The sequence below is a fragment of the Eublepharis macularius genome, chromosome 2, assembly GCF_028583425.1.
Source record: "Eublepharis macularius isolate TG4126 chromosome 2, MPM_Emac_v1.0, whole genome shotgun sequence".
Lineage (NCBI taxonomy): Eukaryota > Metazoa > Chordata > Lepidosauria > Squamata > Eublepharidae > Eublepharis > Eublepharis macularius.
The window spans coordinates 195,585,902-195,730,080 of record NC_072791.1 but is presented as its reverse complement, the minus strand read 5'-3'; the positions used below and the strand labels follow the sequence as shown (position 1 = coordinate 195,730,080).

General features: G+C 41.8%; 1 protein-coding gene across 8 annotated transcripts; it reads left to right on the top strand.

The window, feature by feature from the left end:
* Positions 1-38,423: 38,423 nt before the first annotated feature.
* LOC129323664 (sodium channel protein type 2 subunit alpha-like) lies at positions 38,424-114,580 on the top strand. Of its 8 annotated transcripts, none has more exons than XM_054970223.1 (27): positions 38,424-38,693; positions 39,531-39,649; positions 39,965-40,054; positions 42,690-42,818; positions 43,612-43,703; positions 44,478-44,705; positions 47,247-47,310; positions 47,531-47,672; positions 50,738-50,944; positions 52,808-53,068; positions 55,418-55,550; positions 56,318-56,360; positions 57,617-57,741; positions 60,099-60,337; positions 60,598-60,771; positions 62,632-62,988; positions 64,492-64,944; positions 73,563-73,680; positions 75,752-75,906; positions 76,454-76,627; positions 79,790-79,912; positions 85,582-85,857; positions 92,627-92,680; positions 97,703-97,844; positions 108,851-108,951; positions 109,129-109,399; positions 113,403-114,580. In XM_054970223.1, exons 1-27 carry the CDS (start codon positions 38,424-38,426, stop codon positions 114,578-114,580), a joined length of 5,718 nt encoding a protein of 1,905 aa, XP_054826198.1. The 8 variants fall into 8 exon arrangements, with proteins under 8 accessions (XP_054826198.1, XP_054826197.1, XP_054826196.1 ...); XM_054970222.1 differs by lacking the exon at positions 43,612-43,703 and adding an exon at positions 43,416-43,507; XM_054970221.1 differs by lacking the exon at positions 56,318-56,360 and having other exon boundaries at positions 55,418-55,663; positions 57,615-57,741.
* Positions 114,581-144,179: the final 29,599 nt, after the last annotated feature.

The window sequence follows — 144,179 nt, the reverse complement described above, 5'->3', positions numbered from 1 at the left end:
AACCCCAAAAGTGATGTATTCATGAACCAAATGAACCAGTTTGTGGTTCGTGAAATGCAATGAACCATGAACCACAACGAACCACCATTTTCCTGGTTCATGCCCTCCTCTAGCTAAGATCCTTATCCTAGGTGCTGCTATCTCTGCCCTTACACACTGAGATGATGCAGGTGGCGACCAAAGACAGGGTTTTCTTGGTGATGGCACCTTGCTCTTTAAATAGGCTTTTCCTTGACATTCTTCCACTCGCCTGTTTTTAGCTGTCTGCTTTCATAGCCAGTAGCCTAAGTGCTGTTTTATGATCTCTGCCAAAACTGCTTAATTGCTGGTTTTATGCTATTTACATGCATTTTATGCCCCTTAATGGTAGTTTTATTGCTAGATTTATTGTTGATGGATTTTACAGAACGTTAATCATTTTATTATTGAATTGTTTTATTTTGTTAGCACCCTTGAGCAGGTGTCTAGAGTACTGGCTATAAATGTTCTAAATAAATAAAATAAAATATATATTTTTTAAAAGTCTACCCATTCATCAACAGTTTTCACTGTCACATGATTAGAGGGTGCAAATTCAAATGCTGGGAGTTGATTTTTATTTATGTTATTTATTTACTTTTCAGCAAGGTAATTTTGTATTATGCAACACTTTTCAAGCAGACTAGCAGTCTTAGGGTGGGATCTTTCATAATAGTATTGTCAATTATCTGTGTGGCTATTCCCTCACAATTATTATGGTGTAAATGCTGTTTGAAAAGATTCATATTTAGGAACATATTCTGAAGTTTGGTTGTTCTTTAATCCCACTGATCTCTATTTGTTAAGTCTGTAAAATAAGCCTTTTAAACTGGCAACCTGAAAGAAGTATTCACATTTCTGTGATGCCTAGATAAGAGATTGCACTGACTGAAGGAAGTAGGTGGAGAGGGAAGTGCTCAGGCTAATGGGTTGTCCTGCACTGATTAGTGATTCACTAAATAATTTATTCTTTCTGCATAAGCTGAATAATATGGTTTTTTCCCTGCAGAAGTTACTTCGCTTTGGCTGTAGAGAAAAGATTCTTGGTGAGCCAGTGTGAAATTCGGCTTTAATATGTCATACTACTGGGGTGGGCAGCTAGTTTATCCCAAATGCCAAAAAAAAAATTGCACGGTCTATCAGTAAATATGTTGGTGTGCTGGGAAACAAAGGGGAGGGGGAGTCAAGGATTGTATTTAGCCAAAAACACTAAGAGCGAACTGGTTCAGGTTCAGTTTATTGTATGTAGCCTTTGGCTGTTACAACTTTACATTACCCTCAACAGTGAGGGATGCAAATTGTGTGCAAACTGTAAATCAGCAAATACACAAATGATAGGATGTAGGGTCGGGAACCAGTTTTAAAATATAGCTACAAACTCAGTACATTAGGAATGATATTAAGAAGAAGAACAAAACAATTGTCTACAAGACCTCCCGTCGCTTTGCCACCTTATAGCATATGTTCTTTGCAGCAAGCACAAATAATGAAACTCTGTAGGACACATATGTGTTTGTCTAAGAGCAAACTGAGTCCCGGTACCACTCTCTGTACCATAGGGACTCCATGTTCCTTTGAGTAGATTATTGGTCCTGCATGCCAGAAACGTGACGTAACATGCCACTGTTCACATGCTGTAGACTGCCCATCCTTAATGTAATACTTTTTAGATTTGGAGTTGATTTTGTTTTTCTGGTCTTGCGGCTTTGAGGGTTCTATTTTATTAAGTATGAGGAGATAGACTGTACCTTATTTTCCACTTCTGCTAATAGTTATTTCGTGTTATGTTTATAAATTGTTGCAAGAATGATAAATAGGTCGGTGGCCCCTCAACTATAGGCATCTATTAGGGCTGCCAGTCCCCTAGTAGGGGCCGGGGATCCCCCTCTCCTAGCTGGTCCCCCCCCACTGCTACAAACCTGGCCAGTGGGGGGGTGGGGAAGGCCCTGGGAAATGGGCCCAGCAGGCAAGAAACCTCCTGGGCCAATGGGCAGCAGGCACACTCCCACCAGGTGTGATGATGTCATTTCCAGAAATGATGCCATCGCTTTCGGCAGCGGGCATGCTCCCATCCTTCACAGGTGCCCAGAAGGGTGGGAGCATACCTGCTTCTGGGCTCAATGACATCACTTCCAGAAGTGACATGATCATGCCTGCCAGGAGTGTGCACGCACAAAGTTTGTGTGCGAGAAGATTATAGAGGTAAGTGTCAGTTTGCCTGCCTCCCACTGGGAGGTTAAGGGAACCTGGGAACCCTAGCATCTGATGAAGCAGCCTTTGTCCATGAATGCTTGTGCCACCATACATGTGTTCATTTCCAAGTTATCACATGCCATTCTGTTTTGCTACAGTATGCTGTCATGGCTGTGTATCACATACATGGTTCTCCTTTGCTCCATTTTATCCTTGCATCAGCCCTGGGAAATAGGTTAGGCTGGCAGAAAGTGGTTGGTCAAGTGGAACAGGAATATGAACTTTCGTCTCCCCAGTCATTGTCTAAGCTCTGAAATGTGTCACTATGAACTGTGTTGTAGCTGTAGAAGAAATACAACTGCTCACCAGGGCTTTTTCCAGCTGGAACGCAGTGGAACAGAGTTCCGGAACCTCTTGAAAATGGTCACACGGCTGGTGGCCCCGCCCCCTGATCTCCAAACAGAGGGGAGTTTAGATTGCCCTCCGTGCCGCTGGAGCCATGTGACCATTTTCTCCGAGGGCAACCCACTGAGTTCCACCACCTCTTTTCCCAGGAAGAAAAGTCCTGCTGCTCACAAAAACTTTAGGTCAGAAATGCATTTCCATAGCACATGTTTATTACAGATAGGATTCTTGGTGTAAATAATACCAAGTTCAGTGCATTGCAGAGATTACTACATAGTTACAGCAGTGTGTAACTAACATTTCTTGCCTACAATCTTGATGGAAACCGGTATATTATCTTCAGAATAACATGCACTCATGAAGCTGCCTTATATTGAGACAGGCCATTGGTCTGTCAGTGTCAGTATTGCCTACTCTGGCAACACTTTTAGGGGCCTTTCACATCATCTAGTACTTGATAGCTCCATGAAAGAAAAAAAATTACAATGACATTATTGCCATGTTGATAATAAAGACTGCCATCACCCTGACATCATGCGTCTATTTTAAAAGTGTGTTTACCATAGTCACTTCTCTAATTTATAAGAATGTTTGTATCAGCCTGGGGGCTCAATCCTAACTCCAGTTGCCAGTGCGTTGCTCATGGTGCTAGGATCCTATGCTCATTCAACAGAGGAAGGAAATGCCAAAGATATACCCAGTTCCATGGAGTTAGTTGAACTCTTGGAGCTGCCTTACACTGAATCATACCATTGGTCCATCAAGGTCCATATTGTCTACTGAGACAGGTAGGGCAGTTCCTCTCCAGGGTTTTTCACATCACCTACTGCCAGATCCTTTTAGCTGGAGACGCTGTGGATTGAACCTGGGACCTTCTGTATGCCAAGCAGTTATTCTACCATGAGCCAGAGGCCTTCTTGAGAGCTTGAGAAGAGAGCTCCCATTAGAGTGTCTTAAATTGCCTGATAAAAGTGGACATTGGTGGATGTAGTTGGAGATTGCAGGGGACAGGCACACTTCTGGGAAATGAGAATTTTTTAAAAAACAGATGAGTATCAATATTTTGATTTTTTTTTTTTTGGCAAGCAAGGCTTCTGGCTAGGCCAGTTCATTCTATTTTTTGGTTGTTGTTTTTCTTTTTATAATGTACAAGATCTTTTTGTTTATGAAGTGTTGATGCTTGGTGAATTGTGAATTTGGCTCTTTTGTGTGTCTGCTGGTCTAGCAGGTAATCAATAATGTTGCTATGCCAGCAGTTGCCACTTTGCTGTGTTAACAGTCCATTTTTATGTTGCAGTGCCATGCAATATTTAAATCAATGCTTCAGTGTAGTTCTTAATTTAAGTATCTGTGTTTCAGACAGAACGCTGGGTTATAGACATTTCCATTCACTAATAACTTTTTGTCCAAGACTTCCTCCTCTGCCAGTACCTAGCAAATTGAATTTCCAGAGCTCTGTAGATCCCTAGTGACATGGGTACACTGAAAGTGAACAAAGAACAGGCAAATCCAGACGCTGCAACCAGTAAACCTGTCCAAACATTTGTGGCATTGTCTGCACTACAGGAAAAGAATGATTTTTCTAAAGAGTTGCATGAGAGATATGGCTTTAGGAACTAGGATAGAAATTAGCGACTGACAGTATTTTCTCATTTAAAATGTGAGGTCTTTCCTGGTGGTTGTAGTAAACAGCAGAATTAGCAGCAGAGTGGCTATTAGTGAAATGTTTCTGCAACTTGAACAGAATATGTGATTCTCTCCAGTGATACCATAAAGTTGCACAGAGGTCCAGAACTTACGGTGAAAGTTACTCCAGTCTAAGCCCATTGAAATCATTGGAGTAACTCTACTTATTTCACTGTTATTTGTTTATACCTTGCTTTTCTCGACTGGGGAGACCGAAAGCAACTGGCAACGTAATTCTTTCCTCCTCTGTTTTATCCACACAACAACAATCCTGTGAGGTAATTTAGCTTGAGAGAAAGTGCCTAGCCCAAGGTCAGGCTGCAGGCTTCTGTGACACAGAGGGGATTTGAACCGGGGTCTCCTCAGTTCCTAGTCTGACACTAACCACTACACCATGGTGACTGTCCATGCAGGTTATACTTTGTTTGTGATGGCATCATGAAGCTTGCTCTTCTGAAAACAGGCTCAGAGTCAATGGACTCATCAATTGACTGGAATATTTTTGTGACCTGTGCTGTCTCTGGTCACATAATCATAAAACTAGGCAAGGATTTTGGATTTTGCTTGTTACACGTTTATATGCAGTGTAGCTGAAGTGTGGTGAAGGTCTTAAATATCATATAAGCCTGAAGCAGTCTTCCAAATAGGTCCAGAAAAGCTACCTCTTTACAAGCATTTTCCCTAGCAGCCTGCCTAGCTATGTTAGCCATTTGTGATGTAGTGGTTAGAGTGTCGGACTAGGGTTGGGAAACCCCAGTTTGAATCCCCACTCTGCCACGGAAGCATGCTTGTTGACTTTGGGCTAGTCTTATACCCTTGGCTTCACTTACCTCAGAGGTCCTTGTTGTGAGAAGAAGAGAATGTACACTGCTTTGAGTCCCATGGGGAATAAAGGTAAAGTAGATATGAAGTAGATACAGGGCTTTTTTTCAGCGGGAACGGAGTTCCGGAACCTCTTGAAAATGGTCACACGGCTGGTGGCCCCGCCCCCTGAGCTCCAGACAGAGGGGAGTTTAGATTGCCCTCCACCCCACCAAGCGGCGTGGAAGGCAATCTAAACTCCCCTCTGTCTGGAGATCAGGGGGCGGGGCCACCAGCCATGTGACCATTTTCTCCGAGGGCAACCCACTGGGTTCCACCACCTCTTTTCCCAGAAAAAAAGCCCTGAGTAGATAAATAAATAAATAAATCTTTGCCATATTAACAGCATGAAAGAAGGAGAAGCATTCTTGTAACTTAGAAAAGCTTCCTTTTCTGGTTTCCTGGAAGCGATTTTTATTTCCACCTTGAGCCAAAAGGAAAGGTGGGATATAAATATTTCTAAATAAATTTCATTTTTCTTTCTTATAAATGAGTGGACTAGCACATCCCTGGCTTAATGCAGAGATTGATCTGTTATTTGAAAGATTTCTTTAAGGCAGGGGCTTGTCTTAATTTTTTTTGTTATTTTCTTCTCTCATACAGCTTTATTTTCATGACATCTGTCTACCGACTTATGTGCTGCCAATAAAGGGAGGCTTGAAGAAGTGCAGAAAACGTCCTTTGATCTTAATGGGGGGGGGCAAGGATGGTGGAAATCTGTGTACCACTTTTGGCAGTATGTTTCTGCAAACCAAGAAAGGAGAGGTCTTCTCTTAGAATCCAAGAAAAGGATAGCACAGCCCAAACTTTAGGGCTAAGTTTTGTTTGAGCAACAGTAATTTCTTCTATTACCAGCAACATGTTTGTGTTGTAAATAACTTGCAACGAAAATTTTAGGCCTTTGTGGTTAAAGGTAAATTTGGGTTTGTAACGAGGGAAGCATGAAATGAGATTTTAACGATTTTTAAGATGGGAGTTTGATGTGTGTTTGTGTTTTTTAGCCCCCTTGGTGGCCTTATGAAGGCAGAAAGCTGGGGTAAAAATTTGGTTAAATAAATAAAGCAGTAACACTTTTATTTAGCTTTAGGCTGTTTCTAGGAGTCTATGACTTTGTGGATTTGATTTTTCTTGCAGAATGTAAAACTTAATTTTATTTGTTTGTTTCAATATTTATTACTTTGCTTTTCTCATCTGTAGGGACCTAAGTGGCTTACAACAGCATCCTCTCCGCTTTCATTTTGTCCTTTACGACAATAGTTGAGATGCTCAGGAGAAAGGCAGGCATATGAATATTTTCAATAAATAAATAGTGTGAGGTACTTTAGGCTAAGAGAGCATGTGACTGGCCAAAGGTCACCCAGCCAACATCCACGGCTGAATGGGAATTCGAATCGAACTCTCTCAGGTCCTAGTCATACTCTCTAACGACTATACTATGCTTATTTTGCCAATGTGTTATTTTGCAAATCTTATTAATGTGAGTGTGAATAATGGGGTGTGTGTTTGGTGGAGATTTTATGGCTCTAAGACTGTTTGTTCCACAGGAGACAATAGCTGCATTCAGATGCCATGATAAACCTCTGTATGTAAATCCTAATTTGTTTAAACTCTCGTTTAGTTTGATGCCTGGATGTAGGCTGCCCAACAAACTGGTTTGTGGGTGGGTGTAGTCAAGGGTGTAACTCTGTTCAGGATTACATTGTAAACCACGGTTTGTATGTATCTTATTAACTGTATCTTTTTAACTTATGTATGTTTCTATGTATCTTATTAACTGTGGTGCAGGGCTTTTTTTCAGGGGGAACGGAGTTCCAGCACCTCTTGAAAATACTTGGCAATAGTGCTTGAAAATAATATGATTTCAAAGAATCCCGTGTGTTTCTTCCTCATTTTCCTCTTGAGACTTCCGCCACCTCTTTTCCCAGAAAAAAAACCCTTGCTGTGGTGTATACTAATTGTGGCTTGTTTTGAATCAATGCAGAAATCCCAGATGGTCCAGTATCAGTTCCTTTTCTTTATCACAGACCAACAGAAGCACAGACCAACAGAAAATATTGTTACTCCAGCTGCCTTCAGCTATCTATGCTGCTTTTATCAGGAAACCTCCTCTTTCCCTCTGCCTTCTATTACCCCCTTTCAATAGTGATAACTCACAAAGTAGGAATGTGCTTCTGGGACTTCAGCTTCTCCTGAGGAAAATTTTTAAAAAGCTGCATAATATCGAGATAAAAAGAGAGAGGGCTATAAGAGGTTTAATTTGTTTTAGAGTACAGTCTAGGAGATGCATTGAAATGAAAGGAAGGGGTACGGACGAGATGACAGCAAAAGTGAAAGGGGAGATGATAAGGAATGTAAAATACTCATTTTGTTTCAGAACTAAGAAGTTGAAGGATTCAGTGAAGCAGCCAGACAGAAAGGGGGAGGAAAGCTGAAGGTTCTTTGCCAATAGTGAGGAGGAGGAGGCTTGGTCAGGGTCTTGTTGTGTACTGCCTCTTTAAGAGGCATCCCAGTAGGCCTCAGTGCAAGCAGGAGCATAGGAGGGACACAGTTTTACCTTCCCTGCTAGAAGCCTGCAGGCCACTAGGGCCTACCAAGAACTCGTCAGAACCAGGCCAGGACAACCCTGGGCCTACTGGAAACGAACTGCCTTTTGTTAAATATTCCTATATCTTTTTTTTCCAAGTCAAGTTACCTGCCCTATAGTTACTGTTAATAAAGAAACCTTCAACTTTAAGGAAACTGAGCTCCACTACACAACATTTTTGAGTCTGTAGGCCCCTCAGCACTTACCTTGGGGGAGAGGGGGTGGGCGCGCAAAGCGTGCATGCCCTCACAAGCGCGATGTCACCACTTCGGGAGTGACGTCATCGTGCGGCTCCTGAGAGCGCGCCCAGGCTCCGCAGGGGCTGAAAACGGGCCCATTTTGAGGTGCTGCGGAGCGCTCCTATGCTCCACAGCACCCGAAAACAGGCCCATTTTGCCATGGATCGGGCCCATTTTGAGGCACTGTTTTGCCACGCTATTTTGCCGCGCTGCGGAGCGCAGAAGGGCTCCTGTGCTCTGCAGCGCCCGAAAATGGCCCATTTTGCCATGGATCGGGGACGCCTGAAAACGGGCCTGTTTTGCCGCAGATCGGGCCCGTTTTGAGGCGCTGTGGAGCGCAGGAGTGCTCCTGTGCTCTACAGTGGCCCCGATCCGGGCAAAAACGGGCCCAATCCCGGCAGTTGCTGCGCACGGGAGCACACAGCACCACGGGGGAACGCGCATGGAAGGTGCGCCCCCCCACTGGTTAGGTAAGTAGGGGCGGGGAGTGGGGGCGGGGGATCCCCTGCCCCACTGGGGTCTGGCATCCCTAAACTGGTTGCCATGGGAGACTGAGCCACACACACCCAGAGGTGGCATCTGCACAGCCAGTCAGATCTCCAGTGGCCAATCAGAAGCCCTGCCAGGCAACAGCCTCACATGTCCCTAGCCGCTTTATAAAAATAGTTGGCAGGTACCAGGAAAGGTGCCAGCAGGGCCCATTGGCACCATGGGGGAGACCTCAGCTCTAGGCTTCTTCTCCCATCCATTTCTTTTTGTTTATTGCAGCTGACCAATAGCACACATAGTGAGGCTTTGCCAGTGGCCTTGCAATGTAAGGGAGCACAGAATGGCATCCTGAGATTCTGCTTGGAGTTGGGAAAGGAGGCAAGTAGGAGGCGTATTGGGATTTATAAACAAGCTGCAATCTGTTAAGTACATCTGGTAGATCAACTCAAGTTTGTGCAAGTAAATTGTTATGATGTCTGTATGCAGGCGATAGCTCTCTAATAAATATATGCATGCCTTCCAGCCATTGTTATAATTAAATTCAAATTAAGGTTAGATTTCTTGGATGTTGAAACATTGAAGATGACCGAACGCATTCAGTAAGCCTGTATTCAAGGAAAAGGTTTTAACAAAAGCCTAGTATCAGCTAAATGTAATGTTTTGTTAGGGCCTCCATATACTTGTTTTTCTTTTTTAAAAATCAGAAAGTTGTGCTGGGTAGCATTTATTGTCCTTTGAATTAACTGAAAAGCCCTCAGTTTGCTACCGAGCGTCTTAATTCCATTAGGGATTTGGTCTAAGTTACTTCGACTAAGTAACACATGCACAGGTCTGATCATTCAGACTCACAACAAAAGGCTTGATTTTGAGTACAGAACAATTCACATAAACAAAGGAGCTAGATGTTGCCAGTCATATTTAGACATTTGTATTTATCATATTTGCTTTTCTGGTTGAACAAGGCACTGAACTGAGGCTAATTGAACACTAAGCCACTGAAGATTTATTTGGGAAATTCACTTGTACTGAAGAATAAAAACACATTTGGTCTTGATCAGTTACTGGTCTATAATGGTTGTCTTGTATACTTTTAAAATTAGCTTCCCAAGCTGGCCTCTATTCCCACTGTTAACAGTGCAATTCTAAACAGGGGGGCTTCTCGGTTCTAAGCCCATTGCCTTCAACGGACATAAAAGATGTATCTGGCCCTTCCCTGCTGTTGGATCTTTCAAGGGAAAAAGATGGTGTCTTTGGCCATCTTTTTTCCTTTACAGGCTATAGCAGAGTCCAGAAATGAAGGAGCTAACTCCTTTTCCCCTTCCCATGTGGTCTTACCCAAATTGGAACGATGCATAGCTAGAATTGATTGGGAAACCTTTATTTCAGATCTCCCCCTGTCTCATTTGTTTTGACCCATTGTCTGAGGAATTCCCTGGGCCACAGGGCTCGGTTATACCATAGTTGCTTATTGAGAGCATTACTGGAGTGCAGGAAGCCAAGAATAGCTCTTCCATTTCCATCACAATACATACATTGCAATAAAATGTACAAAGAAATACAAAAAAATGTTGAAAGAAATTGTGCTAATCCCTGCAGTACCATACAGCACATGCATTACCATACAGTCTCTGTGTGTGTGTGTAATGTATTCCTGCATACATAAATGGAGTTGGATTCAATCAGCTTTTCTGCTAGTGAGAAAAGAAGGAAGGGGGGAACTCACCTGGTCAGGCCCCACCTGGAGTATTGTGTGCAGTTCTGGGGGACTCACTTAGAAAAGGATGTGGACAAACTGGAACGGATGCAGAGGAGAGCAACCAGGATGATCAGGGGCCTGGGGACCAAGCCCTTCGAGGAAAGACTGAGGGACTTGAGAATGTTCAGTTTGGAGAAGAGGAAGTTGAGGCTGTCACTTAGAGGAGGGAAGGGTGCTGTTCCTGTTGGCAACAGAGGATAGGACTTGAAACAATGGGCTTAAACTACAAGAGGTAAGGTACTGGCTGGATGTTAGGAAAAACTTCTTCATGTTAAGAGTAATTCAGCAATGGAATCAGCTGCCTAGGGATGTGGTGGGTTCCACCTCATTAGCAGTCTTCAAGGAGTGGCTTGACAACGACTTGTAGGGGATGCTTTAGATTGTTCCTGCATTGGGCAGGGGGGTGGACTCGATGGTCTGTAAGGCCGGTCCAACTCTATGATTCTCACCACCCAAGTGTGGTAGGCGAATATACAGTGGTCTGAAGACTGAAAAGTAAGTATCAGAATGGTAACTTAGTTAACAACAAAGAATCCACATTAGAGGGAATTTTCCTTTCCTTATCTGTGATATTTTGTATTCAACCTCTGCTATGAGGGGCAAAATGGCAAATATTTAGCTAAGTGTCGGGTTTGATTTGTCTGCACATCCTTCTTTCTGAGGGGATGCCAAGACCTAACTACAAAGTGTTCTAGTCAGAGCCTCAACAGGACAGTACAGGGATGATGGAGAGCAGTAATAGCTCGTAGTAGGGTAATACGGAGCCAAAACATGCATTTGCTCTGTATCTGTCGCATTGCCAGACTGACACTAAATTAAATTGATATTCAGTTGTGCTGCTAGGTTTCATTGTGTTGCTGCTTTTCAGCAGATATCTATCCGTTTTCAAATCTGTCTTTCATTGAAAAGCTCTTATTAAAATGAATTTTTCCTCTTATTTCAGTATTTGCATTTGCCTTAATCATCAGTGATCCAGTGTAGATGTATCCCTTGCCTGGTTGCCAAACAAACTGGGAATCCTACGAGGGGTCATAACACTTCCTCTTTCTCTTAAGAGGGCATTTTGGAGGGCAAACCAAGGTTTTCAATTACTACAATCAGTGTCAAACCACAACTTAGAAACACAATAAGAAAATTCTTTGCACATGTGCAGTTTAGGCTAAGTGTGGTAAGTAGAAATACCAGTGCAGATGTAACAGTAACCATAGATGGCTTCAAAGCTGAAGTCTGTATGAAAGGGGAGGCAAAGCAGGTTCTTCTGCCAAGGCACCCAAGTAACTTTTCGGGGTGGCAGGATGAGGAGGGAGCTGATCCACTGCAAAGACTCAGCTTGTTCCTTGCCATTGGTGCCACAGAATGTAATGTGCATCACCTTTGTGACTTCTGTTGCTGTTTGTTGGGTCCAAGCTGAGCCTGCTGAACTCTGCTAGAAGCCTGCAGAGATCCTTATGAAATGGTAAGGCATGCAGGAAAGAGAGTAGAAGGCAAGCAGGAATAGGGGTGCGCATTAGAAAATTCCTGTGCTGAGACTATACATGAAAACCACAGATTTGGGTCATTAACATGATTTTCCGAAACAGTAGCACAAATCCAGGCTTCGTCAGAATAATGAAATCCCCTCCCCACCATGTACTTTTTGTGTTTGAAAGCTTATTAGTATCAGCAGACATCTTATTTTTCTTTGATTCTTCAAATTTCCCACGTAGTAGCCCAGGGACAAAGACTCCTGGTGGGTGCAAGCCAGGTGTAGGGCCAGCAGAATTAGACCCCGTGGTCTAATTTGCTTGAAACTTGGGAGGGGCTGCACTAGTTTCAAGTTTGCTTGAAACTTGGGAGGGGCTTAGTGCATAGGCTGCACTAGATCCCTTGCAATTTTGGTGTCATTTGGTTGAAAAACACCCACTCCAGCCCCCGCCCATGTCCCCCATCTCTCATAGAGGATAATGCTAGCTGTGGTGGGATGGGGCAGGGAGATTTTCTGTAAAGGAAGCCTTCCTCGCTTTGTGAAAGGAAACGAACAAGAGGCCACAACATAAAAGGACTTCTCAGGAGAAAAGGTTTTTAAAAAGTATAAGCGCAGGAAAATGAAATCAACGCAGACAGTTTTTTTTAAAAAAAAATGTAATGCCAGTGGCCAACTGGAGCTCTCCTGTAAGGCTGCCACTTGGCCTCCATTTTACAAATCAAGAGAGAACTGCAACTGCACAGAGAAGCTTCTACTTTGGGGGTTTGTAAAATCAACCCTCCTTTGTTCCTTCTGCTTGAAACTTAAAGGGTATTTAGATTAGAGGGAGGACTGTGTTCTGTGCAAATTTGGTGCCATTATCTTTATTAGCAACTGCCCCAGACCCTCATAAACAACTTCGGAACCTGAAAAAAAACCCAGATTCAAATCCCAAACTGGTAATCTTCTACCCAGAAATAATACTACTAACAACAACAACAACAACAACAATCGATTTATATGCTACCCTTCAGGACAACTTAATGCTTACTCGGAGTGGTTTACAAAGTGTGCTATTATTATCCTCACGGCAATCACCCTGTGAGGTGGGTGGGGCTGAGAGAGCTCCAAAGAGTGGTGACTGACCCAAGGTCACCCAGCTACCTTCAAGTGGAGGAGTGGGGAATCAAACCTGGTTCTCCAGGTTAAATCCTGCCTCTCTTAACCACTACACCAAACTCAAGCAAGAAAGGTTTTGCAGTGTCTTCCCACTTAGCACATTCCTTTCCCTTCCTTCCATGATGAGATCCCCAGCCCATGATTGAGGAGAAATCAATTAGCATCCATAAGGTTATAATTAATTCCTGGGAAAGGTACATTCCCCAACTAAATTAATCAACTTAGCTCCTGTGGAATCCATTAACAAACTGCCCCTTTTGTGCAGTTCCAGGAGAAACTTTGCATTTTCTTTTACACACCCTGGCAGCAAGTAATCAAGGTAATCAAACCTTTGTTATTCCCAGGAACTGACAGTTGGAGTCTATTCCACCTTCACCACTGCTTTTCCTAGGCCTCTTGTGTGCTTGTATGCAATCTTGTGTGTGTATGTATTTGCCCCTTGAATAAAACTATCCTTTAATTAAGAACACCGGCTTTGTGTGCATCCTTGGGAAAAGACTCCATAAATTACTGGTGGAGATCCCGTTGTTACCCCTCTTATATAGCCATCTTCCTTGCCGTCACTCACTCGCAAGGAGACCCATTCTTTGTAACAATACAATCAAACAAATATTGGTGCAGTGTTAAGTCAATATCTAAAATATGCGTTGGTGAACACGATCTCCATTTATGATGTACACAATTCAGAATCCATTGTAAATATTCGGCTGATGGATTAAATTCACATGCAAGTGGGTGTTAATCATGACTTCTTTTATCCATAATGTTTAGGAGGAATTGATAATTGTCTGGAGATGCTTAAGTTGGGAGAAATTGAACTTGGTTGGCTCTTTAGCACGTGTGTAATGGAGTCTTCATTATAGGTCTAATAAGGATTTGATACTTCAGAGTATGGGAAATGTCTGGGAATGGATGTACCTAACCACACTTGTGAATATATCAAAGTAAGCTTCTATTATGAATATGTAAATGTGTCATGAGCTTTCAGGCTTTACTACTACTTCTGTTCTGGCTTCTTTTACCATATAACTAGTTCCTTCACATCTGGCCTTGGATCCTAAGCTCCCTTTCTGCTCGCATTAAGTAGGGAGGAGGAATTCACTGATTCATTCTTCTTACTGCAGCCCCCTGTTTCCCATGATGTTCCGGAAGGTTCACTGACCCATGGTGGCATCATATTTCAGGGTGGGAAGGTGGAGGCAGGAGAGGTACTGCTTACACAGCCCACCTGTACATGTGCTACATAGGACCAAGACATCATCCCCCCTCCCCCACCCCATATACTGCAAGTGGAGAAGACTTGCTTTTCAAGGTACCCTGGTAAGCATTTCTCAGATTTTCAGGCCTGGATCCTAAGGTGCCATTTTGTCGACTCAGCAGCAGCTTCTCCAACAAATTATTATTTTATCTATTTCTCTTCCTCCCTAGCCAATGTTGAAATTCCTGTATTGTTATATGCTGATGATACTCAGCAACCTTTCCTGCAACCCTTTTGGCTTCTGGTGTTTGCTGAAATCGTTTTCTCAATACTGTACCAGGGGACGTTTGGAAATCAATAATAATAAGTCCAAGGTTATGATTTTTACTAAGCGACAGCGACCTTCAATTTATAATTGGGAAATTAATGGGAAAAAGTTAGAACAAGTTAAACAATTCCGATACTTGGGAATACTTTTTCAATATAACTTGTCATGGAAACATATTGAGGAGGCCCAACAGTTAGCTGTCCAAACAACCAATGCAATAACTCGTTTTTTTCTTTTCTAAAGGAGGCCAATAAATACCTGCAGCACTGTCAGCATATAACTCGAAGATTGGGGCTCTGTTGTTATATGCTGCCCCAGTTTGGATTTCTGGTTGCCACGATCAGATCGATACTTTTTCTGTTAGAAGAACCATGGGAGCTTCACACTGTGTGGCAGGAGCTAAATTGAGAGCTGAATTAGATGTGCAGTCCCTAGAGGCGAGGGCCTGGGCATCTGCTCCCAGATTTTGGCTCAAGCTAATTCATGCCTCTCCAGGAATGGGTGGGCTCTATTTACTGAGGATGGATGCCTTTAAATCAACCTGGCAGAAATTGGTAACCTCCTGCCTGGATTGGCTGGGGATTTCCCCTAACGACATTGATTGTCCCAGTCTGACTTCTACTAGAAATTTGATTTTGAGATGCCTTTATGGTTTAGATGAGCTAAGTACTAGAATCTGAGCCTGCAGAGTAGTTCTCCTCTCTGCCTGGGACTGGCATATCCAAAAACTAGCCCAGCATATCTCAACTTCCAGACAGTCCCTAAATACCAAAGAGTCTGTATGCTGGCTTGTTTTAATACAATCCAAATGGCAGAACTGTATGGCCATTTTGGAAGGATTCCATTAGCAGATAGATGCTGTAAATGTGACACAGGGAGCCTTGGCACCTTGCTCCATTGTCTATTGGACTGTCCAAAGTTCTAAAGGTATAGAATCAGGGCTTTTTTTCAGCAGGAACGCGAGGGAACGGAGTTCCGGAACCTCTTGAAAATGGTCACATGGCTGGTGGCCCCGCCCCTGATCTCCAGGCAGAGGGGAATTTAGATTGCCCTCCACGCCGCCGAGCGGCACGGAGGGCAATCTCAACTCCCCTCTGTCTGGAGATCAGGGGACGGGGCCACCAGCCATGTGACCATTTTCTCCGAGGGCAACCCACTGAGTTCCACCACCTCTTTTCCCGGAAAAAAAAGCCCTGTATAGAATCATGTTTGTTTGTCCCTTTTTAAAGGATCTGATTTCTGTCCCAGCCTACTATAAGTTACAGATTTTATTGACTGGAAGTGATGATAATATTACTTTGACAGTAGCCAAATTTTTTTCATATGTAATCAAATCTAACAGCCAGATCTGGACAATCTGCTGTTTTAGCTGGTTATATTTCGTTATATGGTTATATTTTTTGCTATTATTATTATTTGTTGTTAATATTATTGCTTTTGTTTAATAATAACAACACACTGTACACTGCTCTGAATGAGTGTTAACTTTTCCTGAAGGCCGATATATAAATCAAATGTTATTGTTATTATTATATTATTTGTTGTTGAACTGTTGATGTTCAAGACTGTAGTCGCAAGAGCAGAAAGAATAAAGAAAAAGATTTTAAAAAATCTATTTACAGCATTTCTCTGTCTCCTTTCCGCTCAAATAGGGCTCCCAAGATGCTGAAATGAAAACATTTAAGACATTAAAATAGCATTGAAACAATTCAATAAAAATATATAAACACACATAACACAAAGAGGGAGGAAGGCTGGTAACAGTTACAGGAGGGTACACACAACAAACTAACAGTGCAATCCTATGGAGAGGATTAGCCCATTCAATGGGCTTAGACTGGAGTAACTCTCCATAGGATTGCTCTGTAAGTCTTTACCCGCTAGCAGTTGATAGAGAGAGAGACAAATGAATATCCCTGGAGAGGGAGTTTCAATTTTTGGTGCCATGCCCAAGAAGGCCCTTCCTCAGGTTGCCACACATCTAGGCTCACCAGGTGGAAGCACCCAAAGTAAGGCTTTCAAAGACAACCTGAATAGACAGGTAGGTTCATATGGACAAGATGATCCTTAAAGTATGCTGGCCCCAAGCCAGGGCTTTTAAAGTCAACACCATCACTTTTAATTGAGCCACAAAGCAAATTAGGAGCTGTTGTGGATAGAACAAGCCTCCAGCAATATGGTCACTATGACCCACTCTAGTCAAAATTCTGGCCACAGTATTCTGTATCAGCTGTAGTTTCCGGACAGTATTCAAGGGTATCCCCATTGTAGTAATGAATCTAGATGTTCCCAGGGTATGCATTAGAGTAACAAGATCTTTCCTGCTCAGAAAGGGCCACAGCTGGCTCATTAGTTGAAGTGGATGAAAAGTACCCCTACCACTGCTGCCACCTGTTTATCAAATAGAAGGCCTGGGTCCAGGCGCATCCCCAACAGATTTAAGCAGCCCAGGAGGGGAAACGGTCATACAAGCAGGTAGTAGATCTCAAATGTCCACATCCTCAGGCTGGGTAAGCTGAAAGTTATCCCACACAACTGGACAAATTGGCACCCTGAGATCCATCTGATCCTGTTACTGCTAATGCAGAGTCCAAAAATAGCTTTTCTGTCTGGGGACGATGAAAGAGAGATTTTTGCCAGCTCCTTCCTCTTGCTGTGAGCTCCTGATTTGCTCCCTACACTGTTTCTTTGGGTCCAGTGACCTCTATGCATACAATTTCAGGGGTCACAGAAAGCTGTGGTGAGAGGGGGAAGAAGGGAAAGCTGCTTTCCTCTATGTTCATAGGACTCAAGCCCTGATTTCCGGACTGGGGCTTGTAACAAATTTCGAGCATCCAGCCGTTACAATAGGGCTACCTTTTATACCAGATTGAACAAGCTCTCCTCAGGGAAATAAAGTGGCTGTGCATTTCTTCGAGTAGAACGGTGCTGCTTCTGAGCCTGCTTGGGCCCGAAATGGCCCGGATCAGGCCTCTTGACAGGTGGGGGGTCACTCTCCTGTTCAGCAGTGGCCCGATCCTGACTATTTTGGGCCCCTTTTCGGCCATTTTCAGCCCCTTTTTGCCATTTTGGGCCCAATTTCGGTCCTGAATGGCCAGATTAGGTCCAAAACAGCCAGGATGGTGATGTCAGGGGGTGTGGCATATGCTAATGAGTTATGCTAATAAGTTCCTCCAGCTCTTTTTCTACGAAATGACCCCTGGTCTTACAGCAGCCTGAATAATCCTAGAAAACACTTGAGGACAAGTGTCTGCACACAGACACTAACAGAAACTTCTTATACTGCTGTTTTAAAAATGGGGTGGACATGGTTTGAAAGCTCAGAGCCCTGAAGGACGTGTAATAAAAAGGCCCTTTCAATCCTGACAGATATTTTTCAGCCCCATAAGAAGGTTTATGAATGCCGCAGGCAACAGAAAGAGGAGGATCGGACATCTTACCCCATATAACATGTATAGTGCCTCTTTCTTACTTCACCAAGACCACAAGTTAACGGAGCCACAGGATCCAGTTCAAAATCTCTTCATGATGGTTCACATAAATGCAGCCAATTATGATTAATATTCCTTCCAGACATTCTCCTTGTTCTGTTTTAATTAATTTATAATAATAAAAGAAGACTTCCACAGAAAATATAATATCGAATAGGGTTATACACAGTGGTGTTTTCAGTCTGAGCGCTCTCTATGCCTTTTGCGTCTAACGATGCCCGATCTCATAATAAATCTAGGCTAGAACTTTGTCTTGAAACACATTTCAGTTGATGTCCACGAGAACACCTTCTTTAGCTTTGTGGAGATTTAGACTGGTACCAGTCTTGCAATGTTTAGTTTAGTGACCATAATCTGATTTTTCCAGGGCTTAATTTGTGCAAATCAGACTCTCAAGTAAGTAACAGGCTTGATTTTTTTTTTTACCAGTTTAAGAATGAGAATAAGCAAAAGTATCAAATTCAGAAATGAGTTTGTGTGATTTGTTGTGTCTACAGAATGGATGTTAGGCATAGGATTTGGTGTGAGAAGATCATTGTAGAATAATTACAGCCCTGATCAAATTGCAGACAGAGAAAGCAGAACAGAAGGCCAAATAAAGGAGATCGGAGCCAGAGACCAAACCATCAGCAGCCCACACGGACGTAATCAGTGAGAACCTTCCCTTTTCTCAGGAGTCTCTTATGTGTTCTGAATAAACTGAACCTATTATGACTGGCAAGAGAATCAGAAAGGATGTGGCAACGTGAGCAGGAATAATGCATAGATGCAACAGTTTATTTATAACATGCATCCCTTAAAAGCACCAGCATCCATGGCTGCTGGATTCTGACATGACAGTCAAAACTGGAATAAATGAGCATGGAAAGTAAAAATGATGCAGCATGCTGGCTTTGCAGTCTTGACAATGCATTACTCATGTCAAATATGACACAGTGACTTGGGGAAATTCTGTTGACATTGTGTTTGTTTTTCTCGCATCAAGGTTGAGACTACTTGGTTCATCAGCAAAATCACTTATTTGCATAATCTATTCAGCATAATTTACCATTTTTCCTTGTGTTCTAGCAAGGCTATAAAGATTATTAAATCAACAGAAATCCATCATGTTTATTTAAAAGACCACAAAGGCTCCTAATATTTTGATTTCCAATATGTTATAACATCCTGTGCTAGAATCATAAAAGAGCCATACATTCTTCATAAGATCTAAAATACTATTTTTTTGTTGCAGGTAATAGGTATTACTTATTAAAACTACATAAACTTAGAATGGCAATATGATAGAAGTCAAATACTAAATCTCTAACAGTGCGATCCTATGGAGAGTTACTCCAGTCTAAGCCCATTGAAGTCAATAGGCTTAGACTGGAGTAACTCTCCATAGGATTGCTCTGTAAGTCAACTTAAGTAATTTTGACTAAAAATTAGGATGTTCGCGACATAATTTTTCTTGAATTTATCCTCTGAGAAACTCTGTGGCCGGTGTTGATAGACTGTGCTGTGTTGGTAGACTAATCTAACATCAGATCTGAGATTCCATCTTAAAAGCTTTTATATTTATTTTACATTTATTTTTTTAAAAAAAATATGTCGAAAGGTATTATACTGGTTAAATAACCGCTAGTTATGCAGTGGCCTTGTCTTTTCTCCATCAGTAGTAATAAGAGTATTACTACCCATATTTTCTGTTAATGGCATGCTAATAGCATTCTTTATTTCAGTTCTTAATAGGAATATACAGGATAGGAATATACAGTATTCCTATATTCTTTATAGGAATATACTCCTATTAATGAATACTTAATAGAAGTATACAGTAGGAATATAAAGTATAAGCATATCACAAAAGAAGAGGGGATTTGTGCAAATGAATCAGGAATCTGGATCCCTGCTAGTTTCCTTTGTGATGCAAGTTACAGAAAATCAAAATATCGGCATCATGCTGTAGTTTTGTGGCATTTTTAAAGGCTTCTTGTAGGAACAGAGGGCAGTGGTTGTTAGATACTACCTATCCGTTGTATAGCTATTTGATCTGAGAGCTGCTGTAGCACAGTGGTTAAGTGGTTTGGCTGTGAATCAGCATTCTACTGGTTCAAATCCCACTACTGCCAGGAGATCAGAAGGCAGCCTTTGGTAAGCCACTCCTCTCAGCCCCAGCTGTATTGTGGAGATAATAATAATACTAACTTGTTCACCGCTCTGGGTGGGGCACTAATCTGTCTAAAAGAGTGGTATATAAGCGCAGTTATTATATTTTGGCTTGAAATGCACATAAGGGAACCTTCATTGGTGGCTGTTTGAGATGTGCCCTTGTAGTCATATTTCAGTGTGATTATCAGAACCTGGGGGGTGAGAAATGGGCCAGGGAGTGGGGTTAGCAGAAATGTGGGGAGCCTTTATCCAGATTGAATGCCTATTGGTGAGCCAGTTTGGTGTAGTCTTTAAGAGCACGGGACTCTAATCTGGAGAGCCGGGTTTGATTCCCCACTCCTCCACGAAGCCAGCTGGGTGACCTTGGGCGAGTCACAGTTCTCTGGAGCTCTCTCAGCCCCACCCACCTCACAGGGTGATTGTTGTGGGGTAATAATAACACTTTGTAAACCACTCTGAGTGGGCATTAAGTTGTCCTGAAGGGTGGTATATAAATCGAATGTTGTTGTTGTTGTTGTTGTTGTTGTTGTTGTTGTTGTTGTTGTTATTGCCAGGATAATGGTCTTATAAATGGCATTTCAGGAATACAAACATTTTTTTGCTTTTAACTGTATTATCTTCCACTATTAAAATGGCTTCCATCAATATGATAAAGATATACTTAAAATACAAATGGTTCACTGTGGAGGACCCTTCTCCCCTCGAAATTAAAAGGAAATCAAATAGTAACTTAAAACCCAATTAAATAAAAGCAGCATAAAAGTCCACTTAAATCATAGAATCATAGAATCACAGAGTTGGAAGGGGCCATACAGACCATCTAGTCCAACCCCCTGCCCAGTGCAGGATCAGCCTAAAGCATACATTGTTCTCTCCCAACTGCCTACAGAAATTGATATTTCAAGCTTGAATTTTACACGTAAGAAACCACTGTCAATTCATGAGTTTACTTCACATTCAATACAGCTCCCCCTCTGCAAAACACAATCTGAGTGAAATCAATCCTGCCCAAACTTTAGAGCCATCAAAAAAGTATGTGTAGAAGCAGGGGAGAGGGAACAAAAAGTACTCTCAGGGAATAACAATGTGTTTACCTCATGCCTAAAAATTGGGTAAGTTCAGTGCCAGGGAAGTTTCAGGGGAGGCTACAATCAGGGCTTTTTTTCTGGGAAAAGCGGTGGTGGAACTCAGTGGTGGAACTCAGGACCGCACAATGATGTCACTTTGGGTCAACTGAAACAAGGGGGGAGTTTTTTAAAGTTTAAATCGTCCTTGGCAAAAATGGTCACATGGCCGGTGGCCCTGCCCCCTGATCTTCAGACAGAGGGGAGTTTAGATTGCCCTTCACGCCACTGCGCGGAAGGCAATCCAAACTCCCCTCTGTCTGGAGATCAGGGGGCGGGGCCACTGGCCATGTGACCATTTTCAAAAGGTGCCGGAACTCCATTCCACCGCGTTCCTGCTGAAAAAAAGCCCGGCTGCAATTGATGTGCAATGACTAAGAAGTCCCTGTCTTTGATGCCCACCTACCTCTGCTGGGAAGAGCACATATTGTAAGCCCTCCAAAGATCTTTCCTGACAGGCAAGTGTGAATAGCTGCAGAAGTCCCACAGATCTTCAAGAGTTCATTCGTAAAAATTTGTGTGTGCCATTTTGAAATAAAGTTGGCGCTTAGGGGTGCAAACCTTTTGAAAAACTAAGGAGTCAACAGAATTTTCGAGGAAAGCTCAAGTGCTAGATGCATCAAAGACTTACTTGGTATCTAGAATGCAAAACTAACACAACATCACAGCATTGACCATGAAACATCATATTTTGTGATGGTACAACACCTTGTGATATGCACTATTTCTTTTCTATAATAGTATAAGCACTTTATTTGGAGTAAAGTAAATTTCATAAAGATCTTTGACCAGGTAGAGATTCAGATTCTGCCATGGAGGGGAGGGGTCACACGCAGCCCTGACTGTGCATTCTACCTCTTTCATGACTTCTTGTAACTTATTTACATTTACATGACCCTTATTCCCTACACCCTCTCCCCCTTCCGCTCACCACCTATATATCTCTGGCCAGTTTCTTCATACCCTTCATTCATCTGACAAAGGGAGCTGTGGCTCTCGAAAACTTATGCTACAATAAAGCTGGTTAGTCTTAAAGGTGCTACTAGACTCTTTACTGTTTGACCAGGTAGTAGATCCTTGTCTCATTAAATGGATTTTAAAACTCTTCTCTATCTCCTTGCATGTTCTAGTTTTAGTGTACATAATGCATATAGATGGAAATTCAGCGCATAAAGTGAACTTACATGCAATCTGTAAACAGCATCACTGCTAAGCGTGTTTGGACTGTGAAACCAATACCATAAACTGTTTATTCAAGCAGACTTGTACAAAGATTCGTGTTTCATCTGATGTACACGATTGTATTACCAAGTAGTGACACACCTTCTGTATTTTGAGGATGGCCAGTCTTATCATGAAATATTGCCAAAAGCCTTTGAAAGATGAAAATAAAGGTTAAAGATACAGCTCCACCAGCTACTGAAAAACAAAACATTTTGATAGGGTACAGGTTAGGTTCGAGTTTGTTTGTGAGCTGTTTCATATCTGTCTCCTTAAATCACTTTAATAGTCTCCTTTTGTAATTATACAAGGATAGGGTTGCGTGATCCACAGAATATTATGTTGGCACAGCTTCAGTGGAGCTGATTCATAACAGCAAGGGAGCAATTTGCCAAGGAGAGGTGAATAAAGACTACTCTATGCAGCAGTAATATTTGCCTTAGCAATAATGGTGTTACGTTCTTGTCTTATAAACATGTAAAATAAGAAAGAATGATGTATATCTGCAAACATGAAATGGGCACTCTTGCAAACTGCTGCACGTGCCCCCATATCTACACCCGCCTTTCACACTTTGTATGTTTAAAACAGTAGATAATGCTGTAACACTCGTGTTGGTTTGCATCCAGCCGCTCGGTTCAGCAAAGCTTGAAGCCTTCTTCCAGCCTGCGGAGTTGTGCCTCCGAGGGAGTGGCTCTTCTTCAGGTGCTGAGCAGAGTGGCTGGATGCAAGCCAACATTACTATATAAACTGTGATGCATCCCTCAGTTTGCTTCTGCAAAGTGCTCTTATGTTGTAAGTCAGGGAGATCTGTCAAGGGAGCATTCCAGGGCTTGAGTTCTCCATTCTTTGTACAATTGCAAAGGGAATTGGCTCTTAGAAGCATGGAGAGTTAATGCGAAGAGCTTTAGGTTAGATAAATCCTAAAATTAGCATAAGTGAGGTCAGGACATTTATTTAAATAGGAGGTGTAAATGAATGATCCCTTTCTTCTGCCAAGAAAGAAAAGTTGATAGTTGAAAGATAAATCTTTCAACTAGTTGAAAGATAAATCTTAAGTTTTCTTCTGTGTATTCCAAAATTTAAAACCAGTTGGCATATGAAGGCATAGAAACAAATGTCCAAGAATTTGCAGACCATGAACCAAGAAAAGGTATGGAAGGAAGGAATGTTGTTCAGAATTGTAAGTGTTGCATTCCCATTAAAAAAAACCAGGGCCGGATCTAGGGTTGCCGGCACCCAGGGCAACCCAAGTCCGGTCCCTCGCGCACACGCATAGCGCATGCGCTCCCGGTGCTGCATGATGACGTCACTTCCGTGATGTCATCATGCAGGGCGGAGCGTGCCGCCCACGTGGCAAGCCAGGTGCCCTGGCGCGCCACGGAGTTGGCGGAGGCAGTGCAGGGGGCTGGGAAGCCACCCGCGCCATTCACCTGCCCCACAGGACAGGCGAATGGCATGGGTGGCCTCCCAGCCCCCCGTGCTGCCTTTTGCCTGCCCCGCAGGACAGGGGGCGTGCGGCAAGCCAGCCACCCCCTGTCCTGCGGGGCAGGCGAAACACAGCGTGGGGAGCTGGGAGGTCACCTGTGTGCTCCCGGCAGCTGGCAGCTGCACCCAGCACCCCCTCCTTGGTGGCGCTGGGGGCAGACTACCCCCCTGCCCACCCCTTCGATCCAGCCCTGAAAAGAACAGGGTGTGTTGAAATCAATCGGTCACAGTTTTATGTCACTGTCAATTCTTCGGAGGACTTCAGGGCATGGAGCGTAGTTCTCTTCCCTTCCCCTCCATTGTAGTCTGTCAACAACCCTGTGAGGCACATTAGGCAGAGAGAGAGAGAGACTGCCTTAAGGTCACACAGTGAGCTTTATTGTTGAATGGAGTTTAAAACTGTAGTTTTCCTATTGCGAGTCCAAGTCTGATCTCGTCATATCTTGGAAGCTAAGCAGAGTTGGCCTTGGTTAGTAACTGGATGGGACCAAGGTTGCTAGTCAGAGGCAGGCAATGACAAACCACCTCTGTTAGTCTCTTGTCTTGGAAACTCCAGCAAGGGTCAGTTATGACTTCATGGCACTTTCCACCACACCCTGCCAGTGCTCTGTTTGCGGCTCTGCTTTTTCTACATCTGAAAGTCCACGGGGAATTTGAACAAATATTTGAATGATGGAACATCTCTGTGTAGAAAATCTGGGGGGGGGGGCTCTGTGTTGCTTTCACCCGATGATATCCCAGCCTGCTTTGTCACGGGGGCGGTGCTGCAGAAAATGCCACAATTAAGCCAGGCTGTCTTCACCCATGTATCACACAAAGCCATAGTTAATAATGAACAATGGTTCATAAACCAACCTCAAACCATGGTTTCTCATCCTTGTTCAATGTACTGCACTTAAGAGGAGTTCTGTGATTGTCCTGCATTTGTACAGTAACGTTAACAATAATTACTTTTCCTTTGACATATGAGTGAATAATATTTTTTAACTGACTCCCTCTCAAAATAATAATTTCAGTTGCTGATAGCTCTCCTTTGACTGCTCTGCTCGATAAACCAGAAACACACACGTTTGGCAACAAGAGAGGTCGAATGTGTAACACCGTAGGTGACCCTCTTAGTTCAATTAATAATTCAGAAATATTGTACCTTGTACATCACTGCAAATCCAGTACATGCACAGCGCATCTCAGAGGAACCCACATTGTGTGCCGTTAAATTATTCATTGCTAACAAATGGGGTTTTTAAAATGAAATTGTTGAATAAAACATACTGTGGCCTTCTTCATGGGCATGCAGACCCTTGTGATTTTGAATAGCAGAACGGGACATTCTTTTGGTTTTGGTTTTTTCTGGCCAATTTATGTATTTCTGTGTTTGTGCGGAGTGAGGTGTACATCATAAATCATCACTAGAAGTAAGGATACAGACTTTACAGACCATTAAAAAGATTTAAAGTGTCAATGGCTGAGCTCCAAAGTCTGTCTGCCTGTAGTAGTCTGCCTGAGGGAGACCCCCCTTACACTAACAGCTTAAAGTAGAACCTTGTACAAGAAAAAAAAGTGCAGAATTGTCCAGAGACTTTTTTGATATGTTTATTCTCTTTCTGATAAAAAACGGCAACTGTTGCCTAGGCTTAGTTTTGGCACTAGTGTATCGGCTGTTGGTGTGTTTGGCCACACAACTCATTCTCTTCCACTCAAGGTTTCTTTGGATCCCAGCCTATATCTTACTTTTGTTGAACAACTTCTGATTCAACAGTTTGTTGGGTTTTTTTTTTAATACCCTGCAGATTACCTTTAGCATGCTTGATTGTACAAATGTTCCCAGATCTTGTGCTGGAAAGATTTATAGATTCTGTATTGGATCCAAAAATTAGGCAAGTGGGGCAAAGCTTGCTAAATAAGACTCACCCTTTATTGCAGCCCCCGCTCCAGATGTACTCTGTAGGGCCTGGGGACTTTCACAAATAGTGTGTGTGGGGGGGGACAACTGTGAAGGGTGGATAATTGGCAAAAAAAATCCTCCTTCACCACCAAAGTTTGTCATTGCAGCAGGAAAACACATTCCTGCTTGGTAAGTTTCTGTAATGCATTATACCAGCTTTTCCTTTTCAGTAGTACTTGAGCAATTATCTGTTAGGTTTCAGCAAACAGTGTGGATTTGAAAGCTGCTTAGGATATACTAAATGAAAATTAGCACTGTTTGCAAAGCATAGTGTTACCCTCTTGTGACCCAAAACTAGGTGCTATAAATAGTTTCTATCCATCTATTTTGCTTAACCAGGAGTAGGAGTAAACGTTATGCTAATTAAGTTTATAGCTAATACTTCAAGAAGAGGAATTACAAGTACTTGAAAGAGTATAAAAATGCATGCAAAATGAATTTAATGAATTATGAATAGAAAACAGTGAAATAAAATTGTACTCTGAAAATGTAAATGTTACGTGCAAAACATAAACATTGGTTTCTACAAAAGATAATTCTAATTAATTTACTGTCCCTCTCCTTTTCTCTATGCCCAGTCCTGCATTGTTCTTGCAACCATGATAGTGCTTCTTTGCAAGACAAGAGTCACTGTACTGTAGCGGTAAGAGTCCTGGAGAAGTGTCTGAGAGACCTGGGTTCAGATCCCCGCTTTTTCATGAAGCTCACAGGGTGATCTTGAGAAACAGAGTGGTTGTAAGAGTAAAAACGGGGAAGAAACATGTATGACCCAAGGGTGGGATAGAAATGGTGGAGGCCAGGTGTTCCTAGAATGAGCAAGAACTTGTCTGGACACCATTTCCCTAATCCCAGAGGCATGGCAGATGCTTGCAGTTACTTGATGATAAGGTAAGGCATTCTACCTATGCTCAGGGGGTTCTTTATTGTCCATCTTAATCAAGATCTGAGCCCTAGCATTGAAAACAAGATTGAGACTTGGTAAGTCTCAGTTCAGTAAACCCACAAAACATTTTAAAGATGAAAAAAGTATAACCTAAATCACAGCATGGTCTCTTTGTGGATCTCTTTAGCATTATGCAGTCCCTTGCCTAATAACATTCGATTTATATAATAATAACATTCGATTTATATACCGCCCTTCAAGACAACTTAATGCCCACTCAGAGCGGTTTACAAAGTATATCATTATTATCCCCACAACAAAACACCCTGTGAGGTGGTGAGGTGGGTGGGGCTGAGAGAGCTCCAGAGAACTGTGACTGACCCAAGGTCACCCAGGGGCCTTCAAGTGGAGGACTGAGGAATCAAACCCAGTTCTCCAGATTAGAGTCCCGTGCTCTTAACCACTTCACCAAACTGGCTCCCTAGCTGGAATGCATTTATGACAACCTTTGTGAATGTGCTAATAGGAACAATCCCTCCCAACTCCCAACATGCATATCCCAACTCATTTTTTTATGCACTGGAAACAGTCCTTTGGCTAATGTTCAATAAATACGAGTGGTTATTAGTGATCTAGTGGACTGAAGCATTAATCATACATATTTGCTGCTTTGTAGAATGCCATTATCCAGTTGCATCATTGGCTCAGAAAGATTTGCACTCATTGGTGGTCTCTATCTCTAGGGACTTAAGAGCTGAAGTTCATTTCAGCCATGGAGATTCCACTTAAGCATTGTTGAGTGAAGGAGTGGTGAAACTACATATAGTAGGAAGGCCGGGTCCTTGTCCCCTTTGCCCCCAGTTTGTATCTTTAAAAATTCAGAAGAATTACTTGAAGCTCACAGATGTATTTATAAATTACAAATAGACAGTGACCTTGTGTGCAACCTAGAGCATCTCCTTGCTTAAATAGGATTATTAGACTGAAAAGGGGATCGTGAGGGAAGAAGTCTTGAGGTCTACCTGGCTCACCCTAACTTCTAAACCAACCCTTGCCAAAGGGGCAATGTGGCAGCTTGTCTCTGCCAAGACTTTGACCACATTTGCTCTCCCTCCTGTCTCAACCCAGGACTCACTAGGCAATTGAATGGTCTATTTTATTTTCTTAACTGGTTTAAGCTAATTTTATTGCCAGATTTCAAAGTTTTTATTAGCTATTGTATCCTACGGTTTTGTAAACTCGTAATGGCCAATGGCCAAATACAATAAAATTCTGCCTCTAATTCTGACAATAGGCATTTCTGCTCAGAGCAAGCAGCCAGACACTTTTTGACCAATCGACTGTCCAGCCCTAGAGGGAGGCAATGCAATTTATAACATAGCTGGTAGGTTCCAGGTATGGCAGAACTAAAAAGGAGGCCTAGTACAGAGAGAATTGGGGAACAATTTAACGATCAAAATTAGCAAAATGATAATGCTAAGACCACCCTCCATCTTTCTCTGTTCCCGTAAACCCAAACATTTCTTCCTGCTCTTCGCCTTGATAGCATTAGTTTTATGGTATCTGACTGCCATCTAAAGGTACAGATGGTATCATGTTCAAAATATTTTTGATAATTGTATATGTACAGTTCATTGCTTTTTTAAAAAAGGCTTCTGTGGAGACAATTAGATTTTAGCTGCTGGAACTCTGATTTGGTGCAAGTAGTGTGGCTGGCTGCTTCCACACACGTTGGATAATCCACTTTCAATACTCTTTAGTGAACATTTGAAACCGATTTTCCATGTGCGGAACAAAAAATCCACTTCAAAAAGATTGCGAAAGTGCATTGAAAGTGCATTATTCAACGTGTGTGGAAATGGCTGCTGTTACTCTTTTCTTGGATGTCTGATTTAAAACTGAACTTTTGCTGAGGGCGAAACGTGTGGCTTTTTCCCTGAGGGTGCAAAATAGTGGGCCCGATCAGATGATAACCCATCCCCAGGATCGTAACTGGTAACAAAGCCTTGTGATTGCCCACTACCTTATTTGTTAAAATATTTATATGCTGTCTTTCCCACTAACCGTGGTAGTTCAAGGCAGCTTTCAGGAAACCTGACCCACAAGCAGCAAATAATTAACACAAACAGATAAGAAGGAAGAACTCTCCTTATAAATTGCCCGCTGAATGCCTGCCATTAAAAAAATGTCTTCTACTTCTGTTGGGAAGTGGATAGCATGGAGGCCCTCCGTCCTCCTCAGAGAGGGTGTTTCACCATGCTGGAGACAGCCCACACTGTGGCCAATCAGACAGGGAAGTCACCACTGGGAGTCTGCCCTGGAAGAGTTTGAGGTGGCAACGAAACTCATGCCTTCCTCTCTCTGTCTTTTGCTGCAGGGAACAGTAGACAAAAGAATGAGTCGATCCTGTGTTTATTCGAATGGGAGATGTCCCTGATCTCATTACTTTTCAAGCACTGACCTTTTTCCTGCGGTGAGAAAAGGGGACAATCCCTGAATCCAGACAATCCTATTGTCTGAAAAGGCCTGAAGAGTTTAGATAGCACGGGCTTATTTACTGCTCCTTTTTCAGCGAACACTTGATTGGAGCTCTGTATTCAAGTGATCAAAAAAAAGAGACAAAAAGAACACACACACACCCAACCAAAACAACTGCAAAAGGTATTGTAAAATAATCAAAAGTGAACGGTACACTTGTTGCGTGATTGTCTCTGAATGCTATGTGATCATCCATTCACCTGAAGAAGAATTTGTTATGTAACTGCTTCTAAAACCTGAAGAACTATGGCGTTTGAAATGAGTGTACAGTCCAGGGAAACTGATAATTGTTTATATTGTTTATGTATTTCCAGATGGTTAGGTTCATTTTTTATTATTTTACAATACATTATCTAATCGTTTTGATGGCGGTGGTGGTCTTTTTTATCTTATATTTTGATTACTAGTTTTTCTAGAGAACCTGGTACTTTTTTGTTTATCTATTTTATTTATTTACTTAACTTCATTTATGACCCACCTTTCTCCCCAGTGGGCACTTAAAGTGGCTTACTTAATTCTCCTCTCTTCCATTTTATCCTCACATCAACCCTCTGAGGTAGGTTAGGCTGAGAGTGCGTGACCGACCAAAGGTCGCCCAGTAAACTTACATGGCAGAGTGGAGATCTGTACCTGGTTCTCTCGGATCCTAGTCCAGCACTATAACCACTGCACAAACGGCCTCTTTTTGTTGTTGTTTATTCTGTGTTTAAGAACAGGACTTTGTTCTTAAGAAATGTCAGTGTTCACTTAGAATGGGTTCTCATGTTACTCAGAGGATCCTGTACCATAACTCTTTCTTTCTTGGGATAATTTCAACTCGGGTTTCTGAAGATTGATTATAGTGTGAGGAGGAACCATAGCACATGCTCCTGCCACGTGCTCTGGGTTTTCTCACATTACACCAGGGATGCAGGAAACGAGCTTTTCTGCAGCTCCCAAACGTACTGGCATTAAGAACCCACCCTTCAGAGTGGTAAAGAGTGAGCCACAGTTTTTGGAAGTAGTTTTAAGATAATTGCACATTTCATGACTATAATCTCCCGTAGGCAGTAGATGTTACAAAGGCAAAATTGTGTGTTTATTAACAACTCCACCTACAAGGTTTTGGTTTAGTAGTAACTAAGGAGGAAAGGGGGCAATACTAACAAGTATATCTAGAAGTATAATTCGTTACTTTATAGCATGTAACAAAGGCTATTAGTGCAATCCTAAGAAGAGTTACTCCAGTTTAAGTCCATTGAAATCAGTGGCTTAGACTGGAGTAACGCTGGTTAGCATTGCGCTGTAAATGTTCTTACTATCCATTCAGTAGGACAATTCCTATTGCTCTTTAAGCAGAATTTGCTCTGAAAAGCTGCAAGAAGACATCAGAGAATAATTTTATTATAGATTTTCAAGTGTTGCCCGGATGGCAAGTAGTGCCCTGTAATTCATTTTCAGATAAACAAACAGTGCTATACCTTTAAGGGAAATACAGATTTATGACATTTTAAATGGACATGGCACCTTTAAGAAAAAAGAGCGAATGCAACTCTTGCTTGTTTGTCACTTAGCAACCAGATTTTCAGAGACCGTAATTCAGCTTTAGCATTGGAAGAAAAGGTTACAAGGGGGAAGCAGAGGGAAGAAGAAAAGGACTCAAGAAGATGACCTCAGACACAAAGTAGTTAGAACAATCACAGTCTGTAGCTGAAATGAAATTTAGGATATTTAGGGTATTGGGAATTAAATCAATGATGACTGTATGGAATATATTTATTGCATATATGATGAAAAGTAAAAGATGGAAAAGGGGGATTGGTTGAATTATGATAGAATGACTGATTAGAAATTTTTGAAAATAGTAGTACTTCAGGGGAATTACAGCTTTATAGTACAATCACATACAAAATTACACCTTTCCAAGTCTGTTGAAGCCAATGGACATAAAAAGGTGCAACTCTGTTTAGGATTGCACTGTTAGTTCCTCTGATGCATAGTCATATCTAAGCATCTTTGTTGAGAACTCTCCAAGAGAAATTCAAATTGCTACTTCCTGCTCATTGTGCAAGGGTGCTTATAGCCGTAGCCACAGACATCTTGAGAACCTGAAAGGCTTTTTTGTACCATTTCCACAAAGTCAGAGATTGGCCTTGTCATATTGGAATTAACAGTAAGAACAATAATGGCAAACCTCTTGAAACAAGGCCAGGCAAGTATTATGAATGCAGACTGCAATTCCCCTTTTATATTTTCATCTGCCTTTCATATTTGATACCAAGAGAATCCAGTCAGTGGCGCCTGCTGAAAGATAAACTACCACGAAAGAGCATGTCAGCATTTCACCCTTATTGCAGAAATCGGCTTCTCCCTTTCCCCCTTCCTGGCCTCTCTTGTTGTATACTAAACATGCCCTGCAAGATATGAAAAGACCAGCTGTTAGTAGAACATGAGCTGTGTGCAACCTGCACCAAATCAGCTGGGGATAGCATCCCTTTGGGACCAACTTGGTCTAATTGATGCACTGGAACAAGGAGAGTCCCTGGTATATTCTCTGCCAAGGTAATGTGCAGGGCACACTCACAACAAGTACAACCACGGGAGGAAGTCCTCCACTAATTGCTTGAAATCACCTCGTCGTTATTTAACTCTCAGCAGGCAGGCACCACAAGTATCGTTTATGCTCAGTATTTTTCTGCCTGTAGAGATCTGACCCTTTTTCAGTCTATCTAACCTCTTTTCCCAATGACCTGGACATCGAGCAGCCTCGTTGGCCTCACAGTGTTGTACTAGATATATTGTCGAATATATTGTACTAGGTTAATGATTGTGCTATGTTCTCTGCTAAGTTCTTAAAAATATGATCTGTTACAGCCCAGACCATTTTTGTTGCTGCCCAGCTCCTGTAGATTAGCATCACAGAAGGGGGCTTCTTAGGGTCTTCCACAGAGGCTGTATAACAGAACTATTTACGAGAGCTTTAATCCTGGAAGAGGGCTTTAGATTGAATTTAAAAATACTTCAACAGTTGGATAAAAAATAAAATTAGTTCTCTCGTATTTACATTGAATTTGGGGGGGGGGAATCAATTATGATTGGGTTGGATGCAGCCCTTGGCATAGCTCTTGCCACTTTTCCCTTTGTCTTCTGAAAAGCGGTTCCCAAAGGTCAGTGGATCTACTGGAACAGAAAGGGAAGGTAGGACAAGAAGTTGTAACAAGAAGAGAAAGTGGGTGGAGATTCCTAATTTTTTAGGGATTCATATGCAGAGACCTCTTCCCAGTGGGGGGGGGGGGGGGAAAGCATTAAAGCCTAACATCTGTTGTCATATGCAACAGTTGCACATATTTTTGTGTGTATGTGTACTGGAATTAGCCATTGTTATTTCCCAACACTTGTGCATTACAGTAACATGCAAGAGAAGAATGATCTGCGTGGGTTGTAACTTTTTCCGCCTAGGAGTTGAATGATAGATAGGCTTAGGGAATAACTCTTCTTTTTCAAGACATCGAGTACAGTACCATGGACAGCTCCTTGGCTGTAGCTCTAGGGCTGCGAATAGAAACGTTCAAGACTCTTTCGATCTCATCCTTTCTTTTTAAAAACGACGGTTTTAATTGCAACTAGAAAATAACACAAGTTTTTCTTTGGGTAGTAAACATTTATATTAATTGTACGTATGCTAATTGTATTTATATTACCTATCTTTTTGTTGCTGGGTTGCCTCAGCCTCATAGGTATTTGTGAGGATAAAATGGAGGAGAGGTGAATGATGTAAGCAACCTTGGGCCCCCATTGGAGAGAAAGGCGGGGTATAAATTAAATTAAAAATGTCTAGTTTGCAAAGAAAGTTGTAGTTCAGATAGATGATGTTGCACTTATTTACATGACGTTAAATCGTGTGTTGTGGTTTGTAAAAAAGTTGTGAGCGAAAAGAGACGTAGTCCTAAAACAGTGCTTGGGGACGGCACAGGGGAAATGAAAGTTCATTGAGGTTTTTTTTAAGTGTTGGCTGCTTATATCAAAGTTATGTTGTCGTGTAATTGTTCCTATTTTTCCATTTCCTCTATCTTTAAAAAAAAAAATCTTCGTTATAATGTGCAACATACTGCCTTCTGAGGAACAACATGTCAAAAATTAGAGACACAGAGTGTTTTATGAAAGCAAGCGTACTGGCAGAATGGCTGCCAGACTGTTAATTTAACATCTGGTCTAACACAGTGTAAAATTTCAGTGTAAAAATACATTTTCATTCTAGTCTGATATCGGGAAACAGACTCATTAAGATATTTCCCAATAAACAGGGACTTGTAGGAATACTGTTCTGGCAAAGGAAGTTTTCATTTCTCTGTTTTTTCCCCCTTTGTTCATTATATTAAAATCCTGAGTTCCTTCCTGTAGAAAAGCTGTTTAAGATGGATGAGGTTCACATAAGGATGAGCCTCCATAATGAAGAATCGCATTTCCTGCACATAGTCTTTTGAAAAAGATCAAGAATATCCAGTATGCATTTTCTCTTCTTTAATAGGAACTGAACCTGCGGAACTGGGTGGATCTTAGCCTACATTTCCATGTCTGCAAAGTCTTTTATACTTTTCTTTTGCTGAGAGAAACTAGAAGGAAAGAAAATCATAGATAACTGCGTCATATTGATGTAGATTCTAGGCCTACCGATTTTCTCCTAAACAAAGCACCTCTTTGACTCTTCTACCTTTTACAAGATAGGCTAAGAGTATGTGACTGGCCCAAGGTCACAGCAAGTTTCCAAGGCAGAGTGGAAATTCAGACCTGGGTCTCCTGGATCGTAACTGAACACTCTTAACTTCTACACCACACTAGCTCTCTAGGGACAATTTAGGGATGTGCTTCTTTTCCAACCTTGGTGTTTCATTCAGCAGCCAGCAAAGTCCTTTGTGTGTGAACACCTTATATGCCAATGGAACTACTCCATCTATGCAAACGTCTCAAGGAAGAAGACAAAAGAGCATGTGAGCTGAGCCTTGGGAAGTCTCCAGCAAGTCAATGCACAGAGGATGGCTTAGGGAAGCCCCACAGTCCATTCTCTATTAATCTTTCCCAAATACTTGGATGACAGGATTACATTGTAGGAAGAGGCAATTAAGTTGAGTTTTATTTTGGTTATATTAGGTGCTCCTTAAAATCTTTCAAAAGTAGTGACAGATTTTCTTACAAGTCAAAAAGTTACACATTTCTTATTCCTCTTTTCTACCCAGTGGAAGCTTATAAAAGTACAATTTAAGTAAAATAAATCAGGGGAAAGATACACTAAATAATAACCCTGAGCTGCTTTTGGATCCACTAAGCTGGTCTCTGAAGGTCACAGGCTCACTGGCCACATAATACTTGAAAAAGGATGGAGAGAAGCTCTACCTAGATCTTAAAGAGTTGTTGGATGTGTTTTCTCGACTCCACTCCCTCAATGAAAACTTGTTAAAGCTAGATTCCAGCTATACATTATTTTTCTATTTTGCTGTAACCATTCTTTGTGATCTCTGTAGAGTCTCACGGTGTGGTCTACTGCCTCTACAGGGATTTCTGGAAGCTTCTACAATTCTTGTCAGCTGGCACTCCTGCTTGCTCCTCAGGTGAAGAACATTGGCTTCTCCTCACATAATGTGAGAGGTGTGACAGGCACCTTTCAACTCCAGTTTTCTTCTGACCTTGGCAATTGCCAAGAAATTACCAAAATTATTCTCTGACAACTTGTCTGAAAAGCATTGTTCTTTGAGGCCTCATTCATGCATGCAGGGTTATGAGGTGGGAATGAGATAGCAGGGGTCTGAGGTGGTAAAATGAGCTGCAACTTTCAGACTGCAACTAGTGGACTGTAGCTTCAGATGTTCATTCACATTAAAAATACCCCTCCTTGCAAATAGGAAAGTGGCAAATCAGAAGAAAGGTTCTATCCCATCTCTTTGCTTGCCGTGGTAGTTTTCTATTTGCAGGAAGTTTCTAACATAGGGAGTGGTTTCTCATGATCTTTCACTATCTCACCCAAAATGTGACTCTTCACAATTTTTCACCTACAGATTTGTTCTACTTCCTGATTCCCACTTCATCTATGAACCTGGTGTCTCTTATTAGAGTGGCTAGTCACTACTTTTTATTTCTGTGGGGAAAATATTACTTCTTTTGTGGCCCATGCACTTATGATTCAGCAGATCTTCTTCATGCACGTATAGTTGTGGAGGTAAAGTCTCCAAATTTTTAGCTTGATATTGCCAGGCCAACCATGTTGAAATTAATTACAAAAAAATCAAAGGCTTTAGCCTTCGCAAACAGATCGCAAACATATCAGTGGAAGATTAACTTGGTGGATATTGAGCAAGTTCGCTGTTTTAAATATATAGGAACCGTCTTCCAGGCTTCAGGCTCTAGAAAAGCACACATGGACCATGTCATAACAAGCGCACTGAAAAGCGCAAGTGTGATTGAGAAATATTACTGGTCTTCCAGGGGCCAGAATGTAGCGGCAGCAGTTAGGATTTTTAAGGCCATGTCTCTCGCTCAATTACTGTACTTTAAGGGGTGCCTTTGAGTATAACACCATATCAGTCCTATTGGCAGTCACTGGAAAAAGTGCAATCAACGTTTTTAAGGCATATTTTGCAGGTCCCCTTCTGTGCCTCCAATGCATGCATTCGCTTGGAAACTGGTATGGTTACCTTAAAAGCACGCTTATGGATTACTGTCATTCTTTATTGGTTTAAATTAATGACTAAACCCTCTGGCTTAACCAGTTTAATAGCGAGAGATTCTAGTGGGTTATTATGGTCTCTCTAAAGAGTTTTTGCTGTATATGGAACATGGCTCTGTCAAACCTTTTCTTAAACAAAGAATCCTGGACATTGAAAGACAGCACGACCTGAGTCAGGTTAATGGTTATCTTCCGGGAATAGAAAACTTAAACAAAGTGACAATGATGCCATATTTACAAAATTTGGACAAAGCTGACAACAGGAGAGCAGTTATCGTTCTTAGAATGGATATATTACCATCAGCGGTCATAGAGGATAAATATACAAAGCAACCATACGAGGAAAGAGTGTGCGTATGTGGGACTGGGAAGATAAAAACGAGGGGACATGTTCTTTTTGAGTGTAAACTTTACCAAAATATTAGAGTGGCCTATATAACTCTGGTTTGCAATTAGTTCCCAGGAAGAAATGATAGATTTTATCTAGATAAGCTTTTTGCCAATAGGGATCAAGAAACCACCTTAAAGGTGGCAAAATTTGCTGTGTAGGCCATACGGCTCCAGAAATATTTTATAGCAGAAATATTTAAATATTTTATTAATTTTAAAGTTTTAAATATTTAAGAATTTGGATTCTGGAATTTCATTGTTTACTAGATGGATAGGTTTGTAAACGATATGGTTTACTTTGACTGTAATAACTAGATTGTATGTTGTTACTTGTTTGGTCTTTGACTGTATTAAATTGGTTGATTGATTGATTGATTGATTGATTGATTGATTGATTGATTGATTGATTGATTGATTGGATTGACATTTGATGGCTACAGTCATTGTGAGAAACACAACACAGATTGCTGTGTTGCTTTGTCAAATCTTTACAAATCAAGCTTGAGGGAAATATTCCTTCATGCCGTGCTTGGGGAACAGACCTTTCAAAGTTACCTGTTCTCTTCTGACAAGACTTCTTCAAACTGTAATTTAAAAATTTTCTTTTCTGTAATTTTTAAAATAAGTTCTCTTTTCTACAAATGAGGTTTTCACATGAACAAAACAAACCCACAGATCAACCCCTACTAAGTCCTTGCTTGTTCTGTGTAAAAAGAATATTGAAGATGTTGCATTCAAGTAATCTGAGGAAAAAATACTTTCCCTCACCCTTTACCCTAGTGTACTTTTTTATAAATAGTGCTTTAGTTTTCACTGTCCTGAATAACTTTGGTATTATCATCACATTTGGCCGCTTCATTGCAAGGCCAGCATCTGCCTGATTCCTACAATGGCTGACTAGAGGAGCTCAGAAGCCAAAGGTTCCTTCTACTCCTATTCCCTCATCTCCTGCCATTGAGAGATGTAATGTCTCCTGTGATGGATGCCCACTGACCTTTGCCTTTGCCGAACTTTCTGTGATGAGCAGGACATTTCTTGTGAGTGTTTTGTTATGCAGTAGATAGAAACTTCTGTCCAAAGGTAAATGTAAATGAAATTGTTGCTTATGCAGTAGGGCTTTTCCACTCATCCCATTCTACTTCAACTTCTTGTGCCTGCCAAAAAGCTACACTTGATGTTCCTCTGAAAGGGCGTGCAGTCAGACATTGCAGGTGGGAATCCTAGGAACTTTCAGTGAACTTGAAGTCTGATTTGCTGGCAAGGAGGGGAATCTCAGATGTATTTGTTGCAATTATGTATTTCATATACTCTTAGCCTAGCCTTCCTCCAAGGAGCCCGGATGCCTTATGTGGGTCTTTTTATTCTCATAGCAAGCCAGTGAGTTGGATTAGAAACAAAACAAAACCGGGCGTCTGCCCAACCAACTGGCAGTATAGTAAATAAGCAAGGAACAATAATCTCAATAAGAATTAATAACAATAAGAAAATTATAGGCTATTTATACAGTGTAAAGCGCCAAGTGCATCAGATAAATAAACTCATTTTGTAATCACCTGAAAAGATTTCATGCCAATATTTCCTATAAACACAATACACAGAATCCTACGAAGCCATCAGTGTACCTATGCATGTCATTCCATCAATCAATAAATACAACAAATATAATCCAATAAATACAATAAATATACATGAATACACAGTGTATACGGCTGCTATTCAAAGAAGTCTCTGAACATTGGCTTCATAGGATTCTATGTATTGTGTTTATAGGCTTCTGTGGCTTCATAGGATTCTATGTATTATGTTTATAGGAAATATTTGCATGAATATTTGTCTGTATTCACTTAGCTGGATTAGGCTGAAATAAGTGACAGGCCTTGTGCTCTTGGCAGGCACAAGAGCTACATGGCCGGGTAGAGGGTTGAACTGGGGCCTCTTTATAGCCCAACTTTCTAACCACCGCTGGTTCTGGGTATGTTTGTCTGTTTGTTTACTTGTTGCTATTATTTCCCTGTTTTAAAAAACAAACTACCAATTAAGGTTCCCCCCCTCCTTCTCATAGGTCATTCTTCCATAAGAGGTAACCATAACTAAAATTTGCAGAATGAAAAGATGGCACAAGCACTGCTGGCACCACCCGGACCCGAATGCTTCTTCCGTTTCACTCGGGAATCCCTCGCAGCCATTGAGCAGCGGATTGCAGAAGAAAGGGCCAATACAACACTGCAAGACCAGAAGGATGATGAAAGTGACGAAAACAAACCAAAGCCAAACGCTGACTTGGAGGCAGGGAAGAAGCTGCCCTTCATTTATGGAGACATCCCTCCAGGAATGGTGTCTCAGCCATTGGAGGACCTGGACCCTTACTATGCAAACAAAAAAGTAAGCATTCCCCAAGATGGAAGAAGCTCAACGGCACCTTCTGATTTTTGCATTGAAAGATTTCTGTGCCTGTGTAGCATGATAGCCACTGAATCAGACAAACACATTTATTTAGATATTTATTTATTTAGCTATTTATACCCAAAGTGGCTTACAGCGCCATTCTTCCCTTCCTCAATTTTATCCTCCTGTGAAATAGGTTAGACTGGAAGACAGTGACTGTGGCCCAGGGTCACCCTGTGATCTTCCATAGCAGAACCTGAGTCTCCCAGATTTTACTCTGACTTTCTAACCACCACGCTGTTGTGGCACAAATATGTGTTTTGGGTCCTCATATGTTCTTATTAAACACTTGTTACTTTTAAAGTAATGTATCACTTGCTGTATGAAATACTTGAGTAGCATATTTAAGCTTCAAGCGTCACAAGAAGCAGTAACAAGATAAGCACTTTTGTTGATGATGTTCTTTGTGAACATTCTGGTACTGAGCCAATGAAGGGCTTGTTGTATTCCAAGAAGTGGGAGTGGAGTTCTGCTCCCATTGTGGCACTTTCCCTCCCACCCTTTCCGCTGTAGCCCCTTGCATCTCTCTAAAAGCTATTCTTAAGAGCTCCTTTGAATCAGCATGCAATGGGGTGGGGCTGTAGCTTGGTCAAATCAGTGGAAATTGGAGAATCCCCCGTCCTGTTGCAGAAGTTCGTTCCATTCATACAGGAAGCTCCAGATCCAAGTTGGAATTCATAGACTCAAGGTGAATCAAATGTCACAACAAATTTCTTTTCAGATGCGATTGAGTAGTATAATCCAGTTTTTCATGTTTTGTTCTCTGTTTTTCAGACTTTTATAGTATTGAACAAAGGGAAGACCATCTTCAGATTCAGTGCCACACCTGCCTTGTACATGCTAAGTCCTTTCAGCATTCTTAGAAGAATTTCTATTAAGATTTTGGTGCACTCATATCCTTTTTTCAAAACGTTTGTTTAAAATGTGTCTTCAGGAAACTATAGCGAGCCAATTTAATAACAGCGCCATATACAATACTTTATGTACAAAATTCATATTTTATTATGACTTTTTCAACTTGGATTTTATAAGTGGGTCTGGGAGTGGCCTGTAGATTGTTTTAATAAATAAATAGATAAAATGATCACTGCCTGTGACACGGATAGCATTCACAGCCGCACACACCTGTATCTTAAAGACTTGCATTATGTTTTGGTGGTATGGCTTGTTCACAATAGGTCCTTCCTCATTCCTTGACTTAATCCAACATTATTTAGCATGTTTATTATGTGCACTATTCTGGCAAACTGTGCCGTCATGACCATGAGTGAACCTCGCAATTGGACAAAGTATGTCGAGTAAGTTGACAAAACAGCATTGTTTCTGCTTTTCCCAGTGGTGCATGGGTTTGAATGAATTAGACCAAGGATGGGCCAAAAGCCCCTGCAACATGTATTAGTGAAGAAGTTGGTGTGCTGGCAACCCAAAGGTTTATTTATTTATTTTATTTCAGTTAAACCCTGTATTTCTCCCCAGTGGGGAAACAAAGCAGCTTACATCATTCTCCTCCCCTTCATTTTTCCACTCACAATAACCCTGTGAGGTAGGTTAGGATCAGGGCTCATTTTGAGGGGGAGCACGCAGGAACGCAGTTCTGGTAGTTCTCCAAAGAGGTCACATCAGGTGGCCCCGCCCACCTGAATTTTGGCCCGGATTGGGCCCAAAATGGCCAGGATTGGACCTAAAACAGCCAGGATTGGTCCCAAAATGGCCAGGATTGGGCCTTCTATGGGTGGTGGATCACTCTCCCACTCAGCAGTGGCCCAATTTTGACCATTTTGGGCCCCTTTTCAGCCATTTTCAGCCCCTTTCTGCCATTTTGGGCCCAATTTCAGCCCTGAATGGCCAGGATTGGTTCCAAAACAGCCAGGATAGGTGAGGTCAGGGGTGTGTGGCATATGCAAATCAGTTATGCTAATGACACACTTCCAGTGATGTCAGGGGGCATGGCATATGCTAATGAGTTATGCCAATGAGTTCCTGCAGCTCTTTTTCTACAAAATGACCCCTGGTTAGGATGAAAGCATATGACTGGCCCAGGGTCACCCAGCACGCTTCCGTGGCAAAGCAGGGAATTGAACCTGGGTCTCCCTGGTCCTAGTCCATCACTGCGCCACACTGGCTCTACACCACATCACACAACAAAACGTGGTCCTTAAGCAGGAACACTGGGAGCAAGCTGGGCCCCAGTATAACTGCAAGCACTTCAGGGGCTTGCCTCACTCCCTTGGGTAGAGAACTGGCCCTGCATGCTGAGCAGATTTGTCTGGTGGGTCACTGCTGAGCATATGGCCTAGGGGTCGCCTGCCGCATTATCAGCTTTTGAACAGGTCCTGAAATTGTCTTGTGGGTATTATTTTATCAGCTATGCATACAGTGCTGTTATTTCGTGGACTTCTTCGGTTGAAAAGCAGCTGGAGGAATCATCCGTGTAGAGGCAATAGCAGAACCCATGAGAATGAAAGAGAGGAAAGGAACAAATAAAAGGAAGTGGCCAGAAATGAAGCCCTGCGGAACCTTTTTGTGGAGAACAGGAGAGATAAGACAGTCAGCAAAAGAGATGGAGGGAGGGGGATTCTGATTAAAAGATTTTTACTATCCATATATTGAAAGAGCAGCATATTAAAAGAATAACAACAATACAGACAGCTTTGGTCTTTTGTACGGCCAGCTCTCCTTGTTTCAGTCTCCTTTTATCACTTATTACTTTATCGTGCGTTATTCTACATTGTTTCTCATTCTTACTCAGCTACAAAGAAGGAATAATTCTCTCTTTACTAAATTCTTGGGATGTTGGTGCTGAATTCTTCCTGACACCATCTGAACATAGTTGAGGAACTTTGGCTTCACATGCCACCCCCCCCCCCCCGCCATGCATGGTTAGATAATTAGCGTATTTCAGTTTCAAATGATGGCTTGTGTGTGTGTGTGTGTTTTGCAAAACAAGTTTCCAGACTAGGTAAAATAAGAGTTTGGAATCTTGATTTCCAAGGAAAGTGGAAACCACCATTTGCAGCTTCCAGTAGAATAGTATAAGAACAAAGTTTGCCATGAATGCAACAGTAAGTCTCTAAGTAGATCAAAAGAAGAGGAGGGAGTGCAAGGATGCCCCCCCCCCGTCCCCATGTCTCCATTCACATGGAGCAGCACTTATCAACAGTTGCATATGGCTTTCTAAAATAGCTAATATGGAACTCCATTGTTAAGCACTGTTTGCTTTAGCTGAATACAGCTTTCCAAGATACTGGATGAAGGACAGTCTCTCAGCACTTGCTACAGAAGGTCTTTTGGATTGGGGACTAATGTTCCTATAAGTGCCAGGATTTCCCCTCATGAAGAACAATTTTCTCCCTTCCACAGCAGCTGAAAATGCCCCCTGAAATCTTATTCCTAGGGGATCCTCTCTCTTCCAAGAACAGGATTTCAGGAGATTGGGGCTGCTGCATGAAGGAGAAGGCTGAAAAATCATGTTCCGTGGGTGGAAATCCTTGGGTCCGCAGAAATGTCTATTCTGGAGCCAACTCTTTAACTGGAGGTACTATGGAATGGTCCAGAGATTGTCTAAAAATAAATTATACATTGTAAATCTGCTTTGCAACTCACAACGGCCCCTTCCCAGTCACTAACCTCCAAAATTTAATGAGAAGTATCTGAAGATCTGCAGAGCTTTTAAGTTGACAGTAATTAGACTTGTTTTAGAACTTGTACACAACATCCCAGCACCTTTGTGAGTAATGTGTTCAGTAACCATAACACAGAATACAAAAAGTTTTTTAAAAAGATTAGAGTCTTGTAATAGAGTTTTGTGAGGTTTCTCTTTAACATTGTCAAAAAATAAATGAGTGTCTCTTCAGAAATATACAACAATTTATAATTAACGCTGTGCTCTATGAAATGAAAAATTTACTTAGGTTTTTCTCCTCACTTTTCCAGATATACTTTCACTGGAATTTACACATTTGAGTCCCTCGTAAAAATATTTGCAAGAGGTTTTTGTATAGATGCTTTTACGTTCCTTAGAGACCCTTGGAATTGGCTCGATTTCACTGTCATTTCATTTGCGTAAGTATTCAGCAATATTTTGAAATGGATAATCTAAGTGGTATTTTTTAAAAAGCCATGGATATGTTAACTTTGCACCTGCGTAATTCACAGCTTTAGGTGAGGTTCATATTTGAACAGCTGTCTACTAATGATAGAAAATATAAAGCAATAATTAGACTAAGTTAATTGAAATTAAAAGTGAGTATATGTTATACACTCTATTCTATATGAGCAATTCATATGTCAAATTCTACATGTCCAATTAAGGAACATGAATTATCCTTAAAGCAGGGATAAGCAAATATTACCCCATTATATGTTTTGTGCAGCCTGAACAAGCTTTCGTTTTTTGTTTAAAATTATACTTTATGTTATTCTGGTTTCAAATTTTGAAAAATGATGCCCGATGATGTTGAAGTTCAGGGTACGTTTCCAGTGTAATAATTATCAGCTATCCTAAATACATCCTCTTTTAATAAGGTAGGAGAGCTGTAAAACACAATGAGGCAAAGCACAATTACTTTTTAATTGCCAAAAAAAAGCGATTTATTAAACATTCAGGTAAGTAGTGTAAAATATGCCAAACTTCTGAATAACTCTGATTTAATTCTGCAGGTATATAACAGAATTTGTAAACCTAGGCAATGTTTCAGCTCTTCGAACTTTCAGAGTACTGAGAGCTTTGAAAACTATTTCTGTAATCCCAGGTAAGAAGTAAGTGGCATAAGGTGTTAGGTCCCTTGTGCACGTTGTCTCTTTATTTCGTGTGTGTTGTCAATTTTTGTTTGTGTGTGTAACTCCCCTATTACAGATATCTGACAGAATTTGTGGACCTGGGCAATGTCTCAGCGTTGAGAACATTCAGAGTTCTCCGGGCATTGAAAACAATATCAGTCATTCCAGGTGAGAGCTAGGTTAAACACGGAGGCTGACTTCTTGTCCTTACCAAAGCTGCTGCTTCCAAGCTTTGTTGCTAACCATTTGCTTGCTTATTTAAGGAATCTGTACTTTTAGTTGCTGGCAAAATGATTCCTTTATTCCTCTCTTGCATTGTTTAAAAAAAGAGAATCAGCCTTTGTGTTTAACAAATTGCATGAGGTCATGTGTAAAGGTCTTGTAGTTTGCATAGTGCTATGTCAAATTTTCTCTCCCACATCAATAAGAAATTTGAGTTGTAGTTCTCACGATAAGAAAAATATATTGAAATGACGGGATTGAAAATTTCAGTGTTTTGAAAGCTGAATCGCTAGTCGTAGAAATAAGCCAATAAAGGATAGCATGTGCATTGCATGAAGAATTTCCTCAAAGTAACTTTCCTCATCAAATCTTTTTCTGGTTTGAAAGGACATACTGCTTTAAATCATGTGTGAAAAAATGTACAATAGGTGCATTTCTTTCTTTACATGAGATCTTTGTAGTTCATGGATAACCAAGTCACAAGCTTGTATAAATAGTTTACTGTGTATGCTTTTTTTCTCGTTTATAGCTTCTGTTTTGGAACAGACTGCCACTTACCATGTTAAAATTTATTAAAAAGATTAGTTTTTTTAAAAAAAGGAACTGCCTGCATGAAATCTTCAGTTGCATCAGCTGTACCACCATCTTAAATTATTTGACATTTAAAACTGAAGTCAAACAGATAAATGGTGATTAAAACATTACTATTTCCCTTTCTAGGCTTAAAAACCATTGTGGGAGCCCTCATTCAGTCTGTGAAGAAGCTCTCGGATGTAATGATCCTGACCGTGTTTTGTCTGAGTGTATTTGCACTCATAGGGCTGCAGCTTTTCATGGGCAACTTGAGGCATAAATGTGTGGTGTGGCCTCCACTGAATTCTTCCCTGGTGAATGTATCACAAGACAACTGGACTGAGTATATTTGGACTGTGTACATTAAACAAGAAGGTGAGGTGTCGTCTAAGAGTTAGTGTGATCTAGTGTGATACCGAGATACAGTTGTGGTTTTTTTAAATAATAAAAGTTTTATTTAAAAAGAAAAGATAGAAATGATAGTAAAAAGTGCATAGAAACATATAAAATGCAAAGCACTACATTTATGTTACATTTGAGCTACAACAGGAAAAAATATATTCAAAATATATAACAGCACAACAAGATTATATAATAGTTCTCTTCCCCTTGATTGCTTATATCCAGACTTTAATATCAGCAATTTTTGATCAGTCATCTCTTCCATATTTTGTCTCTATATTATGATTACCTTAATTTATCTTAGTTTCAACCTAAGTAATCAAAGAAATATTTCCATTTTTTCTGGAATTCCGATATTGGTCTGTTGTGCACATAGGAAGTTAATTTAGCCATTGATGCATATTCATACAGCTTATCTATCTAGTCAGGCACATCAGGGCAAGAATCTGTTTTCCATTTTGCTGCATATCATCATGTACCAGAAGAGCTCTCCCTGTTCTTTTGTAACATTATTCAGTAATGTTACCGAATAGAACTGACCTAGATACAGTTCTAGTTCTTTGCCATGAATTCATTCCATAGTTTGGGATGCAAGTCATAATGAACAGTTATAGTTAGTTGAATGTTTCAACATGGCCTACCTGATAGAGCTGGCTGTTGTATTTGCTGACATAATTCAACTATGAGATCTGAAGTAGCCATGAAAGTGACAATTGAAGCCAGTTATTTAAATTCAGTCAACTGTTCTGCTTTTAGCTGATTTTTACAACTAGAGATGGGCACAATCCGCATTACGATCGAAAAAAACCCACGATAATGGTGATCGCGCAATTGTGACCCAGCGGATTGTGATCGGCCAAGGCCAACGATCCGGCAATCGGGAGAGGCCTGGATCAGGGCAATCGGGCTCGGATTGGGGATCCAGACACTCAGGCGCCAGCAATCTATTCCCCTGGCAACTAAGCCAGGGGAATGCCTGAGCTCTGTTTGCCCTCCTTCTGTCGCCCTGGAAACCCGAATGGAAGCCCAGGTTTCCTTGATCAGCAGGGATTCCTTCCAACCACAGAGCAGCAAAGCAGGCACCAGTTGGGAGAAGACACCCAGGGGAGGGAGGGGGAAGGGGGTGTTCTGTAGCCATGGGCACTCTAATTTCATCCCTGCAAACCCTGATAGGCAGCTCTGATGGCCAAACAAAGACCTCCTGTGTTGCTGAATGGGACCTGAGGGGAGGTGGTGATGAGCCGCCTCCCTGTGCCCTCCAGGCCCGGCGGCCGCCGTCATCACCCACCTTCCCACATAATACCAGTGTGCCCCGCTTTGGCCTCCATGATCCACGATGCACAGCTCGGGAACGGGAGATGATCGGCGCGGGTCGTTAATTCGGAATCATCGTTGGCGCCAACCCACAATCCACTGGATTGTTAAATTTTTTTGGATCGTGCCCATCTCTATTTACAACCACTTGATTAAAATGCTGCACAATATTGTTCAGGGTACTTAATGTGTGAGCGGGGGTGCCATGGATTTGTGGCACAGCATGTGCTTTGCATGCAGAAGCTGCCAGGATTCAACTCGGGTGCCATTAAGAGTCATTAATAGCAGGAAAGTTGGAGCCTTGCCATATCTGGGTCTGCACTGACTTTAGAGAGCAGCCCCTGGATACCCAGTGGCACTACCAGTCTGCCAAAGTAATCTTTAAAAAGTTGAGCACAGTGCTGAAAAACAATAGCAACACATATCTAGCTTGGAGACCCCCCCCCCAAAACACATATGTGGCCCTCAAACCAGAAAATTGGTCCCTCTCTTGCTTAAATGAAGAAAAAAAACACCCTTATATAGTCAACCTGTTTCAAAACTTCTATGGATGCTTCCATGTTTGCTTGATGAAACTGGCAAGTACTTTTCTCCAGGACACGTTGTCCCTGTCCCCTGTGATGATAATCTAAATGGATTGGGAGAGGGGATTGTTGATAGTGTAATCTGATTTACACAGTGTAAATCAGTACGATTAATGGCTGGGACATTCAATCAACAATACAATAGGCTATGAATTGCAGAAATTTTAAAACAAGTCAAGCAATTCTGAATAAAAATGAAATATTGCCAAAACAAAAGTAATTTGACATGACATATTAAATGACGCAGAAACTACCCAGTAGGAGCATATCTACATCATCAGACAGTACCCAGTAGTATATTTACCAAAGGATCTCTCTGAGCTCCTTGTTACAGCACAAACCTATTATCTCTTTTTCTCCATATAACAGCAGCTTCCAAGAGAAACTGTTGCTTTTCTAAAATCAATGAAACAAAGCAATATGGTGTTAAGGGGTCTATTAAGATAAAATTGGATAAATGCCTATTGCATGGCTGTGTGCAGACCCTTACATGCACTCAAGGGACTTTGCTTTGTGACCACTATTGAGCAGATGTCTTTTGCAGCTAGTGGAGTTTATAATAAAGCATTCGTGGCTTGAATAACATAATAAGAATGCTTCTTGTTTTACTTAACAGAACTGTATTACGTTTTGCCAGATGGAAAGGATCCCTTGCTTTGTGGTAATAGTTCGGATGCTGGGTAAGCAACTTACAAAACATTATGAGCAAGGGAAACCACCATTAATGTTGGAACTTACAAGTTCCCCTGGGTTTTCAGAACCATCAACCATAGTCATGGCTGGCCATGATGCGCAGATTTTGCTGTCCGCATGGGGCCAACCCTTCATAATTAGATATAGCAGTGCTTTGATATCTTGCAATCCAATTTAGCATTAATGTTTCATTGTTTTATTTTATAGCAAATGTCCTGAAGGATACATGTGTATAGAAACTGGTAGAAACCCCGATTATGGCTATACAAGCTTTGATTCTTTCCCCTGGGCCCTTTTGACACTTTTTCGGCTGATGACTCAAGACTACTGGGAAAACCTTTATCAGCTGGTGAGAAAGTACCGAAATAAAACTCTACTGATGCTGTAATTGTGTCTAATATTACTAATGTTACAAAACGGGATTCTAGGGGGATAGAAATGTCATAATTAAATAAGTATTTGGAGGATTTAGGATGAATTCTACAAATTATAAGCACAAGGTGCTCTTGAAAGTGGGTCTTCCCCATTTCCCCCTTCCTGCAGATACCTAAAATCCCTAAAAAATATTGCCAGGGGCAGGAGACATCTCTGCAAAAGCAGCCATGGAGGTTCGTCCATGAGGATAGGGAATCAGGTGAAATCAGTCTCCCACCTTTTCTGTCACTAGAGTCTTGAGTCTGCTTCTTACTGCTGCTCCCGGTCTACCCTGGCCCCATGCACAGGGGTCCTCCATGGGGCCCCATACACAGAGGTCCTCCCTGTCTACCCTGACCCCATGCACAAGGGTCCTCCAGCCATTAGAGATGCCTTTTCAGGACTTACAGAGAGCGACTGTGGGAAGGGGAAGGGGGGGAAGATCTACTTCTGCAAGTACCTCATCCTTGTGATTTGTAGGATCTGTGCCAAAGATTCTACCTAAAAAAAGCAAAGAGGTAAAATTTTGTTTAATTTTGCAGCCACAGAGGAAAAACACCCTGTTATTTTCAGAAAAAAACAAATTCAGGGTAAAATTGAAATATATGCAGTGCTTACTTTCCTATCATACCAGTACATCTGTTGCTGTTTCAACATCGTAAAATGCATGATGTATAGCTTAACAAAGTATATTAATAGCCATATTTATGGAATTTAAAATTATAGACACCTTAGTTTTCTTCAAGCTGAACTACAAACATACCCAGTATTTGGGAGCATGCAGCAGGCTGTTGCACCCTAATGTAATGATTCTAAACCTTTTATCTTTTATTTGCCACCAGTCACTCTGTCAAAAGAACCTGGTCTCATCATGACAGAAACAAAAAACCCACTTTTTTTCTGAGGAGGGCATATATCTTTACAGGCATTCTATAGCATGCCGAAAGGTCTAGTAGCATGCTGGGAGGGGGGGTCACAGCTGGATAATCCATGGCAGGTGGGGTTGGCAGGAGATGGAATGTCAAAACTTTCAGGTGGATATGGGAGGCTGAGAGAGAAAGAATCTTAGTAGTTATGAAAATCCTACATTCCACCTAGACTACTTCTTTGTACCACTAGTGGTATAATAATACAGCTGGGAAGCTGAGGGTGAGAGGAGTGGCTTACCTGCTAAGCTCATGGCAGTAGTGGGATTCAAGCCAGCAGAGTGCTGGATTGGCAACCTAACCACTTAACCACTATGCTTATGTACCACTGGTTGCAGACCACTGCCCTATCCTACCTTAATCCTCTTAATTTTGGGTAGCTGCAAAATGGAAAAAAAGTAAAATTTAAAGGTAGAAAACAAATTATGTAGAAAACAAAAGAAAGTATCTTATTTGGACAGGAACAGTGACAATAGGTAAGGTACAGTGACAATAGGTAAGGATTATCAACGTATGTGGATATCAAATTAAACTTTATAACATTGAAAACACTGAACTTTTAAGGAATGTATTATCATTAAACATTTTATAGCATGTTAATTGCTGCCAGGATTATTCACAGTCAAACAAAAAACATATCATTGAAAATATGTTGTATGTGTCTCTACAGTATACATAGGAATTATCATTATCTAACACTGAGTGATTTCGAACACGGTGGATAATGCACTTCCAGTCCTCTTTATAGATCATTTGGAGTGGATTTTTTTGTGTGCGGAACAAAAAATCCACCTCAAATGATTGATAAAGTGCATTGAAAGTTCATTATCCAACGTGTGCGGAATCAACCACTGTAGATTATCCTATCGAAAGTTTTCATAAAACACATTGTGAGCAATTAAGGCTGTAAAATGCTGGGGTGGGGTGGATGTTTGACCTTGCTCTCACCTTTTTTTATTAACCAGACAGAGGCACCCAGGTGTAGCTGCAGTGCTGTTTAATTCACAGGCCAATTCAGTTTACAGAGAGAGCATCTTCCCACTAAAACATAATAACCAGCCCAGCTTTCTCTGTGTTCCCTCTTTCTGCCTCACTGCACACCTCTTTTATTTGCGAGCCCCTCACTCCGGTCTGAGATTGCCCTCTCCTGTGGTAACCTCGCCCAATCCTCCCAGAGGGAGGGACTTCTCATCCCATCCTCACACGTGAGGAGCCTTGCCAGCCTTGGTCTAACTGATTTTCTGGCTGCCTGTTAGCTTCCACAGGCTCCAGAGCCTGGGTATAGGTTCTTTTGCTGATATAGGCACTCTTCTCACCAGTGACTTTTTTGTCTGGGGTTGCAGAGGTTTCCCAGCTGATCCCTTCTCGTTGTTCGCCTTTCAGGAGTCTTCCTGCCACACACATTTTGAGTAAAACCTTGCCTTAAAAAGCATTTCGCTCATCCCAAAAGGGGAAAATGTTCTCCCCAACAGAAAAGAATGTTCTCCCCCAACATTCTGAATTTTTCTGTCAGGCATGGTGGAGAGTCCTCAGAGGAGGGAAATGAGGGGAATTTATCTGATTTTTTTTCTTTTTCTTTCTCTCCTGTGACTTAAGATCTTTACAAAAAGCATTTTGGATTTAAATTGTTTTTTTTTTAAAAGAATATGTACATTGTTGGTGTTATATATAACAACTAGTTGATCTCTACATTTGGAGAAATTAAAAGAGAATAATATAACTTCTTTGCCCGATACATGTTGTGGACTGGATCACATACTTATTTATAGCTGTATTTCAAAAGTATTTCATATCAGTAGTATTATTTATGTAGTACAATTTCTTGATGTACGCTGGCATAGGATATAAAAAACAGCATCTTAAATTTACCTTTGCCCCACATGTTTATAAAATAGTATTAATGAAACAGAATATTTAACTCAGATTGTAGCCCTTTTGCCTTCTTGCGTGTGTTTGTTGGTTTTCATTGAGACTAAAATTATGACTGCAAAATATATTGCAAATATTCATATCACTGACATTCCTGAGTTTTATTGGCCTGATTACTTAAAATAATTTCCTATGGTTTCCCTAGACCTTGCGTGCTGCTGGCAAAGCATACATGATCTTTTTTGTTCTGGTGATCTTCCTGGGCTCTTTCTATCTGATCAACCTGATCCTGGCTGTTGTCGCCATGGCCTACGAGGAACAGAATCAAGCCACCATGGAAGAAGCAAAGCTGAAAGAGGCTGAATATCAGCAGATGCTGGAACAACTGAAAAGACAGCAAGAGGAAGCTCAGGTACTAGAAAGCTGCCCAGCTCTTTCCACAAATATAACAGTAGCTTGTATAAATATGTAGCCCGGTCTGGGTACGGGAGGGCTGCCACAGCCCCCCTTCCACTGGCTGGACTTCCAGGCACCTGTCCCTACTGGGTTTGATAGTGGCCTTAGAACTAAGGGTGGCCAAGGATTGCCATAATCCCTTGGATCCTTCTTCTATTGGCTGTCCTCTCCATCGCAGCTTGTTGAAGGCAGCTGTGGACTCTGTAGTGGTCTTTGTCTCCCCCTTTTTAATGGTACCACAGCGAGTTGCTTGTATCTCCTGGCCATTTCTGGCTTCTTGGAGAATAGCAATAATAGTAGTAATAACAACAACAATGTGCTTATATACCGCCCTTCTGAACAGATTAGTACCACACTCAGAGTGGCAAAGTCAATGTTATTATTATCCCCACAATACAGTTGGGGTGCTGGGGCTGAAAGGAGTGGCTTACCCAAGGCTACCTGCTAAGTTCATGGCAGTTGTGGGAGTCGAACTAGCAGAGTGCGGATTCAGAGTCCAGCCACTTACCCATTGTATTACTCTTTACTCGGGTGATCCTAGCTCACCCCTCAAGCTGCTCTGAGATGCAGCTGATCAGCTGTGAAGGTAGTGGGGTACTTTAAAAGAGAACAATTTCTCTCTTAAAAATAGAATTAGAAATAGAAAATATATAAAATATGTACTTTATTCAAGAAGACCAAATTTTTCAAGAATGCATGAGTAGATGAATCTTATCAATACATAGCAACTGTTCAATGAATGTTCATATCAGTGGGGGTTGTGCAGGTTTTCTGTGCAGTGTGCGGTGTAAAGTCACCTTTATTAGAGTTGCCAAACCAAAGTTGAACAAAAGCTTGGCTTCTTTACTTTTGTATGAGCTTCTCATTAGTAAACATACTTCCATATATCAACATCAAATGGATGAGAAATATTGTAAACTTGAGTATTCCTCAAAGCTCTTCTGTGGCACCTTGGGGGGGGTTTCCCCTTCAAAAAGGTGATTTGGTTGGAAACCAATAAAAATCATCTTAATCTGCTTTAGTGTTAATGTGCATAGATTTTGTATAGTTGGGTAAGAATTCTCATAACCGTTTAAGGAAAGAGTCAAAAGATGTTGGATGAGGACTTGCAGAATTTCTCAAAAGTGAGTAGCTTGCTTGTGTGCAGATTATCATTCTTGGACTATATATATTTATTGTGAAAAATATATTATATTGTTTAGGATAGATCCTTCTGTAGATGAAAATTATTTTTAAGACTTCAGTACACAAACTCATACAGATGTTTGTGCTTGTTTGTTAGTTTGAAGCCAAGAGGATAACTTACGGCGCAATCCTAAACAGAGTTACTCCAGTAAAAGCCCATTGAAATCAATGGGCTTAGATTAGAGTAACTCTGTTTAGGATTGCACTGTTGTTCTGTTACACTGAACATGTGGGAAGTTAACTGTTCCAAAGCATTCATGGTGTTTAATTGCTTTTTTTCTTTTTTAAACTTTATTTTAAATTTTATTTGGAATGTGAAACATGACATTACAAACATTAACAATTAACAATATAAAGAAAATTTTTGTAGATTATAGGCAATGAAACAGAGTAGTAATAAACATCAATTTTTCATGGAAAAGATCACCAATCAAATTTCTCATATTGATTTGGATCTCTACCACTCAAGTTTTCTAGAAGACTGGTTTCCAATTCTAGAATATACAGTATGACCAATTTGGGTATAAAACCTGGTAAATCATATCTGATTGATCCTTTTATTTTATAAACTTTCAAATATGGAACGTAGGATGTACTTACTACATAAATGGTGTTTAATTTCTTGATGTGACAGGCAATAGTGGCGGCGGCAGCAGAGTACAGAGACTTTACTGGTGAAGGTGGGGGTGGGAGACTTTCCAAAACTTCATCAGAACTGTCGCGGCTGAGCTCCAAAAGTGCTAAAGAAAGAAGAAACCGGAGGAAAAAAAGGAGAGAGCAGTCTTTAAGCGATAAAGCTGATGTCAAAAATATCCCCAAATCTGAATCAGATGGTAGCATCAAAAAGAAGGGAGGAGTCACTTATGAAAAGCGTTTCTACTCTCCTCCACACCAGGTATGTCATGGTGCTATGTGGGCTACTTAACACGTTCATCGTTCAGACGGGTCTGGAAGATGCAGTCAGGGAGATCCCACATCCAAACAAATGCAGCTTCTTCTGGTTCAGATATTTTAACCTATGTGTAGGGAAGAAGGGGGAAAGAGAGCAAGAAAGGAGCACATAACTCCCAGAAGTACTGTCGGTGAGAGACTTCCGAGTGAAAATCTGGTGCTCCAGACAGCCTAGTTTATCAGAGAGGACCCCAAATGCAGAATGTAGCTAGAGATGTGCAAACTCCATCCAGTTTAACCCCATCTTTATTCCTCTGCTTTCACCCCAATGCATACCGGGAATTGTATTTCCAGAATGTCTAGCATTAATGATGGGGGGGGAGCTAAAATCATTAAGTCCAAATTCTAATACTACCTAACTGCAGTATTGCCTAAAAATTTATATATAATTTATATATAAAAATTTCAGGGATTCGTATCATCTGATTGGGTCATATATCAAATATATCAATATTTAGGACCTGCATGATATCCTAGTAACAGGGGGCGCCTAACCTTGCTTGTTTTGAGGGCCAGATGGCAGAGAGGGGCTGAAATTTGTGGTGGAGGTTGCTTAACCCTTGTTCCACCTGTTGTTTCTCTCCCTTACCCATCCACTCCTCCCCAGCTGCATTCCAGTACAGCTGATGGGAGAGCATCCCAACACATTAACGTAAAGGTTCTCCTGTGTTCGTGATTGGCAAGGTTGAAAAGATAAGGCATAGGGGTTAGCCTAACCATGGGGTCAGGATCAAACAGTAACACCTTGAATCTATTCAAGTCATGTTGTCTCTTGACCTCTATTATTCTCTGCTTAATGGCCTTTTGGGCTTGATTATAACCCATACTGAGCAATAATTGCTGTGATAAGCCATAGGAGGCTAGTTTACTATCTATCTTGCTGGCCCAAGATGGTGTACAATGATCAGTTAACATTAAATTTACAAGTCCTTTAGGGAAGAAAGTTAACTTTAACCAATGAAGAATTGCTGCAATCCATAATCTGGCCTCTACTGTTATCAGGCCTGAGTCCAGTCGGACTGCAGCATTTGTAGTACAAGGGGGGACCTGAAAAATACCTCTCAGAAATTTTGATTGTGTTATTTCCATCGGGGTACAGTTGGATTTAATACTAAGCGGGGCTCCATACGTTAATTGGGCTAATGGTTTTGCAGAGAATAACCTGAGTGCAGCTGTCAGGCATCTGCCTCTCTTGGTCCAAAAGAATTTTTGAATCGCACCGGCAGACTTTTGAGCACTCAAGGCAACATGGGCAATATGTGCATTGCACGACCCAGTTGCTTGGAAGACCACACCCAGATACTTAAAGCATCGTACTTGCTCTATGCGGACTGAGTTCAGGTTCCATGAATAAGTTCTGGGTCTCTGGGCAAAGACCATTATCTTTGTTTTAGCACAGTTGAGCTCTAGAGTGTTATCCCGGCAATAATGCATAAGTGAGCGCAAAGCTCTCCTCAGACCTATAGGAGTCCTGGAGAGTGTGACTGCGTCATCAGCATACAGAAGCACAGGAATATGCCTGTTCCCAACTTTCGGGAGATGGAAGTCTGGCTTGTTTAAATAGGCTACCATATCATTGATATATAAATTGAACAGAAGGGGGGCGCCAGCTGCATTCCTGTTAACATACAATCTTAAAAAAAATGTCCTGGTAACATATGAAAGAGCGAGCAGACAGTCATAGAGTCATTGAACTGAATTAAATAATAAGGAAAACTATTATCAGTTCATGTTCATTTTCGTAACAGAATGGTTTTATTTCAGGAAATACTAACATGGCAAAGAAAAATGTTTTTGTTGACCACTGTCAGAATGAAATGGAAGGATGCAGATTGCAGAATGTTGAGAGACCTCTGAACTAGATCAATGAAAATTTCCACTGACAGAATGGGGAACTTATTTTTACCGATTTCCCCCTTCCTGTAGTAGACCTTCCACTCTTCACTCCCTATGCTGTTCCTGGGGGCCCTGTCCTCAGGAAAAGGATTTCGAGGTGCAGTGAGAGAGGAGAGGTGAGGAAGTTCCGCTCTCCTGGCGGAAATCATCTTTGTCAGTGGAGATTTGGCGCAGGATCTATCACATAATTTAGCTAATGATACCAATCTATACATATGGCTTAAAAACCTTGTTTTTCTCTAGGAATTCCCATGAAGATTTAACAGTAATGTTTTGGTTATTCAAGAAACACTTTATTTTTTGGAAAAATTATTGTAGAACTTCTTCAGTACACTGGTACTTAAAAGCATCCCCTTGTAACTTTTCATCTAACCATCCTGTTTATATATTTCCTTAGTCAACGCTGAGCGTGTTTTCCCCAAGCCGCACACGCAGAACAAGCCTTTTCAACTTCAGAGTCAGTGAAGGAGGATCAGAGAACGATGCCGATAGTGAGCACAGCACGATTGAAGACACCGGCAGCTGTAATGGTTCCTTTTTTGTGCTGCCACGCAGCAGTATCATTAGTCAGTCCATGAGGCCTTCGTGGCCAGTTAACGGAAAAATGCAAAGCAGCGTGGATCGTAATGGGGTGGTTTCCTTGGTAGGAGGACCACCTTCACTCCGGTCGCCCACAGGACAGCTTCTCCCAGAGGTGATAATAGATAAAGCAACTACTGATGACAGTGTAAGGATGTTTTAACTAGTACAGGCATGGTGGATCTAGAGAATGGAATCCCAGCTGTGAATGCTCTGCATCTTGGGAAAGCTTTAATATTGTAACTATTCAGGCTTTTATACTGCACTATAAAGGACCCATTGGTCTAGACCTTACTACATGTACTTGCAAACACATGCTAAAACATCCATTTAAAATTGATTTATATGCCCAAATTTACATTTACTGTAGTATCTGTTATGGGAAGATAACTCTTTAATTGCTGTACTTAAAAGCACCACTTCTGGTGATAAAGATACAAAAATCAAAACAATAATGTTGTCTAATAAATAAACTACTCACATCTCTACAGTATGTGTGTGCAGGTACATATTTATTTATTTGTGTTATTTATAGTCTGCCTTTCTCCTTGGACTTGAAGTTGATTACAGTAATTCTATCCTTTTAAAGTCCTTCCTGGTTCATGAATGGGCTGGCATGTTTGAGCTCAATTAAGTCAGATTTTATTACTGGTTCATTTAAGTTACAAAAGAATGTGGTGATCTGTGAATGGGAGAAAAAAAGGTGTTCACTATACAGACACTTTCATAAAGAGAAAACATCCAGAGTTGAGGAACAGCAAGTAGATAGGTGAACTTACCTTGCATGACAATATTTTTTCCCTTTCAGTCCTTTCTCTTACCCCATGTGAAAACTATCTTGGTATCTAAGCATTTAAAACCAGAAATTTCTGGGATTGATTATCATATAGCTTCTTCCATTGCCCTGTTCACTAAACTAATTCACACATCCGGCCCAGTATTGTAGTTCTGGGGTGGAGCTGTGGCTCAGAGATAGAGTATCTGCTTTGTATGCAGAGGGCTCCAAGTTCAGTCCCTGGAACATGCAGTTTTTAAAAAAGGATCCAGTAGCAGGTGATGTGATACACCCCTTATTTGAGACTGTGGAGAGCCATTGACTGAATAAACAGTTCTGACCTTGATAGAACAGTGTTCTGACTCAGAGCCAAGCTACAAAAGACAAATTACACGAGGAGTAGCACGTGAAGGGAGTTGCAGTGTTAGCCAGGAATCTGAGTTTTAAAAGAGAACGGAAGACTGTCAATTTTCCCTCTCCACAGAGCTGGGGAGATTGCAGCTCAGAGGGGTTGTTAATTTCCTCTTTGCCTCTGGAAGGCTTTGTCAGTTTCACCTCCCCTTCTAAGAGGCAAAGAGGAAATAAACCTTTTGAGCAGCAATCTCCCTGGTTCTGTAGAAAGGGGAAATTGACAGAGCCTTCCTATCTCTTTTAAAACTCAGCTTCCCAGCTAACATTGCAACTCCCTTCATGTGCTCCTCCTCGTGTAATTCGTCTCTTGTAGCTTGGCTTTCAGAATAAGGCATGTGTTCTACTCAAGGTGAAGGACCAACCCATCATCGTGTGAGATATCACATGTCGTCCAGGAGTTTGACCATATCTGTTATCCAGGCACAACTCTGGGAAGGCAGAAGGATATTGGGCAAACTGCATATAAAAATATAAGGCCAGCCAATAAGCTCATTACTGACAGTGGCAAATAAGCATGTTCCTTGCTTGCCCACTCCAGATCATAAGTATCTGAAATATCCTTGTAGAAGTGCTATTAAGGAGTCAATTTGTTATGTGAAATATATTCAGCCTTTTCAGTTATACATATTTTTATTTTTTTAAGAACGGTGGAAATCCTAAATCTGAAATGCTAAATATTCCAACAACATCTGGCATAATAAAATGCAACAATATTAAGCTGCATGAGGCATGAACTTCTTGATGCTTTGATGTTTATGGATTTATTTTTCTGGTGTACGCTTCCGTATTGTTCATTTTGATAATTTAGACTGTTTGTTCACGTGAGCAGAGCACTACCAGTGAAAGCAGAAAGAGGCGGTCAAGTTCTTTTCAGCTGTCAATGGATTTACTGGAAGACCCCACCCTAAGGCAAAGAGCAATGAGTATCGCAAGTATAATCACAAACACAATGGAAGGTGCGTGTGTCCGTGCGTGCGCGTGCGCGTGCGCGTGCGTGCGTGCGTGCGTGTGTGTGTGTGTGTGTGTGTGTGTGTGTGTGTGTGTGTGTGTAACCAGCAGCCATGATCTCATTTGCATCACAGTCTTACCGAATGAATTTCTGGGAAGATCTAAGGAAGAACATTAATTAGGGAAACTAATGTTTGTGTGTGTTATGTGCTGTCAAGTCTCTTCCAGTTTATGGTGACACTGTGCATTAATGACCTCCAAAACATCTATCATTGACAACCTGGGTGCAGCAAAATGCAGGGGGAAAATGGTGGTAGTGGTGACATGATTTGCGTAGATATGTTCATTATTTGGTATGGCTCCACCATCTCCTCTTTTGTCTTCATTTCAAAGAAAGAACAGTGTACAGGGCTCCCTTTTATTGCCAGCTACAGTTTGTCTACTGCCTGAGCGCGAAACAATGTCTGCTTCAAGTTCCACTGCTGAGGCCTCAGAGGCTACATCTTTGTCAGATGGGGTTGTAGAAAGCCTTCTCCCAACAGGCTCAGAGAATGACAGGGGCCTAGTGATCTTTGAGGCAGGTGGCAAGGACTCACAGACCTCTAGCAAGGTGGTCTGACACTGCCGGAGCATGGTTGGCCAGTGCCTTGCTTGCAGACTCTGGCAGAGGGTTCTCTGGCACTGCTGGGGTGTTGTCAGCAGGTGCCTCTACAGCATCAGGCCCTCCCTGATCCTACTGGTCCTCCTAGTTCCCTGGTCTTAGCTCCTCAGGCTCCTCCTCTGAGCCCTCCAAGTCAGAGTCACTGGGCTGGTTGGAGGGCTGGTCAGAAGGGGTCATGATACAGAGCAGTTCTTCATGCCTCCTACAACTCACCACTTTCATTCCTGGCACCTCCATGTAGTCCTTCAGGCACTGACCTCCCTTTGAACCTTTGCATGAAGCTTGGCTGAAGTACCACAAGTCTCAAAGTTCTATTTTGAGTCACTATCACATCAGGGAGCCACGTCAGAACTGGGAGCTCTCTTCACCAACCTAGAGCTGTGTGTGTGTTTCAAAAGGATAAGATGGTCCTTTGAGTAGATTTTCCTTCACCCTGAAGGTTAATTCCTTGTTCTGTAGGTACCAGGATTTGACATTACTTTCTTTTTGTCTTAAACCTGTGCTCCGAAGAGAGAGAGGCTGGAACACTTTACATTTATGTAGGCTCTGTGTATCTATATTTGGAGGATGGCATCTTTCTGATTCCTTCAGTCCCATAGCTAGAGGAAGAATTGGAAGGTATCAATAAGCAAGTGGTTAAGAGATTGTATTTGCATAGCTTACACCCCTGGAAGGCACCGCTGCTCACTCCATTAGGAGTTCTGCTACCAATGCTGCTTTCAATAAGAATACTTCAGTGGCAGGAATTTGCAAAGCAGTAACTTGGGCTTTGGTGTCTATGTTTGTCCACCATTCTAATTAGAGTACAGTCTCTGATGCAGCATTCACTTGAAGGGTGCTTTAGCAAATCCTATGAATATCTGACAGTTACCATTGATCCCTCTCTGTTTCCATACAGTTTTGTAATATCCCATTCATCCACATCATGTCTTCCAATTCCAAGGCAGAATGGAACTTTGGAACATACGGTGAAAGTTCCTTCTACCTGGAACTCAGAGGATATAATTTTGTCCCACCCTGTTTAAAGGGAAGAGGGGCACCTGGGAGTTGGATCAAGGCACCTATCTTTGCCTATCTTCACTATATGCATTTTTCCTACTTGCAATGTCAATTTATTACATTACTGTCCAAGTCCGTTGTCTTCCTGCTGTTTTTTTCTTGGTTCTACATGTTTAGTTTTTTTAAATAGGCATAAGCACGTTTTTCTGATAGTTTGCTTATATAGCTATGGAAGTCTCCAAACTGAAAGGATATGGCAGGCATTTCCTGTAAGGTGGAGACAGATGTTGACAATCAACATGCTGTCTTTTTAGGATTACTGGAAGTACCCATTCATCAAAATTATGTCCTTCAAGTTCCAGGCAGAAGGAACTTGCACTCCAACATTCCACTCTCTAGCATCTGGCCTTCAATTTGAATCTGTACCCCTTTCCGTAACTGCTCTTTAGAATCAAATAACATGTCAGCAGGTCCAGTTACAAAAGTCAATGCATCAATTGATTTGTCCCTCAGAGTACATAAATATATGGAATTTTATTTCCCAATCCAATAAGACTGCAAAATAATACTGTATAATAATGACTCTAGTTAAGTTTAAATATGTGTAGATTGTATTTCATTTAGGCGGGTGTTTTTTCTTTAATTAATGCAGAAGACTACATTAATGTTTGGTCTTTATATTGTTTTCAATATGCCTCCCTCCAGAACTTGAGGAGTCCCGTCAGAAGTGTCCACCTTGCTGGAATAAATTTGCCCACACCTATTTGATTTGGAACTGTTCTGATACATGGTTAAAAATAAAGAAAAATGTCCATTTAATTGTGATGGATCCATTTGTTGATCTTGCCATTACCATCTGCATAGTTCTAAACACTCTGTTCATGGCCATGGAACATTATCCGATGAGCCCTTCCTTCAGCCAAGTTCTTAAAGATGGAAATCTGGTAAGTAAAGTTGTATATGACCCAATTTTCTGAGTCATACTATGATGGACCCCCCCCTTACCCCTCCCCCCGAGAGGCAGATTCTCATACCAAAATTCAATTGCCTGCTTTTTCTGAGCAGCCCCAAGTAGTATGTTAATCTTTGTGGCTTGAAAGTCTTGAAATTCTTAACCTTGACTGGGAAATATAAAACATTCAAATCTAAAAGAAAATCTGAGAAAACAAAGTACGGTAATTAATGAATTGCATTTCTCATTTAGGTCTTCACTGGCATTTTCACTGCTGAAATGGTCCTCAAGATTATAGCCATGGATCCTTTTTATTATTTCCAAGAAGGCTGGAATATTTTTGATAGCATTATTGTCAGCCTTAGTTTAATGGAGCTGGGTCTTGCAAATGTGGAAGGATTGTCAGTTCTACGATCATTCAGATTGGTAAATATGAGACTAAATCCTACTAACTTATTACTGAAAAATGACTTTTAGTGATATTTTTTGCTCTTTCCTGCACAGCAGACCTATTCCTGTATGGATCCATTGTTTACTACTACTACTAATAATAATAACGTTCGATTTATATACCACCCTTCAGGATGACTTAACACCCACTCAGAGTGGTTTACAAAGTATGCCATTATTATCCCCATGACAACAAACACCCTGTGAGAGGGGTGGGGCTGAGAGAGCTCCCAGAAGCTGTGACTGACCCAAGGTAACTTAGCTGGCTTCAAGTGGAGGAGTGGGGAATCAAACCCAGTTCTCCAGATTAGAATCCCGCACTCTTAACCACGACACCAAACTGGCTCTCAGAATTTAGTAGATTCTGTCATGAGTCTGTAAAGCTTCAAGAATGCTTCTGTGTATTCACAGCAAGGCTTACAACATCCCTTGAGCTGCTGCAACCCATTGACATTGTTGATGACAGAGTAAGACATTGGGGCAGATGTCCAGGGCCATGACTCATGGATTTAACAGGATGGGTGGTTCCCAAAAGAAGGCTGTAGCTTTTGTACAATACCATATAAAGAGAGAAGGCCCAGAAGGCTGTTCATTCAACAGTCTAAAATTACCTATCCTCCACACCACTGCTACTTAGATTTTTGCCAAGTCCCCGCCAGGGCTTTCAGAATTCAAAATGAGTCTCATAACGAGCAGTGGAAATGTTGCCGTTATCTGGGTAAGAAATATAGATCCAGTAAAGTTTTCTCAGGATGCAACTAGCAGATTCCATTCCTCTCCAACAAAGAGTATATTCTTTTCATTGGGGGTAAGCAATACCACCTGATTTCCCTCTTGAGAGTTTTGAGGCACAGTGGAATAAAACCACTGCACTCTGCCAAATCTCTGGAATGGGTTGCAGAAGCCTCCATGAGTTCTGCTGTTCATTGTACTCTTAAAGGGTAGTGATTTCAGCAGGTTTTTAACCATCCGTGATAACAAGATTTGAAAATTTTGCCACCTGGCTGCTTAATTTTGGGTTGTCCCAGTTATTTGGATGACATTGTTTATTAGCTGTATTCTGGTAAGCGCCTACCGTTTTTAATGCCCGTTATTTATTGCCGTTTTAATCTTTGTAAATCACTTCGGGCCTTGTCCAAGGGAGAAGCGGTATAAAAAATTGAAAAATAAATGCATAAAATTAAAATTTACCTTACTGGATTGGAGAGTCCTTGGATGTGCTTGCAGGGTGGCCAGCAGAGATGCATCATTGTCCACTTTCCAATAGCTATACGGTGAATCATCAGTGTACAGTGTCCCTTCACTGAATCTCAGACTTTCCTTCCTGCAACACAGGATGGTAAGTTCAGCAAGGAACAGTTTTCTAAAAAGACAAGTCAGGTGGATCACCAGATTAGGTTGAGAAAACTCACAGTGGGATCTTAGCCGTGCGCATGACTGTCTGGATTGACTGGCTGCAATCCTAAGAATACTTTCTGATAGTAACTCCCATTGAATAAAACAAGACATTGAATAAAACAGAGCTGCTGTAGCACAGTGGTTAAGTGGCTCAGCTACGACTCAGCACTCTACTGGTTCAAATCCCACTACTGCCATGAGCTCAATAGGTGGCCTTGGGTAAGCCACTCCTTTCAGCTCCAGTTCCCCAGTTGTATTGTAGGTATAATAATAGCTAACTTTTTCCCGCTCTGGGTGGGGCACTAATCTCTAGAGGAGTGCTATGTGATTGCAGTTGTTGTTGTTGTTGTTATATTTCCTAGTAGACCTGTCTAGTACTGTTCTCTGTGTCCATCTGTTAACTTCTCTAACACGTACATCTTTCACTATTGTTTTCAGCTTAGAGTCTTCAAGCTGGCTAAATCCTGGCCAACCCTAAATATGCTAATAAAGATCATTGGCAACTCAGTAGGGGCGCTGGGAAATCTGACCTTGGTCTTGGCCATCATTGTCTTCATCTTTGCCGTGGTTGGCATGCAGCTGTTTGGTAAAAGCTACGTGGATTGTGTCTGCAAAATTAACAGTGACTGCAAACTTCCACGCTGGCACATGAACGATTTTTTCCACTCTTTCTTGATCATCTTCCGAATACTTTGTGGAGAATGGATAGAGACTATGTGGGATTGTATGGAAGTCGCAAGTCAAGCCATGTGCTTGGTTGTATTTCTGTTGGTCATGGTGATTGGAAACTTAGTGGTATGTAATTGACATTTTTCAGCTATTATCTTATATGAAAATTAAATGAGTAAGGGGCTTGTTTGTTCAGTTTTTTAAAATGTTCTTTGTCTATTACAGTCCATGGCGCAAATCTGTTTTATTATTATTATTATTTCATAATATCATCATGGAGGAGATTTCAAGGATTATGTTGTCCAGCTCTTTGCACTGACAAAGATTCCTAGGGATTGATATATCCCACCATCTCAAGATAGGATTGATCCCTGTCCACTGCTGGGGGTTTTATCTGAATATTTTTCATCAAAGTTGGTGAACTTTAAGGAGAAGCACCCCAAGAGTAAATAGAGGATGGTCCTCCTGCCCCCAACTTTTAAAATAACATTCTCATTCCTGCCACCACCCCAGACATTGGATGAAAAGACTTTCTTAAGTTTCATAATAGCACACTTCTGTAATTTAATGCTTTAGGGATAATGACAAATAAAATTGTCTTAGCTTCCCTAAGCTTCCCCAATGGTTGCTGATCATAGTCATTAGAAAGAAAGTTTTCCGAAGTCTTTGGATATGTATTTTGATAGATATGGATCTCTGGTAGAGTGCACCCTGGGGTTCATTCAGATTCTCTTTGGTTTTTAAACATGGCGCTTAACACTGTCACAATCTTGCTGATGGTGGAAAATGCCATCAAGTCACAGTGACCCTGTCAGGTTTTCGGGCAAGAGATTAACAGAGGTGGTTTGCCAGTGTCTTCCTTTACATAGTGACCCTGGACTTCCTTGGTGGTCTCCAGGTACTAACCAGAGCCGACCCTGCTTAGCTTCTGGGATCTGATGAGTTTTGGCCAGCCTGGGCTGTCCTTTGAGTAATAGCTGGAAAAGTGAACGTTAGTGTTAACACTATTATATCACATCTTTGTCCCACTCTTCCTTCAAGTAACCCAGGGAGGCATACAAGGTTCTCCTCTCCCTGGGTGTCTTCATAACAACTTTGTGAAGTAGGTTAAGATGAGAGTAAGTGGACAATGGTCCCGCAATAAGCTTCTTGACAGTGTGGTGCTTGAAACATGAGTCTCCGTAGTCCTCTAAGAGTAATGATAGTGAAACAGGGCTGTCCAGATGAAGATGGCGGCCAGAGCAGACGCGTAACCTGGAGCTCTGGGACTGATCTCTCTCTAGTGATACAGAGGCTCTTCTTTTCAGCTCCCCGTCATGCCAAAATCTAACATTCAGTAAACACAAAATTAATCTTCTGATTGTATTAATAATTGTGTTAGTCTTCTGATTGTATTCATGCTCGATCAAATTTTCAAAAAAAGAACGCGACACAGAAACGAATTAATTCTCTATCCCTTGACAGTAGAAAAACATGCTCATTTTAAAAAAAATAAAGGTGTTTAGAAATTAAAATACAAATCCATGAACTGTGTTTGAAAATACATGGGAACAAATCATATTATAGCTTTCAGAAATGAACCAAAGAAAAGGACATAATGGAGTTGCTGGGGGGTTTTTTGCCTTTCAGGTATTAAACCTCTTTCTGGCCTTATTATTGAGCTCTTTCAGTTCAGACAACCTTGCTGCTCCAGAAGAGGAAACAGACGCAAATAATCTCCAGATTGCCATAGCAAGGATTCACAGGGGAATTGATTTTGTGAAGAGAAAACTGTACGAATTTGTCCAAACTATTTGTTTCCAAAAAACGAAGGCCACCGCAGGTCTTAAATCAGCTGGCAACCAAAACAACAAGAATGCTGGCGGTATTCCCAACCATACCATAGCAGAAATCAGCAAAGCTCTTGACTATCACCAAGAAAAAAGCACAGTTTCTATTTTTATGGACAGCAATGATCCCATGTCATTTATCAACAACCCAAGTCTTACTGTGACCGTACCGATTGCTGTGGGAGAATCTGACTTCGACCCCGTAAATACAGAGGAATTTAGCAGTATGTCTGAAGTTGAGGACACTAAAGAGGTGAGACATGGAATAATTCTACGCAGTTACGCCTTGAATTTCACATGTTACGACTTTACGACTTTATTTTCACATGTGTGAGCAATATATTTGTGTCCAATTTGGTCCTTAAATGTACACATCCTTGCCACTAATGTTTTTAAATATAATCCTAGTTGCTCACTGCACAATATTTCCCTTTTGTTATCTTTCTTGGTCTGAATGCTGTGAATAAGATGGTGAGTAGAGTGGTTTACTTACTCATCACCTTGTAAATTCAGGATTGTGTAGAGTTGTCTTAATAATGTTCACAGTGGTGCTTACGTGTGCATGTGGCCTGTAGGTTACAGAGTGGCTCCAAATTACAGTAGACTTGTTAACAGGTAAGTCCTTTAGGGTTCAGTAGGATTTGCTCTCAAGTGATTGCACACAGGATTGCAAGTAGAGTCGAGGACAAGCGTTTAACTGCACTGTGGAACTCTGGGTGCTAGTTACTTGCCCCAAAACAAGGAATTTTGGTCACATCCCAGTTGCAGTAAAAATTCTCACTCTCTGCTGTAATCAGGTCTTGCAAGTCATGAAGGATTCTGCTCTGACCTGCTTAAATACAGACAAGATAAAACAATAGTAGATGATACAATTGGCAATCTTCTGACTTTTCCTAAAGCAGAAATTGGGGCAGACAAATTCATGGAATGGAGAAGAGCAGAGAGCAGAGCTATATTGGTCTGTGACAGACTTATTTAAAGTAGGGGTCCCTAGCCTCATTGAACCTGCAGAATTTTGGAAATAGGTAGTGCCCACCACAATAAAGTGGCTGCCATGGGGGAGGGGTCCAATAACAAAATAGGAGGAGGTTCCACAAGATTTTAAACCAAGCGCCTTCTGCAACGAAGGCAGAAGCTTCCAAATGGGGTTTCCAGACAGACACAATGGTGATGCCTCCTGGATCTTCTAAAGCACCCCAGCGAGGTGGAGAAAAGCCAGAACTGGCTTTTTCCACTGGGGGAGAGATGATTTGAGGAAGAAGCAAGTGGACACTGGGGAACACATTGACGAGCACCATGTTGGGATACCGTTGATTTAAAGTAGCCAGGCACTTCTTGTTGCAGAGGGAACAGAATATTGCGAAAGGCCATCTGCACTGTCTTCCAGAGCCTCAGGGGATTGGAATGTGCACAGCTAATTTAGAAATGGAACTTTGGAGAAAATGGATACTTCCTCCTTTTGGCACAGTTTAGGGAAGCAGAGTAAAGGTTCTTCACTAATCTGTACTCAAATAGCATTGGACCCATTTAAGTCATAGTGTTTAAAATGCAGAGTGCAATTTTATGTAAAAATATTATGAAATTATATCCTTACTTCCACTACAGGGTACAATTCTACAGAAAAGCTATATGGAATCTGCAGTGATCCTTACTATTGGTTTCTATGCATATACCCTCATAGATTCCTGCAGTTTTTCCTATAGCTCAAAACCTGCTGGAAGTATGATTTTTTTTAAAAAAAAAATGTTGAAATAGTTGAAATGTCTTAATTACTGCATCATGGTAAAAGACATTGCGTTGTTAAATGAGTTTAGAAAAATTTCTCATTTGGGTCATTTGCATGCAATCCTTCATGCATAGCCGCTCCAGTCTATGTCCATTGATTTCAAGGGACTTAAACTGGAATGATTCTGCGTGTGATTGCACTGTTCGATTCCTTTACTAATTGAGTGCAGTTTTGTTTCACCCTTTAATTCCACTTGAGGCCCACAGACAGTTTTAACCGAAGGGTTTTAAATTTTGTGATTTGTCAAAAAAAGAGAAAAGGCTGTGTTATCTTAACAAGTAGCCATGGGCTTCACAAGGAAGAACTATTAGGAACGCTAATGATGTTCAAGTGCAGAAAAGCTGAGGTTGCTATTCACCCTACTGGGAGCCAGTAAAGGCTGGTTCTGGGGTTTGGTGCAGTTAATGTTAGAGCAGATAACATAAGGCTGGCTGGCCATCTGCAGCTCTCCAAGGCTTCCCACCTTGCACAGCTCCACAAAGCGGCCATGTAGTAATAGAGAGCCAGTGATTCTTAGGAGGGGGGGAGTTAAGTAGACAAAGGCGAAACTATGAATCCAGGCCATTACAAAGAACCCTTTTAAAATTACAGCACACAGGAAAGTACCGCTGCCACTTGAATCGAAAAAGAACAGCTTTTCCAGTTGTTTTTTTAATTGCAAGTTGTGCATTCCCTCTGCCCCTGGAAATAATTGCTATTAAGTAAAGAAGAAATTTAATTACAAAAGTTAAGTTGGAGGCGTTGTCAGAGGTCTCTGCATTTTGATGTTATTTTATCTTTTGACAGCCCATTGAATTGGAGAGCAATTGTTTTAAATTGCAAAAGGAAATGGAAAGGAAGGTGGGGGAGGGTGGATTTGGAGTCTCTTCTCCCTCCACCTGGCTGTACCCTCTTTGCCATAGCACCACATCCCCAGTCCCCTTAGTTCTTGCCAATTCCTCTCCTCCTCAACAACCTAGAGCAGTTATCCTGGACCCTTGCCCCCCCCCCCAACCCTTGTCTTTTTGTAGAAGGCACAGCACATACCACAGATGGCCCCTCACCGCTCTTGGCCACTTGCACGAGTACCTCCTCTCTTGAGAGGTCGGAAGCCATGCCAGCTTCTGATCCAGTTCCTTCCTGCTTCTTCCTCCCACTGAGCTATTGCCAATCAATTTTTAAAAGGCGGACACCTCCGCAACATCCTTCCTATAACAGCCAACAATTGGGGGTGTGGATGTTCCCATCCTGGGACATAAACTGTAATGCACAAATCTGTCATTAAGGACCAGCTTGATACTGGACAGATCTTATTGCTAATATCCGACTGCATTTGAAAAACATATACAAACAAGATAAAGGTAAGAGAGGAAGACTCCTGGTGGTCCCCAGCTCGAGGGGTATCTGTCTGGCCTCCACCAGGGCCAGGGCTTTTTATGCCCTGGCCCCAGCCTGGTGGAACCCTCTCCTGTTGGAGATCCGGGTTCTGCGGGACTTATTACAGTTCCGCAGGGCCTGTAAAACGGAGATGTTCCGCTGGGCCTTTGGCTCAGGACCAGCAGGTGTCCCCTCTTATTCCATCTAAGATCATCACCTCTTCTATGGCTGCAATGCATTCTGTCCACATGCTATGACCTATGCAGATTTTTTATCAGTATCTAAAGTAGCCTATATATAATGGCACTGGAGTATTTTAGTGACAGCTTTAAGTGTCCAGTAGCACCTTTAAGACTAACCAACTTTATTGTAAGCTTTCAAGAGCCACAGCTCTCTTCATCAGATGCATCATGAAGAGAGATGTGGCTCTTGAAAGCTTATGCTACAATAAAGTTGGTTAGTCTTAAAGGCGCTACTGGACTCTTTGCTATTTTACTACTGCAGACTCACCCGGCTAACTCCTCTGAGTTTCAAGTGTATTTTTATAGTTGATGATTATCTTATTGTATTTTATTGATGATGTGAGCCACCCTGAGCACATTCGTAGGGAGGGCGGGATATAAAACAAATCAAATAAATAATAAGATAAGTAACTGACATGTGCCTCTTATTTTTCATATTTATTTCAGGAAATATTCCCCTTTTCAGTAAGTCTTTATGTAGGTCTTTGCTCAACTTGTTAATTATGCTTGCCATGTTTTTAAAACTTGTTAATTTGAGTAACATATTTGAAGATCACCTTTGCAGCCATATTTGTGGTATTTCCAAGTCGAGAAACTAGATGCTTTCACCATCACTTCCTACCATTCTTACTTCTCACAGGACTAAAAACAATCGGGAGCAGTCAAAGAGCACAGCTCTGGCACTTTTTAACCAGGCAGAACAACGGGTGTCAGCCATTTTAAACAGGTTACCTCAGCAACTCATATGTACACAATCACTGTCAGATACCAGCTGACTGGCCTGCATGCAGCTGCATTGTGTGCCATCATCCATTCAGTATCAGTCATGTGACTCACATGTGCCATGTGACTCACAGCATAGCATGATCAGGGGAGGGGCTACCCCAACATTCACTGTGTTGAATATTTTTTTATACAGCATTTTAATATGTCACGTGCATGATCTTGAATAGTCTTGGATTATAACGTTTCAAGAGTCCTCAAGTTTGATGTTGTCTGTTTGGTGGTTTTGTAATATCTGGATAATGGCCATTTCCCCAAGTCTTAAAAATAGTGCCCCACTCACATACATTGTACATAAGCCACTTTGGACCTGTGTTGGGAAAGGCAAGATAGTATATTTCAAATAAATAAATACTCCAGACATCCAGTTTGAGGAAGAGTTCTGTGAAAACTGAAAAGTTGGCTGCATTATTTCAGTTGCTGTTGGGGTTTTTCAGAATTCCAAGAATAAAACAGTATTCTACAATGGATTTTTTTTGCATTTCCAATAGTAATAAAAATGATACTGTGTTGCATACTATAAACACATAATTGCGTATTATTGTACCAATGAATGCTTTTGATTATCTTTAGTTTTATAATCCAGTGTGATACTATAACAAAAATGCTGCCCATATGAGAATGATGAAAGCAAAAAATGTATTATAATTCCTATAAGAATATAATTAACATATTTAAGTTCAGATCAACTAGGCAATTAATCTTGATTATTGAATTTGCAATACTTCTTGTTTGTTTAGTGCTTTATAATCGCTAACAGTGTCACCTTTAGCAGAGTTATACTGTTCTGTGCCCCCTGACTTCACTGAAGTCTACTTAGATGGCACGGTAGTTCACACAACTTTTCTGAGCTAGATCGTTGAGTCCCATCAGATCGGGGGCTGAATAAAAGTGGCTTGCTAAGATAACTTTACTGTTTGATACTCATCTGCCCACTTAGAACAAGAAGCAATACCACTACTTGTAGAAAGTACAAGCGTATTAAATAACACTTGTCCCTGTTGCAGTAAAAGACCGAGACAGATATCGCTGCAATCCTGTGCAAATTTACTTCAGTCTAAGCCCATTGAAATTAGCCTGGGCGTGGTCTGCATATGATTGTATTATAACACAGGTAGTCCTCATATCACAGCTCTTGTGTGTTTCTTTCTTCCCCCTCAGTCCAATCTGTATTGTTTAAAGAGCTTCTGGTGCTTTCACACAAGCACTTAAAATGGATTTTTTGCTGGGAGAGGCAAGTGTAGCAGTAGAAAGGGTATCAGGCCAAACTGTCATTCTCCCTCACTCCACCTCCGAACAGGAGAAGATAGTATTAATACCTTGTGTCTTGTGCAAATAACAGTGAGGGAATCTGAGTCGCTTTCTCCAAAAAGCTAAGAATGTCTCACAGCATCCAGTCCCTGAAAGATGGGAGAAGTATTTTGCTGTGACAAAGTCCTGCTGCTGCCAGCATTGCTGGTCGTGGCCAGCAGGAGACTCCCTTGCCCTAGATAAGGCATGGCCAGAGATGAGACGGAATACAGGATTCTCTGAATTGCTTGCCGCAGCCTGACAAGCATTGCCATACAAGTTTCAAAACTGCCATGGCTCTGACCTCAAGACCATTTAGGAATGGATAGGGGTTGAGGCAGAGACATCACCGTTTGCCTAGTCAGCTTTTCCAAGTGGCATAGGTAGGAAGACAGCCTGCTGCTGGACAGTGACCTGGGTAAGGAACAGAGGAATGATCCTTTAATATCTATTTGTATCCTAGTCCCCTATCCTGGCTGGAATTTTCACTGTAAGCAAGAGAGACAGCAGCAAGCTGTGTGCGTGTGTGCACATGTGCATGCCAGCACACGCGCACACACACAGTCAACAGTGGAATGAAATGCAGAGACACCGCCCCCCCCCCCATCCTGCACAACACATTTTCACCTTACACTCATACAAGCACATACTCATGACCCATTCCACAGCTTTGGTTTGGTGAACACTGAATCCATGGTACATGTGCGATTAACAGTGACATATTGGAGACAAATATTGAGATTTTTCTCATGTTTTCAATTTTGAGGATAGACTTTTAAAAAATAACTGTAAGATACAAGAAAAGTATGGAAAATTACTTCTGAATACTGCATGGAATACATGAAAACAGTATTTTGAATAGTCTTATTTTAAATGGACTTTCATCATTCTTGACATTCATCTCACTCTGGGTATAGATGCTGTCATTATTGATGTTATACTGTAGCTGGTAATAACATTGTTAACAAATTGGTGAACACCATTAACTAAACACCTTTGGTTTATTTTGTGCTCATACCTGTCTGGTGTTACAGTTCATGTTGTTTATAGACCCCTCCTAAAGCAGTGCTCTAAATTACACTGACAATGGCTGGTTGTCAGAGTTTAAAAATCAACTCGGCCGCCCTCTCAGCTTGATGTTTTCTTGAACATTAGAACTAGCAATTGCCTGAATATTTGACAAGGACTGGTATGTGTACTTAAGTCAAAAGTAGTTTGAAATGCACAGAAAATGAACACACTTATGCACTGGCAAGGTTGAATGCGAAACAAACGCAATGGGAACAAACTGAATATCCTTTTCTAGTTTTAAAGTTTTGGAAACCCACTTTCAGTTATGTTTGCCATACGAAGGGAGTGTAATATTTTTAATATGTTCTGTAATACTCTATCTGTGTAACCCTTTTCAGACAAAAGAGGGCCAAGTTACTGGTCTCAGCAGTGTGGATGCCCCATCGAATCCCAATTATCCTGTTGCTAGGCAAGCACTCCTCAGACTCCCTGTAAAACCCCCCAGCCTCTAGAGGGCAGTGTTTTCTCTTTTTCAATAACAAATACTTACTACAAGACTTACATTCTCCTCCCCGCCCCCACCCCCCCGGCTAAACATTTGATGTCCCAACACATTTCCGTAATACCGTAATTTCTGTTTTATAACCATTGCGGACTTGCATCAGTGTTTGGACATCTTAGTATTTTCATCTAATTGATTTCACTGAATTTCACTTCAAAATTTTCGTAGGGTGAAAATTGGCTAAGGGATGTACCATGTGTAGCAACAATGCTCCTGTATTCGGGGGGGGGGGAATGTATTTATTGTTGTCAGCCACATTCTGGATCACATTTTGGAAGTTCTGCTATTTGATTTGGTGCCTATTTGTGATTCAATGTGAGACAGAACTTAGTGTTATGCAGGGCTTTTTTTCTGTGGGAACGCAGTGCAATGGAGTTCCGGCACCTCTTGAAAATGGTCACATGGCTGGTGGCCCCAACCCCTGATCTCCAGACAGAGGGGAGTTTAGATTGCCTGGCGCGGAGGGCAATCTAAACTCCCCTCTCTCTGGAGATCAGGGGGCGGGGCCACTGGCCATGTGACCATTTTCACCTAGGGTGATTTAAACTTGTTCCAGCCGACCCAAAGTGACATCATTGTGCAGTCCTGAGTTCCACCACTGAGTTCCACCACTTCTTTTCCCAGAATAAAAGCCCTGGTGTTATGAGAAATATAACGGGTTGGTTCCAATGAACTGTTGTGAAAATCAGCTTGTGGAATGAATCCCTCTCCCTTTGTCCCTATATGCCCTGAAAAACACTGCTCCTGAGCACAGGGCCGGTGCGCCCATTGAGGCCAGGTAGGCTGTGGCCTCAGGCGTGGGGTGCCGGAGGGAGCGCGCCACAAAGCAGCAGCCTCCTATCCCTCCCGCCCCGCGCCGCCGCCAGCACAAGCCCCTGGCCGGGTGCAGCCGCTGCGGGCAGGCATCTGCGGCAGTGCAGGCAACCGAGTGAGAGAGCTCGGAGGCCGCCCGCCGCAGCGATCGAGCGAGAGGCGGCGCACGCGCTGATGACATCGCGCATGACGTCATCACGCAGGCTGGTGTGTGCGTGTGTGCTTGCGCGCGTGCGGGAGGGGCGCCCAGCCGGGCCAGCCGCGAGCGCCACAAACCCTCGCACCGCCCCTGCCTGAGCATCAGAAGACTCTAAGGAAAAGAGGGAAGTACCACATGAGGCTGCCGCTCAAGAGGAAATTGGGAGAAATTATCCCTTCCCCTCTTACGTGAACTCTTCCACAAGAGCTCTTGCAAAAAGTGGGGATGAATTCCTGCCAGTTCTTCCTTCTTGATCCACCATATCCTGCCGCTCAGTTCTGCAAAGTCCATTGGCCTTTGGGGCAGCAGTGGAGGGGGGTGGTTACAGGAGTGTTAGGGAGAAAGGCCCAGACCGTGCACTTGTTTATTCATAGGTTACTGGATCCAAACCGTTCTATTTAGCTATAGTAGTGCTATTTCTGATTCATTTACTTACTGATTTTCAAACTATTTGAAAGCATTGTCTAATACAGAATTGTTCCATTTTAAAAGAAAAGTTATTATAGAAAGAGCAACAAAAGAGAGGCACGTTCACCAGTGATTTTTAAGAAGCTTTTTATAATGGCATCAACCATTCCAAAGTGTTTCTCACCACCAACACTGCCACAAAACTTTAAAAATTTCATTTCATAAGTAGCAGCGCAAATGCTTGGAAATGTACAAGTTTGGGATCCGTTTGAGTACATACAAGTGTTCCTTTGCATGTACTCTGCTGTATATCTGATTTAGATGTGTGAATATCCCACTACTGCATGTTCAGTCAACATTAATTTCAATTCAGGTCAAACCTGTGTAGATGTTAAAAGGCACTGTGGGATCTTATTTGCAGAAATTGAGCTTTTGCAGCTCCACGGAAGGTAGCACAGTCGATATTGGTCCCCTGCGCGATGAAGAAGCAGATGCTTTGCTGGATGACCCAACAGAACCAAAAGCTTGTTTTACTGAAGGTACGAGAGGGAATTGCACCGGGGATCACACACCTTATTTGGTCCAGGCATAACCTTGAGAATTTAATTTGATACGCAGTTGCTGCTGACTTGATTAAACTTTTTTTAAAAAACCAAGCTGTGTCATGTAAACAAGATTAGCAAACCTGAATGTAGGCCATAAAAAGTATAATGCACATTCAAAGTTAAATACGTTTGACTTGGTGGAATTTTTATAAGTATTTATAGATTCCACTTTAAACCCCACTTATTCCTATTCTTTAGACCTATCTACAGCAAGTTCTTAGGCTGTAACTAGGCAGGGGTGAGAAACAGGACCCCACCATGGCGGCAGCAGGAGGCAGATCAGGAACAGGCGGAACCAGCATTCACATGCCCCCATTCTGTCTCCACTTGCTGATTTCCCCCAACACCTCATTTCTCATCTTTTGCATCATTGTGCCTGTAAACACCTGTGTTACAGTGCCCTCCCATTTTCCTTTTCTTTCTGAGCTATGCTGTAATACTACAGCACAACTTGCAAGGGAAAGGGAAAAAACTGTCTGCAACCACACTGTGGTTTCCCCTTTTTATTGGAGAAACTGAAGGTTTTTGTAGTTCAAAGGAGGAAAGCAACAGCCAGAAGAGCAATGGCTAAGTCGGACTTGATGTCATCTGGGTACTCTCTTCTACTGTGGGGGATTCTTGCTGCCCATGTGAGGAATAATCCCCATGTGGAAGCAGTCTTAAAGTGGTTTATAATGATTTCCTTACCTCAGGTAGTCCTGGAAACTTTAGTTCTGTGCTAGGGATTTCTAGCAGAAAATTCTTAGCACTTTCAGAAAACTTCAGTTCCTGGACCTCTCTTGAGGAAGCCATGATGGTTAAACTCATTAAAAAATCAATTGGTAGTGTAGACATGTCCAGGGTCTCCAAGGAAAATACAGCCATATTTCATATGCTGTGGATCTTAGTCATAGAGATTAAAAACCGTTATTTGAATATGCCACATTATTTTAATATCCAACTTTCTGATAGTTTTTGCTAGATTTCAAAGAGGGTGCCTAAAATCCAGAAGCCACCTGTACCGTTGAATTGGACAGCAGCAACCTGATCCATATAATCACATTAGAAATGGCCTTGGTACCATTTCTTCAAATGAGCAGTTGTGGTAAAACATCTCTGATCAATAGCAGACCATCAGTCAGTTGGCGGAAAGCTGCTTGCTTTGCAGTCAAGGATCAATTGGTTCGCTGCTTCCACAAGAAAGGACTCCAGACTGCAATGCCCAAACTCTTTCTGGGAATTGCATGCGGGAACCAAAAGATCTATCACGCCTGTTGCTCCTATTAGCAATTTGTTCCCCGCTTTCAGACCCCAGAGTATTTCCCACTGACAGACTCTTTTCTGTCAGAATAATTGCAACTAGAAATTTTTTATTGCACACCAACATATAATCATCTTGAATCCTTAGGAATAGGTAGGGTAGAAATGTTTTTAAATTAGATGAAATAATTGAACTAGATATGACCACCCCTCCCACTCCTAAATTTAAAGGCAAAAGTGCAGTAAAAGGCCATCTCTGCTAAATAGACCAATAGTCCTATGGAACCTTAACTACTACCAAATCTATATTGCCCATCGCCTTTAGAACCCTATTAATCAAATGCGTACATTAGTTTCCATACTGCCAAGTATCCATTATTGGTTATGCATTTCCATGTACCATAATGGCTTCACTACTTGCAAAACTCATAGAGTTGCATCCTGCAGAAGGTTTACATATGTGCTAGAGCTTTATGCAAGTAGAAATGTACTAAAAAGACCGTGCTGGCAGTTTGCATTAAATTAAGTTTATTGCATCCCAGCTTGCATTTCTACTTGTGCAAGACATTGTCCATTTAATTACAGGTAATGCACTATATGTAGTGATGTTGCTTGCACAAGTGGAACTGTATGAACGAGTCTGTGTTCACATATCACTGGATCCAATTCATAACAGGCGCTTTGTGCAAAGAGATTTTATCATATCAGATTCCTTGTTTTTTAGAACTCTTGATCTTGAATAACAAAAAAAAAATCTGATTTCTAGACTGTGTACGAAAATTCAAATGCTGTCAAGTAAGCATAGAATCTGGGAGGGGCAGATGCTGGTGGAACCTTCGTAAAACCTGTTTCAGGATCGTGGAGCACAGCTGGTTTGAAACCTTCATTGTCTTCATGATTCTTCTCAGCAGTGGTGCTTTGGTAAGTGAAATACATAATTTTACCATTCAGAAACTCACACCATTTCTCAGGCAGGGGATAGGTGAGATAACAGCTCTTCCTGCAATCCTGCTTCTATCTTCTTTGTGGAATGGAATACATGAACCATCTGGAGAGGGGAGCTGAAGTCTGCCTGGTTTGTGGGAGACCCTTCTGGTGCTTATAGCACTCTGATGATGTGATTATCTTTGCTTGAGATGCTGGGGACTGAAGTTGGTGTGAAGTATTCGGTCTGCCTTGGGCCTATGTTTGTAGCTAGAGCCTGCTTGACCAAAGTTTTTCTAGTGCTTTTCGAATAGCTATACAAACTATGAATTATGTCTGCATTTTTACAAAGACATCCTGTTTCAAACAAAAAGCAGAATGTTTTCAAATGCAGTAACAAGTTACAGGTATCCAAAATATAACTCAACATTACTGCAAAGCAATAGTGCAAAGGAATATCACAAATAGCAAAATGAGGCAAATGTTGCCTTCTTTATTCTGGCAGCCGATATGACTTTATTTGTAGTAGCGTTTTCTCTCATAGGCTTTTGAAGACATATATATTGAACAGCGCAAGGTTATCAAGACCATTCTTGAATATGCTGATAAAGTCTTCACGTTTATCTTCATTCTGGAAATGCTTCTTAAATGGGTGGCTTATGGCTTTCAAGTCTACTTCACTAACGCTTGGTGCTGGCTGGATTTCATGATTGTTGATGTAAGTCTTCTTTTTGTTTACCATCCTTTTAAGATGTTGGCTTGTTAGTGGGCCATGCTTCCTCATACATAACTTTTGTAACACTTAACTGACCAAATATGGCATAATGTTTTATAAAACCACACATGGTATATTGATGACATGCAGTTGCCACATTTATTTCCTGTGTTATAAAGATTTTTGCTTTGAAGGATTCTGTTTATGGGTGATGTAGAATATGTTAAAAGACTAAAGCTTTGCAATACCGCAGTGTTGAAATTTGCTGCATGTATGTAGTTTCTAATATACAAACAGCTTGATTTTAGAGTTACAAGAAAATGGCCATCACTGCAATTTTGACTGCAATGATGCATTCTGAATAAATATTTTATAATTATTCAGCCATCAGAATAGTGCATCTACAACAATGTAACGCTTGTCTACTTCTCCCAAAGAATCTAGAGAACCAGAGTACTCTATGCACAAAAGGTGAAAACTCCAACGTTGCCTACAGTGGAGGAATGGTGGATAAAAGTGTTGGAGTTTGCGTCAATGGCAAAACTTACTTCACTGATTAGGGAAAAGACATTAGTTACATTTTTGACTGAATGGAAACCGTTTATAGACTTTTTACATGAAATGGATAATAAGGACTTGATGACATCTGGATTTATGGATTAAGAATAATGAACAAGAGGGAAAAAAGGGCTCTTATGTTGTGAGACTCTGAAAATGATCCATATTTGTGGCGGAGAAAATCAGAACTCAATTTGGAGTTTAGTTTTACGGCTTTTTTTTCTTTTTCTTTTTTCACTTGTTTATGTATTGTTAGTGTGTCTTCTTTTTAGAATGATTTTTTAAATCCTCTATGTTTATTGTCTATAGCTTTTATGTTATTGTTTATAGTTTAAATAAAGAAAAAATCCATTTAAAAAAAACCAGAATCTAGAGAACCTCTTCAGCTCACCACTTTCCATTCCATCCTAGATTTTAAAATATATTTATAACATTTATAATCTGCTAAACTTAAATTAAAACATTTATTAGAATTTCAAATGTCCATTAAGATATGCAGTATTTTTTTTAAAAAAAACTAGAGCAATATAAAAACAGCAACACATCATAAATCGCCACAATGCCTTAGGAAAGAAAATAGTTTTTACTTGTCATCTCCGAAGCAGCAAAAATTCCAAGGTGGGAGGAGTCTGACTTGCAGCTGATCCCACGATCAGCTGGGAGTTGGTTCCCAATTCATTCCCTATTAAAATGTTGCTGAATACTGCAGATCAGAAGCTGAATCCACTCTGAGGATTATAAACATAGAAATACAGAAACATAGAGCTGAAAGGGACTGCAAGGGTCATCTCATCCAACCACTTCCGCAATGCAGGAAATTTACAGCTGCCTCCCCCATCACCTCCCACAGTGAAACCTCTCTATGCCCAGAGGAAAGCAAAAAACTCAGGATCCCTGGCCAATCTGGCCTGGGGGAAAATCCGTTCCTAACCCTAAAGTGGTGATTGGCATTACCCTGAGCATGTAAGAAAGGGCCATGAGAGTCTAGCACTGGTTCATCCCGTCATGTACTCTCTCTCCTGATCTGGGTACATTCATATTGAGTTAGAGAATCGCCATAGCCATCAGGTGGCAATTTAGCCTCTTCTTAAATGCCTCCAAGGAAAAAGAGCCCACCATTTCTTGAGGAAGCTTGTTCTAATGAGGAAGTGCTCCGTCAGGAAGTTCTTCCTAATATTTAGCTGAAAACTCATTTGCTTTAATTTTAACCCATAGTGTCTGGTCCAATCCTCTGGGGCAACAGAAAGCAACTCCACTCCATCCCCTATGTGACAGCCCTTCAAATACTTGCACATGTTATTGTCTACTGGATGTACAGAAAGCTCTTGGTCCTTTATCCAGTGACATATTCCATAGTAAATTGCTTCAGTCATGGGCTAGATAATTAATTCCAGTATGTAAATTATGGTGACGGACAGTAAGTAAGGCCTCTTCCACATGGTGAACTTTACATCAGGCTTTCTCCATATTCAACCCATGAGGATTGAATCCGCTTTATTCATCGGTTGTGGCCCCATACTGCTTCGATTCTTTAATTCTACACTTTGAGGGAGTTGTACCAAAGTTGTGTCTGTTTTGTATTTCTGTACTAAAAAAATGTGCCATTTCTGCTGTGAGCTTTGGGGACTTGTCAGTTTCCTCAGTGGATTGGCTAAGGACTCCTCAGTTTCTTCAGTTGATTGCTGAGGAAACTTACAAGGGTTTTTTTGGTCTTTTTAATGGTACCAGTGTTGCACGGTTGCTATTTAAATTTTTTTTAAAATGGACTAAAAAGTACAGGAAGCACGGGTGAAAAATTTAAAATATCAAGTGGGATTCAGGGCTGTCTGCAGTTTTTTGTTAGCCGTATTGCAGTGTCCATCACCACCCCAGCAGTTGCAAGGGTTTTTTTTCTCTTTAAGGCAGCATTGCAACATTGCTATTTAATTTTTTTAAAATCTGGATTGGTTGCTGTTCAACCAATCAGGAAGCAAGAAAATAAAGGGGAGGGTGAAAGGCATGGCCGGGGCCAGGCCTCACATTGAAGAAAGCATTCTGCATTTCAAAAAATCCCCAGTTTGACTTTGCTGTGGAAAAAACATCAGGGTATTTGCGCAGTGAGAAAAGCTGCAGAAAAGCTTGGGAAAGATTGATTTTTGTGGCAGGTGCAGCCTTTCTCTGTGCTGTGCAGAACTCAAAAAAAGTCTTGGAATCAGTTTGGGCACTGAATTGGGGTATTTTGATCATGCATGAAGAACTCTGGAGAGGAATTGATGCAATATGAGTCCCGAACCAATTAAAAAACCCTGTGCGGAAAAGCCTAAGTTGGACTATGGGGATACAATTTACTGGGAACTTCTCTTGTAGCAGTGTAAAAACCCGTCAAAATTGGTGTTGTGCAAAAACATGCATCTGAGTCAGTATGATGTGAATTCTCCTCTGGACTATGTTTATAACCTAGGTGATAATTTGGTGAGTTTTATAAATTGCTATATGTTGTTGTGTTTTTAAAAGCTCACATTTTTGTAAGGAACGGCAGATTAGAAGTATTCCTAACAAACAGATAAAAGTTAATTTTATTCCATTTTCCTCAATTATATAACCATAACCATTCTTGTTTTTGAGCAGGTGTCCATAGTGAGTCTAACAGCTAGTGCTTTGGGCTTTGCTGATCTCGGACCTATTAAATCGCTTCGGACACTAAGAGCACTGAGACCTCTGAGAGCCTTATCAAGATTTGAAGGAATGAGGGTAAGCGAAACAAAAACAAGTTTTAAAAAATTGAGTGCCCCTTCTGGGAAGTTTATAAGTATTTGATGGACAGGTTTTGCTTTGCTACTGTCACACTCAGTTCTTAACCTAGTGCAAGTCATGATGTAATGGCACCAGTCTGCACAGTAAGAAATATTAGACATTACAAGATAGGCATGACATGATATGGGGTATTACATTTGCTCTGACTACATGGATATCATTCCCAGAACAAAGGCAGTTATCACTGAAATTGGTTTTGTTGATATCATTCTACAAGCACTTTTCATAGATTATTCCTTTACAGGAATGAGACCAATGGGGCTATGTAACAATGCGTCGCTTTGGGATATGTAAGAATGACCCAAGCTCGATACACATAAATAAAAAGTTGCCTACCATTCATCTCTAGATGTGTTGCTTACTTCAGCAGGCACACTATCACCAGACAAATGTACCTTGCTCGACTCCATGTGAGGTGAGCTCCTGACTGGATCATGTTAATGGTTGTTATCGAAGTTTATCTTGGGCAGTTTTGCACTGGAAGAATAGCCACTTGCTCTACAGGGCTAGCTTGTTGCAGCTTGTGGCTGCTTTTGCCCAGTCTGAGAACTACATTTTATTGATTGATTAATGAAACATGTATCCCCCTAAGTCATTAGACATGTATTATAAAAAAGAGAATCACTTGTCATTTTCCCCCTTTGAACCAGCATACAAGTGCATTCTTTTATACTACTCATATCAGCTGGGTTACATTGCCTGCTGTTTGTACCAGTTTGCACCTGTGAAGCCATCTTCTTGGAAGGTGATCACAAGAAAAGGTTGCAAGATTAGCAGGGTTAATTAGCAGAAATAGAAAGAAAACAGAGGCACTAGTAGTAAGTTTCAATCCAAAAAAATCGAAACTTTCTTTTAATTATGTGCCTTTTGAAATTGGAGGTGGTGGTAGAGAAGTGGAGACAGCTGCTGTGAAAAAGTACTGTTGTGAAAAAGCTTCATGCCCTGGTATTGTTTAGATTAGACTACTGCAATGCACTCTATGGGGCTTCCCTTGAAGACTGTCCAGAAGCTTTAGTTGTACAGAATGCTGTGGCCAAAATGTTGACTGGAGTTGGTCATAGGGACCATATCACCCCAGACTTGTTCCATCTACACACACACAGAAGATGCCTAAGAAAAGCAGTGGTAAAGGTGGAATAGGTTTGAGGGATTTTGAGGTGATAATTACCTACCTGGAGAGTAGAGCAGTCCATGGAGGAGAAGGGCTTCAAACGTCCTGCGTTCTCAGACAGGAGAGAATCTTCGGGAAAGTGACCCTAAGGGTACAGTGCTTGGATCCAGGAAAGCATGCACTATTTGAATGGGACAAGAACCCTGGTTCTTATAGGGCAAAATGTGTCCACAGGCTAGGGAGCCCCCTTAGCCATTGGAACAAAGACTGTGAAGGCCATCTCCGGGGAATGACAAAAGTTTGCTTACATTTGATTACTGCTGCCAGGGTGTAATAAAGGAAATGCTGAGTGTTCTCCTGGAAGTTTGTAAAGAAGCACTTCACTGTATTGTCGAAGGCTTTCACGGCCGGAGAACGATGATTGTTGTGGATTTTCTGGGCTGTATTCCCGTGGTCTTGGCATTGTAGTTCCTGACATTTTGCCAGCAGCTGTAACTGGCATGCCAGTCACAGCTGCTGGCAAAACGTCAGGAACTACAATGCCAAGACCACGGCAATACAGCCCAGAAAATCCACGACAACCATCATTCTCTGGCTGTGAAAGCCTTTGACAATACATTGAACACCTCTACGGGGAGGAAACATTCCAACAGACCCAGAGATTGGAAACACTTCGGAACAAGAGATGCCAGTCACAGCTGCTGGCGAAACGTCAAGAACTACAATGCCAAGACCACGGCAATACAGCCCAGAAAATCCACAACAACCAAGCAGTTCACTAATTAATCTTCCTGGAGCTGAGTTGATGAGTTTAGATAGGGATGGTATTTTCCCAGAGACAAATTAGAAACTTATCAGTGCTGATTGATCATTCCTCCATCTTAGGATGGGAATGCAATCACGGAAGGAAAGTATCAGAATGTGCTAAGTGGGGTGACTCAGCAAGACCCTTTCTTGTCACTGTCTCATGCCTACAGCTGGTGGAGCTGTAAGTCAATCACTCTGCATTAGCATGAACATTCCATTCATGACTTAATCTCCTGGGCGGGTCTCAGTAATGCTGTGCCCAGCTGGCTGGAATTCCCCTGATGCAGATCTGGCAGCATTAATCCAGGGGCCCTGTGATTTTTATATCACAGTCTTATATTAAATATATCGGAGGCCGGGGCCAACTACTTACAGCCTCATTGTTTTTGTTACCTTTATGATGGTGGAGGCAAACCTTGCCATTTGGACAGAAATGGATTTGTTCCTCTCTATCAGTTATGAAACTAATTTCTCTTAGTCTGACCTTCCTGGGAGACAAGAGATAATGGTTCTCAAATATCTGCTGCACTCAGCCTCTAATCTTGGTCATTGGAATGGGACATGAGACAAATCCTTAATAGGCCTATAATCTCAGGAGCACACTCTTTCACTATATGGAATCCCATTGAGGTAGCCTTCTAAGACTTCAAGTGGTAGAATACCTAGGCGTACCTTACTGAAGGCCTCTCCATACTGATAATTCATTATAACAGTAAAAGAGTCAGGGGAGAAGGAAGTAACTGACTATAAAGTAGGGTTGTTCTCAAGGAGCTTACTAGTCCAGCATCAGTTTGAGTGCTCTGGTCCAAAAATCTTTGCTTTGCTAAAAGTTTGGCTGCATAGAATCCAAGGGCCCTCAAATATTCATCAGAGAACCGAAGGCTAGCAATTAATCTCATTACAAAGCTGTGCCATGAGTTTTCCTTCATCTCTCCATACGCCAAAGACATAAGGCCTGGAGATGTGCAAACGATGATTTTCAGCCAATAGTTAATGGCTGCTTTATGGACTAAGGTTATTATTGGGGGTAGGGATAATTCTAGTCTAATCATAAATGATGTTGAAGAAGGAACAGCTCACAACAGGTAGGCAAATTTGTTCTGAGTAACTTCTGAAGACTGGAAATTTCCGGAGCCCCAAATTGGTGCTCCATATAGAAGCTGGGGCTGTAATTTCATTTTATAAATTTCCAGAGTTGGAGAAGTCAGGCCACCTTCTCTCTTCCTATAAAATCCTAGGATACCAAGAACAGCTTTTTCAAGGTTATGCTTAGCATAGTCAATATGAGCTGTCCAAAAGCCCAACTGATGGAACTTCATCCCTAAATATTTAAAGAGGTTCTAGAGGTTTTTGATCCATTGTCCATTTAAAATAATGTGCTCTTCTACTAAATAACATAATCTTGGTTTTTTCATAATTTACATTAAGTAGGTTTGTTTGCACCTCATTCTCTTTCACGGCCTTCCTTATCTTAAAAAATGGTTTCTAAGACTTAGCTGTCCTTTATATTCCCCATGTGCTTGTTGTTTAGTCTGCATTCTTCCTCCTCAACCATTAGAGAAAGCTGAAGGGTAGAGAAATTATACACATGGTGAAAGAAGGGCCTCTGGCTATCTTTCTTTGTGTACTGTTTGTCTTCCTTACTCTCTTCTTAGCAACTTTCCCCCCCTCCTCTGCTCTCTCAGGGAAAATTGGTGAGAAATGAGATTAGGGAAGATAAATAGTAAACAAAATAAGGCAACCAGAGACTCCTTCTTCACTGAGTGATTTCTGTCCCCTTCAGTTGCTTGGTGGAAAAGGCTTCAGAATTCTTTCACATGGTGGCACAGTGTTTCTACACTGGTCTATGTAACGTGTAGTTAGACTAACCATCAATCCTAGCAGTGTGGAAGGTCCTATTCCATTCCATTCCATTCCATTCCATTCCATTCCCTCAACCACACTCTCTTACCTGTTACTTTCCCCCTACCCACCTTAAAATTATGCCTCCCTATGAAGGACTTTAACTGGGTTATATAATTCACAATACTTCTAAACTTGTCCCTATCACAAACATGTCATTAGAATCCTAATACAATCTTCATCGCACCACTGGCAACACCCCCCCCCCCAACTCATTTACATTTTATATTACCTTGTGCTTCTCCCAAACTTCAAGCCTCTTTTGTGCTCTGGAAATGCTCTGGGATGGAGCTAGAAAATAAACTAAGTGTGCAGAGAGGCAGAAAGGGGGGGCACAGAGAGATGCTGAGCAGGCTGTTACGTTTTGGCGGGAAGATTCTCTCTCTGTAAACAGAATTGGCCTGTGAATTAAACAGTGCTACAGCTACACCTAAGGCCATCTGTTGGATTGTTGCAGCAAGAAAAAAAGGTGAGAGCATGGACAACATTCCCCCCCCCCCCAGCCTTTTATGGCCCTTGCTGCTCACATATCCCCTCTTCAATCACACCTCAGAAATAATGCCTGTTCTAAGATGATGCCTGTATCTGGATACCATTCCCCTGCAGGGGATCCCAACTCCTTTCCTCCTACTGCTTATCTGCTAGCAGGGGAGAAAGGCACCTGGGAGGAAGCATGTATGCAAAGCGCGCATGCACTTTCACATCACACCAGAAAATGACATTATCTGGTGCAATGTGGAAGCTAGAGGTCACACCAGGGGCTGATTAGCTAAAAATTGCCCCCAAACACTAAGTTGGGGGGCACTTTTAAAGGAATCAGCCCCCTGTGTGACCCATAGCTTCTGTATCATGCAAGAAAATGACATTTTCCATTATGACTGGTGAGTGTGGGAGCACATATGTGCTTTGGACACGCACAGGAATAAGTACCCACTGTCCCCTCCCCTTTATTTGGCCCTGGGGGACTTGGCAATTTTGTGTATGCATTGGTATACCCATTTGTCATCATACAAGGCAAACAGTAAAAAAAGTGCCGTATTAGAAAAGGCATTACATTTTGGCCAAGAGAGATGGGAGCTCTTGGGATCTTCCAAGATGGCCCCGAGAGATGAGTGAACCCCCCTCATCTCAATTTAGAATTGGCTGATCAGTAATTAGTATATTTGATGAATGCTCAAGAAAAAGACAGGAAGGGTTGTAAAGTTATGAATTTACTAGTAATGTAAAACATGACCTGTATGACTGAATGTCACCACCATCACTGCCTGCCACCTGCTACAGTTTTGTCAAGATCCAGATTCAGTTTGCCATTATTGCAAAAGCCACTTCCCAGGTTTTCTATCCTGATACAAAGAGTCCTGGGATGTCACTCTTCTTGTCTATCCTTCTCCATTGGCCTTAGACCAGTCGGGTCATCGTCTGTCTAAGACGTTGAAATTGGCAATGGCAACGAAAGGTGGGCAGCCTCCCTCTTACAATGAACCTTGTTCTTTGTAATGCGAACAGTAAATTTTGGACAAAGGTGTTCTTTTTGTTTTTAAAATATTGTCTTAAAACAAGGTGTTTTATTCATAACTATTGTTTTTATTCACATACAGATGTGTTGCTCAATAATATGGTATTTTGATTTTTATTTAATCAGATGACGTTCTTGATAACTAATAAGTTTATGAAGACACAACTGAGCATCAGAAACTACCTAAATAATTTACTGAAACAACCTTCTGACAAGGTTGCGCAATCTTTTATACAATCTTAATTTATTTAATTTTATCTTTTTCTGTAGGTGGTTGTGAACGCCCTCATAGGAGCCATACCATCTATTATGAATGTGCTTCTCGTTTGTCTTATTTTCTGGCTAATTTTCAGTATCATGGGTGTAAATCTATTTGCTGGCAAATTTTACCATTGTATTAATACCACAACAAACAAGCTCACGGAGAATGTAAATATTCGGTTTAGAAATGAGTGTGACATTTACGGTAACAATGAGACAAGATGGAAAAATGTGAAAGTAAACTTTGATAATGTTGGTATTGGGTATCTTTCACTACTTCAAGTGGTAAGTAACCAGTAATTTGATTTTTAGCATTAACTTTTCCTTTACAAAGTGTTGAATGTTAATTTCTTAGGACATAATTTTCCCCATTCCCCAAGATGTTATCCTGTACCATAACTCTTGAAATAAAAGGCAGCTGGACAGGGTCATTCCTCTGTGCCTTTTAGGTTATTCAGACTTGTGCTTTGATTTCTGCTTATGCCCTGATAAAATCTTTGGGATGTAAGAATGCATAACTTCTTCTTTTTGCTTGATTTGATTCAAATTTTGATTTTATATGGAAAGGGGTTTTTTTGCCTGTTAATTGGCTGGCTCGGATGGGTGGCAGGGAGAAACATGATTTGTGGGTTTTAAAATAATATTAAATGGTGTTTCTCTGGTTTTTATTACTCAAAGCACAAGCTACATCTTTTGTATTGTGTTTATTTTTATTTTTTTATAAATTTTTTATTTTTCAGTATACTACACAACACTACAATAACACTACACAAGACTATCACAAGGAAAGGAAAAGGATGAAGAGAAAGGGAAGGGGCGGGGAAAAGGGGACATAAAGGGAAGGATAAACTACATTCAACACTACACTTCAATGTTTTCCCTTCATACTGCCATAATAGAAAAAAAATAGCTCAATAAAATGATGATGGGGTGGTTAATCATACAGATTACACATTTCAAATTCTAATTAAACTTTCCTCCCCCTTCTGGGTCCCGGACGCAATTCTCTCTGTGCAACCGCAGCTGCGGTGCTCTCCTCCCCCCCCCCTCAGGCTTCTCCTTTTCTTCGTTCTTGGTGCACTGGAATTCCGGGTTTTTATCCTCAAAATCCTTTAGTTGATCTTCTGATAGTATCTTATAGGCTTGATCTTTATGTCTAAACCATATTCCTTCCGGAAGTAACCATTTATACTTTATTCCATGGTCCCTCAGAAGAGCTGCGAACTTTTTGTACTTAAAACGTCTTTTCCGGACTAGAAATGGAACGTCCTTTAAAATCTTGACTTTAAGACCCATAAAGTCCAAATCCGCATTGTATGAGTTATATAGGATAGTGTCCCGAGTCTTTTTAAATGAAAAGTCAATAATGATCTCGCGAGGCAACTGTCGCTTTGTTGCATATTTTGAAGAAGCCCGACGGACCTCCAAAATGGCGCTTTTAACCTCTTCTTTAGTTGTCCTCGCGGGTGTCGCCAGTAGTTCCGAGACCAAATCCCACAGATCCTCATTTTCCTCCTCTTTCACATTTTGGAGACACAAAGTTGTCTGCATTCGTTCCACCTGTAGCCCGATCAGCTGGTTCTCCACCAACTTCAGCTCTTTTTTCGTAGCCTTCACAAGTGACGCACTTTCCAGAGCAGACTTCTCTGCCCCCCCGCTACTTCCTTAATGGTTTTCACTTCGCTTTCAATTGAGCCCACCCTTTGATCAGTTTCGTTCAGCTTGTCAACAAAGGGTTTTATGGCTTCCACCACCGCCCTGCGCACCAACTCTTCGAGCGACTCTCCCTTCTGTAAGGTAGCCGAGATTGACTTACCGAGAGCGGGACTTTGCTTCTTTGCTGCCATTTGGGGGGGGGGGGGCGCCAGCCAGATCCTGGAACTCACCGAAGGGGAAGAGCGAGTCTTCTTCAGATCAACCTCTCCTTCACAAACGCTTGTAGAACAGAAGGGATTCGCTTGTTTACAGGCTTCCGCCTGTTTCTTTTATTTGCCGTTTCTCGTTGCCCGGCGGCACTCAAGGCGCCGCGCACGTCTGCCGGCCTCCATAGGGACAAACGGGCAATTCCCCCCCCGCATTGATTCCGGGAGGTTCTTCCCGCAGTGTCCCGGACCCTGCCTCCCTAACTGGGAGTCCTGGGGGCTAATCCTTGCAGATCAGCCGCCCGGTCAGGGTGCCCGGTCGTTTCCTCCCGGACCTGCCGAGAGGAGCGTCCGGCATGGCTGAGAAAGCGAAACCGAATCTGTATTGTGTTTATTTTGTATTGGTACAATTTTTTAAATGGAAACGGTATAGGACAATAAGTAAATATATATTTATGTCTTTATTTTATCACCGTGTTTCTGCACAAGTAACAAATTCTCTGGTGATTCCAGGGGTGGAGCAACCCGAACTGCTGGGAAAGCATCTCTTCTGGTAGCAGGTAGGGTCGTCATTAGGCTTTTGTCAGTCCCAAAGTGAGGTGTTTCCTCAGTGATCGCCAATCCAGCTTTATCTGGCTAGCAGACAGCGGATCACAGGTCTCACTCTAACTAGAACAAGATGACTTAGAGTTGTCAGGTGCCTGCCAGTGTCCTCTCCCTCCCACTCTGAACTAGAAGACTACCTAACTAAGGTGTTTCCCACACGATCATTAGGATATTAGGAAAAACTTTTTCACGGTCAGAGTAGTTCAAAAGTTGAATCAGCTGCCTAGGGAGGTGGTGAGCTCCCCCTCACTGACAGTTTTCAAGAAGAGGCTGGATGAATATTTGTCAGCGATGCTTTAGGCTGATCCTGCACTGGGCAGGGGGTTGGACTAGATGGTCTATATGGCCCCTTCCAACTTTATGATTCTATTATTCTCTTCCTTTTCCCCCTGGAGCTGATTGGTCTGTCCGCCACTAACCACTTCCACCCTCCACAGCTCTCTGAACTCCTTTTCTGCCATTTTTTATCAGTAAAGCGAAGTAAGGGCCATAAAGCTGCTTCTCCGCTCATGTCCTTCCTCCCAGGTGTGCACACACACTCTTTTTTTTTCCAAAGCAGAAACAAGTAGTAACATTGCTGATTTAAAAGCCAGGAAAGGGTTAAGTGGCTGCTTTTCCCTCCGTCTCTCCTGGCGGATTTGAGGCTTTTCCTAATGCCAAAGAGGAAAAAAAACAAGTGTTTGGGACAGCCATTTTCAAAACAATGTGGCAGGGAAGTGGCTGGGAGGGAATGAAGCAGCTGCATTTCAACCCTTTCCTGACTTAGCTTTAAAAAAAATGAGAGTGGAACAAGCACAAAAAGTACATGTTTTCCTCCAGAACTCCATCACCAATTGCCTCTCCAGTGGGCATGGGGCAGCCCAGTCAGTAAATACGGGGTGGGGGATAGGTTCAAACATTGCAACTTTACAACACATGCAAAATAGGTTTCTAAAAAATTATGTCAGCTCCAGCCCCCACAAAATGCGGCTCCAAACAGACACATCTCAACTTGTCAGCAGACAGCAAATCGCCTTGAGGTCATGCAGTGCAGAATGATGGGACCCCAACCCATTTCAGCACTGATTGGCGTGCATGCTCAGCATCGCCAGCTTAAAGTGTGCTATGCAGAATAGGCTTTCAGATAAAGCCCTCATACAGGCCTGCTTCCCTCTGTACTCTACAGAAAAGTAGAAAACCACCCAGGAATAGTAAATAAATAAATGTCTTTCTTAATCTTATTTAAAGTGACAGTGCTCAAAAAGTGCTTATTACCTTTACCATCTTGTTATACATACAAATTCATAATACAGTTTTCTGAAAATAAGATGAAGAAATCTACAAAAGAAAAGGACATAAAAGGCCATAAGAAGTGCACCCTGTGACACTTACCTTGTATTTTGAACTCGGAGTCACTGCCCTGCTTCCTCCGAAAACACGGAAGGGGAGTGTTTTGTCCGTTTAGGATTATTCCTTTGTATTATGAATTGTATGTATAATATGATGGTAAAGGTAATAAGCACTTTTTGAGCACTGGCACTTTAAATAAGATTGAGAAAGACATTTATTTATTTACTGTTTCTGGGTGGTTTCCACTTTTCTGTAGTGCATTTGTACCGGGGATTGCCTGTCTTGTTTGTTCCCTCTGTACTCTAGCTGGGAGTTTGTAGTGAAACGGCCATGGTCCGACGTTGGGATTAACTGCTGTGTTACATTTCAGTAGTTAAGACTGCTCCACCCCTGGAACTACCAGAGAAAGGAAAATTCGTTTGTTTTCGGAGAATGTCCATTCTCAGCAGTTCCATGATCTCCCCACCTTTATTTCTGAGACTGAAGAACCTATGGCAAGGGTTGCTGGCATGATTACTTTGGAGTGGCTTCTGCAGAGATGGCATGCATAGACATTAACAGGCTTATGATATATTTTTCTCTACCCTTTTTTGTGACCCATATGGAATATTTAAGGCTGTTAGATTATTGGCTTAACATGTACAGGGTTTTGTCCAGATGGTCTGGGGATCATTAAGGTAAGCCCCTCTCTCTAAGGTCAACACCAATAGCACTGCTTTGAGACCAGAAGAGATGCTTTCCCAGCAGTTCAGACTCCTCCCACCCTCAGAACCAACAAAACTGAAAATTCACAGTAAGTTAACCAATTTTCCTTTCATTATGATTGACACCTCTAAGGTCCTTTGAGGAGTGTTTTACCCCTGTCCTTTCACTGGTAACCCAGGGGTCACTTGGCAAAGTGGATTACATAGGTGTGGTTTTGCTCCAGTTTTATCCCTGGAATTAAATCCATAGTAAAGCACAGACAAAAAAAAAAGCCTTAGCTGCCACAATCGACTGGGTTAAAATACAGTCTGGCATTTGTGTATCGTGGAGGAGAAATGTTGCTTTGATTTAGAGATTTGACAGTTGTCCTGAGAGAAATACTGCCGGATTCCAATATGTAATCATCCAACTCCTCCCAAAAGATCAGCATAGTGTGTACTTTCTCAGTAACTTGGCCAAAAGAAATTACTTCCCCCCTCCAGATCAGAATGCACAGATTATTCCATGTATATATATATTTTATTTCTAGGCGATCCCTCATATAGAATATGAAAAAAGGGAGGTGGGAATATCAGTACTTGCAGGTCTACACAGAAGCTTCTATGAAGGTTTTCCAAATTTCTAATAATAAGACTATACACAATTGTCATCTACATGACATACATTCAAATGTAGATAAAGTTGTAAGGTCCTCAATCCATTGAATTATTGAAGTTGGGCATTTACCTCACCAGTATAAATCTTTTGGCTATGGTAAGAGCACAGAGAATCCATTTTCATTGATCATCAGTTAACCCCCAGGAGACAGGCAAATAGTTTAGAATATCAATGAATATTCTAATGCAAAATGTATACGAGTAGTAATCTTGCTCCCCAAAAGACCAAATAAGGGGATACACCAAAAGCATATGTTTAAGGGATGCATCCTGCAAGTTACAGCACCAGCAATTAGCCACTTTACATAAATCCTTACTAAAAAGGCGCTAAGGTACCCAATATACCCTAAGCATAATTTTTTTGCTGAATAAGTCACAGTTTGAGATTCCTAAAAACAAGAGCTATAGAATTTAATCCCATATTTATTTATTTATTTTATTTATTTATTTCAAATTTGTATTGCGCCCTCCCTACAAGCGGGCTCAGGGCGGATAACAACATATTAAAAATACAATTAAAATACAATTTAAAATTCATGTTAATTAAAAACACATTTAAAACAGGATGGTGGACATCCTTCACAGGGAGGGTTTTATACACCCTTTTCGATTGTTTTGGCAAAATGGGTGATCCAATCCCTTATTCCATTAATTCCTAAGACTGCGTATCATATTTATTAATCAATAAGTGAAAACTGTCAATCAGAATGGAAAATACTTTGATCCCAAGATCCTCTCAAAGACTTACCTCTCCCAAAAGGAAGAGCAAGACAGTAAGGTACGGGTTGAGAAGACTGCCTTACTACAAAAGCTCTTGCCTTCTTTCTCTTTTCTCTGACCCCATCAGTCAGTGCTTCATGTATGCTTGCAGTATGGAGTCTCCTCCCCGTTGGGGAGATTACAGCTGCAGCTCTTCCTGTCACATGACCATGATGTCCCATAACTACTTGTAGTGTGCTGGCTGCTCAATGGTTCCCATTCTGCTGCCTCAACATTAAAGGTGGGTTCCAGGTGTAGAAAGGGTGAACGCTAGTGAAGTAAAGATCTTTGTTCATTTTAAACAAATGCCTCGTTACTTGGTGAAACTTTTATGAATTAACTCTCTTCATGCTCCAGGGATATTCCTTCATGAATAAACACCAGAAACCTCTATGTGATAAAAATTAGTATGGACCGGGAGAAGGTTAAGATAAACTCTTTTTTCCTTGCATCTAGTTTTTTATGTGCAGAAAGTGTCTTATATTGTGGATCACTCAACTATACAATCTCCCTACCTACAGTTCAAAGTGGTACACTTCAGGAACAGTTTTGTTATATGATCAAATGCTTGTCTAGACCAGATCGATTAAATAACATTGAAGATGTGACTGCGTGGATCAGTGCCCCACGTTAGAGCATGTAGGATCCAATACTGTATCAAGTGGAAGAGCAGGAATTTCCTAGGTAGCCATACAGAGTTAGCAGACCGTTTTAGCAGCAGAAGCACAAGCCATTGTTTCCACTGTTTTTATTTTGTTGTGCAGCTAACCCACCTATGGGAATACAGACATTTACACAACAATTCAATTTGAAACCTACTTGGAGGATTCATTAGAGCAGCATGGTTCTTTTCTCCTGAAACTTGCATTAATTTCTTCCTACGGTGCTGTTTCTAAATAGAACATTCAACTCCAGCCCGTATAAATAGCCAAATTACTCCGGTGCGAGATCTCTCTCACTCAAGGATTGCATCAGCCTGTAAAAAAAGTAGAGAGGATCATTTCAATTACACATCAGATGCAGATGTATGATTTAAGATAGTCCTCAGAATCCACTGCAAGACTGTGAAGTCTGAACTGGAAGATTTGTGTAGTACTTTTTCATGATAGGTAATTTTAAGTTGTTGCTTCTTTACAGGCCACTTTTAAAGGATGGATGACTATAATGTATGCTGCTGTTGATTCAACAGGTGTAAGTAAATGACTTTTTTTTTAAAGATAGTGAATGCTACGGTGCTCATAATAATATTGATTCACCAACTTACAATGGCAGGATATGAAGACATTAAAAAGATGAAACATAGTTTTGCCTGTTCAGTCAGCTAGTATTAAAAAATGTAGTTCAATTAAATGTTATTATTTACATTAAAAAATGAAGTCTCCCAAACTACTCAAGGTAAATAGATTTGGCAAACGTTGTTGAAGGGTCAGTACTTGAATTAAAGGCTTGTTGGATATGGATATGGGCAGAGGGACTTTCTAGAAAGAAGAAGATCCCTTTCTCAAGATTAAGAGGTAGGCAGTTGACCTGAAGTAGGAAGCTCTCATCTTAAATGTCTCCTTGGCCCAGTATCTTAAATATCATATTTCCCCCCCTTGTTTCCTTTTTCCTTCCCTTTTCTTCCCTCTCCCTCCTTGATTCCAGCTGTAAAGTTAGTTCACAGCAGTTCCAAGAAAGTCTTTTCCACATTCCACATTCTCTTTTCCCAGCACTCTTTTTTACAGGTTTTAAAATCAGAATCGAAATTCCTTGCAAGGGCTAAGATACCTAACAATATTATTACAAGTAATATCCATAACCTTGCTCGGTCATCGAGTGCAGGAATCCAAAAGGACTGTGATGAGCTCCCAGATATGCCCATTAACTGAAAGGAGAAAAGTATGTAAGAGAAAAGCAGCCTTCCTCTGAACTTCTGCCTTATTCGCTGATTTATTCATGGATACTTTTAGATGTTCTGCTAGAACCCATGCTGCAACTAGTTTGGCTTGGAATCTGCTCAGTGAACAAGAAATCCAAGAATAATCTCACAATTTATTGCCTTAGTTAATGAGGGGAAACTTTGGGGTGATTGCCTGGACTTCAGTCAGAAGTCAAGGAAGTCTTGCCTTGAACAGATTGGGAGAGTATCCAAACATCAAAACCTTGTAATTATGGGTGACTTCAACTTCCCCGATGTGTGCTGGGAGACAGGCTCAGCAAAGCGTTATGAATCATGCAATTTCCTGACCTGCCTGGCCGATAACTTCCTTTTTCAAAAGGTGGAGGAAGCTACAAGGGGCTTGGCCATACTAGACTTGATATTAACCAACAGGGAAGAATTGGTAGATGAGAGGAAGGTGGTGGGGACCTTAGGGGGAAGTGACCATGTCCTCCTTGAATTCCAGTTGCTGTGGGCGGCCAAGGAAGTTCATAGCCATACTCGTAGGTTAGATTTTTGTAGGGCCAACTTCGATGAACTTAGAGGCTTGATGAGAGTCGTTCCGTGGGGGAATGTGCTGGAAGGGAAAGGAGCGAGTGAAGGGTGCGGCCTTCTCAAACACGAGCTTTTGCAAGCTCAAGCCCTCACTGTACCAGCAAGATGGAAACATGGTAAGGGCTCCAAGAAACCGATGTGGATGTACAGAGAGCTCCAGAAGAAGCTAAGGGAGAAAAAGGAAATGTTCAGGAAATGGAGAGAAGGACAGACCTCTAAAGAGGAGTATATGAGGGTTACTAGGTACTGCAGATCAGCCATCAGAGAGGCCAAAGCTCAGTACGAGCTGGGTCTGGCCAGGAGGGCTCGCTACAATTAGAAAAACTTCTACAGATACGTGAGAAGCAAACGCAAGGTAAAAGAGGCAATTGGACCGCTGTTGGGAGTAGATGGAGAAACTCTGATGCAGGACAGAGAAAAAGCAGACAGGCTTAATGACTTTTTTGCCTCTGTTTTCTCCCTGAAGAACTCAGGCATATCTAGAGATAGTAGAAAATGTGGCAGGACACCTGAGTGGCTAATTGACATTGACAGAGAGGTTGTGGAGAGGCATCTGGCTGCACTGGATGAATACAAATCCCCTGGGCCAGATGGGGTGCACCCAAGAGTGCTGAAAGAACTTTCTAGAGAACTTGCAGAACCCCTGTCCATCATCTTCAAGGCCTCCTGGAGGACTGGGAATGTGCCACAAGATTGGAGAAGAGCAAATATTATCCCAATCTTTAAGAAAGGGAAGAAGGATGACCCGGGAAACTACAGGCCAGTCAGTCTGACTTCTGTTGCTGGGAAGATATAAGAACAGAATTTAAAGGGATCAATCTGTAAGCATCTGAAGGACCGCTCAGTGATCCGGGGAAGTCAGCATGGTTTTGTTCCTAACAGATCTTGCCAGACCAACCTGGTTTCCTTCTTTGATCGAGTGACCAGCTTACTGGATCGGGGGACCTCTGTTGACGTGATTTATCTGGATTTCAGTAAAGCTTTTGATAAGGTCCCCCATGACATTCTGATGGGCAAACTGGAAGACTGTGGAGTGGACTATAGGACAGTTCGGTGGATAGGGAACTGGTTGGAGGACCGTACTCAAAGAGTGGTGGTCAACGGTGTTTCATCAGATTGGAGGGAGGTGTCCAGTGGGGTACCGCAGGGCTCGGTTTTGGGCCCGGTACTTTTCAATATTTTTATCAATGATCTGGGTGAAGGAGTGGAAGGGCTGCTCATTAAATTTGCTGATGATACCAAATTGGGAGGGGTAGCAAACACCCAAGAAGATAGAATTAAAATTCAACAAGACCTGAATACTCTGGAGAAGTGGGCAGCTGTGAATAGGATGCAATTCAACAAAGACAAGTGCACAGTATTACATCTGGGCCACAAAAATGAAAAGCACAAATACTGGATGGGGGATACACTTCTGGGCAGTAGTATATGTGAAAGGGATCTTGGGGTAAGAGTGGACTGTAAACTAAATATGAGCAGTCAGTGTGATGCGGTGGCAAAAAAGGTTAATTCAATCTTGGGTTGTATCAAAGGGGCCATAGCGTCAAAATCGCAGGAAGTCATAGCCCCTCTCTATACTGCCTTGGTCAGGCCACACCTGGAGTATTGTGTGCAGTTCTGGAGGCTTCACTTCAAAAAGGATGTGGACAAAATCGAGAGGGTGCAGAGGAGAGTGACGAGAATGATCAGGGGTCTGGAGACTGAGCCCTATGATGAAAGGCTAAGGGCCTTGGGAATGTTTAGTTTGGAGAAGAGGAGGTTGAGGGGGGACATGATTGCTCTCTTTAAATATTTGAAAGGCTGTCATTTGGAGGAGGGCAAGGAGCTGTTCCAGTTGGCAGCAGAGGGTAGGACCCGAAGCAATGGGCTTAAATTACATGCACAAAGGTACCGGCTGGATATTAGGAAAAACTTTTTCACGGTCAGAGTAGTTCAAAAGTTGAATCAGCTGCCTAGGGAGGTGGTGAGCTCCCCCTCACTGACAGTTTTCAAGAAGAGGCTGGATGAATACTTGTCAGAGATGCTTTAGGCTGATCCTACACTGGGCAGGGGGTTGGACTAGATGGTCTGTATGGCCCCTTCAAACTCTATGATTCTATGACAGCTAACCAAATAACAAAAGAAGATTCCAAAAGCTATTGTGTTATTTTGTCCCGTTGACTTGCTTCTCCTTCACAAACCCACTCTCCTTCATCCTAAAACAGGCAATGGAAGATAACATGAGTAACTAGCATAAGCTCAGTAATCATCCTCTCTGTCATTGCTGTAGCATCTCACGAGGTCTTTCATGCCAATATCAACCTGAATGTGGAAGATTCATGAGGCCACACACTAAGTTATGATAGATCCCAGGAAGTCAGTAATCAAGGCCAAAATCAAAACAATTATGTCTGGCATATACGCTGTTTCCTACTAGCCAGAGTCCCTTTGAGTCATCATGACTTCTAAAGCTACCTTGGCTAGATAGATTAAGAACTGGATTAATTTGGCCCATCAAGCATCTGGCAAAATATTAAAGGTCAAAAGCTCCAGTACTTCTGCAGCTTTGGGGGATGTTTTCCAATTAAAAAAAAATGTAGGGCTGCCAGCTAAGAAAGTCTTCATTTCTTCACAGAACATTGCAACTGTAAACTGTTCAGTTATTTGCTGATTTGCCTATGGCTAGAGCCTCCTCCAAACTTATTTAAACCAGTAGGCATTCAAGTGGTCTAAGACTCAGTTTAGCCCTCCTCCAGTTTTTAAATATTGTTTCCACAGTGTTGTTCTGCCCATATCTGAGAGAGAGTAAGAAATTTTGTCTAACCTGAATCCTCTATAGTGTATCTCCATGTTTTCTAATTTAATATGCTGAAGATCCCTAGATTCAATCTCTGTCCTGTTATCTTTTTATGTTCTTACTATTTCCTAACAACATTCTATGTTCTAAGCCTTTGCTGTTTCATACTAAGGGTGGGAAGCCCTGCTACTTGGTGTTAAGACAGCTTAATTTTCTTGGTTGTTGTGGATTTTCCGGGCTGTAATGCCGTGGTCTTGGGATTGTCGTTCCTGATGTTTCGCCAGCAGCTGTGGCTGGCATCTTCAGAGGTGTAGCACCGAAAGACAGAGATCAAACAACACTGAGAGATCTCTGTCTTTCAGTTCTACACCTCTGAAGACGCCAGTCACAGCTGCTGGTGAAACGTCAGGAACGACAATGCCAAGACCACGGCGATACAGCCCAGAAAATCCACAATAACCATCATTCGCCGGCCATGAAAGCCTTCAACATTAATTTTCTTGCCTTATACTCGGAAAGGAAATCCACCAGGTAAGTTGCTGCCTGCCTTTCATGCAAAGCATCCATCCTGGATAGTCCCTGGGAAACCAAATGAACAGTCTTGTGATTTATCAGAAGATTATAAGGAAGTGCACAGACTCTTCGAAGGGTAAATCTTGATTAAATTGACCCTGGTTAAATTGTCAGTATAATCTGTGGTCAGCCAGATCCTTGCCACAGCTATTTTAAAGCAATTGCAAGAACAAATTTTCCTAGTGTTAATACCTGATCCATGGAGGCATTTTCACAGAATATTTGGTTTGTATGAACATGTCCTAAGAATTCTAAGATCCTGTAACAGTTTTGTAAAGTGAAGTTCTGTGTTCTTATGTTGATGACTATGTGAGCACGCACAAGATTTTAGCTTGCAACTGTTCTCTGAAACTTCTTTGATATTGATATCTTGTCATATCTTCTTTCATAGGTTGAAAAGCAGCCCATCTATGAAGAAAACCTTTTCATGTATCTGTATTTCGTCATCTTTATTATATTTGGTGCATTCTTCACCCTGAATCTTTTCATTGGTGTTATAATTGATAATTTCAACCAACAAAAGAAGAAGATAAGTGTTCCAGTTATTAATGTCTGTTACACAGAAAGCCATGTTTAAGAGAAAAAGCTAAAGTAAATACATAAAGTATCACAGACGATCCAAGTATGAGTTAGAGGTGTGAAGCTTGGTTCAGAATTTGGATTAAAATGCTGACTCTTGGCTGATTCAGTGAAATCCAGGTATTCTGAATCAAAAACCAGGTATTCTGAATTTTTACTGAATTTTCGGTAAAAATTCAGCAAAATATGGCCAATGTTTTCTTATGGAAAAATCACTTTGGGGCTATCTGGTGGGCTAGAGGGGAGTCATTTTTCAACGAAACTTAACCAAATTTGGAGGGAACCTACTCCCAACTGTCCTCTAAAGACCCCCCAAATTGCATGAAATGACCCCCCCCAGCCCACCAGATTGCCCTCAGAGTGATTTTCCTGAATTTTACTGATTTTTTTTCAGAAATATCCAAACCAAATTAGAGAATCAATTCAGAATTCAGGTAATTACATTTTTTCTCAGATTCAGTGAAATAAATCAGATTTATCAGGTGTTTTTTGGTGTACACCCCTAGTATGAGTATTATGATCTTAATACTATGGTATTTGCAGATCATTTATTCCAAATTAAAGATTATGGAACATATCTTACCACTCCGACCCCTTCCTTCAGACTAAGGAACCATCCTTCAACTTAAATGGCTCTTCCTCCAACTTAAGAGCCACTTAAATTGGAGGAATTCTCTATAAGGTAGGGTATCTGTCTATAATCTTTCATTTATAGCATTAACTGAACTTGTACAATGAGATTTCATGAAGATTTACGGAAAAACAAAACATTACCAATCTGTGTCTATTTTAGTGTTCGTTATTCTATTTTGTGTCATTTACATTATTTATAGTTCACCTTCCCCTTCCCTGCAAGTTCCCACAGCCTCTTCCCTTTTCCTGCTTCCTTCTGGATTTGAGTCCAGTGGCACCTCAGAGATCAACAAGATTTTCTGGGCAAGCTTTTGAGAGTCAGGGCTCTGACTCTGAAAATCTTGTTGGTCTCTGAGGTGCCACTGGACTCAAATTCTGCTGTTCCAATGCAGACCAATGGCTTCCCTCCTTCCCACCCACCAGCCAGCCTACCTTCATCCGTCCTCGTTTTCAGCTTTCCCTGCTTCCCTTCCCCAGCCTTTCTCTGGAAAAACTCTGACCCAGTTGCACAGTGCCAGCAACTGGACCCAGTTGCATGCTGGAAAACCTGCAATTATTTGCCCAGAGCACCTATTTGCCCAGAGCACCTATTTTTCCACTGCACACTTTTTAAAATTTGTCTCTGCCTGGTAACCCCCACATTATAATCTTTCCCTGCTTCTTTCTCTCCTTCCTGCCCAAGTTGTCTGTCTTTTATCTGCCCCCCATCTTCAGTTCTATAATTTATTTGCTCTGTTTATATCCCACCTTTCTGCACAATGGGGACCCAAAACAGTTTACATCATTCTCCTCTCCTCCATTTTATCCATGCCTTGGGAGGTAGATTAGGCTGTGTGAGTGGCCCAAGGTCACCCAGTGAGCTTCCATGACAGACCAGGGATTTGAACTTGGGTTTCTCAGATCCTTCTATATAACACCGGCTTTTGGGGGGTGACAGATGTTGAACATTAACAAGCAGCCAATCCTAGATGAGTCTTGCAAGTCTGGTGGTAGCAAGTTGCCCATGGTTGCTGCTGAACCTGATCCAAATGAGGGCTTGCCCCTCCCCCTGCCTTTTAGTGACAGAAACCAAGACTTCAACTGGAAATACTTTTGTAATTACCTAGCAGAGGCCACAGAGGGCATTTGTTTCTTAAAGCTACAGGCATTGTTTCTATTATTTGGGGAGGTTAATGTTTTTTTCAGTTTTTTCTGCAAACCTGGAGCTTTTTTCGGGCTTGTAGAAAGACCCAACTTGTGTATTCATGGCTCCAATCTTCCAATTTCCACAAATTTGGCCACGTTGAGAATTAGAATTCTTGATATGTTAAAAACACTAAAATATAGAATTGCATAGGTAGATAACAATGTGATGGGAGCAAGATAATACATGCAGCCAACATAATATATGATATACACAGTAGTGTAGCCCACAATCCTCTATTAAATCTTGTACCATTCCATTTTAACATACCCCTATTGCCTTTACAAAAATGCCTTCCTGAACATTGCTGCTTTCCAAAATCTGCAAAATGATAGTAGTGTGGGTTCATTGTACGTCTTTCTGTGCAGTTCCACATGGGACTGCGCATGTGCAGGCCTGCCAAACAGCAAGGTTTTACAGCTTTTAAACCACTAGAGGGCACTCGTCTTTCCAGAGCGCCAGCACAGCGTTTTCCCGCCAAAACCGAGCGACTCTAGGAGATGGTGCCCCTTCACCTTCAGTTCCTCTTTTGCTGCCAGTTGAAGAACTGGAACAAGACCAATATTCCCCTGAGAGAAGTCCAAGTGGGTCATCTGAATCTTCCCCTGATGAGACTGTTACTAACAGAGGGACAGTCTCCCCGACTGACGACTACAAACTGTATATGGAGCAACTGTTACATATGGTCAAATCTCTCAATATTGATATTGTTTCCACTGAACTGAAGCTGAAAGATAAAATTCTCCAGCATCTCTATTCTGGAAACCCTCCCAACGTCGCTTTTCCCATCATAGAGGGATTTGCTGATATGATCTCATCCCTATGTGAGAAGCCCACTTCCATCACCTCAATATCTAAGAAGGTGGCAAATGATTACAAAACCAGGGAAGATGTGTGCGCTTTCCTCTTCACACACCCTCCTCCATCATCCCTTGTTAGTGAAGATGCAGGCGAAGCCAAGGCAGGGCACACATTCAACTCCCTCTGATAAAGAGGGGAAGAAGTTGGACATATTAGGCAGAAAGATCTATGCATCTTCAGCCCTAAATATTAAGATTGCCAATTACATGGTAAGCATGGGTGCATATCAAATATTTTTGATATGGAACTGAATGACTGTCTTTATTGACCAGCTTCCCAAGGACCAGAACATCTTGGCCAAGGTCATTCAAGAGGAAGCATCAAAACTGTCGAAGCAACAGGTAAACACAAGGCATAACTCTGTTGATTCATCATTCAGGACCTGGCATCTGCAATTGTACTTCGCAGACACGCGTGGCTACGATCTACAGCTTTGCCTTTAGAGACACGCAATAGGATAGAAGATCTGTCATTCAAAGGGCATGCCCTGTTTTCAGCAAAAACAGACGAATACCTGTCCCAGAAGCGCAAAGACAGGCAAACAGCACACTCTTACAGGGTCCTCCCTCCAAAGCAACCACCCAATCAGAGGCCCCAGTACTGACAACAACAGCAGTCGTACAGGGGCAGATCATACCACTACCAGCCCTACCAGTATCTTCAACCCCGGCAGAATTCCCCGTACCAGGGCCAATATCAGAGGAGGAGGCCTAGCCATAAATCGCAACAAGGGCATAACACCACCTCTGGGAAAGATGCCTCTCAACAGGCGAAATAATTCTGACTGGTTTCAGAGCAAGCAGTAGCGTTTGGGGATAGGCGAACTTCATACCTATCCGCTTGGCAGGCAGTAGTTCTTGACATTATACAGTTTGATTATAAAATTAAGTTTAACTGTTTCCCACCTTTGAGTCTTCCTAACTGTAGCGATCACAACCACTCTGAGAGTCTACAGGCTGAACTGAAGGTCCTGCTCCAGAAAGGAGCCATATATCAAGTGGATCCCTCTGAGTCCCTATGGGGCTTCTATTCTAGAATGTCCCTTGTTCAGAAGAAGGATGGGTTGTGAGGCCTATACTTGACCTGAGAAGTTTAAACAAATTTATTTCTACAAAAAAATTCAAAATGGTAACCTTAAACATGGTCCTACAACTGATTCCCAGTAATTCATGGTTTGCAGTTACAGACCTTAAGGATGCTTATTTTCATATAGCAATCCCTCCTTCTTATAGGAAATATCTCAGGTTTAAATGCAATGGCAACAGTTACCAATATCAAGTACTTCCCTTCGGCCTGGCTACGGCACCCAGAGTGTTTACGAAATGCATGTCAGTAAATAGTAGCACACCTACGCACCTTAGAGTGCTCCATATATCCATACGTAGACGATTGACTTGTGCCTGTTCCCTCCAGGGAAATTTTGCAGGACCATGTTGACCTTATCATCCATACCTGCCAAAACTTGGGACTTCTCACAAACTTCAAGAAGTCCAGCCTGACACCTTCAAGGAAAGTGCAGTTCATTGGTGCTATTCTTGATAGCAAGCCCAATAAAGCTTTCCTCCCTGTAGAACAGGCTATGCATATCAAAACCATGGTTAGACAATTCGGTATCTAGAGATTCCAATCTGCTAGAGCCATTTAAACCTTGTTAGGCCTCATGGCAGTAACCACTGTGGTGAACCCAATGGCTAGATTATACATTAGAAGGTTACAACTGTGGTTCCTTTAAGTTTACCACTCAGTTGCCCATTCTCTAGAGATAAAATATACCATCCCGAGGGCCATAATTAGATCACTCACTTGGTGGACATCAGATGCCCATCTACTTAGCATGGATTTTGGTTCCAGGGAGGTAGTTCAGCTCTCATTATCACCACTGACGCATCGACGTCTGGGTGGGGGGTTCACTGTGGCCAGCTTTATACCTATGGTAGATGATTAAAACAGGAAAGAAATTTGCATATTAATGTATTGGAACTTCATGCTATTCGTTACATATTTATCTCATTTGCAGATATTATACAGGGCAAACGTGCAAATATTGACAGACAATTGTTTAGCAATGTATTACCTGAACAAGCAAGGAGGCATGGCCTTAAAGAGACTATGCAGAGAGTCTATTACAAGCTGGGAATGGGCCATAGATCACAGCACAAGTGTTCAAGCCATTCATATCCTGGGAACATCCAATGTTACTGGAAACACTTTAAGCAGACTGGGTTCAACCAGTCACAAGTGGTCCATAAAATGATCGTATATAGAAACAGTATTCCTGAACTGGAACTTTCCAGAGATAGACTTATTTGCTATGGGGAAAAACAAAAAAGCCCCCCTGTTTTGCTCCAGAGGGCGTATAGAGAGGGACTCTGGGGGATACGTTTCAGATACCTTGGACAGGTCTTCTTTTTTATGTGTTCCCCCCAATTCCTCTCATACCACATATGGTCAACAAGATCCAAACAGACAAGTCACAGGTCATAGTAGTAACCCCATATTGGCCCAGGTAGCCATGTGTGCTGAATGCAGGCAGGGAAACAGACACAGACCTAACTTGAGTCCAAAGTGTACCAAAGCCATCCAGGGAACAAGGAAGAAAACGTAGTCCAGAAAGCTGAATCCAAAGGTCAGAGCCGAGAGAGCAAGTCTAGCAGAGAGCTGAGTCGCAGTAGAGCCGGGCAGATCTTTCCGCAGGTGCTTCTGCAACGAGGGAAAGGGCATCCTGGCTTAAAAGCAATCACTTCCAAGGCAGTGCTGCATCCTGCTAAGACTCAAGGTCACTACGCCGCTGTTTCAGAGCCTGAAGCCTCACACTTTGTCTCCTTTCCTGTATAACGAGATGCTGCCGCACCCTACACTGCTTATGAGGTTCAGGGGAGCTTGGTGGGGATGTTGCCCTGGTCTCGCTGGTGCAGGTAGGGGGACAGCCTCTGTCTCTGATTCTGCCAAGGATTCCTCAGCCTGCTCTGGCAAGGGCTCCTGCTGTTCCACTCCCTGCTGGTCCTCCACGTGCCTGACTCCTGAGGAGCTTGGAATACTCTGTCCCCTGTCGTCCTCCACAAAGTCTTCATCCTCAGAGGAATCAGAGCCCATGACACCATGGTTTCACCACCGAATGCAATTATCCATGGGGGTGATGCATCGTTTACCTCTACACCCGGACTTACTGCATTGCCGATCTACCCAGACTGAAACTAACTGCATGGTTGATTCACCAGTAGGCAGTTTCTCTGATGAGGTCACAAAGGTGATTTTGAATGCTAAGAGGGATTCTACAAGGAAATCTTATGCTTACAACTGGGATAGGTTCTCCCAATGGGATAGACCTAGACCCTTGGACCCATCAGACTGTTCTCTAGCTGAGATATTGGAGTTTTTACTCCATTTGAAAAAAGAGGTTTATCTAACTCCTCAATAAAAGTATATTTGGCAGCTATATCGGCCTTCCATCCTCCAAAAGATAGAAAGACTGTGTTTTCTCACCATTCATCCAAATTGTTTCTGAAAGATCTGAGGAACCTGTTCCCTCTTGTGGCCAAGTTAATACCTCAATGATTTCTACACCTGATTTTGACTCATTTGATGAGCAAACCCTTTGAGCCATTAGCTACGTGTCACCCTAGATTTCTCACCTGGAAGGTGGCTTTTCACATAGTGATTACATCCGCTAGGAGAGTAGGTGAAATTGCTGCTTTACGGCCAGACTCTCCCTTTCTAAAAATTCACAATGGGAAAGTGGTCTTAAGAACAGGACCAGACTTTAGACCTAAGGTGACATCACAAGACATAGTACTCCCAGTCTTTTTTCCATCACCCACATCAGGGGCAGAACAGTCACCACATACTTTAGATGTCTGTAGAACTATTCTGTTTTACCTAAAATGTACTGAATCTTTCAAAATAGATAAACAACTCTTAGTTTGTTATGCTGGCTCCAACAGGGGCAAGAGGGCCACACCCCAGACCATAGCCAAATGGGTGGTGAGAACTATTCAACTTTGTTATAAAACAGCGAACCTACCATGCCCATTGGAGGTTCACGCACATTCAACAAGGTAACAGGCATCCTTGATGGCATTAATGGGCAGAATTCCTTTAGTTGACATCTGCAAAGCAGCGACCTGGTCATCAGCTGAGACCTTCGCGAGGCACTACACACTCAACGTATTGGAGCGCAAGGAAGCAGCCATGGGACAAGCAGTTCTTCAATCTCTGTTCAGGTGAAGAGCATACCCACCACCTGGTAAGTGGCTTGTTAGTCTCCCATGTGGGACTGCACAGAAAGACGGACAATGAAAACAGAGTTGCACTTAACAGTAACTGCTGTTCATTGACATCTTCTGTGCAGGCACATATGCCCTCCGTCCTACCCCGCTGATGCTCTTCTCTCATCTAGAGGATCAACGGCTTAAGTGGAACTGAGGGTGAAGGGGCGCCATCTCCCAAAGTAGCTCGGTTTTGGTGGAAAAACACCACACCAGCGCTCTGGAGAGACGAGCACCCCCTGGTGGTTTAAAAGCTGTAAAACCTTGCCGTTCGGCAGGCCAGTACATGTGCAGTCCCATGTGTGCCTTCACAGAAGACATCAATGAACAGCGGATGCTGGTAAGTGCAACTCTGTTTTCCTACTTGACCGTCTCAGGCTCACCATTCCATAAGGTTGAGGCCACAACAGAGAATATACATGTATGGGCAGTTGTTGATCTCACGCATTTGCATCATGGTTACTGCGGAAGGCCCTACTCAGATGAGTGAAGCTGTCATGGTGGGGAAAAGGACAACAGGCGGTCCTGCAGATATCAGGTCCAGTGCCAGCACAAAGGGGAAGGAGAAAATGTGTTGGCTACACCCCATCCATGAGCAAGTGCACTGGCCCCATTACACATCCATTAAACAGCATTTCCAGTCAGATCAATGTATCCTAAGCATATATTGTATGTACACAAGTAGATGCTGTGCTCATGTGAGATGTGTAGGTGACACCATGTGTAGGTGAAGGATGAGGCCACCAAGAAAATGGATGGATTTTGTTACATTCTTAAAGATGAACTTAATACTATGTATTGGGTCCAGAAAGAATTTTTCCCTTGCTTAGCTTGGTTAGTGACTGTACCTCGTAAAACATTCTATGACTACCTGGATGGTATACAAGGCATGCTACCTGTTGCTTCCTTCTTATAATGCAGTAGTTAAAATTCAGTGCATGTTTAACACAAACTTAATTCATATTGTAATAAATAAGGCTTAAGAGTACAGAATTCTCTTTGCTCTTTAAGCCTATCCTTGAAACAGTTTAAACCCCAAACTGAAACGTACATACATATAAAGCTTAACTGTAGTCCCTCAAGAGCCATAACACCATTATTGTGTATCAGGCTGCTAGAACTGTGAAAAGGGAGCAGTTGATCCAAAATTTGGTGCAAGTGTGCAAAGATTTATTTATTTATTTCCTTTACAGTCCACCTTTCTCACTGAGACTCAAGGCGGATTATATAGTGTGAGATTATTACGATCAGCATCAAAGACATTTCCATACAGTGTCGAGGACATTTCCATAGACAATGGAATAAATAAGGATAAATAAATACAAGTTTACAAAGACATAGCATTAGCAAGGATCTAATACAGAGCTGAAAAATTGCTGAAACAGAACATAGTTCTAGGACTGACATTAGACAACATGAAGCATGGGTAGTATATAGGGGTACAAATTTAAAACAACAGGTAACAGTGGTGAAGTCTATGGTCCCTAACTCATGGGCGAAGCATCTGAGACCCGCTCACTACAATACTACCCTCCTGTCTTGAGTAAAAAGCCTCTTTGAATAATTCAGTTTTGCATTATTTGCAGAAAGACAGGAGAATGGGGGCTCTCCTGACATCCTCAGGCAGGCTGTTCCACAGGGTAGGGGCCACCACAGAGAAAGCTCGTGTACGGGCTGCTGTTGATTTCGCCCATGTGCTGGTTGGTACCTGTTCCAATAAGCGAAGCTGCCGTGGAGGGACATAGGGAGGGAGGCTGAACTACAGGCTGCAGTTAGGATCTGGAATGATGAAATCCTCTCTAATTCAATTAAAATGAGAAACAGTCCTTTTTATTAGAGCGATGCAAAGCAATAGCATCCTTTTGTCTTCCTCCCATGTGACAACAAATTAATTCAATGTGATCAGTGGCTTGTACCAAGGCTCACCCCGGAGTACTGGCTGTTTCGCTAGAGAAATTGGCCAGGTCCAAGAAACTAAGCCTCAAGATCACAGAATTTGGATGCTAGAGTATCGTCCTTGGGAGAACTCTGAGGGGCTAGAACTGACTTTCCTCCTCCTCCTCCTGCTGCTCATGAAGGTTCCAGGAATTCGGGTTCAGTGTCAGACTCGCACTCTCACAGTCTTTAAAGGCTTATTTTGAAAGAATTTCAACTGACTGTTCAAGCGGGAACAGTTCCCCTATTCATTATAATTATTTTAATAAAGGTAAAGGTAAAACAGTGGTATTTGGGAGAAGACCAGTGTTTCCTAAATGGTCATTATACGGGCTTAAGATAGAAAAGGTTCCAAAAAAAATGCCAGATATCTGGGCATTTTATCACTTTGGCAAACCTTGAGATTTAATGCATAAGTAATTACGATAAAAAATATGGGTTTTTATGTTTAGATGATTATTGACTGATCATTGCCCACAAAGGTACCTATTGGAATTTGCACACACATATCCCATAAGAAAATCTTTTATTCAGTTAAGTGATGCCTTTGGCATTATTAAACAGAAAACGAAAGAACATATCTCGGCAAGTATGCTGAAAGGTGGCTGGAAAAGAAACTGAAGATTTCATGCTCTGGTCTTATTTATTATCCATTTTTTAAAAAATCTAAGAGATTTTGACAAAACGAGATCTCATTAGCAAATTATCAGAATTTACAAAGGCTCAGAAAAAGATTGTAACTGAAAACAATGTTATTGCTATGCCTTGTGCTAGAGAACAATCGATGTCCTTGTGTTGTAGTGGTTAAGACTGTTGGACTAGGATCTGAAGAGAAACAGGTTCAAATCCTTACTCTGCAATGGAAGCTTGCTGATCTTGGGCGAGTCGCATCATTCTTGGCCTAAGCTTGGTGTGGTTAAGAGTGGTGGACCTCTCATCTGGACAACCGGGTTTGATTCCCCACTCCTCCACTTGAAGCCAGATGGGTGACCTTATGTCAGTCACAGCTCTTCCAGAGCTCTCTCAGCCCCACCACCTGTTGTGGGGATAATAACAACACACTTTGTAAATCGCTCTGAGTGGGTGTTAAGTTGTTTCGAAGGGCGGTATATAAATCGAATGTTGTTGTTGTTAAGTTGCCTCATGTGGTTGCTGTGAGGATAAAATGAAGGAAAAGAGAATAATGTAAACTGCTTTGAGTCCCTTTTGGGGAGAAAGACAGGGCATAAGTCAAATAAATAAATATTTCAATGAATATTTATACAGTATTGATATAAATAAATTAAACTAAAATATAAGCATATAAAATATATCCCGAAGTAGCTTAATTAAGTAGTGGTAATAGATAGAGATTTTGTGATATAAAGTGTTTGGTATGCTTTAAAATCTGAGCTATTAGCAGTATCACGATACCTGGTATCTGTATGTATGGTTAATATTTTATAGGTTTTATCCAATCAACACAAGCAGGGTGAAACTTACAGAATGGTACTATCCCATCTCTCACTTCCCAGTGTAGCCCCCTGAAATAATACTCAGCATCACAAACAATGTGGAGGGCAAAGGGGGGGGTAGGTTGCAGTAAGAAGGGATATAGACTCACTTAGTTGTCTGCAGCAGGCAACTTCCCACTCCCACATTACGGCCCATGCCCTAGCGTAATGGAGCGGTGGAGCCAAGATGGGGGGGGGGAGACACAGGATGCTGTGCTATGACGTCACTTCCAGTTCATGAAATCAAAGTGTTGCACAAAGCTCTAAGAAGTCCTCTAATCTCTATGATGAAAACCATAGAGATGAGGGAATTACTACAGCATCGTATAATGTCATTTCCCCCAGTCTTTGTCCCCACAAACGCTCCTACTCCCAAATACTCCTGCTTGGCATCCTTGGGGGGGAGGCAACTGATGAAAATTGTTTCCCTCCTTCATTAGCTGAAGTGCTGCTCTATCTGAAGAAAACAGTGGTTAGACACAATCCTATGTTTGTAGTTTATATATGCCTGTGAACAATTGTATAAATGAATGTGTCTTGCAGGTCTAAAGTGGTGGTTGTAACCAATTTTTTTTCCTTCTTTTACTTAGGAGGTCAAGACATATTTATGACAGAAGAACAGAAAAAATACTACAATGCAATGAAAAAACTGGGGTCCAAGAAACCACAAAAGCCTATACCTAGACCAGCAGTAAGCATAGCTTTTACTATTGGTTTTGCATCTGCAAGCTGTGTCTTTTAATTTAAATAAAAAAAAAACCCCTTTTAAAACAGCCTGTCATCAAGCTTGGGAAAGCAGCTTATCAAGGGAAGATTTTTAATTTCTAGGAAACAACAAAATACTCTTTTTTAAATCTTTTCTTCCCAGAATGCTTTCCAAGGCATCATTTTTGATTTGGTCACCAAGCAAGCATTTGATATCACCATCATGATCCTTATCTGTCTCAATATGTTCACCATGATGATAGAAACAAATGACCAGACTCCCAAAATGACAAACACTTTGTATTGGATAAATGTGATCTTCATTGTCCTTTTCACGGGAGAGTTCATCCTGAAACTGATTGCACTCCGTTATTACTATTTCACAATTGGCTGGAATATATTTGATGTCGTGGTTGTTATCCTCTCCATTGTAGGTAAGAAATATTTGGGATTCAACACGGGAAATGCATGTAATAAAAAGTAAAGTCAGGGCTGTCTCCTCTACAGTAAACTTGAAGGTTTCTAATCCAGGCCTTTGCCTCTTGAGCTGGTTTTAGATTTGCAGAGAACTTCTAATATATAGGAATCAAGAACTGTGATACACACATACTTGCAATCTAAAGTCCATTCTAACCACCTCATTCAGCTAGATAAGCACAGGCCTCATGGTATATGAATGCACTTACACCGCAAAAAAACATGTGGCAAATAGCTGATGACGGAGAACTGGATGGGTGAGTGTGTATGATTGCAAAGTGCAAGCATTTCAGCTATATAAATTGTCATACAGTTTGCTGGAGAAGTCCCAGATTGAGTCAGACTGTGGGCTGGCTTGTTACTTTGAGTGCTTGATCAAAAAGAGTCCAGTAGCACCTTTAAGACTAACCAATTTTATTGTAGCATAAGCTTTCGAGAATCACGTTCTCTTCGTCAGATGCATGGAGGGCAGAAGGAAACTGGCCAAATATAGAGGAGGAGAGGGGGGAAGGGGGGAAGGAGGAGAGGGGGGATGTAAACAACTCCTTTGATATGGAGATGCAGACAGCTCCTTTTGGTGTGGGGATCAGTTTGCTTGTGTAAAGATTCAAAGGAGTTTGCCGTGTTAGTCTGTAGTGGCAAAATCAAAAAGAGTTCAGCAGCACTACAGCACAGCTTGGGAAGACATGTAAGTAGACACACATCCATACAGAAATGCAACCTGCTTCGTACCTGCGTCTAAATGTACTCTATGGAAACCAAACTCTTTCAGTACTTCTCACTCCTGTTCTATAGAAGCTGAAGTTCTAGGTTCTAATATCTAGCATAAGAGAGAGGGAAAAAGAGATGTGACACACAGGTCATCACAACAAAGAAGCAGGCTTGGAATGACAATGGAGAATGAAATATAAATAGAGCAATTTATTGAGCAGGAATCAAAAATACACACATGCTATCAGAATAATACTTATGTTACAGCATCAAACACTAAAATGTCTCAGTGGCCCACATGTGCAGCGGGCAACTCAAGAGGGGAAGAGAGATTTTAAAAAAGAAAGAGAACAGAGAAATCTATTATCTGTCATATTCTGCATGGAGAAGTAATTTGAGATGGCTAGATGGCTAATGGATTTAAGTGGATCTTGGACCCTGCTCAAACCAGCAGGTTTTGAGTGTAGGAGGTTTGGCTGGAGAGCCAAATAAGGAATCTGAACAGAAAAAGAGAGGGTTATGTCCAATAATAACTTTTTAAAATGTGCACATTTTTTAACAGGGGCATCTTACAATCAGGGTCATTTTCCTTTCCAGTTAATATAAACAAGGGACATGTAGCAGGACTTAATTTAACAAGTAGACTAGAACCTAAGATACATAGTAGGAACATTGAGCTGGACAAGGAACACATCATTGTGGAACTGAGCACATTTTGGTAAATCGCAGGGAATTCAAAGAAGGTCAAACTCAGGCATCCCATTTGGTTAGGGGAGAAGTGGAGTTTACAGAGGGGAAGTGGAGTTTACAAAGGGGAAAAGCAAGGGGTGAGGAGGAGGCATGTATCAGACTGTGAGATGTTATTTACAGGCAGAAAACTTAATTACATAAGAGTCTGATTTCACTGGAAGTTAAGAAGGATTGTGGCAAGTTTTGTACATAGGATAACTGAAATACCATGAACCATCATCTACAGTACAATTATTTTAATGGGCATGTGGAACAGGGAGGAGAATTGGCTCCTGTATCTACTTTCAGTGACATTTTTCAAGTGCACAATCTCCTGGGGCATTTGGGTTCTTGGAAAACAGCATGGTGAGGAGCAGGGCTTTTTTTCTGGGAAAAGAGGTGGTGGAACTCAGTGGGTTGGAGCGGCGCAGAGGGCAATCTAAACTCCCCTCTGTCTGGAGATCAGGGGGGGGGGCACCAGCTATGTGACCATTTTCAAGAGGTTCCGGAACTCTGTTCCACCGCGTTCCTGCTGAAAAAAAGCCCTGGTGAGGAGAGAGAAGCCCACCACCACATTGCAGTCCCAAGCAGGATTGGGGCACTGCAGCATTTTTAAAGCAAGAGAATGCCTGCTGTAGAATAGCTCTGGCATCCCTGGGTTGACCCCGGGGATACCATATCTGCTGGTTGTGCCTCGAGATAAGGAGGGAAGGGTAAGAAGGGAAGGAGCACACACAAGCACAGCAAACAAGTTATTTATTTATTTATTTTATCAAATTTATACCCCGCTCTCCCCGTGAACGGACTTAGGGCGGCTGCCTATCACGAACTGAGGTTTGTTGTGGCTTCTGAATGTAGCCACTCACTAAAGCAGTGGCAGGGTCTGGTTAAGCTTGCCTTTGCAGGGGCTATCAGTACTTAGCAGACCCCAAAATGTCTCTTGTGGACTTCTGATGTCTGTGAGATGGAAGATAAAATGCAACTTGGCCAGCCAGCTAAAAATCATGAACCTAGGGTGGGCCAAGGGAGAGATGATTTTGTGTTTTACTTGTAACCACAGTTTTCATATCCATTTATCTCCTGATAAAAGTATATAGGCTTAACAACCAATAAATTCTTTTTTTAAAAAAAAAACGCGTTGGTTATGATTTCCAGTCATAGCAAGCCATATACTTCTAAGCCAGATGTGAGGGTGTTTTATGGATTGCCGTATTATTCTTAATATCTCTTAATAAATAGAATTAGTTTCCTTCTGTCTTATTTTTACATATGCCCTGATATACCAGGGTTCACATTAGGTAGCAGCAAATTTCTGAAGGAGAATAGGAGACACAGGAACCATGTCTCTAGGTGGCTTGCAATCAAACACAACAGTATTAAAATGGGATAGAGTTTTAAAATCATGTTATATTTAGACAAATTGTTCCAGGGGTATAGTTCTAGACTCAGTCTAGCCTGTCATGTTACTTTGTTTCCTCAAGGTAGGTGATTCATAAAATAATAATGGATTGGATCCAATAGGTCCATTCAGTTAAGTGAGGAAACTTCCATTGGAGAAAGACTCCTTTTGTAAATTTTCCTCCAACAGAAAGACTTCCTTTTCTTATGCAGGAAATCTTCTCCCAAAATAATTCTTCTAACAGAAGGTTTCTCACTTAGCAGAAGAGAACTATTGGATCCAACAAATTGTGATTATGTTATTAATCAGTGCGAAAGAGCTAATAAAACAGGATGGGTTGTTCACTATCTTATCCTCACAATACAGTCCCTGATCAAAATTATTACTGTAACTAGCAACAAAGCCCATTGTGCGGGAAATGCAATGAGCTCTAGAAAGGGGAGGGTGGGCAGGCAGGCATTGCCTCCTCCTCTGTTACTGATCCCGACTGGGTGAAGGGGGGGCAGGTATTGCCTCCTGCTCCACATGTGATACTGGTCGGGTGAAGGCGGGGGGTGGTCATTGCCTCATACTCCACTCATGATCCCAGCCGGTGGAAGGGGGGGGTCATTGCCACATGCTCCGATTCTGATTCCAGCCAGGTGAAGGGGGGAGGGCATTGCCTCCTGCTCCATACCTGATTCTGGCCAAATGAAGGGGGCGGGCATTGTTGCCTGCTCTGCTCTGTGGCAATGCCCTCTGGTGGTGCACCAGGGTAGGAAGTGAGTTGTCTGGAATATGCTTACTCTTTTAACAACAACAACATTCAATTTATACACCGCCCTTCAGGACAACTTAATGCCCACTTAGAGCAGTTTACAAAGTATGTTATTATCCCCACAACAAACACCCTGTGAGGTGGGTGGGGCTGAGAGAGCTCCAGAGAGCTGTGACTAGCCCAAGGTCACCCAGCTGCCTTCAAGTGGAGGAGTGAGGACTTGAACCCAGCTCTCCAGATTAGAGTCCCGCACACTTAACCACTACATTAAACTGGCTCTTTTATATTGTAGGATAGGGGAAAGAAATATGATTATGAATATTTAATTCTAGTTATAAAATGTTTTACTTTGCAATTTTTTCAGGTATGTTTCTAGCAGAGATTATCGAGAAATACTTTGTGTCCCCCACCTTGTTCCGAGTTATCCGACTTGCCAGGATAGGTCGAATCCTGCGGCTTATCAAGGGTGCTAAAGGGATCCGCACTCTGCTTTTCGCCTTGATGATGTCTTTGCCTGCCTTGTTTAACATCGGTCTCCTGCTTTTCCTCGTCATGTTCATCTACGCTATATTTGGGATGTCCAACTTTGCTTATGTCAAGAGAGCAGTTGGAATTGATGACATGTTCAATTTTGAAACCTTTGGTAACAGCATGATCTGCCTCTTTCAAATTACCACCTCTGCTGGCTGGGCTGAATTGCTAGAACCCATTCTTAGCAGTGGGGAACCTGACTGTGACCCTCACAAACAAAATCCAGGAAGCTTTGTTGAAGGAGACTGCGGCATTCCTTCTATTGGGATTTTCTTTTTTGTCAGCTACATTATCATATCATTTCTAGTGGTGGTAAATATGTACATTGCTGTTATTCTGGAAAACTTTGGCGTTGCTACAGAAGAAAGTGCTGAACCTTTAGGGGAAGATGACTTTGAAATGTTCTATGAAGTCTGGGAAAAGTTTGATCCAGATGCAACCCAGTTTATAGAATACTGCAATCTCTTTGATTTTGCTGCCTCCCTGGATCCTCCTCTTTTAATACCCAAACCAAATAAGATTCAGCTTATTGCAATGGATCTTCCCATGGTAAATGGTGACAGAATTCACTGCCTCGACATCTTGTTTGCCTTCACAAAACGTGTTTTGGGCGAAAGTGATGAAATGGATGCCCTTCGTGTTCAAATGGAAGATCGGTTTATGGCAGCCAATCCTTCTAAAGTCTCCTATGAACCAATCACAACGACATTGAAACGGAAACTTGAGGAGGAGTCTGCAAAAGTTATTCAGCGAGCTTTTCGATCATACCGTTTGAAGAGAACAATAAACCAAGTTTCGTTCATGTATGACAAAGATGGAGATGACTTTTCTGTCAAAAATGGAATGGTTATCGATCAATTAAGTTTGAACTCAACTCTGCAAAAGACAGACAGGAGCTCCTCTACAACTTCACCTCCTTCGTATGACAGTGTGACAAAGCCAGACAAATATGAGCAGGAAACACCAGAGAAAGAAGATAAAGACAAAGTTTCAAGAGACAGGAAAAAGTAAAACAAAAAAGATACAAACAGTTCATACAATCCAAACAAAGATATTGTTTACAGCGTAAGGTAATATTACTGCCAGTGGGAATCCTGTTGGAAATTAATGCCAAACTGACAGGTTCTATAGTTATCCAAAATCATATACATACACCTAAGGCCAGCATTTAATAAAAGGCAATTGTCATCCTATTGGGGACTTGGTAAGAGGATAACGGGCTAATCAGGACAGTACTGTTGTTCTTACCAGCAGGCATGGATGAAGGATGCACAAAATGGTTACCAACTGTCAAAATGTACGGTGATAGTGTGTATGTTAACCAAAATACTCCCAATGCTGCAGTAATTTATCCAGTGTGTGTGTTTCAACAGCTACATGTGTCCTGTTTGACAAATGTCTGTGGGTGCAGTTATTTTTCAGTTTCCAGACCACTGTTTCTGATTATGTTGAGCAATAGAGCTAAACGCTCTTTTTCAGATATTTGTTTACATCTCACTTTCCCTTTAGTACTTAATGATAACGTGCAAACCATGTAAGAGAGAATCTTGGCTCTGCTGCAAAGAGTGTGAGTTCTAAGGGTAAGAAGGATATCTGGTCGATGGAACTGACAAAGAAAGGAATTTTTGAGGGAGCTGCTGTGATGTCAGTATACCAACTTCTATCAAGATTAGCATTTTGGACAAATATAACAGAGAAATGTGATATTAAAACATTTGTGGAGAATTTGCATATTTTGCTTAGAGCTTGAATAAGGCTGCATTTTTGATAGATGTATATACAAATAAGATGTACATACAAGTAAGTGTTTTGTCCAAGCTTGTCCCTAAACCCTCCTCCCCCAAACAAGAAGCACCTTCACTTTTTCTTTTTAAAACAACCAAGCAAGTTCTTGGCGCGCACACTTGGAACCTCTGAGAGTTCCAGACTGAGAAATGCTATGCGGGAGCAAATTGGTGGTTAATTGCTGGGCTCCTAAAAGAAAATGTATAGGAGGAAAGCATTGTACATAATCTGTTACTAGATAATTTGATGCCACAGCATGTGATTTGAGGAAAACCAAGCTGATAAACAGTTACTGGGTATATTGGGCTGGAGAGGAAGAACTTAGGTCCCTGAGAAGGAAGATGCACTCCACTGCAACATCTTAAATGGAAGGGACAACCTTGTAAGCAGAGCCATATCCCACACCACGCTACCTGAAACCTGTTCAAAGGTTTACAGGTGAAACTAGGAAGCTAGGAAGCCATGTGGCACTATATTGACCAGATTGGTGCATAATCAGGTGGGTTCTTCTTTGTGCAAAATTTTTTGAAGGGAGTTGGATGAGCTCTGACATCTTTAACCAGGGCCACAGTTTCTCATGGCTGGCTTTTCTCCATTCCTCCCAACCCTCTCTGTAATTTTTTTTTAGGCTTAAAATATTGTGTATATTCTGAAATGATGCTTTTCTTCAGAAGAGGAAGATCTGGTCTAGGATATATGTGACATATAATATATAAGAATGCAAACGTCACATGGATTTTGAAATATACATACATACACATGCCCTAAATAAAACATGGTACAGTATCACGCACCATCCATGTTCTCCCTGTTTGTTCAGCTTGAATGTTTCTGGGGTACTGTTGGTAATTACCAGTTGTTAATGGCAGAACATGGCCAGAAACCTACTTTTAAAACAATACTGTTCAATTCAGATAATTCATTAGTCCAATGCTTATTTTGATTACATTTTAGAATGTATTTCTCACTTCTGGACGAAGTCAGTTTAGTCTGATACCTTTTTTTTTGTATACAGATAACTGATTTGCATGAAGGCATGCTCTACTTTATAGCTCATGCATGCAAAATAAAACTATGAAGAAGTAACAGAGGAGCAGAGTCAGGGTGGCATAATTTTTAGGTATTTATGCTATATCAGGAGAGTGCTTGATGCGGCTATAAAATTTGCAATGAATATGAAAACTTTAGAACAGCGGGGGGATGGTTTTTCTTTCTGCTTTTCACATGCTTAGTAACCAGCGCATTCCACGATGAATCCATTGAACTGGATCCAGTAAACATCTTAATGCCGACCTCATTTAGCAAAAATTACTCTCATTTTGGTATGATGACAAACATTGCTTTAATATTCTTAGTCCCTAGTTCTTACCAAATGTTAAATCCCTGCAGGATATATCCGTTTAAAAAGGGAGTCATCAGATAAAAGTTGGTTCTAGCTATTTCTGACATGTACCATACTGGAAGAAAGTAAATCGATGAGTATCCCATCAGTGTAGCTATTTAAGTGTTTATTCAGAAACATCTGTCCATAGCCTTCCCTCTTTCAGGTTGACATTATATGCCACTTGAATGTAGGTCTGAAAGGTAGGTCAAATCCACATTCACCCATTACCCGCATGTTTATCGGATATCTTCCGTTTGCCTCCAATCCGCGATTTTTTCCTCTTCGTTCACATTCCTGCTTCCAATCCATCTTTCTCGTGCGTTCCTCCGGTCACACGGCCGCTCGAAAACCGCTTTTTTGGGCAGGACCTTTTTCCCCCGCCCATTTTTTTTTATTTTTTGAACGCACTTTTCCGTTATTTTGATCTTGCCTTATAAAGAAACATCATTGAAGATAATGATGCCTCTCTTTCCCCCACTGACAGCACTGATGGCTCTCTCCCGTTTCTTTTTTGGAAATTTGGAAGCATGTGGGAAGCTTTTGTGGGCATTTCTTATGCAGGACAGTTCAGTGCCTGAATTTTACTGAAGTTTCACTTCCTTGGAGTATCATTATTTCGATATTTCATAATTTCAATATTACAATAATATAAAATAAAAAAAATAAAAAACAGTTAAAAAGGAAGTTTCGCGAGTCCGTTCTGAGGATGGATTCACCCCAAAATGATTTTTCAAACTACCGATTTGATTCAGAAACAGCATAATCAGTAAATCCAGTGCTATGAAGTCAAAAACAGTCTTTTGCAGACTACGGAGCACTTGCAAGTTGAATCAGCCAATAGGAACTCTCGGAACGGCTGGAGAGACAGGAAGGGGGGTGGTTTTTAAAAAAACCACGTAAATTGTGCATTGGCCCGTTCACGGCCACCGTGAAACTCCCGTTGAAAACCTGTGACCACATATTCGGGAGAAATGCGAATGAAATGCGTCTGTTTAATGAGGTAATGTGACCGGCACTCGGGATTGCGTGGGGAATGCGGGGAACATGCGACTTAGAATGAGTAATGTGGATTTGACCGTAGTCTTGTGTTTGTGCAAAAGATTTACTCCGAGCACAGACAATATTTCCTGTGATACACATGAGCCTTCTGTTTGAGTGTGCAAGCTTTCAACAGATATTAATGTTCTATTTTATAACATTCCAAACTGAATAATAAAGCAAGAGTTGCATGTATTTGGTGCATCTCTGGGTTTGTAATGGAATAGTCTAACCTGCTATGAGGATAAGGACCAGACGTTTTAAGGATCCAAGCTTTCTTCCTCCTTTTTTAACAAATAGATTTCTAGTTTACAGGTCTTGGCGGGAGGGCTTAGTTATGGATTATGTGCCTAGCAAGGATAGCCATTAGTCAGAGAGTGGAGCTTCAGTGCCTTACATAGCTCCCTGGTGCTCTTCCACATGATGATTCAATTTGTGTAATCTTTCTCTACCAATTCTCACTCTTTCTTCTGCTCCATGTCTTCTACCATCCTAGGTAGAAGACATGCTGGATCCAGCCAGCATGTTTTCTCAATCTTGCCCAGTCCTCCTTACTGTAACTCCAAGCCCCCATCTTATATGGCTTTCGTTTGCACAGGTCCTATGATCCTTAGCATAGTCTATTGGGAGGTGACTCCATCAGCCAGTGGGAAAAATGGTTGGATCCAAACCCCAGGTTTTTTTTTTTTTCAAAAAGCAAAAAATCCTAAATGCTTTGGAAATGCAATTCTTGAAAGTCAAATAAATATATGCAAACTTAGTCATGCTTTATAATTATTCTGGGCACAGAATTTGGGTTTCATTGGTATAGCATCTATATTTCTGGTTTAGAATACATACAGTCCTGCATAAGCTCATCTTGTACAGATACACCTTCCAGTAGCCTAATATGGGAAGTTGTGTGTCACTGGCAAAAATAATAGAAATTGATTTTTAAGTTAGCAACAGCTTGATGCTGCTTACGTGTCAGGGTTTTTTAAAAAATACGTAGCATATGAAGTCTTACTGTCAATATCTTCATTTGCTTTTAAAAAATGAAATTGCTATAACTTTTTATAAAAACACAATTCTTAAAAAAATTATCAATTTGCAGATGTAATCAGAATTATAATTGCATTGTTTGCTTATTTATTTATTTATTTGAAGCTATATTTTACACATACAATATTTAACACGGGGGAAAAAAGACAGGTTGCAGCTGTGAAACAGCCTAAGCAGGTCTGCTCTGAAGTGAGTCCAATTTTTAGTCAGTAGTGCTAGCTCTTGGGAAAGCATGCTTAGGATCGCAGCCATAGAGAGGAAAAATCAGATTTTAACCAGTTTGGATGTAAAATAATTTCAGATAGAAGGAGACCACATGACACTTGCTTCTGGATAGGTTTATCTCTGGGAGTGATAAAACAGATCTTTGATCTCCTCGTGTTCTTTTGCATCCGATATTCTGGACTTATATTTCAAGGACTTTTTCATCTTTTGCAGTATTTTTTTTACAGATAGTAATTCTTGATCTGTACTGCATTAGAACTGTCTTAAAATAACATAGGAACCATGGGCTGCTATTGTTTTTCTTCTTTCCATAAGAACATAGTAGTAAGTTCATAACTAACCACATCAGCGTATTTTGTGTTTCTAATTGTGGGGAAACAGAAATAAACTTATTCTTTTACTTTGGCTGTGTTGACTAGTAATATATATCAATTGCATGGTGGAGAATATTTTAGCATAAATAACAATAAACTACATTACTACCAAGCCAAAAGAATAAAGCTAACAATTTTTTATCGTATGTATTGGTTTATTTTGTGTTTTGGTTAACTCAGAATGTAATGTATGTAAAATCAAGCCCGGCTGTTCCATTTCTGATCGATGTTGCTTGTGCAAAAAATCAAAAGGCTATTTCGTACAGCCATTAAAGTCCATTGTGGAGGTGTGATTTGATATGATTGAAGAAGGTCTGCCCAGCGTCTTCCACAAGTGGAAATACAAGATGGGATGCGGTCAAGTTGACTTAATGCAAGGACTAATGTCAGTGACTTCCTTATCTTTCTGCTTGCTCATGAGCAGAGCTCTTGTGCAAGCAGAAAAGTTCCACGGGATCCAATCTAATGTTTTGTCCCAAACCCTTTTCATTTCTTCTCATCTGGTTCTTGTTGTAGTACATTTCCATTCCCTCCCTTTTCCATTGCTCCTCTCCTCCTGACTTACTGCTCCTAGAAGAGTCTATTGTCATGGCCTGTGCTGTGTCCTTCTCAGAATCTTTATCAGACCCAAGGAGTGCTGGAAGAAGAGACGGGGGGGGGGAAAGCACTTTAACTGGTGAAGGGAGGACTGCATTGAAGAAATATATAGACTCATTACAGGAACCAAAGCTGCTGTTTGCTCGTCTCAAACTATAATTTAATAATTCAGGAATTATGTTGATATGTTAGAAGATCAGGGATTTTCCAGAACTCTGTGGACTTGCTCAGTTCTTTCAGAGGACAAGAATGGTGTTGGTGCAGTGGAAAGTTGCTTGGAAACTTATCCACACAGGGTTATTCTGTGCTACATCCTTTCAATGTAAACTAGTGAGGGTCAGCCCCCTAATAGGTTAATCAGAATTAGGATTAGGGTTGCCAGCTTCAAGTTGAGAAATTCCTGGAGGTTTGGGGGGGGGGGAGCCTAGAGAAGGTAGAGTTTGGGGAGGGGTCTCAGCAGAGTATGATGTCATAGAGTCTATTCTCCAAAGCAGCCATTTTCTCCATGGAAACTGATCTGTATTGTCTGAGGATCAGTTGTAATTCCAGGAGATCTGCCACTACTTGATAGGGCTGGCAAACAGCTATTTTTAAAAAATCAGAAAGTCTCTCATTTTTTTCTTACCAAATTTCTAAATTCAGACCCAAGAGCATTCCTGATCATATCGGAGGAGTAGGGTTGTAGTGTCGCCCGAAGGTGGCTGGGCCAGACGGCCAATGCCTTCCTGCCTCAAACCACAAGAAGAGAGACCGAGACTTTGAGCGGTACAAGCTGCTGCTTTATTGAAGTACACGGGCCCGAGGGTGCCAAAAAGGAACCCAGAGGCTTCCTGAACACACATTTTTATAGACTTCAAATCACTACTAATAATTGACAGATTCTAAGCATCCTATCCCCGTCCGCAGTTTCCCTCTCCCTTTCCCCATAGGCTGAGGTACTTGGGAGTTACACCTTTCCAGTTTTCACCTAAAACTCCACCTTAGTTTACATCTCCCCTTCCTCTTTTAAGAAACCCCTTCCTCTTTATTTGTTTTTTTCCATACATAGGCTGTCACACATTAGCACACACACACATCTCTGCTAGCTTAACCACAGAGAGACCTAGTTTTCACTTTACTTCCTCAACTATATGTCTGCATATATCTATTTTTAAATGATTGAAACCACCGGTTTCCTTCTAAAAGCTAGCTAATGGTTGATTACATATCTTTGGTTAAGATATTGGTGGGTTCTGAGACAGAAGAGAACAATATAATCTTTTTGTTTTCTGGTCCTGGCTACAGTAGTCTCTCGCTGGGGGCAGAGGATCCCCTTCTCCCACCCCCCATCTCCGCTTACCTGCCCGGGGGAGGGGAAAGGCAGGGGGATACGCCTTCCAGGGTGCGCTCCCAGGCGGCACACTTCCACATGCCGCAGTAGGCCAATTTCAGCCTGAAACAGGCCCAATTTGGCCCACTGCGGAGCGCACGAGCACTCCAGGGCCCGTCGCGCCACTCCAGCAGTACTCCCATGCTCCGGAGTGGGCCATGGCAGCGCTCCTGTGCTCCGCAGCAGCGCACAGCCTGTGTGATGACATCACTTCTCAGAAGTGATGCCACTGCACAAGCCACATGCGTGAGGGCAGCAATAACGTAAGTACCAGGTCTCCCACCTCCTGCCTGGAGGGTAAGGGGACCTGGCAGCCCTACAGAAGAGAGTGGGATCTGAATGTCTGCCCACAGCCCAGAATGTGATGCTGCACTTGACCCTCATCACTAGTGTTGCCAACCTCCAGGTGGTGGCTGGAGATCTCCTGGAATTACAACTGATTTCCAGGTGACAGAGACCAGTTCTCCTGGAGAAAATGGCTGCCTGGGTGGATTCTATGGTATTATACTATATTGAAGCCCCTCCCATTCCAAAGCCCCTCCCTTCACCCCCCAAATCTCCAGGAATTTCCCAGCCTAGAGCAGGCAACCCTATCCATCACCCTCTTCTTCATTGGTAATTGTGACAGGAAAGTCTCACTGGAAGCTTGTCAGAGAGGCCTCCATCCCCCCTCCCTCTGGTGCCAGCAACACTAGTGTTCCTGATGCAAGGAAAACGTACGTTTCCAGGGCACCGGGCTCCTTCACACAGATGTCAAAAGTCCCTGGAAACTAAATGTTCCAGGAATCCTTGCAACCGGCATTCTGTCATGAGCTCAATAAAGAAACTATATTTATATTTTGGGCTTTGCAAGAACCAGAGATGGGCAAAGAAAGAGAACTCTACCCACCTTGGCTTACCAGCTAGCTCCCTATGTTCCACAAATGTGGCCCTCCAAAGGCACTGTCCCCAGATCTCCAGCAATTTATGAAACCAAAGTTGTGATGCCAGAGTTCACCCTCTCTAGGCTCCACCCCCCAAACCTCCAGGAATATCCCAACCTGCCACTGGCACCCCTAGTAACATGCTTTGCATTGGGCTGCCTTTTAGAATGGTTTGGACATTTTAGTTGGTCCTAAATACTGTATCCACCATGGGCAGCATATTGTGTCAGACTTTCTCATTTACACTGGTTGCCTTTGTTTCTGAGGCCTGTTCAAAGAGCTAGTATAGAGTTGCCATATTGTTCTGCTGGCAAAGTTTTATCTGGAATCTGGGTGTGCCACTTGAGGCCTGTAATTCCCAGTTTTGTAGAGTTTTTTTAAAAAAGGAAGTGTGTCCGGGCCTTCTAGTTCCAGAGACAGAAGACAAAATGTGGGTTTTTTTCTGCTGAGGAAACACGGCCCATTCTGCTTTCCCTTGGTTCTAGCCCATGAGGGAAGTAATGGTGGTGACTAGGGTTGCCAGCCTCCTGGTGGTAGCTGGAGATCTCCTGGAACTGCAACTGATCTCCAGGCAACAGAGATCAGTCCCCTTGGAGAAAATGGCTGCTCTGAAGGGTGAACTCTATGGCATTATACCCCACTGAGGCCCCTCCCCAAACTCTGCCCTCTCTAGGCTCCACCCCCAAATCTCCAGGAGTTTCACAACCTGGACCTGGCAACCTTAGTGGTGATTGACAGGTGCAGGAAACAAGGAAGTAAGGCTTTGCTTTCCTATGGCAGTCATGTGCTTCTTGTGAGGATGTCTTGGCCAAAAGCCTGCAGCAACAAGACTTTGGCTTCTAAACGTTAAGTATTTTTTAAGGGAAAGTATGTCAGGCCTTCTTGGGAATTTGCAGATTATTTCAAAAGACAATAGTAATACAATAATAATTGAGTCTCTATACAAGGGAAGGATTTTAAATATCTAAAAGGACAGTGTCTTCTCCAGCTGAGTGCAGCGGGGGGGGGGGAATGTTTTTTATATTTTCAAAACTGACAGCACACTAGCAAGTCAAAAGGAGCCCATTTAGATAATATTAACTTGGTGCATTCAGGGCATGTAATTAGTCCAGTCTTTCGGAGCATGTGTGGATATTTGCACCTTTGTGCTGTTGGTTGGCTCAGTTAAATGTTTTTAAAATCAAAAGGATTCGCTTTTTCAGTCCTAAGATAAGCACTTTAATGCAAAAGGCCAATGCTTCAACCCTGATCCTCCATCTTAGATTTGTAGTAGCACCACATACTTGAAAATACATTTCCTTACTAATTCACATATTGCAAATCTGATACTTGCTTGGGGAAGCTGTGGGGAGAATCTAAAAATCTAATTAAAAGTGACTGTACTGACTTTGTTTTTAATCAACCTCGTTTCAAACATATTTTTTGGCCAGGACTCAGAAATATTGAAGCTCACCCTAGCCTTTCTACACAGTAGGACTCTCTTTCATCTAATTGTGTATTAAATACTTTGTGTGTTAAATACTCTAGGGAAAGAGTAATCTTGGGTTTTGTGGCCCTTTTTGTAATTGTGCAGAGTTAATTCCAAGGCTCAGGGTTACTATATGTTGAGAGATTTCGAAGATGCATAATGCTACAGCATTGTGCTCTCTTGTATGGAAATTAGTCCTATTTAAATGGATAGCATTTATTTCTGGGTAAATCAGGATTAGAGTGAGGATTCTATTAATGCTTCATTGGCAGTAAGTTTCCTGGAAACTAGTCACTGAGTTTGTGTGTGTGTGTTTTTTTTAATTGTCTGCCTTTCTTACTGAGAACCAAGGTGGATCACACAGTGCATGTGAAATACAATATAATCAACAGCTAGTACATTCATTGAGCAAAATACAATAATGAACTACAGTTAGGACATGCAGTGAGCAGATACAATAGGAAATGGTAGCACAAAATTTGAAAACAAGCCTAAAGCTAAAGACAGAGATGGAATCTTTCTGAAAACAAAGTGTAGTGATTAAACCACTCTGAGTGGGTGTCAAGTTGTCCTGAAGAGCAGTACATGAATCGAATGTTATTATTTTTATTATAACCAATTAACATGGCATGTTTAGCAATGTGGAAACTTCTTGTAGGAGCGTGAGTGTGCAGCCGAAGGCTTATTTCTGCTAACTATGAAGACTTTTCATGTCCATAGCTAAGGATGGTGTGTTTTTGGTATCTGTCAAGGACTGAGACTTAGGAAAAAAACAAGAACATCTTACTTAGAGACTTCTATTTACACATTAATTCAACAGAAGCAGAGGCAGTTCCATCTTTCTCAGACAAGCTTTGATGTTGTCTCAGAAGAGAGGCTGAGCAAATCCTGAAATGTACAGAAAGTCAATTAATGAAATGTTTTCTATGATTTCCCCCCAACTTTTTTCCCTGCATGTTCCTTAACAGGAGGAATGCAAAACAGTTAGTAGAGAAAATAATATGCTTGATTTACATAATTTGCAATCTATTTATCTGTTATGCAGATTAGGTTACCTGGCTTTGGGAAACTTGAATATAGAAACCTTATGTTAGTAAAATTTAAAAGTTTGGGACCACAGTCATTAAAGGGCTGCCTCCACATATATTAGCTTGCTTATGATTTGAGGCTGCCTGATGGCCTGCTCCGTGTCCCCTCAGTAGGGCTGCCAGGCCACAGCCGGCAACCCCTAGCAGGAATTGGAATCTTTAGATGCTCTAGCATTCATAAAAACGCTATGGCTTTAGAGTTTTTGTAAAATGCTAGAGTGTCCACCATGTCACTTCCAGTTTTTACCAGAAGAGACATAAGCACAGTGGTGCAATGCCAGGTCACGCAAACACACTCTTACAATTTCCTGAAGCGCCAGTGGGAAATGAATTGGGATACTGGATTCTGTTTTGTTCCAGGAAGCTTTTAATGGGTTTCTCTCTTTATTGGGTTTTACTTTTTTATCCTTTGCCCTTTATTATTTCACTGCTTAATGTTTCTTCCAGAGATTATTTATTTTATCACTTTAGCGCTGTTTATTATTGCTGGATTCTGCTGTTTTGAATTGTTTTTGCTTCTCTTGGCTTATTTTTCTTGCTCCTGATGTATTTTATTGTGTGTGTATTTGCAGTTTGCAGTGGGGGGAAAATCACTAACCATATGGTTTGCACAAACTGCTTATATAGATCTGATGGCACATGTCAGCTATATATGTTCACATATTCAGAAACCCATTAACCCAAACGCAAGGGCAAGGTTCAGCTTGCCAACAGGCTGTTTCAAGACTGCTGCCCAGAAAGAAGCATGAGTGGAATGCTCATAAGATAGAAGCCAGTGTTGCTTTGCAAGATCCCCCCACCTCCCCGCAACACCTTCCCGTTTTCCTTCTCACCGTTTCGTTTCCAATCTTTCCCTCACTTACCCAGGCTGCCTATTCCACTGTTTTTGTTCGCTCTTGTTGGTTCATCTCTCCTTTCACTACCAATTTGCCTAGTACCTAGAAGAAATCGCACAGGATTTGTTATTAGGACAGGGGAAACTTGTAGAAGTCTTGTAATCTCCATAAGGAATCATACAAGTCACACATTTTACGGATTTTTCCAATGATATAATTGCCACTGCTTCCAGGTTATGACAGCCAGAATATAGGGTAGGGGTGTAGCTTAGCGGTAGGGCATCTGCTTCGCAGACAAAAGGTCCCAAGTTCAGTCCGTGGCATCTCCAGTTTGAAAGATCAGATAGGAGGTAATATGAAACACCTCTGCCTGAGGCCCTGAGTAGCCGCTGCCATTCAGTGTAGACGGCACTGACTTCTATAGACCAATGGTCTGAGTCAGTATAAGGCACCTTCATATGTTCATTCTTCTTTGTCTCTTCCCATAGGCTCGAGTTTTTCAGCAGCACATGGTTTCATTGCCAGTCCATATGCATGAGCCATAAGGAAGTTGGCATTATTTAGGATCTTGCTTAAAAAAAAAACCCTCTTTCGGGATTTATTCAAGAACACAATATGAGACTGCATGCATTTCTTGAAAAAAATTAGCTGGGAAGATATGCATGAGTTTTCCATATATCAGTATAAAAATAGATCAGTGTGCTAAAATAGCAACTGGAGATGTTCTGCATAAGCAGAGGAAGAAGCCAGCTAGCAACACAGAATTCCACTAGAAGCTAACCACCAAGGACCTGGGCGTATTGGCTCGAGCGTACCTAGAAAAATAAGGGATTGCTTTCATTGTCGAATGCAATCCAGAAAACAGTATCTGGCTCTCAAGTACATTAGAAGAAGCCTTGTAGCAAAGGCTGCAGCTGAAGAATTAATCGCGACTGGCAGACCTCTGCATTATTAACAGTGCTTTCAAGAGTGGAATGGTGCAGGGACAATGCTCTGTTTTCACCCTCTCCCCATTAAGTAAGTTTTATTTCAGCGATGCAGGTACCCTCTTAAGTGTGTGCGAGTGTGTAGATCCTGCCCAAGTACCCTCTTACGGTTCAGAGAAGGCTGTAGCACTGCCTGCCTAAGAAATAGATCACACTGCAGTGCAATCCAGGCAAAGTAAACTGCGGCACAGTCTCATCTCTCGGGAGACAGGGGAAATTGCATGCAGGCAGTGCACACATGGCTACTGCTGCAAGAAGAGATTCCATGGAAACAGGGAAATGCCTTGTAAACAATTTATAACACCCCACCCCACCCCCCAGGCAGAAGCTGTTTCCTCTTTCAATCAGTTGATGCTGTGGGCTTGATTCTCTTGAATCAAGACCAAGGCATTTGAAGTCACACTGTGGCAATAGCTATTTTACATTTTAATGTCCACCTTATATTAACAGTACCTTGTTATCTTTACACCGAAAAATATGCAGATTATTTGTGAGCTGAGAATGAACAGATTATGAATCGTTATGAGTTATGTTCTCCCTAATATACAAAACCTGAGGCATCCAATTAAGGGGATGGGCAACAGATTCAGGCCAGATAAATTATGAAATTGTGGAATTTGCTGCATGTGGATGTAGTAGAAGCCATGAGCATAGATGTCTTTAAAAGGTTGGAAAGACTGATGGAGGATAGGTCTGTTAATAGCTACCAGCCATGGTTATTGAAGGGAAACTCCATCTACAGAGGCAGCAAACTTCAATACCAGTTCTGGGAGTAGGGTTGCCAAGTCTCCTTATCTGCCCGGTGAAAGCAGGGGAGATCTGGCTCTTACCTCCTTCTTCCCCTCTTCATTTTTTTTTCTCACACGCACTATGCACGTGGTCCTGTGGCTGTGCGGTGATGTCACTTCCAGTGATGGCACTTCTGGTGATGTCACCACGCAGGCAGAGGGGTGCACGCACACTTCACAGTGGGCTGATTTGGGCCTCAAATGGACCCAAATTGGCCCATTTGGGGCCCAAATTGTCCTGTGGCAAAGCGCAGGAGTGCTCCCAGGACAGTGCAATGACGTCAGTGACATTGTTGCGCTGCCCTCGGGAGCACACCCAGAAGGCCCATTCCTATGCCTTCCTCCCCTGTTGGCCAGGTAATTGGAAGCGGGGGCGGAGGATGAAAGCAGGGGATTCCCTGCCCCCACCAGGGGAATGGGAACCCCTAGCTGTGAGGCAACATCGTGGAAGGCTCTGGTCTCTGTACCTCATTGTTGGACCTTCAGAGTAACTGGTTGGCCACTGAGTGAAACAGGTTGCTGGACCAGATGGACCACTGGTCTGATCTAGCAGGGCTCTTCTTATGTTATGTGGTTAAGAGCGGCAGAACTCTAATCTGGAGAACCAGGTTTGATTCCCCACTCCTCCACTTGAAGCCAGCTGGATGACCTTGGGCTAGTCACAGCTCTTCCAGAGCTCTCTTAGCCACACCCACCTCACAGGGTGATTGTTATAGGAATAATAACAACATACTTTGTAAATCACTCTGAGCAGGTGTTAAGTTGTCCTGAAGGGCAGTATATAAATCGAATGTTGTTGCTGTTGTTATAATTATTCAAAAGTAGTGATACATTTTCCAGGCCTGAGCTTTGCAGGCCTGTTAACTGCTCTTTAAAACAAAAATAAAGACCTGCTTACAGTGTCATAGATTCTTTAATCCCATCGCATTCACTCACTGAATAGCAACAATATAGTGTGTAGCTATAGCTATAAGAATTTCACAATGAAAAACGCATCTTGCGGGTCAGCAGTTTTTCCTGTACGGCTTCAGACAGAGCACCAGTCCAACCTCAGAGTAGCAACTGTGGAAGGACATGCAGGAGACTCAAATATCCTGCATTTAAGGCATGCTATAGGATAAATTACAGCTATACTTTTTTAGAGAAGAGCAAGTCAGTTGATCTTTTCCTTTCCTGTCGCATTGAGTGTGTAATAGAGCTGCTGCTCGTTTTGCCTTATAGGAACATCTAAATAACTAATATTTATTTACTTCTTTTGTACCCCACTTTTCTCCCAAAATGGGACCCAAAGCAGCTCACATTGTTCTCCTCTCCTCTACTTTATCTGCATAACAACCCTGTGAGGTAGAATAGGCTGTGTGTGTGTGATGGCCCAGCAAGCTTCCATAGCAGAGTAGGGATTCCAACTTGGATCTTCCATATTCTATTCCGGTACTCTAAACATTGCACCATACTAGCTCTCTATGGGAGAGGAGGTAGGATATAAAAAGAAAGAAAGAAAGAAGCCATGGACTAGGAGTGGACAACCCCTGGCACAACTGCCAGATAGTAGCACAAAAGACCATTTAGTTGAGCAGGCAGGGCTGGTTCTCTGCCTGCCAGCCATGGCAAGCAACTGTACTGGTGGCAGCACCACTTGAAAAAGTGGCAAGGGAAAATGCAAGGCAGGGCCTGTCAATGCCTCCTGGACCAAGGTCCATGGCATTCTCCTCTGCCCTGGCACTGTCATTAGGGCTCAGTTTGCTCCCAGCATCAGGCAATCCACCCCCCCCCCAGACGCATTTATTCATTTATTTATTTATTTATTTATATTTCAATTTATATACCGCCCATCCCCAGGGGCTCTGGGCGGTGAACAGTTTAAAATCAAGAAAAACAAGAAAACAATACTAAAATCAATTTGCATCATTTCCCAACTTTATTGCCAGCACCCACCAACACTGCAAGACTAAAAAAGGTATCTGATCTTAAACTATTTCTCTTTCTTACTGACTGGGACTCAGGAAGAGAGATCTCCCAGCTCTGCTAAATAAATACCTTTCATGGGGCGTGTTAAGAGTTGAACCTGCAAGAAAAGGATGCATTCAACCACTTCGCCATGGCTCATTGCTTACAGGAAGTGTAAATTTAGTTAAACACATTGCATAGTGTTCTAAATTCTGGTAGCAAAATAAAAAAGAGTCCAGTAGCACCTTTAAGACTAACCAATTTTATTGTAGCATAAGCTTTCGAGAATCAAGTTCTCTTCGTCAGATGCATGATACAGAGACTGTATCTGTATCTGTACCATGCATCTGACGAAGAGAACTTGATTCTCAAAAGCTTATGCTACAATAAAATTGGTTAGTCTTAAAGGTGCTACTGGACTCTTTTTGATTTTGCTACCACAGACTAACACGGCTAACTCCTCTGCATCTAAATTCTGGTGTAGCTGAAGCCAAGATGTTGAGGAGGGTACTCTAATGGTACAGTCTTCAATCAGTGTTGGGGATGCAATGAATGTAACCCGTACAGCTTTTTAAAAGACTTGTTAGAATATATCAATTGAACAATTCCCCATGGGTACTTTTTGCACCTTTTGAATCTTCTGCATACTTTTTTTGTCTACTGTCCCCAGAACGAAATGTACTATCCCAGCTCGCTTAGTTTTCTACTTGTAGGGAATGTTTCACTTGCAGGAGCATTCCAAAAGTATTCTCCCCTGCCCTCATTCAGAAATGCTAGCCCATTCTGCCATCTCTGGACTCTGCCACATTCTAAACCCATTCTGTCACATGTGTAGGCCACACTTAAGCTGCATGGGATGCAGAATTAATTAATATGCCACCACAGTTTATACTGGGCCCGATCTCTCATATCCTAACTCCACATGCATAGGCAAGGCAACCTGATTTTCAGAACACATTGGCCATGTAGAATGCTGCACAGGTAATTTTTTTACATGCCTGGCATTGCATTTGAAACGGGATTCCTAGATAGTCTGTTATCCAGCTTCTTGGTACTTCCAGATCTGCTTAGTTTTAAAGCTGTGTTTTTACAAATTTCCTTTAGACCATTCTCTGCAGCTAATGCTGGGAGGCAGTTTTCATATTATAGCAGATCTCTCAGCCTGGATCCCTGCTTCTCCTGCAGCCGCTTGACAAACTAAAGGGGAAAAATTCAAAGGTGATTCAGCATCATGCTGACAGAGTATGTCACTTATGATGCAAAACCAGAAGTGTCATCATCCCATTGGTGTGACACTATAGCAGTCACCCAAATCTCTATGGTTTAACCATAAAGTTTTGGGTGAAACCTAGTGTGCCTCCCCAACACGGGCAACACCAGTACCTAATGGCATGCCTATAAAGAGTTGCTGCATAAATCTGGAAAAGTTTCCTCTCTAGCAGCCATAAGAAGGTGATGCCAGCTAGGAGCCTGGTCTTGTTAGGTCTGTATGTGTAAGGCAGGTGTACACTACCCACAAAAATGTATTGCAATGTATTGGATTAGTGGTTGGAAAACCATAATGAAGTTATACATTGAGAATGTGACCTCAGTTGATCAATCCAATTACTTTAAAATAAAGTGGATTATCTGAAACATCCTTTGCTGGTAAATAGTAGGATTTGAGCATAGTGGCACCTTAGAGACCAACAAGATTTTCAGGGTATGAGCATTGGAGAGTCAAAGATCCCACTGCAGTCCCACACAGCTACCTACCTGAAAATTCCTCTGCTGGTGACGCTTTTTCCATTCCATGTATGAGTCTTTTGAGAGAACAAAGAAAGAAAAATATGTATATAACGGAAGGAAAGCTGTAGAGGATTCTGTCTCTGATGTCCCATAGATTGGCTAGCTTTGTTATGGGAAGGGGGTTTTCCCCCTCTGAAATTCACTTTTTTAGATTTAGCCATTGATTCCTCTCACACACACCCTTTAAAAGTGGGACTTCTTTTTCACTGCTCTTTGAAGAGAAATCAATGCACCCTTTTGTAATTTCAGCCTTTGCAGTTATTACATATTACACATTGTGAGGTGTGGTGCTCTAGCAAGAGGATAGGAAGATTTGGGAGCACGTTGCCTGCTTCTGAGCATCTACAGAGTGCAATTCTTAAGTTTTGTAGAAACTCCCTTCCTGCCCTAGATAGATTGAAAGGCTAAAATTAAAAGATCAAGGCTTGGATCCTAACATAATTATCCGTCAGCACAGCAACAGTTCCTCTAATGAAATGACTTTTCCATCTGCAGAGGGGTGGAGGGGGATTTTTGCCAATTGTCCCCTCCTGCTGCAGAGTCCCAATTTACCCCCAATGTTGTTCCTTTGAGTCCACTCAGGGCTTTTTTTCAGGGGGAACGTGGGGGAACGGAGTTCCAGAACTTCTTGAAAATGGTCACATGGCTGGTGGCCCCGCCCCCTGATCTCCAGACAGAGGGGAGTTTAGATTGCCCTCTGTGCCGCCGCACGGAGGGCAATCTAAACTCCCCTCTGTCTGGAGATCAGGGGGCGGGGCCACCAGCCATGTGACCATTTTCTCTGAGGGCAACCCACTGAGTTCCACCACCTCTTTCCCCAGAAAAAAATCCCTGGGTCCACTGATCCACAGGAGCTCAGTTTTATTGAGCAAAGATGTCTGCAGTGGGAGCTGGGAAAGTTATCTTTTTTTCAGGCAACTCTTCTTGCGCTCCTTAGGATCCCAGCCAATGTCATCTACTAAAGCACTCTAAGCTCAGTACCACAATCCTGCTTATTGCTAATGGGCTTGTCTCTTTCTAAAGAAACAAAGGCTCTGTATTCTTTCTTGTTCCAGGGATGCAAGACAACATTCTTAATGAGAAGTTCACATGTTAAGAATAATAAGTTCCTAGTCAAGGGAGGTATTGAGTATGGCAGTGGTCTTCATCCCATAAGTTGCTATCTCTGGTGGGATACTGAGCTTTACTTTCTGGGTTTCAAGCCATCTTTTTTTTTTTTTGCTGATTTTTGCCATATACGTAGGCAACAAAGGTGCTGTGCCTCCTTCCTCTCTTTGCACATGTGCTGACAAGAGCAACAGGATGCTTAGGTGAGGTGACTTGGTAAGGGAGAGGATTCCTTTTTGGTATAGACACGCTGAGAGTCTCTCTACACTGGTGTACTCCGGCTTCTGTTCCTGCCGCGGGACTATAATGCCCCATTACTTCCTGTTTCATGGCTCTGATGTCACATGACTACTTGTAAGTCTTATGCTATTGCTTGGAAGGTTAAAGGTGGATCCCTAATCTGGAAATGTTGTAGGCAACTAAGGTATGGGATGTGCTGAGAAAAAGTGAGATGGATGGAGAACAGCATTTTTCTAACAGTTTGTGGATCAAGTGCTGCAGGTTGCATAGCGGAACAGAACAGACAGCATTGGCATAGCAGAATTCTAAGATAATCTTTTATTTTCTGCACTTAAAGACTGTCTTTGTGCCCCCCCCCCCCACAAGGCAGTTCAGAGTAAAAACAATTTAGAATTAATAAAACAAATTAGATCATCAATATTCCTCACAGCGACTAGAAAAACGAAGGGAAAACAGTCAAATGCATATAAGCAAACATGAATATTTTTTGAATCGCATACTAATAGTATGATATGTAATTCTTGACGATACTAAATGCATTAATAATTATAAGCAAGTATAATAATGATTATATTATTCTATATAATGAATGACATGAAAAATGTTCATCCCTATAGATTCTATCTCAAGAGTCTCTCATGAGAATCTAATTAAAGGAAAACCTGAGCCACTATATATCTGGGAAGACACTGGCCAGTATCCTACAGTCCCTTTCTGCTTGCTTTTGAGGAAGTAATGTATTTTCAGTTTGTTAAACGAGGCTTGCACTCAGTTATTTCCCATTGTATCCAAACCATGGCTTGGATCCAGCGATGTGCTAGTGGAAATGGAAACTCAGTACTATTCTGCTTGTGCAACATGCTGCACAACACCGCTTAGAACTTTCTTCCCCATATCTTATAGTGCCCCAGAAATCGCTTGCTCGACATCTCATACAAGCAGGAGAATAGTTCAGGATATACTATGTTTAACGTTGCCCAGGAGGCTAGCCTGAGGCTTATTTTTACACTTTGGCTTATGCAAGGAGCCTGGCACATGTGAACATCTTGAATGATCCAAACCCTTGTCTTCTGCTTATACAATGCATAGCACCAAAGACTGCTAGAGTGGCTTATGCCCCGTCTTGTGGATCATAGAGGCATCTGTACACATATGCTGATTGTTTTTCCAAACAAGACTAAAAAAAATTTAAAAGCTTGTTTAAGCACAGAAGTGTCTGTTGTTGTGCTGTAACGAGGATAAAATGACTGGAATCCACTGGCAGTGTCCACAAACAGAAGAGGCTGCTGTTTATAGAGTGCAGCTTCTGCTCCCTCCCTCTCCCACTGAATTCCAATACGCTGCTCCTAGGAAACATGAGGGGGCAATCAGAGGTCTGCAGTGAAGTGGGTGGAATTGGCAACACTTGCCCCTTTTTCACTAATCGAAGTCCTCTGGTGGGTCCAAGCTAATAGTCTCCATTTTGTGAGCGTCCTCCACACTACAAGGATAAATAGTATTATGCATACGCTAGCAACAAAGCCTGTTGTGGGAAAAAATTCAATGGGTTCTAGAAAGGGGAGGGCAGGCAGGCGGGTATTTCCTCCTCCTCTGTCACTGATCCTAGCCAGATGAAGGCTGGTGGGGGGCAGGCATGGCCACCTCCTCTGCACCTGATCCTGGCCTAGTGAAAGGGGGCGGGAATTGCCACCTGCTCTGAACCTGATCCCGGCCAGATGAATGGGGGACAGGCATTGCCTCCTGCTCTGCGCCTGATCCAGGCTGGGTGAAGGGGGATGGGCATTGTCACCTGCTCCACTCCTGATCCCAGCTGGGTAAATGTGGGGGTGTGCATTGGCACCTGCTTCCCTCCTGATCCCAATTGGGTGAAGGGCAGGTGGGCATTGCCACCTGCTCCACTCCAGATCCCAGCTGGGTGAAGGTGAGGGGCGGGCATTGCCACTTGCTTTGTTCCTTATCCCTGCTGGATGAAGGCAGGGGGTGGGCATTGCCCCCTTTCTGCTCCTGATCCCAGCTGGGTGAAGGTGGAGGGTGGGCTTTGCCACCTGCTCCACTCGTGATCCCAGCTGAGTGAAGGTGGGGGCGGGCATTGCCACCTGCTCCACTCTGGATCCCAGCTGGTTGAAAGCGAGGGGCAGGCATTGCCACCTGCCCCGCGCCTGATTTTGGCCTGGGCTTCCCACTGCGACACGCTTTCTGGAGGTCTGGCTGCCTGATCTGGGCTTCCCTCCACAGCAGCGCCCTCTGGAGGCACACCAGGGCAGGAAGTGAATTGTCTTGAATACGCTTAGCCTTTTATATAGTAGGATAGTAGCGTAAGTAAGGGGAGAAGGAAATCTCCATGTATAATTCATACAGATATTTCTTGCTAAGAAAACTGAACTTCTTCAGTCCAAAAGAATATGAAATAAATGGTCTTGATGACTGAGATGTTACTTCAGTTAAGCTGTAAAATACTTTCTTTCCAATGCGAGGGCCAAGCTTCTTGCAAGAGCATGTAGGAAGATTCTCCATTACCGTTTGGCTCCTTGCCCCTTTTGCCATCGATGCCAAGAAATTTGATTGCAGGTTATGAAATAAAATGTCACCTGCCTTTCCAGAAATGCTGGCAAAACTGAAGCAACTGATTTGGGGAGAAACAAGAGAGGTAATCCGATGCCTGTTTAGTAGCTCTGTTGGGCCACTTAATTTCTGTGTGACCTGAAAAGAGCAAGTGATTGAATTCCACGGCACAAAATTTAAGCCCTTCACAGTGTTTTACACTATTACAACTTTTAACTATGCAAAGCAGTTCAAATGTAACTTAATGTGCCTATTGGTCTAACTACACGATATATTGGTTGTTCCATGTATGGAGCTCCCAACAGATCCAATTTTTAACTCACCAGGCACACAGGGGTCTAATTTGGACCGGGTTTTTTAAGCCTTTTCTTCTTGCTATTTTCCCTGTCAAAAATATCTCTGGGAGAATGCTTATGTAGCACTGGAATCAGCAGATTTTGCTCTTTTGCAGCTGTATCATGCAATGCAGGGCTTTTACTTTCTTCCTTCCAAAATGGGAGATGTTGAATTCTCTGTGACAGAGTAAGAGATTAGAAATAGGAATGTAGGCAAAGGCCGTTTCCACATGTCTTACCTGCCTGCGGAACATCACGTGAAATCGCGCCAGGAAGACGCTGTTATCTGGGAGTTTTGTGTGAAATCCCAGATAAAAGCGTCTTCCTGGTGCGATTTCGTGCAAGAAGACGCTGTCTTCCAGGTCTTTCGCGTGATGTTCCACAGGCAGGTAAGACATGTGGAAACGGCCAAATTCTTGGACACTTTGCATTCGGAGTTGTGTTCAACAGGAACCTGATTGCAAGGGGGGAGGGGTTTGCAATTCATTTCAGGTTGTCCCCATTTGACCTTTCACACATACAGCCCACTTGACACCGACATTTCTCATACATACCTGTAGGTGCCTGAAACTGTAGAATTTTCTTCCCTTACAATTAAAGAAGATGCAGCACAATAAACCAATCCTGGGGGGGGAAGTATACTTGAGTGTGGGTATGGGAATGTTCCATGTCTTCATTTATCATGCTTCCTTCCTCCTGGTCAGAAGGCTTAGAAGCTCATCTGAGCCCATCCAATGGGATTAGAAGGCATAACTCTGCTTAGGAAAGCACTGTTAGAAAATAAGGAGCCGCTGAAAGTTTGTGGGATGGTGAATGTCTTAATGCAGCTTTCCACAGTGATTGCTGACAATTTACAATCTGAATTCCTGATAAAGCTGGAAGATTCTTGGCAGCGGAGGCAAAGAGTTCTGCAGAGTGGTTTGGAAGCCAGAAGCCATTGATCTTAACTCTGTACTGAACTGAGCCAAGAGAGACTGGAAAATAATTACAAGACTACAATGTAGCTGTCCTTGGAAGGATGAGGGGCTCCTAATAATCAAGAACAGGATCGTGGTCAAGGATCTTGTGGGTCATTTGTTCCAAATTAATCCAAGTGAAATGCAGAAGACATGATGATTTTTTTTTGCAAATGTGCATGTGGAGGGGGGAAAGCATTTTCAATCAGAGGGAGCAATATTATCATCTTTAGTTACTAGAGGGAAATATTATTGCTGTCTGATTACTGCGAATGGGTCTATCACTACAGTTGGGTCTCAAATGACATACCTAGTAGGAGCCTGGGCCTATAGTAAAGGAATGCTAATCTTCTTTAATGGCTCTAAATATTCAACAGGAGCTGGCTGTCAAGAGACTGACTCCTGATTGCTCACTCAGGGTTGATTTCCACAAGACTCCAGTATTGAACATTCTTGCAAGACATGACTTTCTGAAGCCAAATTCCATGCAGAATGCTGAAGATAGTTCGCCGTTTCCATGATCCAGGTTTCTGGAGTATGAGCTGCCTGCCTGCAAATGCAGAAAGCCGTTCAGAGCACGTTTTTAAAATGCATATGTGAAAGCTGCCCTGTGTGAGTCACTTTAATTTGCTTTCTGTGGCAGGTGCTTCTGCATGGCAAATCATTGATCTTGTTAGTCAGATCAGGGCGGTCTAGCAGTGGACAAGAGCTGTTTTGGCTTGCTTGTGGAAATAGTTCATTTGGAGCATACGTGCAGTCTAGTAAGGGAAGTTGTGTGTTATCAATCTGTAGCGACATGAAATTATTCAGAATGGGCATTAAATATACATAAACCTAAGTACTAGGAAGATCTAACTTGCTGCTCTGTGCAGCTCTTGGGGCCATTCCAGTTACACCTTAAATCAAAAACCCAAGCCCATCCAAAAATCTATAATTTTTTGTTTCTAATTTCCTTACTGTGAAACTGAAACTAGCCTTTTCTATCTGTTAGACTTCCCCTCAGATAACTACATATTCTCTTTGCATATGGCAAATTCATGAATTACAGAGGCTCCCTGTTCTTGTAGGAGCCTCTGGCCCAGACAGCTACTACAAGAAGACACAGCGATGAGATCCCTTCCGATCTTACATTCTCTGTAAAAATTCACTATAAAGCAAACAGTTACCCGGTTCATCATGGCACAAGCTCAGTGTCTTCTTTAAACTATTTTTTTAAAGTTACGTTATTTATAGTCTGCCTTTCTCGCTGAGATTCAAGGCTGATTACACAGTGTAGGCCAATACAATCAAACATTCAAAAAACACTGCAATAGGGTACGGATTGGAGAAATTTGAATACAAGCAGAAGCCAATGCTTCCCGCCGGGACAGTAAGGGGACCCGGCAACCCGATGACTGCAACCCATGCAAAGCAGGTATACATGCTTAGATAGCCCATCAAGAAACTGTAGCTGTTGTGGATATTGTTAGTGTGAAACAAAAAAAAATCCTCTTTTTGGAATAAAACTGCTTTTTCTACTGTACCACTGCTTTTTTCGTTTCTTCCTCTGTACTTGGTGTGGCCGTCTTCTCCAGCATCAATATTGTTAGCACATCAGCACAATATCCACAAGGTCTACCAGTATGCAATTCAAACATGTGTAGCTGTTTTGCATGAGTTGCAGCACCGTTTAAAGGATACCCAGTGAGATTCATGACTAGGCTTGCCAACTGACCTGGAGAAAAATATCCCCTCCCTTGAATAAAGGCTTAATGCAGGCCGCGACAATTCTGGGGGCCATGTCGCCCTTGTGACCTTAGCTTGTAAATTCTGTTCCAGAGTTCCAAACGTTCCCCGCAGGAGAAAAAGAAAAACTTATGTGAAGCTCATGTGCAAAACCTAGCAACACATCTATGACCGAACTAGATCGGAAAGCAAAAAGAGAACAGTATTGTTGAGGTAATGAGATCCGAGAGCCTGGTGGGGCTGGAAACTGATCTGATACAACCTCTGATTCCCAACAGGATCTGCCCCATATTGCCTCGCTCCTGTCTGTCCATTTAGCCCTCATACTCCACAAGAGCAGAATCACATGCCCAGCAGGTGGTGCCATTGAACGAGAGAAGGGCTTGCTGGGGACAATTGCTTTCTTTGTCAGCCATGTCTTAGACAGCATGAGATTGTGAGCCAAACTACAAGTGACGCCTTACACAGGTTGGACACTTGTCAGCTTCCCTCAAGTTTTGATGGGAAATGCAGGCGCCCTGGTTTTACAGCTTGGCTCTCCATTACAGCTGCAAGACCAGGATGCCTACATTTCCCATCAAAACTTGAGGGAAGCCGACTAGTGTCCAACCTGTGTAAGACGTCACTTGTAGTTAGGCTCTGTGTCTCGAGGAGCGCTTCCGTCTTCTGATAGATTTATGAGTTTTACACACTGAACATTGGCTGTGTAAGCATTAGCAGGCCTGCTATTTCATATTTGCAAGCAGAGGGAACTCTGAACAAGGTTAAAATATTAAAGAATATATTGGAATTTGCCATGATTACTTTTAGATAACTCTTAAAAGAACTATAACAATCTTATTGATGTGGGTTAGTCATGCACAGTTTGTCAAGAAAACTTTCTGAGTACTGAATCAGCCCAGTGAGTTGTTTATAGTGAAAAACACTCTGGGCACAGAAACAGAGACGTCACTGCTCCCGAGCCATTATCCCTTGTGAATCCAAAGAAGGGGAGGAATTTCTGTCACACTCTGTAAAAAACCAAAAAAACCCTTGGGCTTTGTCATCTGAGGCTCCTCCAGCTAGTTTATTCCATTTGGCTCTGAGCTTTAGAAGCATTTTGTGCAGGAGGACAAGGAACTTACTGATGAGAGCAGTGCCAACACAGCGGAAGTTGCTTAATTGACTTTCGCTTGCTGTAGTGTATGCCTTTAAAGTGTAGTGTGAAACTGACTTCAGTGGGATCAATAAACTGAAGTGCATCCTTCCAAGGTAGTGTGAGGCCAGCCGGGGAAGGGGATGGGGGTTATTACCTGCCTGATGGCAGACCCACCAGCGGTTCCCCAGCATTTCTTCAACTCTGTATTGGATTCTTGCTAATCCTATGTCGGTATAAACTTGTGTTTATTTACCCTATGGCCTTGTTTATGAAATTTTCCTTGATAATGACTGTACTAATCTCACACAGTGTAATCTGCCTTGAGTCTGAGTGAGAAAGGCGGACCATAGATAGATAGATAGATAGATAGATAGATAGATAGATAGATAGATAGATAGATAGATAGATAGATAGATAGATAGATAGATAGATAGATAGATAGATAGATAGATAGATGCATGCATGCATGCATGCATGCATGCATGCATGCATGCATGCATGCATGCATGCATGCATACATACAATGGTTTGTGCCAGTTTGGTTAGTCCTAATACAAGTTATTACAGGGGTTCATTCTTGTACAATATGGATGTATTACTTTTTAAAATAAATATTTATTCTTCCAAGAACCTCAAGGCAACTTCCATGATTGTCTCTGCCTCTGTTTTATTTGCATAGCAGCCATGAAATAGGTTAGACCAGAGGTCTCCATCATGGCACCCGTGGGCTCTATGGTGCCCACCGATACCTTTCCTGGTGCCCACCAAGTGTTTCTGGAAAATGGGCAGAGTCAAGGGGGGCTCTTGCCCAGCAGGGCTTCTGATTGGCTACTGAAGATCTGACTATGAAGATTTTTAAAAAGTTGCTTCGGCAGCAGCTGCCATCATAGCACCTAAAATCTTGCAGTGAATCTTTGTGTATACAAGGAAATATTATATCTGAGATGGGATTTCCCACATCATAATCTAACTTTTAGCCTCCATATACTCCAAGGTTAAGCTCATTAAAGTAAAGGTGATGGTGGAGAGTGCCCTCAAGTCATAGCTGACTTATGGCAACTCCTGGTGGGGTTTTCATGGCAAGAGACTAAGAGAGGTGGTTTGCCATTACCTGCCTCTGCAGCCTTGGTCTTCGTTGGAGGCCTCCCATCCAATTACTAACCAAGGCTGTCCCTGCTTAATTTCTGAGATCTGATGAAATCAAGCTCACCTGGGCTATCCAGGTCAGGGCAAAATAAAGGTAAGCTATCATTAATATTGCAGGCATTTCAAGAATGTTATATCCAAGCTAATAATATCCAATAATGAAGAGAAAGGTACAGAAAATCTTGAGAGTGGCTTATAGCAGGGATAGGCAAGGCAACCTCTAGTATGCATCCTGACGCACGCCAGACCATTTTGCTTGGCATCCAGAGCCAGATCTCTGCCCAAACCATCATGACTGGCAGCATTGCTAAGACGTAAGAAAAAGTAACAGGTATGCTTTATGCCCATCATTACCTCTCAGACCTGCACAAGGCGGATCCCTGAGATTCTGGCAGTGTCACTAGGGATTGGCTTCCTCCAGGTGTGTCTTCTACAAACCATGCATCCTCCAATTTTTGTTTATGAACACATCAGCATCTTCACAACCTGCACAACCTCAGGATCTGTATGCATTTTAGGCCATACTAAATACATTTAACCGCACTAATCTGCAGAAATACACAAGTATAGAGAAAGTATATTTTTGCAGATTAGTGATGAGGATACATGTATTTAATATATGTATTTAGTATTTGTATTTAATGTATGTAGTATATGTATTTAGTATTTAGTAAAATGTATACAGACAGTATATGGAAGATGGTCCTCCAGGCTAGCTCAATCGCATCAGATCTCAGAACCAGGTTGGCCCTTATTAGTACTTAGATGGGAGACTACCAGGGAAGTCCAAGATGATTGCACAGTGACAGGCAATGGTAAACCACTTCTGTTAGTCTCTTGTCTTGAAAACGCTATGGGATCACCATGTCGGCTGCAACTTGAAGGCACTTTACACAGGCATAGTGGAAATACACACATTGTGTATGTATATATACACACACACTACATGTATTTTTCCTATACCCGCATAGTTTTTCATATTAATGTTGATACATGTATTTAGCACAGCCCTAAATGTACAAAACCTCCAATACATATACTGTGAAAACAAATATTTATTAATATTATATTGCTACCTACCAGTGTTTTGTACACAGGGATTTTAGTGTGCTAGTTATTCTTTTATGCCACCACATTACTTGGATCTCTATTATGCCTGTATTCTCTTTTGATCTGATTCCTTTGTGTAGGCTGTAAGAGCTCATTTCAATATTCATTAATTGGGACAATCTCTGCACTGGTTTCTAAAATATGTCAGATGAGTGTAATTTGCAGCACAAGTCTTTATGATCTGAAAACAAGGGCATAATAGAGAGATTTCCAAAAGCCCAAAATGGGATATCCAAAGGTGGAAAAACATATAAGGGTTTATTTGCAATGATCTGGAAGGAAAGGTCTGCTTTGGATGTTTATTAGTCAAGGAGATATCATGACTCAGTTACACTTCTGTAAGTAGTGGAAGATTTGAAAGATGAGTCATCACCATATCAAAGCCAAGAGATCAGGTTCTAGATGCCTTGTAATGTGTCAATAGATTATTCATATTCTGGAAATTGACCTTAATACCCAGTTCTCAGAATTCTATTTCTATTTTCTGGATACTTTCTGACTCAAATACAACTCCCTTCGCTTCAAGCGTGACTCCCAACTCTGAAAAACTGCCAGGAGTCAAGCAAGCAGTATTGAGCACAGAAGGACAGGAAACAGATTCGACTTTTAAAATGACAAATGTCTGAAACAGATCAGCATCTGTGAATCCTACTTAAGGGTGCTCGACAAGCAGTTTGAGATTTAAAATGAAGTACATGGCAAGGAGGACTTTTACGTTTCCCAGAAGCCTGGGTAGCCATCACTGAAGAAAGGAAGGCCAAGCAACAAAGTGGACACCTGAAGTGGGCTCCGGAATTAGGTTGTTAGGGCTCAGAGAGTTTCAAGTCAAGAAGGAGAGCCAGTTTGGTGTAGTGGTTAAGAGCGCAGGACTCTAATCTGGAGAACCGGGTTTGATTCCTCACTCCTCCACTTGAAGCCAGCTGGGTGACCTTGGATCAGTCACAGTTTCCCACCCACCTCACAGGGTGCTTTAATAATAATAATAACAACATTCGATTTATATACCGCCCTTCAGGACAACTTAATGCCCACTCAGAGTGGTTTACAAAGTATGCTATTATTACAAAACCTCCAATACAATGCTTTGTTGTGGGGATAATAACAACACACTTTGTAAACCACTCTGAGTGGGTGTTAAGTCATCCTGAAGGGCAGTATATAAATTTAATGTTGTTGTTGTTGTTGTTGTTGTTGTTGTTGTTGTTGTTATTATTATTATTATTATTATTACGTTCTTCTGAAGGAACTAGTTCAGTTGTCCATCAGGAAATCCTTTGACATGAAATCTGTTGGGCTCTAATAAAGAACTGATTCATGTCCACTTTTGTTTCTACGGCGATGAGATAGAGTTGCCAGGTCCCCCAGGCATGAAAGCAGAGGATGGTGTGTGGGAGGATGGGAACCCGATCTAGAGACTTATCTCGCGCATACAGTGCATGCACGCTCTGGAACATTTCTGAATCGAGCCAGGAACGACATCATTCCCTGAGCAATGTGGAAGCGTTCCAGAGTGCACGGGTGGGTGCTCCAGGGGGTTCGTGCCCCATTCCCACACCTTTCCCCCCTCTGGCCAGGTGAGAGGTGGCAGTGGGCGGAGGCTGGGAGCAGGGGATCCCCTGCCCCCACCAGAGGAATGAGATCTCTACAATGGGAAGTCAATGACTTCTACAAAGTTATATAGCATAAGCATTCTTAACATCTAGGTGTGCCTTCTTTTGTGCACATCCATATGTTTCTTGGTGCCCCACTTGCTTCTTCTCCACAGAAGCTCTTCTTCAAAGCCAAGAGCCAAGTCTGTCCATCCTCCTGTTCCGTTGAGTACAGAGAGACCAGGAGGCTCTTTGTATCTACATGGAGCGCTCTCTCAACTTCTGCGATTGGACTAAACTACTACAGCAGCCAATTTAAGATTAGCCCCGCCCTCCACAGCAGTGTTTTTGTTGTGGCACTCATTACCTGTTCTCAGAATTCCAAAAATGCCAACATATTCAGCAATAAACCTCTGGTTTAACCCATGTAGTCAGGATTCAGCATACTGAAGCATCCTGAAAATTCATCCTCAAGCAGTTAGAGGACTGCAGACAAAGCATCTCTTTCTGTACATCTAACTGCAAATTACCCTCCATTCTTCATATTATCAGTGAATATGATTCAGAAAAGACAGCAATGCCGTATGACCCCCTGTTGCCAGGAAACACTTCATTTCCCAGAGCAGGGGAGTGAAGATCTGCCAATAATAGATCAGTAGGAGTTTATCTACCACTCCAAAATGGACATTTGGCTAAGGTATCTTAAAGCACAAATATTTAGGAGTGGAAATTCTTGGGACCTCATTTCCACTTTGTGTGTGCGGTCTAAAATAGAAACAGTGCCTGAATGAAAGGAGTTCTCTTGTGTGGTGGGTGTTACATTTAAAAAAAATATCAATAAACAAATATTAATATTAATAAATAAATATTAATAAACAAATACTAATAAACAAAACCCTTGTTAGACAAGTGCATCCAGGTCAACATTCAAAACTTCCTGGCATGAAACCCCCTTTTCACTGTAGTCATAGGAAAGAAATAAGATATGTGTTGGGAGCTCTATGGTGGTGCTTGCTTTGACTGAGATCTTATATGCACAATTTCTGCCCTCAAAGTAGAGGCAGT

Bases quoted from the DNA above. Each gene is read 5' to 3' on its own strand.
- LOC129323664 (XM_054970216.1), top strand. From the start codon at position 38,424: ATGGCACAAGCACTGCTGGCACCACCCGGACCCGAATGCTTCTTCCGT. The intron at 55,748-57,614 runs GTAAGGATGTTT...TCACGTGAGCAG, and splicing joins AAGCAACTACTGATGACAGT to AGCACTACCAGTGAAAGCAG. The intron at 97,841-108,846 runs ATAAGTGTTCCA...TCCTTCTTTTAC, and splicing joins TCAACCAACAAAAGAAGAAG to TTAGGAGGTCAAGACATATT.